This window comes from Megascapheus bottae, chromosome 35, assembly GCF_031878675.1.
Source record: "Megascapheus bottae isolate mThoBot1 chromosome 35, mThoBot2.hap1, whole genome shotgun sequence".
NCBI lineage: Eukaryota > Metazoa > Chordata > Mammalia > Rodentia > Geomyidae > Megascapheus > Megascapheus bottae.
The window spans coordinates 1,462,930-1,605,837 of NC_143543.1; the positions used below are offsets into that span (position 1 = coordinate 1,462,930).

At 45.2% G+C, this 142,908-nt stretch overlaps 7 protein-coding genes across 14 annotated transcripts in view; 4 read left to right on the top strand and 3 right to left on the bottom strand.

Moving 5' to 3' along the window:
- The first annotated feature begins 10,227 nt into the window (after positions 1-10,227).
- Positions 10,228-41,389, top strand: LOC150042477 (solute carrier organic anion transporter family member 1B3-like). 6 transcript variants are annotated; one of them, XM_090324536.1, is made up of 16 exons: positions 10,228-10,341; positions 13,073-13,172; positions 16,862-16,998; positions 23,864-24,005; positions 26,140-26,272; positions 27,995-28,116; positions 29,406-29,555; positions 30,105-30,203; positions 31,149-31,379; positions 32,362-32,526; positions 33,917-34,112; positions 34,828-35,017; positions 35,907-36,091; positions 38,220-38,284; positions 39,176-39,293; positions 41,122-41,389. In XM_090324536.1, exons 3-16 carry the CDS (start codon positions 16,921-16,923, stop codon positions 41,315-41,317), a joined length of 2,070 nt encoding a protein of 689 aa, XP_090180662.1. In that variant the 5' UTR covers positions 10,228-10,341; positions 13,073-13,172; positions 16,862-16,920; the 3' UTR covers positions 41,318-41,389. The 6 variants fall into 6 exon arrangements, with proteins under 6 accessions (XP_090180662.1, XP_090180666.1, XP_090180667.1 ...); XM_090324540.1 differs by having other exon boundaries at positions 29,409-29,555; XM_090324541.1 differs by having other exon boundaries at positions 27,995-28,107.
- Positions 41,390-45,364: 3,975 nt separating this feature from the next.
- Positions 45,365-88,743, bottom strand: Slco1a2 (solute carrier organic anion transporter family member 1A2). The gene is made up of 17 exons (XM_090324552.1): positions 88,644-88,743; positions 85,061-85,150; positions 82,891-82,938; positions 65,480-65,601; positions 62,129-62,270; positions 60,923-61,055; positions 57,897-58,021; positions 55,449-55,577; positions 53,564-53,662; positions 52,450-52,668; positions 51,867-52,031; positions 50,083-50,278; positions 48,884-49,049; positions 48,417-48,589; positions 47,795-47,859; positions 46,748-46,865; positions 45,365-45,924 (listed from the first exon to the last, which is right to left on the bottom strand). The coding sequence occupies exons 2-17, from the start codon at positions 85,125-85,127 to the stop codon at positions 45,705-45,707; spliced, it is 2,187 nt and encodes a 728-aa protein (XP_090180678.1). The 5' UTR covers positions 85,128-85,150; positions 88,644-88,743; the 3' UTR covers positions 45,365-45,704.
- Iapp (islet amyloid polypeptide) lies at positions 68,434-76,048 on the top strand. Its single transcript, XM_090324533.1, has 3 exons — positions 68,434-68,546; positions 73,292-73,383; positions 75,612-76,048. Exons 2-3 carry the CDS (start codon positions 73,304-73,306, stop codon positions 75,820-75,822), a joined length of 291 nt encoding a protein of 96 aa, XP_090180659.1. The 5' UTR covers positions 68,434-68,546; positions 73,292-73,303; the 3' UTR covers positions 75,823-76,048.
- Positions 88,744-90,884: 2,141 nt separating the features above from the next.
- On the top strand, positions 90,885-100,239 carry Pyroxd1 (pyridine nucleotide-disulphide oxidoreductase domain 1). Its single transcript, XM_090324517.1, has 12 exons — positions 90,885-91,030; positions 92,723-92,803; positions 93,088-93,207; positions 93,376-93,504; positions 93,785-93,858; positions 94,771-94,931; positions 95,219-95,319; positions 96,479-96,614; positions 96,968-97,080; positions 98,191-98,313; positions 98,752-98,889; positions 99,923-100,239. Exons 1-12 carry the CDS (start codon positions 90,965-90,967, stop codon positions 100,169-100,171), a joined length of 1,491 nt encoding a protein of 496 aa, XP_090180643.1. The 5' UTR covers positions 90,885-90,964; the 3' UTR covers positions 100,172-100,239.
- Positions 100,240-100,364: 125 nt separating this feature from the next.
- On the bottom strand, positions 100,365-109,481 carry Recql (RecQ like helicase). The gene is made up of 14 exons (XM_090324518.1): positions 109,439-109,481; positions 108,821-109,018; positions 108,163-108,342; positions 107,749-107,855; positions 106,480-106,678; positions 106,101-106,267; positions 105,653-105,734; positions 104,957-105,105; positions 104,764-104,881; positions 104,329-104,467; positions 103,909-104,000; positions 102,954-103,173; positions 101,602-101,731; positions 100,365-101,303 (listed from the first exon to the last, which is right to left on the bottom strand). The coding sequence occupies exons 1-14, from the start codon at positions 109,452-109,454 to the stop codon at positions 101,163-101,165; spliced, it is 1,938 nt and encodes a 645-aa protein (XP_090180644.1). The 5' UTR covers positions 109,455-109,481; the 3' UTR covers positions 100,365-101,162.
- A 3,654-nt stretch (positions 109,482-113,135) lies between these two features.
- Positions 113,136-122,665, top strand: Golt1b (golgi transport 1B). 2 transcript variants are annotated; one of them, XM_090324427.1, is made up of 6 exons: positions 113,136-113,279; positions 115,856-115,947; positions 117,560-117,738; positions 119,776-119,857; positions 122,069-122,101; positions 122,518-122,665. In XM_090324427.1, exons 1-5 carry the CDS (start codon positions 113,255-113,257, stop codon positions 122,075-122,077), a joined length of 387 nt encoding a protein of 128 aa, XP_090180553.1. In that variant the 5' UTR covers positions 113,136-113,254; the 3' UTR covers positions 122,078-122,101; positions 122,518-122,665. The 2 variants fall into 2 exon arrangements, with proteins under 2 accessions (XP_090180553.1, XP_090180552.1); XM_090324426.1 differs by lacking the exon at positions 122,069-122,101.
- A 10,281-nt stretch (positions 122,666-132,946) lies between these two features.
- Gys2 (glycogen synthase 2) overlaps positions 132,947-142,908 on the bottom strand; it is a 15,138-nt gene continuing 5,176 nt past the window's right edge. For both annotated transcript variants that reach the window (XM_090324428.1, XM_090324429.1), the window contains exons 5-16: positions 142,414-142,558; positions 141,806-141,923; positions 141,043-141,163; positions 140,616-140,722; positions 139,865-139,924; positions 139,057-139,135; positions 138,195-138,308; positions 136,317-136,443; positions 135,464-135,559; positions 134,428-134,591; positions 133,616-133,696; positions 132,947-133,222 (exon numbers count right to left, since the gene is read on the bottom strand). In XM_090324428.1, coding sequence (XP_090180554.1) covers positions 133,001-133,222; positions 133,616-133,696; positions 134,428-134,591; positions 135,464-135,559; positions 136,317-136,443; positions 138,195-138,308; positions 139,057-139,135; positions 139,865-139,924; positions 140,616-140,722; positions 141,043-141,163; positions 141,806-141,923; positions 142,414-142,558 — 1,434 coding nt within the window. In that variant the 3' untranslated portion in view covers positions 132,947-133,000. The remainder of the gene's footprint in view (positions 133,223-133,615; positions 133,697-134,427; positions 134,592-135,463; positions 135,560-136,316; positions 136,444-138,194; positions 138,309-139,056; positions 139,136-139,864; positions 139,925-140,615; positions 140,723-141,042; positions 141,164-141,805; positions 141,924-142,413; positions 142,559-142,908) is intronic.

Genomic DNA, 142,908 nt, shown 5'->3' on the forward strand with positions numbered 1-142,908 from the left:
ATATAGATGATGGTGTGTGTATAATGTATATAGATAATGGTGTGTGTATAATATATATAGATGATGGTGTGTGTATAATATATATAGATGATGGTGTGTGTATAATATATATAGATGATGGTGTGTGTATAATATATATAGATGATGGTGTGTGTGTATAGTGTATATAGATGATGGTGTGTGTATAATGTATATAGATAATGGTGTGTGTATAATATATATACATGATGGTGTGTGTGTATAATATATGTAGATGATGGTGTGTGCATAATATATATAGATAATGGTGTGTGTACTATATATATATTATATATATATTCCTTGTGTATAATATATATAGATAATGGTGTGTGTGTATAATATATATAGATAATGGTGTGTGTGTATAATATATATAGATCATGGTGTGTGTATAATATATATAGATAATGGTGTGTGTACAATATATATATTATATATATTCCTTGTGTATAATATATATATTATATATATTCTTTGTGTATAATATATATATATTATATATACATTCCTTGTGTATAATATGTATATTATATATATTCTTTGTGTATAATATATATAGTATATATATTCCTTGTGTATAATATATATATTATATATTCCTTGTTTATAATATATATTATATATATTCTTTGTGTATAATATATATATTATATATATTCCTTGTGTATAATATATATATTATATGTATGTTCTTTGTGTATAATATATATATTATATGTATATCCTTTGTGTATAATATTTATATATTATATATATTCCTTGTGTATAATATATATAGATAATGGTGTGTGTACTATATATATATTATATATATATTCCTTGTGTATAATATATATAGATAATGGTGTGTGTACTATATATATATTATATATATATTCCTTGTGTATAGTATATATATTACATATATATTCCTTGTGTATAATAGATATTATATATAGATATTCCTTGTGTATGATATATATTCCTGTGTATAATAGATATATTATATATATATTCCTTGTGTATAACATATATATATTATATATATATTCCTTGTGTATAATATATATAGATAATGGTGTGTGTACTATATATATATATATTATATATATTCCTTGTGTATAGTATATATATTACATATATATTCCTTGTGTATAATAGATATTATATATAGATATTCCTTGTGTATGATATATATTCCTTGTGTATAGTAGATATATTATATATATATTCCTTGTGTATAACATATATATATTATATATATATTCCTTGTGTATAAGATATATTATATATATATTCCTTGTGTATAATATATATATTATATATATATTCCTTGTGTATAATATATATTATATATATATTCCTTGTGTTTAATATATATATATACATTATATATATTCCTTGTGTATAGTATATATTTTATGTATATATATTCCTTGTGTATAATATATATATTATATATATATTCCTTCTGTATAATATATATATATTATATATATTCCTTGTGTATAATATATATTATATTATATATATTCCTTGTGTATAATATATATGATACATATATTCCTTGTTTATAATATATATATTATATATATTCCTTTTGTATAATATATATTTTATGTATATATATTCCTTGTGTGTAATATATATATTATATATATATTCCTTGTGTATAATATATATATTACATATATTCCTTGTGTATAATATATATTATATTATATATATTCCTTGTGTATAATATATATATTACATATATTCCTTGTGTATAATATATATTATATATATATTCCTTGTGTATAATATATATATTATATATATTCCTTGTGTATAATGTATATTATATATATATTCCTTGTGTATAATATATATTATATATATATTCCTTGTGTATAATATATATTATATATATATATTCCTTGTGTATAATATATATATTATATATATTCCTTGTGTATAATATATATTATATATATATTCCTTGTGTATAATATATATATATGATATATATTCCTTGTGTATAATATATATATTATATATATATTCCTTGTGTATAATATATATTATATATATATTCCTTATGTATAATATATATTATATATATATTCCTTGTGTATAATACATATATTATATATATTCCTTGTGTATAATATATATTATATATATTCCTTGTGTATAATATATATATTATATATATTCCTTGTGTATAATATATATTATATATATATTCCTTGTGTATAATATATATTATATATATATTCTTTGTGTATAATATATATTATATATATATTCCTTGTGTATAATATATATTATATATATATTCCTTGTGTATAATATATATTATATATATATATTTCTTGTGTATAATATATATTATATATATATTTCTTGTGTATAATATACATATTATATATATATTCCTTGTGTATAATATATATTATATATATATTCCTTGTGTATAATATATATTATATATATATTCCTTGTGTATAATATATATTATATATATATATTTCTTGTGTATAATATGTATATTATATATATATTCCTTGTGTATAATATATATTATATATATATTCCTTGTGTATAATATGTATTATATATATATTCCTTGTGTATAATATATATTATATATATATTCCTTGTGTATAATATATATTATATATATATTCCTTGTGTATAATATATATTATATATATATATTTCTTGTGTATAATATATATATTATATATATATTCCTTGTGTATAATATATATTATATATATATTCCTTGTGTATAATATATGTTATATATATATTCCTTGTGTATAATATATATTATATATATATTCCTTGTGTATAACATACATATTATATATATTCCTTGTGTATAATATATATTATATATATAGTCCTTGTGTATAATATATATTATATATATATACTCCTTGTGTATAATATATATTATATATATATATTCCTTGTGTATAATATATATTATATATATATATTCCTTGTGTATAATATATATTATATATATATTCCTTGTGTATAATATATATTATATATATATATTCCTTGTGTATAGTATATATTATAGATATATATTCCTTGTGTATAATATATATTATAGATATATATTTCTTGTGTATAATATATATATTATATATATATTTCTTGTGTATAATATATACATTATATATATATTCCTTGTGTATAATATATTATATATATATATTCCTTGTGTATAATATATATTATATATATATATTCCTTGTGTATAATATATATTATATATATATTCCTTGTGTATAATATATATTATATATATATATTCCTTGTGTATAATATATATTATATATATATATTCCTTGTGTATAATATATATTATATATATATATTCCTTGTGTATAATATATATTATATATATATATTCCTTGTGTATAATATATACATTATATATATATTCCTTGTGTATAATATATTATATATATATATTCCTTGTGTATAATATATATTATATATATATTCCTTGTGTATAATATATACATTATATATATATTCCTTGTGTATAATATATTATATATATATATTCCTTGTGTATAATATATATTATATATATATATTCCTTGTGTATAATATATATTATATATATATATTCCTTGTGTATAATATATATTATATATATATATTCCTTGTGTATAATATATATAATATATATTCCTTGTGTATAATATATATTATACATATATATTTCTTGTGTATAACATATATATTATATATATATTCCTTGTGTATAATATAGATTATATATATATATTCCTTGTGTATAACATATATATTATATATATAGTCCTTGTGTATAACATATATATATATATATATATGTTCCTCCTGGCCTGGAGGGGAAGCAGCTCAGGGACGGCGCGCAGGTTCGCAGTTCAAGACCCGGGAATGAACAAAACCAAACCAAACAATCAAGACATGACTCGGGGATTCGAGCGGGACTGGAAGAGCCTCTTGAGGAAAGTCGGAGACACCAGTGGAGGCAGCCATGGCCGTCATCTGTGGGGGGCGGGACCCAGCCTCACTGGGGCCCGTGCTGATTGGCCGAGGGCCTGCGCCTGCATCGCCAGAGCTGTTTTCATTGGCTGAGCGGGAGCCGGGGCATGATGGGAAGTGGAGACCCTTGAGCGAGAACCTGGGGCATGTTGGGAAAAAGAGAGACTAGAGTGGGAGCCCGGGGCATGATGGGAAGGTAAAACACAAGCAGGAGTCCAGGGAATTATGGGAAGAAGAGAACCTTGAGCATGAGCGCGGGGCATGATGGGAAGAGTCACTAGAGCGGGAGCCTGGGGCATGATGGGAAGGAGAGACTCTAGCGTGAGAGCTCGGGGCATGATGGGAAGGCGGGACCCCGGGGCATGACGGGAAGGCGGGAGCCCGGGGCATGACGGGAAGAAGACCCCCTGTCAGGCACCGGCCATGACGCCCAGCCCCCGTGGCGCCCTCCCTTCCTCTTGGTGGGGCTGCGGTCATGCAGGGCTGTCCTGGCGGTGCAGGCGGCCAGGCCCGGCTAGGAGGGGGTTAAAGTGCGCAGGGCTGGAGCTCTGGAAGGAGGATTAGTGACTCCACAGGAGGCCAGGCCTGGCCCAGCCCTGCACACCCAGCCTGGGAGGAGGGGAGGAGGGGAGGAGGGAGGAGGAGCAGAGCCCTGGGGACAGGGACGCCTGGCTGGAGCCCTCAGCCTCTGCAGGTTTGCCTGTCCTTTGTCCTGTCTGTGCTTCTGGCGCTCCTGGGCCTTGAACTCAGGGCCTGGTGCTGTCCCTGAGCCTCCTGTTGCTCTATTATTATTATTATTATTATTATTATTATTGCTATTCCTGTGCCTTGAACTCAGGGCCTGGGCGCTGTCCCTGAGCCTCTGGTTGCTTTATTATTATTATTATTATTATTATTATTGCTATTCCTGGGCCTTGAACTCAGGGCCTGGGCTCTGTCCCTGAGCCTCCTGTTGCTCTATTATTATTATTATTATTATTATTATTATTATTATTATTGCTATTCCTGGGCCTTGAACTCAGGGCCTGGGCGCTGTCCCTGAGCCTCTGGTTGCTTTATTATTATTATTATTATTATTATTATTATTATTATTATTACTATTCCTGGGCCTTGAACTCAGAGCCTGAGCTCTGTCCCTGAGCCTCTGGTTGCTTTATTATTATTATTATTATTATTATTATTATTATTATTATTACTATTCCTGGGCCTTGAACTCAGAGCCTGAGCTCTGTCCCTGAGCCTCTGGTTGCTTTATTATTATTATTATTATTATTATTATTATTATTATTGCTATTCCTGGGCCTTGAACTCAGGGCCTGGGCGCTGTCCCTGAGCATCCTGTTGCTCTATTATTATTATTATTATTATTATTATTATTATTGCTATTCCTGTGCCTTGAACTCAGGGCATGGGCGCTGTCCCTGAGCCTCCTGTTGCTCTATTATTATTATTATTATTATTATTGCTATTCCTGTGCCTTGAACTCAGGGCATGGGCGCTGTCCCTGAGCCTCTGGTTGCTTTATTATTATTATTATTATTATTATTATTATTATTATTGCTATTCCTGGGCCTTGAACTCAGGGCCTGGGCTCTGTCCCTGAGCCTCCTGTTGCTCTATTATTATTATTATCATTATTATTATTATTATTATTGCTATTCCTGGGCCTTGAACTCAAGGCCTGGGCGCTGTCCCTGAGCCTCCTGTTGCTCTATTATTATTATTATTATTATTATTATTATTATTATTATTGCTATTCCTGTGCCTTGAACTCAGGGCCTGGGCGCTGTCCCTGAGCCTCTGGTTGCTTTATTATTATTATTATTATTATTATTATTATTATTATTACTATTCCTGAGCCTTGAACTCAGGGCCTGAGCTCTGTCCCTGAGCCTCTGGTTGCTTTATTATTATTATTGCTGTTCCTGGGCCTTGAACTCAAGGCCTGGGCTCTGTCCCTGAGCCTCTGGTTGCTTTATTATTATTATTATTATTATTATTGCTGTTCCTGGGCCTTGAACTCAGGGCCTGGGCTCTGTCCCTGAGCCTCTGGTTGCTCTATTATTATTATTATTATTATTACAATTCCTGGACCTTGAACTCAGGGCCTGGCGCTGTCCCTGAGCCTCTGGTTGCTCTATTATTATTATTATCATTATTATTATTATTATTATTACAATTCCTGGACCTTGAACTCAGGGCCTGGCACTGTCCCTGAGCCTCTGGTTGCTCTATTATTATTATTATCATTATTATTATTGTTATTATTGCTATTCCTGGGCCTTGAACTCAGGGCCTGGACTCTGTCCCTGAGCCTCTGGTTGCTTTATTATTATTATTATTATTATTATTATTATTATTATTACAATTCCTGGGTCTTGAACTCGGGGCCTGGGCGCTGTCCCTGAGCCTCTAGTTGCTTTATTATTATTATTATTATTATTATTATTATTACAATTCCTGGGCCTTGAACTCAAGGCGTGGGCGCTGTCCCTGAGCCTCTGGTTGCTCTATTATTATTATTATTATTATTGCTATTCCTGGGCCTTGAACTCTGGGCCTAGGCGCTGTCCCTGAGCCTCTTGTTGCTTTCTTCTTATTATTAATATTATTATTTATTATTATTACCCCTCCTGGGCCTTGAACTCAGGGCCTGGGCTCTGTCCCTGAGCCTCTTGTTGCTCTATTATTATTATTATTATTATTATTATTATTACTATTCATGGGCCTTGAACTCAGGGCCTGGCGCTGTCCCTGAGCCTCTGGTTGCTCTATTACTATTATTATTATTATTATTATTATTATTGCTATTCCTGTGCCTTGAACTCAGGGCCTGGGCGCTGTCCCTGAGCCTCTGGTTGCTCCATTATTATTATTATTATTACAATTCCTGGACCTTGAACTCAGGGCCTGGCGCTGTCCCTGAGCCTCTGGTTGCTCTATTATTATTATTATTATTATTATTACAATTCCTGGACCTTGAACTCAGGGCCTGGCGCTGTCCCTGAGCCTCTGGTTGCTCTATTATTATTATTATTATTATTATTGCTATTCCTGGGCCTTGAACTCAGGGCCTGGCACTGTCCCTGAGCCTCTGGTTGCTCTATTATTATTATTATCATTATTTTTATTGTTATTATTATTATTATTGCTATTCCTGGGCCTTGAACTCAAGGCCTGGACTCTGTCCCTGAGCCTCTGGTTGCTTTATTATTATTATTATTATTATTATTATTATTATTATTATTATTATAATTCCTGGGTCTTGAACTCGGGGCCTGGGCGCTGTCCCTGAGCCTCTAGTTGCTTTATTATTATTATTATTATTATTACAATTCCTGGGCCTTGAACTCAAGGCCTGGGCGCTGTCCCTGAGCCTCTGGTTGCTCTATTATTATTATTATTATTATTACTATTCCTGGGTCTTGAACTCTGGGCCTAGGCGCTGTCCCTGAGCCTCTTGTTGCTTTTTTCTTATTATTAATATTATTATTTATTATTATTATCCCTCCTGGGCCTTGAACTCAGGGCCTGGGCTCTGTCCCTGAGCCTCTTGTTGCTCTATTATTATTATTATTATTATTATTATTATTATTATTATTCATGGGCCTTGAACTCTGGGCCTAGGCGCTGTCCCTGAGCCTCTTGTTGCTTTCTTCTTATTATTATTATTATTTATTATTATTATTGACCCTCCTGGGCCTTGAACTCAAGGCCTGGGTGCTGTCCCTGAGTCTCTTGTTGTTCTATTATTATTGTTATTGTTATTATTAGTATTATTATTATTTTTTTTGCTATTCCTGGGTCTTGAACTCAGGGCCTGGGCGCTGTCCCTGAGCCTCTTGTTGCTCTATTATTATTATTATTATTATTATTATTATTATTATTATTATTATTATTATTGCTATTCCTGTGCCTTGAAGTCTGGGCCTAGGCGCTGTCCCTGAGCCTCTTGTTGCTTTCTTCTTATTATTAATATTATTATTTATTATTATTACCCCTCCTGGGCCTTGAACTCAGGGCCTGGGCTCTGTCCCTGAGCCTCTTGTTGCTCTATTATTATTATTATTATTGCTATTCTTGGGTCTTGAACTCAGGGCCTGGGCATTGTCCCTGAGCCTCTTGTTGCTCTATTATTATTATTATTATTATTATTATTATTATTATTATTATTATTATTATTGCTATTCCTGGGCCTTGAACTCTGGGCCTAGGCGCTGTCCCTGAGCCTCTTGTTGCTTTCTTCTGCTTCTTCTTCCCCTCCTCCTCCTCCTCCTCCTCCTCCTTCTCCTCCTCCTCCTCCTTCTTCTTCTTCTTCTTCTTCTCCTTTATTATTATTGCCCCTCCTGGGCCTTGAACTCAGGGCCTGGGTGCTGTCCCTGAGTCTCTTGTTGTTCTATTATTATTATTGTTGTTGTTATTAGTATTAGTATTGCTATTCCTGGGCCTTGAACTCAGGGCCTTGGCGCTGTCCCTGAGCCGCTTGTTGCTCTGTTGTTGTTGTTGTTGTTATTATTATTATTATTATTATTGCTATTCCTGGGCCTTGAACTCAGGGCCTTGGCGCTGTCCCTGAGCCGCTTGTTGCTCTGTTGTTGTTGTTGTTATTATTATTATTATTATTATTGCTATTCCTGGGCCTTGAACTCAGGGCTTGGGCGCTGTCCCTGAGCCGCTTGTTGCTCTGTTGTTGTTGTTGTTATTATTATTATTTTTTTTTTTTTTGCTATTCCTGGGCCTTGAACTCAGGGCCTGGGCGCTGTCCCTGAGCCGCTTGTTGCTCTGTTGTTGTTGTTGTTATTATTATTATTATTATTATTATTATTGCTATTCCTGGGTCTTGAACTCAGGGCCTGGGCGCTGTCCCTGAGCCGCTTGTTGCTCTGTTGTTGTTGTTGTTATTATTATTATTATTATTATTATTATTATTGCTATTCCTGGGTCTTGAACTCAGGGCCTGGGCGCTGTCCCTGAGCCGCTTGTTGCTCTGTTGTTGTTGTTGTTGTTGTTGTTATTATTATTATTATTATTATTGCTATTCCTGGGTCTTGAACTCAGGGCCTGGGCGCTGTCCCTGAGCCGCTTGTTGCTCTGTTGTTGTTGTTGTTGTTGTTATTATTATTATTATTATTATTATTGCTATTCCTGGGCCTTGAACTCAGGGCCTGGGCGCTGTTCCTGAGCTTCTTTCCCTCAAGATGGAGCTCTACCACCTTGAGCCACAGCTCCACGTCTGGCTTTTTATTTGTTTCTTCTTTTCCTGGCTGATTAAAGAGTCTCACAGATTGGCCTAGCTGGCTTCAAACCATGATTCCCCCAGATCTCAGACCGATTAAAAATTGCCTAGCAGTATGTCAAAATTCCCATAGAGAAGCAGAGGGATTTATTTGTCTTCTTGAGCAATGGAAAGCATTTATTCTCTGATCTCAGTTCCACTGACTTCTCCTCTAGAACTGGAACTGCTTCAAAATAAAAAATGGTGGCTCACGTCTGTCATCCCAGCTACTCAGGAGGCTGAGATCGGAGGATCGTGGTTCAAAACCACCCTAGGCAGGAAAGTCCATGAGCCTCTTCTCTATCATTAATCACCAAAAAGCCAGAAGTGGAGCTTTTAAGCAAAAAAGCTAAAGGACAGGCCCTGAGTTCAAGCCCTAATATTGGCATAACCCACCCCCCAAAATAACAAACACCATGAATAGTAATAATAATAATAATAATAGTCTACTAGGCATGTTTTTCTACCCATTTAATATAGAATACACTTTCTTGACATTAATACACAAATGTAAACTGAATGAAATTAGGTATTCAAGATAGAAGATAAATCTTACCTTAAATACTGACCTCAGTCTTCAGATGTGGCTATTTGTGCACACACACACACACACACACACATACACACACATATGCTTAAGAGTTCATTGGGTTTATTCTCTTGGCAAATAGCAGGCAAGTGGGTTTGTCAGTTTTACAGACTTCAAAGATCATGACCATATTTCATCAGAGCAGATCTTAATAGATGGGCAGATTTCACAAGTCTATCGATCTGTGGCTGTTAGCATAAGATCGATCGAGAAAGGCCAGCCCCTCCCGTGAGCACATCCCACCTTCCACCCCTCCCACCCCAAGAACCCCACTTCCTTAGAGAGGCGGGATAAAAGAGTGAAGGACATTCTCCCTGGCCTCAAAAAGCATGCTGGAATGCAGACACTCACCTCTGGCAGAAATCAAAAAAAGTTTCTCTCCACTCATTTATGTGGTTGTCTTCAGTCTTTGAAAGTATTTATCCAGCACAAACTGGTATGTATGCCTTGATCTCGATGGATGTTTGATGATCAGAGCCCAAGCAAGAGAACAAACAAACTCTCTGCACTGCATGACAAAATGTGTTCTGTACAGTTGTGATGAGGTGCCCCAAAACTTATTAGACTATTGTATTATTGTAACATGTTATTACAATAGTGATCATAGAATATGCACTATTAATATAATATATGCAAGATTACAGTACATAAAATAATATAATTATGCTGATGTATAATAGTATAATGTAATGTTATATAATATATGTTAACATATATTATATATATGTTATATATATATATATATATATATATATATATAACACACTTCCCTCCCTGGGCTGGCTTTGAACCGTGATCCTCAGATATCACCCTTCTGAGTAGCCATCAGCACCCAGGTTGTTGTTTTTTTTTTAATTTAAATTTATTTATTTTAAATCATAACTCTCTTCTTCCAAAGTTTCCATGGTGTTGATTTGGATCGTTATTTTTATTTAAAAAGAAAAGACCCTGAAGGAGACTTAGGTTTAGGAGAAAAGGTGGAGGGCCAAATTTCTTGGCCTTTGATCGACTTTTGATTTGCTTGAAATTGCCTGCTTTTTCTTTTCCTCTATCCTATCCAGCCTCCTCTTAAGATTCCTTAAGAACTAGTAAGGGCTGGGAAGATGGCTTAGTGGTAGAGTGTTTGCCTAGCACGCATGAAGCCCTGGGTTCGATTCCAGGGTACCACATTCACAGAAAAAGCCAGAAGTGGTGCTGTGGCTCAAGTGGTAGAGCTCTTTCCTTGAGAAAGCCCAAGGACAGGGCCCTGAGTTCAAGCCCCAGGACTGGCAAAAAGAAATTAAACATGTGAGACTGGTCACAAAGAATAATTTACACACACACACACACACACACACACACACACACAGATACAGGACAAGGGTCTATATTTTATTTGCATTCATATACTTTCCAAATAGAAGCCCCATGCAGGCAGTGATCTGAGTTATTGAATAAATTAATTCTACTTTATCCCTTATTCCTTTATTTCCTCCTGTAATAGAAAGATAATGTGGTTCAAGATCCACCCTTCTCTACCACCAGTTTTATTTACATTTGATTGGAACAATATACCCATTCTTGCCTCTGGTTTGATGTAAAGAATCTCTACTACATTCAAGGTTGGGTTTAAGTTGTCTTAATGTAACTGGGTCTTCGTGTCACTTGTGGGTACTGGGCTAGCACTCTACCACTTGAGCCACAGCTCTACTTCTGGCATTTTTCTGCATAGTTTATTGGAGAGAGTCTCACAGATTTTCCTGCCCAAGCTGGCTTCGAACTGTGTCCCTTGTCTGGGATTACAGATGTGAGTACCAGAGCCCAGCTTACTCCTTATCCTTCTCACAGCAGAATTCTAACCATGAACTAAACCAGGTGGGGGTATGTTAAATAGTATATCTTTTTCATGTAAACATAACCTGTAGACACAGGGTTTTTTTTTTTTTTTTTTGCAATTTTCCTTGAATTATTTTCTATTTAGGAGACTTTTAAATACCTTGGGTGATATAGTTGACTTCTATTTGCAAGGGAAATGAAAAGCTAAAGGCTGCTTCAACCAATTCAGTTGAAATAAAACCAATTCGGTTGAATTCAGTTGACTTATTCGTAGAAATAAAGGTAATTATTTTCACACGACACACAACGTTGGGTCACATTCTGAGAAATTGTTCATATCATCTTGGAAGATAAATCTTGGTAGAATTGCTAGACAGGTTTGCTCTATTTAACTAGGACAACGACCTGTAAAGATAGTTAATCATCATTAGAGTGATAGAAAATGGGGGGAAAAAACCCAACTATTTAAAGAGGGACTTTGTTTAACAAACAAATGGGGATCTTATTGCAGTGGCAGCAGGATTCCAAGTCCAGGTAAGAGCTTTAAAATTGTCTGATTTTCTACACTTTTCTGTGTAAGGTATTTCAAAGAAATTGCAAAGGAAATGAGGGTGGGTCAGGATACATGGAACAAATTTTATGCTTCCAGCTTCCAGCTTCTGTAGCCTTTATTAACTGTTAAGAAAACATCAGCTTGAGAGGTAGCTCAGGGGCAAAGTACTTGCCCAGCAAGTATAGTAGGGTTCGATTTTCAGTACAAAAAAAAATAAAAATAGAAAGACAATTCGTGGGGGGAAGAAAAACTCATCGAACTATAAGTTAAGGATAGAATTTTAAACTCTGTTCCTGTTACTGTTTAGACAAGTGAGAGTTCACAAGTCAGGAAGAATGAATCTTTCCTTTCCCTTCCGGCTGTGTCCAGTGAAATTATTGTTGAGTAACAATGTTTCTTTGATTTTTTTTAAAAAAATTATCTACACTGGACAATGAAGGATGGAGAGAGTTCATAGGCACATCTGAGAAGAAATAAAATGTATCTGAGTTACTTAAATAAAATGGATCTGTATTATCTGGCTCAGAGTGAGGGAAATAAACATACAAAAGATTTCTTTTTCTACATCCTTTCCTTGCCAATGAAACAAGAAAATACTGCTCAGTTTCCTCAGCATAAGCTCAGGGCTCTGTGATGAATTTTCTTTCTCCACTTCAGGGGGGAAACATGATCATTTTTTAAAAATCAGGCGGCTAAGATAACTGTGATACTTTTGGTATTGTCTAAGTGAGATATGAGCCAAAGGAGACTTAAGAAATCAGAATTGTTTTTTTTCTTTTCTTCTCCTCATTTCTAAAAGTTGCATGCTTATGCCAAGTCATCTGCCTGATACTGCTTTCCTGGGACCCATGAAATAACAAAGAAAAAGAAAACAACTTGGCAGAGGTAAACTGAGGCTGGTAAGACTCTACTTCCACACCCCACCCTATCCCACCCCAAGCCCCCTGGAGTAATTGGCTGCCATTTTGAGGGAAGAATAGCTAGTCTGTATCCAAATCCCTTAGATTCTTCTGCAGTCTCCCAAATAGCCACATCTTTCCAAGCCACAAAGAATACATTCAGAGGGAGATAAATGTACATCTCCAAATCGTGCTTTTAAAACGACAGTGTATGCCATCAGAAAGAATGGCCTCACCCCATTGGTAAGGAAATGGAAAGACTTGGAAAAAATGCTATTACATGAAGTAAGCCAGACCCAAAGAAACATAGGTTTCATGGTTTCCCTCATTGGTAAAAATTAGTATGCATCTAGGATTCTCCTAGCAGAGGATTCCAAGAGCTCAAAAGCTATGTGCATATGGCCATAGGGGATGAGACCAAGCGAAATGAACTCCAGGATATGGAAACAAGAGCTTTATCTTTGTGATTGTGGTTCTTAATGTACTATGTGCACTTATTTCTTTTCTCCTTTTTCTCCCTTATGGTTTCTCTCACATTGTTAAGGTATCTGACTTTGTTACCAGGTGTATTGTATATCATGTGTTTATTTGAAATAGCAAAGGGAAGGGGAAAAGTAAGCCGATTAGGAGGGTGTGGGAGGAGGGAAAGTGCAAGAAAAAACATGAGAAGGGGTATCAGTGTTCAAGAAGTAATGTACCCAGTACCTGACAAGTATAACTACAACCCCTCTCTCTATATTACCCCAACAATAAAATACAATCAAAGAATAAAAATTTAAAAAGACAGCACAGGGGCCAGGAGTTTGGCCTAGTGGTAGAGTGCTTGCCTAGCATGTACGAAGCCCTGGGTTTGATTCCTCAGTACCACATATACAGAAAAAAATGAGAAATGGTGTGTGGCTCAAGTGGTAGAGCAGTAGCCTTGAGATAGCTTCAGGACAGTGCCCAGGCTCTGAGTTTAAGCCCAGGATTGGTCAAAAACACAAAAAGAAAAGACAGCAGAGACGTTTTGGCTTGTGAATCAACCGATCCTGATAAACCTGGCTGTGTGGTTAGTGAGATGTTGTAATTTGTACTTTGTTGTCAGGAGTTGCAATTTAACACTTTATGGGAACTGAGGAGAGAGGTGGGGGGGGTTGGGGAGGAGAGGGAATGTTCCCATCTTTCCTGCGCATGCGCGCATGTGTGTGTGTGTGTGTGTGTGTGTGTGTGTGTGTGTGTGTGTGTGGAATATTTTCTCCCAGGGTTTAGAAGAACTATGTCTCTTCGTCATCTCCACAAAAGGAGGGGAAACGTGGAGAAAATGCAGACATGGTTAGATGGAACTCCTGCCATGGAAGATGGAACCATGACAGGAGGAGGTGACTGCCAGCTGTGCAGGGGGGTGTAGTTTGAGACAACACACCAAGAGTGGAGACTAGGACCTTACAGCTTTCATTGCGGGGAATGAAGAAGCTCACCTGGGAAGTGTGCATTTTGCACTGTGTGGAAGGAGTGGTCTTTGAAACAGGAATAAATAAATCCACTGAAATCTGAACCAGGCCTGGATTTGTGGGGACCATTTCCTTCCAGCCTTCAAGAAATATTTGCTTGATCAAACAAGGAAAGAACATGTTTGAGGTCGGGGGCAGGGGGGGAAGGAATCCCCAGCTGGCAAATCACTCCGACTCATCTATAAAGATGAAGAGCTAAAATGTGGCTACCCAATTCTTCCACCTTGGCCAATGAAATAGAAAGAGACACCCATGGAACTACGTCATGGAATGTGCCGAGGGCTGGTTGACAATCTAGGATAAATCCAACTTCATTCTTCCAAAACAATTCATTTACTCCACCCACGAGCTCCGCTTTCATCAATACTTTACAAATGAAATCCAGACCTGGTAGGGTACATGGAGTCCATGTTAGATGTCCCTTTTTAAGGAGTGTGTGTGTGTGTGTGTGTGTGTGTGTGTGTGTGTGTGCCAGCTCTAAGGCTTGAATTCAGGTACTAGGCAGTTTCCCTGAGCTTTTTTTTTTTGGCTAAAGTCTTGCCTGTTTTGCCACTTAGAGCCACAGCTCTACTTCTAGATTTTTCGGTGATTAATTGGAGATAGGTGTCTCAGGGCGTTTTCTGCTAGGCTACCTTTGAACTGCTCTCCTCAGACCTCAGCCTTCTGAGTAGCTAACGTAAGGTGTATTGATGCCATATACACACCCATGTTTAGACACACTTGAGGATACAGCCTCTGAGGTTGTCATCTAGGCATTATTCACTAACCAAGGTGAATAAAAATAATTAGAGATGTAGAAAATTAATATGATTTGTCATCTCTAGGGCCAGTCAAAAGCACTTGTGGAACAATGAAGAGATAATGTATAAAGTTGATTTCATAGATTCTCTTATTGGAAATTTCCTCCTCACTAAGAGTTCTTTCTAAGCCCCAACTCCGGAAGTGTAGCGGTGCCAGATCTCTGGCATGCTTGTTACAGTCACACAAAATAGGGGGAAAGGTCACATGCCACGCGACCATGGCTGAGATTTCACAAGATCTGGCTCTCTAATCAATCACCTTCAGAGCACAGACCTTACCTGGATGTTCTACTTTGGGTATCTTTATTGAGTTGATTGATTTCTGCATGTCTGCATTTATTTCATCAGTTTTTTTAATTTTTCTTTTGCCAGGCCTGAGGTTTGAACTGGACATTGTCCCTAAGCGTTTTTTTTTTTTCCTATCACTTGAGCTACAGCATGACTTCTGGCTTTTTCTGTGTATGTTGTGTGGGGGGTGGGAATCGAACCCAGGGCTTCATGCATACCAGGCAAGCACTCTACCACTAGGCCACCTTCTCAGCCAATATGTCAGCATGATTTTGGGCGCTTCATGTTGCTGAGTTAAAGGCCAGGTGCTGTCCACTCCTCTAATGCATATGTGTTGAATAACTTTTTCTTAATCTTCAATAATTGCTGAGTCCAGGAAATGTGACAATATACTGGGCCCAATGTCTTTTGATAGAAATGTGCCTATGAGAAGTTGATGGACCGATTCAGCACTGAAAATATGGTGTCCATATAGCCAGAAACTTCTATCCGTTTATTTGCCCTAGAAACTGTGTTCCAGCCTTTGCTAATTTGGTGTTTCCAGTATTTTCACAGAATATAACAACCACACACTGCAGCCATAAATAATACACATAACATAAACCTTCCATGAATACGGTAGGATGTGATCATTTTTTCCAACTTACTACAACTATCTTCCATACATGAGAAAGGCATATGCTGGCACTTTGTAAAATTATCAAAAAAAAAAACCAAATTAAACACACACATACATTTTGTAATCTAGGTCTATAGGGAACATAAATTCTTAATGTCTATAATTTATGTATATTTTGTTCTTATGATTTGAAGGATGACTCTGTTAATGTTATGGACTTAGTTCAAGTTTCCATAAATGTTGTCTCTTAGCTCACTTGTAACCTCTCCAAGGTTTGCTAGAACCCAGTAGAATTTTTTTTTTCTATTTTGTTTTGTGTTTGTATTTTTGTTCACCATCTACCTCCCCTTGTGTTTGGAACATAATAAGCTGTGAAGAAAATGTACTGATAGACCAATGGGTCAGTTGATTTCGACCTATGGTTTATCTTATTTCTGCACTGTATAGTGTTCAAATGTAATGAATTATACTTTGTTTTCTCCTGGATAGGTGCTTATTGCAAACCACGTATTTGGAAGCAACTGAACTCATAACACCAGTTTTCAACTATGGATCATAATCAGAATAAAACAGCAGAGACAAAGTCTCCAGGGAAAAGAAAAGACAGATGCTTTGATCAATTCAAGGTAAGATGAATATTATTTTTCAAATAAGTAAAGAGGGGATCTTTATTTATAAAACAAAACCAATTAAAGCTGGATGCTGGTGGCTTCCATCTGTTATCCCAGCTATTCAGGAGGCTGAGATCTGAGGATCCCAGGTTCAAAGCCAGCCTGGGCAGGAAAGTCCATGGGATTCTCATCTCCAATGAACCACCAGAAAACCAGAAGTGGAGCTGTGGTTTAAGTGGTAGAGTGCCAGCTAACTAACCTTGAGCACAAAAGCTAAAACCCCAAGGAGAAAAACCAAAAAGAGTAACAAAAAAACCCCCAAAAACCAAAATAACTTGAGCCCCAGACAAAACCTGTAAATGCCATAAAGTCTCGAGGGAATCAAGGAATCTATCACAGCCACCTTTTCACCAATATTTGAATATTTTCACCAATATTTTCTCCATAATTAACTTGGATCCAGCAGAATAAAAACCACAGAGCTTATTTTCCAATGGGACAGAAAACCACCAAAAAGTTCTATAAGCTTTGTTCAGGGACAGGGAGTTTGGCCTAGTGGAAGAGCGCTTGCCAAGCATGCATAAAGCCCTGGGTTCAATTCCTCGATACCACATATACAGAAAAAGCCAGAAGTGGTGCTGTAGCTCAAGTGGTAGAGCCTTGAGAAAGCCTAAGGACAGTGCTCAGGCCCTGAGTTCAAGTCCTAGGACTGGCAAAAAAAAAAAGAAAAGAAAGTTTGTTCAAGGATCAAATAGAAGTGGTATTTGCATTTCAAAATTTCTGATAAAAGCGATTCTGATGAAATATTTGAATAGCATTTTAAAGTATTGGTTAATAAAGTTGGCTGCTTTCTGCTTTGGGGAGATACTGTATGGTGTATCAAGATTTCAGTGGCTCGTACATTTCTTTGAGATGTTTACAGGAAAAGCTAGCGTGAGGGATAAGCAGAGAGCTCTGTGTATAACTGATTACTGCCTGCCTTCTCCAGTAAACAGCAGGAAAACAACACACGCAGCTATCATTTATTTAGCACTTTTCTGGACCAGTACTTTGTTTCTGTTCATGGATTTAATCCCTACCACAATCCCTTGTTTGTCTGTCTGTTTGGTCAATCCTGGGACTTGAACTCAGGGTCTGGGTGCTGTCCCTGAGCTTGCTCACTCAAAGTTGGTGCTCTACCACTTGAACCACAGATCCACTTCTGGTTTTCTGATGGTTTCTTGGAGAGATAAGAGTGTCATAGACTTTCCTATCAAGACTGGGTTTGAACCGCGATCCTCAGATCTCAGCCTCCTGAGTAGCTGGCGTGAGCTCTGAGGCACTTTATCAATAAAAATCCCAGCTTTGTTTTCCTAACTTCCCTTCTCTCGATTTTACCCCCATAGGTTGCATTTAGTCTGTCGTATTGCATAGGTCATAGTTTCAACTTGCTTGATTATGTATGTTCATTTGCTAATATTTTTTCCCTAAATACACATAAGCAAGTATACATATTTATTTAAGGAAATTTATTTAAGGGGATATTTAATTTAAATTTAAATATATGTATAAATAAGTTTAATTAGAATATATCTATCTAAAGGAATAAATACATTTCAGGAATTACATTGATATATATTTATTTATTTAGGAAATTTAAGGAGAAATAAATAGTTAATATGTATTTATTCAAGGAAATGCATATATTTATTGAGTGAAATAAATTTAAATCAAAAGTATTTATTGAAATAATAAACATATTTAACTATATTAGTTTATATTTATTTAAGGAAAAATAAGTTTATGTATGTATTTAAGGGAATAAATTTAATTTGAACATATTTATAAATAGATTTACTTTAAATATATTTACTTACATAAATAATATAATACATGTATTTATATATCAGTTTTTAAAATTTTTGTATTGTCGGGGTAATGTATAGAGGGGTTACAGTGACATTTACCTGATAGTAGGTCCATTACTTCTCACACATTGATATCCCTTCTCATGTTTTTGTCTCTATTTCCCTCCCCCACCCCCAAAATATGAGTTTATTTAAGCAAATAGATAAATTTAAGGAGGTGATTACATTTGTTTATATACAGGTATCTATTTAAGGAAGAATAATACCAAAGGAAAATAAAAGCAAAAGCAAATAATAAAACAAGTGGAAAATTTACTTTATGTAAAATGATATGTACAAAATAGATGCTATATATTATATATGCTATTAATGTATCATATATGGTCTATGTGGAAGATGTACTGATCATACATATTCAATATAGATAGTACAGATTGCCAGTCTATATAGACCATAGTATATATAATATATACAGCATATATAACATAATACCATACGTGTGATATACATCATGTATATTATATATTGTGTATAGTCTACACTGTATAGGTGATGGCATGGTATATATATGAGATGACATATAAATATATATATATGAGATGACATATGATACATAATAAATGACATATATGTATCACATGTATACATGTCACATGTCACATGTATCACCTATGTGTGGTACCTGTTATGTATCATATAACCTTGTATTAGATATTACATATATCATATATATTATTTATGTATAACTATATACGACATAGCATGTCTTACACTTTGCACCCCAGGGGTGTCGGCTGCCCTGGCCCTGTCTCTTCTCTTGGGCTGTTCTCACTGGGCACGAGTTCAGAGCTCACTCTGATATTTCCCATGAGAAGGCCTTGAGGACATGGCACACAGGCCCTCGTGTTGCATCTCAGCCTCAGGCCGGGCTTCTGGCCCTGGGCTTCAGCCCTGAGCCGGTGAAACTCCCCCCTCAGACCCAGAGAGACTGAGTCAAAGGCAAGGCTGCTCTCAGCCTTTGGTGTGGACGTCAGCGGTCAGCCTCTGCCTCTGCCCATCAAACAGTTTCCAGTGGGGAAACCATGGGGGGGGGCTTGTGCCATGACAGCTGCATGGCCACCAAAGGGTGAGCCAGGATGGAGAGCATGCAAGAGAATGGGGGAAAGCGGGGCACATGAGAAAGCACAGACAGGAGGAGCGACACACAGACAACAGGAACAAACAAGCAAACCAACTTTGTCCAGCCACTGTTACTTTAACATGAAAGACTTCACTGCTTTTATATTCCCCTGCCTCCTCCTCCTCCTCCTCCTCCTCCTCTTCCTCCTCCTCCTCCTCCTCCTCCTCTTCCTCCTCCTCCTCCTCCTCTTCCTCCTCCTCCTCCTCCTCCTCTTCCTCCTCCTTCTCCTCCCTCTCCTCCTTCTCCTTTCTCCCTTCTCTCTTCTTCCTTCTTTCTTCTCTCAGCCTCCTGAGTAGCTGGGATGACAGGCGTGAGATCCCAGCACCCATCCTCTAGAATATTATCTTCATGCTTTAGCTCTGGAAATAATGCTTTCCATTGTGCAAATAACCTTCCACCCTACTCTCGTCAGTGCCACTCACTATTACTTCTTTAGGGCAGGGAGCATGGTCTAGTGGTAGAGTGCTTGCCTAGCATGCATGAAGACCCGGGTTCGATTCCTCGGTACCCCATACGTAGAAGAAGCCAGAAGTGGTGCTGTGGCTCAAATGGTAGAGCTCTAGCCTTGAGAAAGCTCAAGGACAGTGCTCAGGCCCTGAGTTCAAGCCCCAGGACTAGCAAAACAAAACAAAAGAACTTGACATTTATTATCTCCAAAAGACTTAGCTCAAATAGTACTACGTCTATTTTTAACAAACCCCTCAGAGCTGCACTAATAAGGAAAATAATGCTTTTGTTTACGTCACATTTTAAACTTACAGCAAATGGAGAATTCGGTCTATAATATTCCATTGTCAGTGGCTCTAACGAGGTGATTCTTTTTGGCCATTTGTTTTCATGTCTTCTTCCTTTTCTGTCTTTTGACCCCTCTGCTTGTCTTTGGCTCTGTAGCTTAGTCAAAAAGCTGCCATATTGTCGTTGCACAATGAATGCCAGTTGTACCAATCAAGAGAGATTCAACTAAGTTCACGGACTTACTCAAAACTGTCCATGTGACATGGAAAAGCCATCTGACTTTGATGTCCAAAACCCTTGTCATAATAAACAAACTTGACCCGGCCCCAGGTTAAACACAGACTTTACCTGAGTCTCCAGGCCAAATCAGTCCCATCTGCCAAAAGTCCTTGCAGACCCATGCCATGACTGAAAATGGGCCACAGCCATTTTGAAATCCCTTCATGAAAAATGTCTCCAGTCTCACTGGAGACTGGTGGTTCCGGCCTGGCCAGGATCCACAAACAAAAAGAAGCCCCCCCCCCCAAACCACCGGTGGAATAGATAATAATCTATGCATCCCTAAAAGGTTTATTTCTCTTTGACATTTGACTAAGGTGTATCAAGGGCAAACCTCTTTATAGTTATCTTAACATTTGAGATTCATTACATTTTTTTTTTGAATGTCCATTTCTTTCCTCGAACTTGAGAAACTTAGGGCTGTTATTGCTTCAGATAAATTCTGGGTCCTGTGCCCCTTCTCCTCTGCACCTCATTTTACCATGGCTCACTCTGGTTCTTCATAGGGGTGTGTGTGTGGGGGTGTGTGTGTGTGTGTGTGTGTGTGTGTGTGTGTGTGTGTGTGTGTGTGTACGCGCGCGCCCCCATCTGTTTTCTATTTTCTCTGCCTCAGAAGCCTGGCTTCACTAGGACCACAGCAAATTGTAGCCCTGTGACGCCCCCTGGTGTTATTCTGTAGTCCTGCAGATTGGTGGCTGGGTATTTTTATCTATGTATTTCTATTTATTTTTAGGTATTTATATGTCTGTTGGTTTGGGGTGCATGGCCTGGGGCCTGAGCGCTGTCCCTGAGCCTTTTAAATAATTTTTTCCATTGTTATTATAAAGGTGATATATGGAGAGGGTGATTGCTTCCTAAGTTAGGTCATCAGTATATTTCTGTTGGGACAGCGTCCCTTCTTCCCTGGCTCTCTCCCTCCCATCCCCACCCACAAGTTCAGGGTCCTGTGATGACCACGGCTGCCCTGTGTGTCCCTGAGCGTTAGAAACCCAATGCTGGCGTTCTACCACTTGAGCCACGGCTCCACTCAGCTTTTTGGGTGGGTGGTTCATTGGAGATAAGAATGTCACACTATCATTTCTTCCCCCTGGGCTGGCTTTGAATCATGATCCTCAGGTCTCAGCCTCCTGAGTAGCTAGGATGACAGGAGGGAGCCACCAGCATTGAGCAAAGCCATATTTCACAGGACAGACAGACAGACAGATAGACAGGAGCAAGCTCACGCTTTTTTTTTTTCCTATTGGAAAAAGGTTACCAAGACATGTGAAAGAGTATCAATGTATGTGAATTAATGCACCTTCTATCTGGCAAATATCATGTAACCCTTTTATTAATTACAATAAATATTTTTTTTAAAAAAAAGGTTCCCTTCCCTGTGTTTGGTATAACCTCTTCCCAAATCCCCAGTGCCAGATCTCAAAATATTGGGGTTCCCACATATAAATTTGGGGGAACACACGAGCCTGAGTCTCGCAGTAGGGTCCGTTTTTCATAACGGAGCAGCTTGAACCTGCTGTCTTCTGTGGGTGCTGGTGAGAAGGAAAAGAATGAAGGTCTCTCAGTTCTGCGGCACCCCAGTTCTGCCCTCTTGGAGGTCTTCCAGATGTGTTCTCCAGCTGTGTGTGGAGGCAGGATTCTTCTGGGGGTGTCTGGCCTGGGTCCTAAGCTTGAAAGGTGATGAATACCCCACTGTGACAGCCGGCTGAGAATATTGTGCAGCGTTTTACAAGTCAGTCAGTGATGCAGAAAAGGATGCATTGGTTCCTCTGTTAGAAAGTAGGGTGCTGGAACATTTGTAAAGAAAGGGAAAGACCTGGAAACAAAAGTGAAGGCAGGCCCAGAGAGACAAAGGAGGCAAATTTCCCCTCCTAAGTGGAAGTAGACTTTAGCTCCTAAACTCCTAAGTCGGTAGGTGGGGTGGGGTGAGAAAGTGTGTGCAGGCGCATTAGGTGAAATACGGTAGGTGCAAGGGGGCCCAGCAAATAGTGCAATTCCTTCAGAAGGCCAAGACAAAGTGCAGCAAAATAAAACAGCAGGAAGCCAGCAGGGGCTGGGGAGGGAGAGGGAAGGAGAGGGGAAGATTGTGGGAAGGGAGGGCGGGGTGGATCAAGAGGAGTGTTCATCAAAGATTTTGTTCAATGGCAGTTCCTTTGGACAACTACTTAAAGAAAGCATAAAATGCCAGAAAGAAAAAGAAAAGAAGAGAAGAGAAAAGAAAATCAGGCTTTACCCAGACAATGATGATACTACCCAAGAGTTAGGAAGGGTCAGTTGTGGTCGAGAAAAATCAATGTAATTATATAGACTATAGAGAAATATATTTTATATATGTATCTATCATACTTATTATATATTGTTTTGTATACTTTATTATTATATTGTATTTACTTCATTATTTGCATTTAACATGTGATTATATTTAGTAGATATTTCATATGCCATGTTATATTTTATTTCATTATTTGCATTTATCATATTTATTACGTATTTCACATGCCATATTATTATGTATTATGTATTTCTCATATTTAGCATACAATTTATATGCTGTTATATATTATATTTTATCATTTATCATATTTGTTATGTGTTATTTGATAAACAACGTTATATTATATTGCTCTACAGTGTGTATATATTTATATTATCTATCTTTGTTACATTTATATTCATATGAATGTCTATATTATATAGACATATTTATATGTCTATCTATATTTATATTATAGTATAGATTCTTACATACTGTTTATTTATAGAAATGTGTGATGTATATGTATTTGTCCTATGTTTACCCATCTCTCTCTTTTCTGGTGCCTCTTCTTGTTCTCCCTCTGAGATCTTCCTGGCGGCCCTGGGCTTCTCTTTTATCTGTAAGACCCTGGGTGGGGTGCTTATGAAGAGCTCGCTCACGCAAATAGAAAAGCGGTTCGAGATCTCCTCTTCTACCTCTGGACTGCTGGATGGAGGATTCGATTTAGGTAATGGCAATTCCTGTTGGAATCACCAGCTGGGAGGGGTGGAAAAGAAAAGCAATCCACGCATGCTCTGTGGCTCAACACCCCCCCCCCAAAAAAAAACTAGGGTCCCTTGTAGCAGGAGGGAGGGATTGGGGGTCAGGATTATGACTTTGGGGTGTCACAAAGAGAGCAAGGGTTTTTGCTGAGTGCTTTGTCACAGCCAACAGCAACAAACAAAGGACAATGACAATAAAATTGTCCAGGCAAACAGTTCCTGGATATTGTGTTGAAAGATTCAGATCTTGGTCCCAAGTTCATTGCCTCCCAATTTTCTGATTTTTTTTTAAAGATTTTTTTTATATCTTCCTTCCTCAGTCAAGATGAAACAATTTGATGAAAAAATATTGAGACTCAAAACAAATTATTTTTTTAAAAAAAGAACAGGAATCTTATGTTTTTGAAGAGCAAAAAAACAACTTTGGAACAAACTGATGTTTTGATTCTTTTTATTTTACTTTATTTTATTCACTCTTTGGAGATTAAGTGACCTTCCTTCCTTCCCTCCCCCCTTCTCCCCTTCCCCCTTCCCTCCTCCCCTCTCTTTCTCCCTCCCTCCTTCTCGCCTTCCTTCCTTCCCTCCCTCCCTTCTTCCCTCCCTCTCTCTCTTTCTTTCTTTCTTCCTTGAAGATACTGATTTGTCATTTCCCTTTAAGCTTTAGGACCTTCTATATTACCGAAGCTTAATGATTAAGGTTAATTAGATCAAGATTAATCAAAATTATTCTTTTTTTATTGTCTAAATGATAGCTCGTTTCCTCTTTGTGCTTTGCTTTTTAAAAATTATTTGGAGAGAAGCCCTAAAATTATGTCTGTCATATTGTCATATAGATTGCAAATATTTCCTACAAGTTTTGCCTTTTTTTTTTTTTTTTTTTTTTTGCTCAAGGCTGGTGCTCTACCACTTGAGCCACAGCTCCACTTCTGGTTTTCTGGTGGCTTAACGAGCATTTTAGGTAGCACTGATTTCTTTGCTTGCCTCTAAACCTCATGACTTCCACTTTTACCTTCAGATTTTTGGAAGTATAGCCTCAAAAAAAATTTTTTTAAGGAAATAATACCCTCAAAAGTAAATTAAATTAAAAGTAAATTTTTTAAAAAGTTACAGTCATGGTGTGGTTATTTGTATCCACAAAACGCGACGTGTGCCTGACTTGAAGGCTGACTCACTCCACCTGGAAATTCTCCCCCTCTCAATTCTTGAAATCATTCATATTCAATATTGAATCAAGCAGTTTTTTCTTCTGGGAAAACTTTCTAAAACTCCTAATCACAGTCTCCCTTTTCTGTGGTAATGATATCTCTGTCTTTTAATTTTTTAAATTACTAGTATGTTTTTAAAGGCAGGTGACATAGCTTCTTCTCTTCTTCCTCTTTCTCTTCCTCTTCCTCCTCCTCCCCTTTCCCCTTTTTCCTCCTCCTCCTTCTCCTCCTCCTCCTCCTTCTTCTCCTTCTCCCTCTCCCTCTCCCTCTCCCTCTCCCTCTCCTTCTTCTTCTTCCTCCTCCTCCTCCTCCTCCTCTTCTTCTTCTTTTTCTTCTTCTTCTTCTTCCTCCTCCTCCCCTTTCCCCCTCCTCCTCCTCCTTCTCCTCCCTCCTCTTCCTCCTCCTCCCCTTCCTCCTCCTCTTTCTGGCTCTAAGTATTATGACCATTATATATGAACCACTGAAAGCATCACAAGGTACATGAATGCATTAATACATACATTTCCCTCCGATCAAGAAGTTTTTTCTCCTTTAATTTTTTGGCCAGGTCAGTTCCATCCAGTCAACTCGGCATTCATCAGGAAAATTCCATTTCCCGAATATTGCCAAGTAGTTCAAAGTGTTTTGTGTGGGCAGCGCCAACTCTAGTTGTGTATGGTTCAAGCCATGGAACCTTCCAAGCATGCGTTGCTTATACATGAGGTTTTCCCCTCTCAATCAAATGACAGAATGTGGAGAAAAATATCGGCTACCCTACTTCCTGCTCACTCCTTTGGTATCTGCCCTGGGGTGGGGGGTCTTTGGTTTGCCACACAATAAGAGGCAGCCAGTATTTCATTGACTCCTCTGCTTATAATTGTGCGCTCTCTCTCTCTCTCGCTCGCTCTCTCTCTAGGAAATTTATTTGTTATTGTCTTTGTAAGTTACTTCGGAGCAAAACTCCACCGACCAAAGCTGATTGGTATTGGCTCCTTAATCATGGGCACTGGAAGTTTAGTAATTGTTCTGCCACATTTCCTCATGGGCCGGTAAGTTGTTCGGGAATGATTTCTTGGCACGTGAATCACAGACCTGAATTTATCTGTTCATTCAAGTTTTATCTTTCTGTGTTACCAGTCCTGATTCTTGACTTCAGGGCCCGAGTGGCCCTGTCGTTAACCCTTTTTCGACACCACACTGGTGCTCTACCACGTGAGCCACAACTCCACTGCTGGTTTGCTGGTGGTTCACTGGAGAGATAAGTGTCACACGCACTTTCCTGCCCAGGCTGGCTTTGAACTGTGATTTTTCTCAGATCTCAGCTTCCTGAGTAGCTGGGATGACAGCCCTGAGACACCCGAGTCTGGCTTCTCTCTTGATTTATTCCCATCCTTTGTATCTATCCCTTCCTTTTGCTGTTCACAAGGAAATGACTAGAGCCTAAGCTGCATCGTTAGCCTCTGAAACTCCCCCATTCTGAGTGATTGGAGACGCTGAGTGCTTTAAATCACAATCACCTATAAGCCATGGCCTCTAATATTCAAAATGGACATTCACCAAGGTCAGCCATCGGTGACTCTCGCCTGTCAACCCAGCTACTCAGGAAGCTGAGATCTGAGGATCATGGTTCAAAGCCAGCCTGGGCAGGAAAGTCCATGAGACTCTGATCTCCAATGAACCACCAAAAACCCAACGTGGAGGTGTGGTTGTAGGGGTAGAATGCCAGCTTAGGCAGGCCCTGGGTTCAACCCCAGTAAGGCCCAAAGAATCACAGATTATGTCTGATTTTTTTTTGAAGTTTCATTTTCTTAAAGCAAGGATCATCACACGCCACTTAGAACTTTAGACTCGATTGGTATTTTATAGGATCCTCATTTGGGTGCATCCTGTTTGGTTATGATGGCATGTTCAAGTGGATTAGAACTTGTTGAAGTTTGAGCCGGAAGGCAGCAAGGCTGTCTTGAGGTTTCATAGCAGCGTTTGCAAAGACATGGAAAGACCTGGGGGGGAGGCGGGGGGGAGCAGGGGGGAAGAAAAAGTCATGTTAAAAAAGTCAGGCCAAGGATGCCCACATGGACCTTAGAATTAATGTTGACATATCTCAATATACAGTCTGGGGTTGGTATCCAAACGTACATTGTGTGTTTATTAACCGCAATGTGGAGAACTCAAGCCACATAACACCTCATTAGGGCTAACTCAACAGTCAACAAAATAAATACCAGGGAAAATCGTACTTGAAAGGAAGGGGTGGGGCCAGGGGAGGGGCGTGGTCAAGGGGCGGGGCACTGAGTAGAGAGTGGCCAATGAGAGTGGGAGCGGTCACAGGGAGGGGTGGGGCCACGGGAGGGGCGGGGCCAGTGGGAGAGGGGTGTGTAGAATCAAGAATCCAGTGCCCATGCTACATAATGAAGAAGAGGGAGGGGAGAGATGTTGGAAAGGGGAATATGCATATGCATCCATGTGCTGCTTGACCGAATGGCATCTCCTTTGGATAACTACTTAAAGATAACCATAATTTATTTTTTAAAAACTAGATAACAGGTTTTGCAGAACCATGTCTTTCTTCACTGATATCCTCTCCAAAAAAGAAACAAATAAACAAACTACAGGCCAGCAAGGGGACACAGTGGGGGTGGTGGGCCCTCAGGGAAAGAGTGGGGGGGGCTATTTGGGAGGACAGGGCTGGGGGAAGGAGGGGGTGCTGTGTTCCTGGGGGAAACACAAATCCCAGACAAGCAACCCTTTTGGTCTAATCATGGCTCTTGCAGGTACAGGTACTCGACTGAGATCTCCAGCAACCCTCTGAAAAGCATCATCCCAACCTGCTCGGTCAACCAGACCCTGCCACTGTCCGAGGCCTCACCTGAAATCCTGGGGAAGGGTAAGGAGGGTGAGTGACAGCACCCCATCTTCCATAACTTCCAAATGGGGTCACACCTCTGTGGACTGATGGTGAAATAGACATATATAATAGATACACACACACACACACACACACACACACACACACACACACACCAGCTGGCAGATAGGAAAATGAATTTTAGAAAAACAGCCAAGCACTGCTGGCTCCCGCCTGTCGTCCCAGCTACTCAGGAGGCTGAGATCTGAGGATCTCGGTTCAAAGCCAGCCTGGACAGGAAAATTCAAGAGACTTGTCATCCCCACTAGACTCAGAAAACTGCTGGAAGTGGAGGTGTGGCCACCAGCCTTGAGCCTGGAGTTAAAAGTCCCAGGACCGGGGCACACAAACACAAAAGGCTGATTAAATTCACTATAAAATTGTTATTCCACAGCACCTTACCCTGTTGTTAAAACCTAGCCCAAAGACTCCACAGAGACCAACAGATGGGATCATTATGCAGTGGTCACAGTTAAAGCAGATTCAAATATGAACTGGGCGTGTGAGTCCACAACTCCTCGAATAAGATATTCTCCATGTGTTTCTGAATACCCCAAAAGTGGCAGACACACTTAAGACGTTAGAAATTACTGTCTCCGTATGGCGGAATTTCAAATGCTGTGGCTAGCTTTATGTCGAGTGTGTGTGTGTGTGTGTGTGTACGCTTATTGTTACCATTAAAGTGTTGTACAGAGGAGTGACTGTTTCATATGTCGAATAATGAATTCCTTCATTTTTGTTTCCTTCTTTCTCTTTCCTTCCCTCCCTCCTTCCCTCCTTCCTTCCCTTTCCTTCTTTCCTGTTTTTTCTTTCCTTCCTTCCTCTTTCTTTTCCTTCTTTCTCTCTTTCCTTCCTTCTTTTTCTTCTTCTTTATTTTGTTCTGTCCTTTCCCTCCTTCCTTCCTTCTTTCCTTCATTCTTTCTTTCTTCCCTTTTTTGTTTCTCTCCTGCCTTCCTTTTTCCTTTTCCTCTTTCTTTCCTTCCTTCTTTCTTTCCTTCTCTCTCGTTCTTTCTTGCCTTCCTTTTTCTTTTCTTCCTTCTTTCTTCTCTCTCTTTTCTTCTTCCTTTCTGTCCTTCTTTCTTTAGATTGTTCTTTTTTCTTCCCTCCCTCTCTGTCTCTCTCCCTTCTTTCTTTGTTTTCAGACAGTGATCCCTTTCTCCTTGGACGTGCTCTCTGTGTTTTCCTCTGGTTGCCAGCTTTGTTGGAAGAGGACTCCTTGTCACATAAGAACAAGCCCGGGATTGCCGCTGTTGTTTAAAATGAAGCTCTTTTCTTAGCAGGCTGTGACAAAGGGTCTGAAGGTTATTACTGGCTCTATGTACTTCTGGGAAACATGCTGCGAGGAGTGGGGGAGACTCCCATCATGCCTCTGGGAATATCTTACATGGATGACTTTTCTAAAGGAGGCAATTCTTCTGTTTACTTAGGTAAAGCACAGAGAACATGACCTTGAACCATTCCTTTCTTGGGGGGGGGTGGTATCTAGCCCTGAAATAATTGCACTACCAAATTAACTCTTTTACCCAGGAGAAGTTATTTAGAGAAAGGCACTGGATGCTTTTTACTATATATATATATTAGAGAACCCAGGCATAACATTGCACTTTCCACCTGGAATACTGGCGATTTGAGAAGGAGAGATTTGGGTAGTCTGGCATCTGCCCGTAGTCCTGGCTACATGGGGGGAACCATATTGATTGTGTTTCAAGCTGGCTGCAGGCAAGACCAACCAGATCTGAGGATCACAGTTCAAAGCCAGCCTGGGAAGGAAAATCCATGAGACTCTGATCTCCAATGAATCACCAGAAAACCAGACGTGGAGCTGTGGCTCAGGTGGTAGAGCGCCAGCCTGGAGGGAAAGAAGCTCAGGGACAGCGCCCAGGCCCTGAGTTCAGATCTCAGAACCACAGAGCCAGGCTAGCAGCTCCCTCTGTCTGCTTGCTAACTCTGACCACCTGGTGTGATCACGCCCTCAGGTTGCTTGCAAGCCATCGCAATGATAGGTCCAATCCTGGGGTTCATTATGTCGTCTGTGTTTTCCCGATTGTATGTGGATATCGGCTTCGTGGACCTGAGTAAGTACAAACCAGACAAGGAAACTTCTGGAAGGGAAAGGTGGAAGTGGTACTGTAGGTCAGGTGGGATAAGTGGCCTGAGGCCCTGAGCTCAAGCCCCAGGAAAGGTACCAAATCAGTAAGAAAGAAAAGAGAGCCCCCACCCACACCCTCCCCCCCCTGCAAATAATTGATCTTAAGATGGATGAACTATAGAGTTCACTATATAGCCAGTGGGGAGAAACAGTCATTATCAGTATTGTTCCCCAGTGCATCAATATCGATCCCAAATGCACCTTTGGCAATATTGTATTCATGATCAATAATATCCCCAAAGGTAGCATTTTCCATACTGTTCCCAAACTTACCATTATCAGTGTAATTGTTCCCAAACTTGTCCTAATCAATATTGTTAGCATTGTCCGTAATTGTGTCCAAATGTCGCATTGTCAATATGGACAATGATCCATATCCTGGACAATCCGTATCCATATTGATCCCAGATGTATCATGATCCGTCTTGTGATCATTATCACTCTTGTGACCTTAGCAATAGTGTCCCCAAACTTAGCATGACCAATCCTGTCCCCACACGTAGCATTATCCATGTGGATAAGGAGCATTATCCATAATCAATAAACCATCGTTATCGATATTGGTTGCAAACGTGCCGGGCATTGTTCCCAGACGCAGCCCTCGTCAATACGGTCACCACGAGACATCCTTAGCAAGGTCACCCCCGGACTCGGCCTCCCCGAGACCGTGTGATCGATGCTGACATTGATTACCACTGTTATCACCATCATCACCCTCACCCACACTTTGTCACCTTGCCGGATGCTGTTCCCCTGCTTACGGTCACCCACTATTCTTAGAGTGGTCAGTCCTGTCCCCCAACGGCTAATGATCATTGCCAATATCACAAGCAATCGTGATCAATACCGTTCCCCCCTCCCCTTCCCGCAGAGACCGTCCGCATCAACCCCAAGGACGCGCGCTGGGTGGGGGCCTGGTGGCTGGGCTTCCTGGTGTCAGCCCTCCTGTCCTTCCTCTCGGCCATCCCCTTCTTCTTCCTGCCCAAGAACCCCAACGACCCGCAGGCCTCGGAGAAGGACTCCGGCTCGGTGCGCAAGGAGGAGGCCGGGCTGCAAGCACACCTCACCGACCAGGAACAGCACGCGCCCTCCCCGCTGAGTGGTGAGGACCTCGGTGGAGGGGGCAGCCAAGGGTGGACAGCCACACGTGGTCAGCCAGGAGTAGGCAGCTAGGAGTGGACAGCCACATGTGGTCAGCTAGGAGTGGACAGCCAGGGTGGAGGCCACACGTGGTCAGCCAGGAGTGGGCAGCTAGGAGTGGATGGCCACACGTGGTCAGCTAGGAGTGGACGGCCAGGGTGGACGGCCACACGTGGTCAGCCAGGAGTGGACAGCCACACGTGGTCAGCTAGGAGTGGACGGCCAGGGTGGACGGCCACGCGTGGTCAGCCAGGAGTGGACAGCCACACGTGGTCAGCTAGGAGTGGGCAGCCAGGGTGGATGGCCACACGTGGTCAGCCAGGAGTGGACAGCCACACGTGGACAGTCAGGAGTGGACAGCCATACGTGGTCAGTCAGGAGTGGACAGCTAGAAGTGCACAGCCATGGTGAATGGCCACACGTGGTCATCCAGGAGTGGTCATCCAGGAGTGGACAGCCAGGGTGGGTGGCCACACGTGGTCAGCCAGGAGTTGACAGCCACACATGGTCAGTTAGTAGTGGACAGCAAGGGTGGGTGGCCACACGTGGTCAGCCAGGAGTGGACAGCCACATGTGGACAGCCAAGAGTGGACAATCACACGTGGTCATCCAGGAGTGGACAGCCACACATGGTCATCCAGGAGTGGACAGCCAGGGTGAATGGGCACATGTGGTCAGCCAGGAGTGGACAGCCAAAAGTGGACAGCCACACATGGTCATCCAGGAGTGGACAGCCAGGAGTGGACAGCCACAGTGAATGGCCACACATGGTCATCCAGGAGTGGACAGCCACAGTGAATGGCCACACGTGGTCATCCAGGAGTGGACAGCCAGGAGTAGACAGCCACATGTGGTCAGCCAGGAGTGGACAGCCAGGGTGGACGGCCACACGTGGTCAGCCAGGGGTGATCTCCCTCGTGACCTCGTGCTTCTATCATTTGTAGGCTTCTTAACATCCATGAAGAGCATTCTCTCCAACAAGCTGTACGTTCTGTATCTGATCATGTCACTGCTACATCTGAGCACCTTCATTGGCTCTTTCTCCTACGTCTTCAAGTACATCGAGCAGCAGTACGGCCAGCCGTCCTCGCACACCAACTTCTTGTTGGGTGAGATCTGCCCCCACTCCCTTTGCCAGATCGCTTCTGTCCCACCCAGTGGGGATGGCATGAGGCCGTGACTTTTACATTTCCGGGGGAAAATGCCTGCACATTCTGCCTCCAGCCTCTTGAAATGGTGCTCATGTGGGTATAGAGAGGATTTGGCCTTAGCCTTTCCTTCGGCATTTAGCCCACACCCCACCTCTGAGCCTAGAGATATGTGGAGGTAAATCTCCCCCTAACAGATTCTCGTTCCAATATGCATGGATGGTGCTATCACAGCTCCAAATTATAATATAAACCAGGCGACGGTGGCTCCCGCCTGCCACCCCAGCTACTCAGGAGACTGAGATCTGAGGATCATAGTTCAAAGCCAGCCTAGCAGGAAAGTCTGTGCGACTCTGATCTTCCGTGAGCTGCTTAGAAAAAAAAAAAAAAGCCAGAAAGCCAGGAGTGGCTTGAATTGATAGAGTACTAGCATTCAGCAAAAAAGCTCTGGGACAGCGCCCAGGCTCTGAGTTCAAGCCCCACCACGGATCAAAAATAAAATTAAACACCTACAACATTGAGATTTCCCAAAGAGAGAAATGAGCCAGGTGACACTGGCTGCTCACACTTGTCATCCTAGCTACTCAGGAGGCTGAGATCTGAGGATTGGGTTTCAAAGCCAGGACTACCCTTGAGCAAAAAAATGCCAAGAGACCCAGGCATTGAGTTCAAGCCCCAGGACCAACACAAAAGAGAGAGAGAGAGACACACACACACACACACAGAGAAATGAGAATCGGTGCACAGACCCCATAAAGTATTCCTAACTCGCCACCAATACCATTATTTTAGACAATATTTTTGCTATAGTATGAATTCTAGAATGCCATTGCCCTGCTTTGATTCACAAGAGAACGTTCTTTCACTCCAGGAATTGATTTTGAAACACGGCACACATTTTGGAGAACCGGAAGTCATTTCTTCACTTTTTTTCTTTATTTAGGTCAGTTGTGGGTCTTGAACTCAGAGCCCAGGCACTGTCCCTGAGCTTCTTTGGCTCAAAGCTGCTGCTTTACCACTTGAGCCACAGCGCCATTTCTGGTGCTGTTATTGTTTTACACCAGAAAGAAACAAAACACATAGCCCACCTAGCAGAAAAGATCCAGGGAGAGCCAACTCTATCTGTCATCATTTTCATATTAAAACAAATCAACCCCTTTCTATCTTGCACACACACACACACACACACACACACACACACACACCAAATAAAGGGCATACCAATTCCCTCAGGCCATTTTGATCTGCCACCCTTATTGAAGAAGTGACCAGAAATGACCAGATGAATTGGGTTGACCCCTACTGTGTTTCCTCTATAAAATGATCACTCTTGTCTGTTTTGATTTTCCAGGGGTTATTACTCTCCCCGCGGTGGCTTCTGGCATGCTCTTAGGAGGATATCTCATTAAAAAATTCAAACTGACCGTGGTCGGGATTGGCAAGATGTCATTTTGCTTTTGTCTGATGGCCGTCTTACTTCACGTGACTAACTACATGCTCATCTGCGAGCGCAGACAGGTTGCAGGCCTCACGGTGGCCTATGATGGGTTCGTATCCAGTCTTATATCTATGTCATGGTGGGTAAATGCAGAACAAATAAGCTGAGATTTACATAAACGGTTAAATGTCTCAGCCCGGGACCCGTGGCTCACGCCTGTCATCTCAGCTACTCGGAAGGCTGAGATCTGAGGATCGTGGGTTCAAAGCCAACCCAGGGCAGGAAAGTCTGGGAGACTCTGATCTCCAATAAAAACAATCAAAAAAAATTTCAGAACTGGTGCTTTGGCTCAAGTGGTAGAGCACCCGCCTGGAGTGAAATCAGCGCCCAGGCCCTGATTTTCAGTTCAAATCCCAGGACTGGCACAAAATACGAAAACAGTATGCAACTGCTCCTGCAGCAGAGGCTGAGCCTGTGGGGAAAATGCGCAGGGCAGCCAAGAAACCTGGACAAGGGAGCTGGGTTTCCTTGCTGCTCTTTCCTCCCCTCCCCTCCCGTTCCTCATCCTTCCTTCCTCTCCCTCTCTCTCTTCCTGCCCTCCCCTGCAATCTCTCCTCCTCTCCTCCAGTCTCTTCTCTCCTCTCACCCCTTCTCTTCTCTTCTCCAATCTCTTCTCTTCTCTTCTCTCCTCCCCTCCCTCTCTGTTTCTTTTCCTTCCCATCTCCTCCCCCTCCCCTTCTCTCTCTTCTCTTCCTCCTCCTCTACCCCCTCCTCTCTCTTCCTCCTCACTCTCCGCCCGCCATATGTCTGTCTTGTCTTTCCAGAAGCAGTCTACCGGTCCAGTCTCCCATGAATGCTCCACTGAAGAACATGCCACTTCTCCAGTGCAATGCGGACTGTGGCTGTGAGGAGAGCCACTGGGAGCCAGTGTGTGGGGCCAATGGCCTCATGTACTTTTCTCCTTGCCTGGCAGGATGCTCAGCGCCAGATGAGTTTGGCACCAGGAACCATACTGTGAGTATCAGAGCTTGCGTTCTCTCCCCTCTTGAACCTCCACAACAAGCTGGATTTCCCAGTTCCTCGTCTACCCCTTCTCCAACTCAGCCCTCCAATAAAAGCCATGTGAGGAAAGGAAACTGAGCAACTGTTATCCCAGCTCCTCAGGAGGCTGAGATCAGAGGACCGCGGTTCAAAGCCAGCCCGGGCAGGAAAGTCCATGAGACTCTGATCTCCAATGAACCGCCAGAAAACCAGACGTGGAGCTGTGGTTCAAGTGGTAGAGCGCCAGTCTTGAGGGAAAGAAGCTCAGGGACAGCATCCAGGCCCTAAGTTCAAGACCCAGGACTGACACGAAAAAGAGAAGGAAGAGGAGGAGAAGGTGGAATAGTTGAATTAGAGAAAGTAAAAGTGGGTAGAAGAGAAATATACTATTTTTTTGCCAGTCCTGGGGCTTGAGCTCAGGGCCTAGCACTGTCCTTGGGTTTTCTCAAGGCTAGAGCTCTACCACTTGAGCCACAGCACCACTTCTGGCTTTTTCTAGGTATGAGGTACCGAGGATTTGAACCGGATCTTTATGCATGCTAGGCCAGCACTCTACCACTTAGGCCAAACTCCTGGCCCAAGTAATTATACTTTTAAGAGTTGTTTTTCTCAAGACTGGCGCTCTACCACTTGAGCCACCGCACCACTTCTGGTTTTCTGGTGATTCGTTGTAGATAAGAGTCTCACAGACTTCTGACTTCCGTGCCAGGCTGGCTTTGAACCGTGATCTTCCAATCTCAGCCTCCTCCAGTAGCTGGGATGACAGGTGTGAGCCCCTGGCACCCAACGACACTTATTTTCAAGTATCACGAAATGTATGTACTTTGGTATTCTGGTAATCGTCCCTGAAACTGTTCTGCAGGTGTTTTATAACTGTAGCTGTGTCCAAGCCTCTGGTTTTCAAAAAGGAAATTACTCAGCCTATTTGGGTGAATGCCCCAGAAGTGATGACTGCAAAAAGAAATTTAACATTTACATGGGCATGCAAGTCATATACTCTTTTATAACCGCCCTGGGAGGTCCTGCCTTTGTCTTGCTGCTTGTGAGGTATGACGATTTCCAAGTCAAGCATGTGCATGCACAGTCGTCTATAAATATCTTTAATGGTTCTCTGTGGACCCCAAGTTCTCACCTGTTTAACTACTAGAATGATACATCCGCTCGGGTCATTAGCATAATTAATCATGGTTTTGCTTTTGATTCTTTCCATTGTGAAATCTAAATTCCTTCCCTCCTTCCTCCCTTCCTTCCCTCCCTCCTTCCCTTCTCTCCCTCCCTCCTTCCTTCCTTCCTTCCTTCCTTCCTTCCTTCCTTCCTTCCTTCCTTCCTTCCTTCCTTCCTTCCTGGGTGCTGTCCCTGAGCTTCCTTTTTGCTTAAGGCTGATGCTCTACCATTTAAGTCACAACTCCATTTCTGGCCATTAGTGGTGTCTCACAGACTTTAGTGCCTAGGCTGGCTTTGAACCTCAGTCCTCAGATCCCAGCCTCCTGAGTAGCGAGGATACAGGCGTGAGCCACGGGCGCCCAGACTTTCTTTCTTGCCATGACATTTTTTTTCGGGGGGGGGGGCATTACTAAGACTTAAACTCAGGTCTAGAGTGCTTGACTTTAGTTTGCTTGGTCAAGGTTGGCCCAATATCAATTGAACTACAAGCCATTCTGAACATTTTGGGGGGGTGGTTAATTAGAGATAAGAGTCTCATGGGCTTTTCTGCATAGACTGGCATCATACTTTTGATCTTGGGATCTCAGGATCTGAGTAGCTGAGATTACAAGCATGAGCCATTGGTTCCTAGCTTTTGTCATGACTCTTAAGACCCAAGTTAACGGGCAATTTCCTGGATGATAAAAATGCCTCACTATATTCCTAAATGAAATTTCTATGTTGAGTTGTTCTGTACCCTGACCAGCAGGAGACATCACTTATTGATTTCATGGAGAGAAAACATTTGGATGCCCCAGATATAAATTTATGAATTTCAGTCCATAATAACATCTCAAAGCTTTTAATACACACACAAAATGGATTTTGACCTAGTTTTCCATAATACTCTTCCAGACAGAAGAGAAACATATGAAGAGAATTTATTCCTTAGGCAGACATTTAGACAAGACACTTAGTTGAAGAATATTCCATGATCAACAAAGGAGTTAAGATATCCTAGACATGCACCTTATATTACAATAATAGAGACTGACATAGGAACAATAAACGTAAAGCCAGATGCCAGTGACTCACACCTGTCACCTCAGCTCCTCGGGAGGCTGAGATCTGAGGACCACAGTTCGAAGCCAGCCCAGGCAGGGAAGTCCAGGAGACTCTGATCTCCAATGAACCACGAGAAAACCAGACGTGGAGCTGTGGTTCAAGGGGTGGAGCGCCAGCCTGGAGGGAAAGAAGCTCAGGGACAGCGCCCAGGCCCTGAGTTCAAGACCCACACAACTGATCAAAAACAAAGGGTCCAGATTCAAATTCCCCCCCCACGCATATATATATATATATATTTATTTATAGAGTAGATAAATAGACTCTATAAGTCTCATGAGGCTAATATCTCCTGTACAATCTGACATTGGGGAAAGGAATTTTGGAATCCACAAGTTAATGACTGTGTTGACAACTAAGCCACTGCAGAGATCTCAGATTTCAATAAGAGTGATTTTTTTTTAAATTTCTATACCTGCATTCAATTAGCACAGGAATGGGTGCTGCGAAAGAAAATGGTTGACCTGCAAGACTGAGTGGATTTCTAATTGAGGAAAGCGATTCATCTCTCCATCTGCAAGGGCACTTCTAAATACACATGCAAGACGCTGAACTAACGAGCTTTAAAAAAAATGTCTTCTTGGTTGTATTATATAACACGGGAAATCTCATATCTTGTTAAAAGAGACATCAAGTCCTTATAGACATGAACCAAGTTACAATCATAAAATCTCACAGATAGCGCATATAAACGTGTTAAAACACGACGCCAAATAAGGGATCAATTATTATTACTTGGTTGTTGATCTTTAAAATAAAAAAAAACCCTAAAACATAGCTATATAACTCAAGCGATTTACTGAAGGGTTTTCACTCGTTCACCAGGAAGAAGTGAACGTATCAATGTTTTATGATCCAACTCAAAAGTTCTAAAGATATGTAATGTTTCTTTGCCTGTCTCTTATTTCAGACTTGTTGAGCCTGAACTCAAATCACTGGCGATGGGTTTCCATTCACTGATTATAAGGACAGCAGGTATGAAAAAGTATATTCCATTCTGCATATAAATATTCATAACCAGGCTCCAAAACTAAATCTCATTAACTTTCCAATGATAAGCAATTTAATTTAAGAAACGTATACATAAGAATCACGTCTACCTTGTGGTAAGTGAAAATTGTAAGAGTTAGAGAAAAAGACTAAAGGGAATTTGATTGCTAATTCTAGGTAAAGCCAAGGTAAAGATCAAAGGAGCAGGATATTTATATTACATAGTACAACCCAAAGATGAGAAATTCTCAGATATTTTCGTTTCCTTTTCATTCATTTTATTATTGTTAAGTAATTGTACAAAGGGGTATTAATTGAAAAAGTCAGTTTATGAATATAATGCAACTTGATCAATGCCATCTTTTCCATTGTTCACCTCATCTCTCCCAGAGATTTTCTCCTTTACTTAGAAATATGACTAGCAGACAGAGACAGTGGTAAACTCCTGCTTTTATAGAGAATACCTAAAACAGGGAGTTCTGGGAATCTGGTCAAAATACAATTGTTCTAAAGTGGGTGCTGGTGGCTCACGCCTGTTATCCCAGCTACTCAGGAAGCCGAGGTCTGAGGATGGTGGTTCAAATCCAGCCTGGGCAGGAAAGTCCAGGAGACTCTGATTTCCCATGAATCACCAGAAAACTAGAAGTGGAGCTGTGGTTCAAGTGGTAGAGCACCAGCCTTGAATGAAAGATCAAGGACTGGGCTCAGGCCCTGAGTTCAAGCTCTAGGACTGGAAATTTTTTAAATATATCATAACCTAATTAAGACTTTCTCTTGTCTAGAGGATTCTAGATTGAGGCCATCCACAGGCAGAAAGTTATATATATTCCAAATTGGAAGCCCTACCTAGTTCCTGACGGGCTTCTTGTGTTTCAGGAGGAATTCTGGCCCCCATCTATTTTGGAACCCTGATTGACAGGACCTGTGTGAAATGGTCCATCACTCCATGTGGAAAGAAAGGAGCGTGCAGAATGTATAATTCCACATTATTTGGGTAAGTTGTCATCCACATTTTCCATTATTGGATTTCCACGCCCCCCTCAGTTTTAAAGCTATTGTCTTCCATGCAATAAGACATCAAAAATGATGTCCCTAATTAAGGAACGTGTCCTTTTCTGCCTGGGAATTCATTTGCAACTATCTTGAAAATAATTTATTAAGCCAAGCACTGGTGGCTCACACCTGTCACCACAGCTCCTCAGGAGACTGAGATCTGAAGATCGAGGTTCAAAGCCAGCCCGGGCAGGAAAGTCCAGGAGACTCTGATCTCCAGTGAATCACCAGAAAACCAGACGTGGAGCTGTGATTCACATGGTAGAGTGCCAGCCTTGAGGGAAGGAAACTCAGAGACAGCTCCCAGGCCCTGAGTTCAAATCCCACAACTGACAAAACAGCATCCATGTACATATACATATACAACTGGTATTTATATATAAATAAACAAAATATACATTTATTTAAGTAGATATAGATATAGATATTACTGGTATTTTGATTTGGGATTGCCTAAAATCTATAGATCAATTGGGGATGAAATCGTAGTCACATTGAATCTTTTTTTTTTTTGCCAGTCCTGGGCTTGAGCTCAGGGCCTGAGCACTGTCCTTGGACTTTCTCAAGGCTAGAGCTCTACCACTTGAGCCTCAGCACCACTTCCAACTTTTTTCTATGTATGTGGTACCGAGGAATCGAACGCGGGTCTTCATGCATGCTAGGCAAGCACTTTAACCACTAGGCCAAACTCCTGGCCCCTCACATTGAATCTTGCTGTTTATGAATATGTAATACTCCCTGTTTAGGTGTGTATTGCTTTCCTCAACATGTGATTGTTTTCCTCTCTCACCTTGTGTGTAATTTATTAGATTCAGAGTAAGTACGGATTTTGTGGAGCTTCTAATATAAATAGTACTATTTTTAAATTACAAATTCCATGAATTCGTATAGGAATTCATTACAAATTCCATGAATTCGTATAGGAAAACTCTTGATTTTTTATGTATTAACAGCACATTGCAATCTTGCTATCCTTCATTGTTGCTAGAAGCATTTGTTCTTTGAGACTTACATCATAATGGTTGTGTTATCTGCAAGCAAAGACATGTTTCTGCTTCTTTCTCAAAGTATGGATGATGTATATATATATATATATATATGTAGTTTTTAAATTTTTTTGTTGGTCATGGGACTTAAACTTGAGGTCTGGGCGCTGTCCCTGAGCTTCTTTCCCTCCAGGCTGGTGCTCTACCCCTTGAACCACAGCTCCACGTCTGGTTTTCTGGTGGTTCACTGGAGATCAGAGTCTCCTGGACTTTCCTGCCCAGGCTGGCTTTGAACCTGGGATCCTCAGATCTCAGCCTCCCGAGTAGCTGAGATAACAAGTGTGAGCCACACTTGTTTCTTTCTTTTTCTTGTTAATACAAACTTATGGAAGTTGGCTATTGCTTCCTGAGTATCTTTCAAGGAATTGACTAAATTTCATCCAGGTTATTAATTTTGTGATTATGAACATGGAATAATGTTGTTCATGCAATTCCTTTATTATCTTTATTATTTCCCCTCTTGCTTAAGGGGAAAAGGATATTCTAAAGGGCATAGAAGAGAGTATTTTTCTGCTTTCATAAGGAAAGTTCAAGTCATTTTCCATGTCCTTTTGTATTAAAAACCCCCAAAGGATGCTCACATGAAGATTTCATTATGTTATAGCCATTTCAATGTTTTTTTCCTTTTCCTTCAAGGTCTACACACTAAAGAGAAATGTTGGAAGTCATTCCACTCCATTTAAATAATATTCTGTGCTCTTTCTCCTTTTCCTGTTTCTCTAGAATTAGCTTCTTGGGCATACAGTCTGGCTTGAAAAGCCTAGCCATTATTTTCTATGTTGCATTAATTTGGGCCATGAAGAAAAAATATGAAGGAAAAGCTACCAAGGAAATGGGAAATGGAGAAAAGGCACCAGAAGAAGCAACTGTAGAGTCCGTGAACAATAATGGACATTTAGTCAGTGAAACGCACATTTAAGAGAGGAAGAAGATACAGTTATTGGCATGTGTTTCAAAATCATAACAATAATAAAAGAACAAAGGAAGCCCACTGTAGTGTTAGAGAAAACCTATTAATTCCTTCACTGAGAATGCACACTCACTCTGGATAGGATGGGGAAATTTGATAAGGCCCAATTTATCCAAAGATAAATTGGATCCAAACATGTGGAAGTCTTCATTGGTAAGGTATAGAAAGTAAGACAAAATAATAATAATAATAATAATAATAACAGTAATAATAGAGTATTGGGAACAACAATAACAGAGTACTGGGAATAATAATAATAATAATAATAATAATAATAATAATAATAATAGAGTATCCAAAGTGAAATAGCAAATAGTAATAAAGTACTGGTGGCTCATGCCTGTAATCCTAGCTACTCAGGAGGCTGAGATCTGAGGATCAAGGTACAAAGCCAGCTGAGCCACTAAACACCAAGAGACTCTTATCTCCAATTAATCGACTAGGAAATGGGAAGTGGGCCTGTGGTTCTAGGGGTAGGGCGGGGTAGCCTTGAGCTGAAGAGCTCAGAGACAACACCCGGTCCCAGAGTTCAAACCCCATGACCCACAAAAAGAAACCCTAATAAGAATATAGACTACTGAGAGTGAAATCAAAATAATAGTAATAATATAGAGTATTGAAAGTAAAAGAGAAAATAATAATATTTGCTCCAACCATTATAACTCAATAAGCTGTCCAGAACAATGGGTAGGAAAGAAGAAGAAGAAGGAGGAGGAGGAGGAGGAGGAGGAGGAGAAGGAGAAGAAGAAGAGGAGGAGGAGAGGAGGAAGAAGAGGAGGAGGAGGTGGTGGTGGAGGAAGAGGAGGAGGAAGAAGAAGAAGAAAGAAAAGAAAACAGTTGGGATGGTGTCTCCATAGCCTGCATCTCACTGGACGTAATTGTGACGTGCACATCACATAACCTCGTCCATTTCAGGGCTGAAAATAAGTTTGGCCACGTCTCCCCCCAGCAACCCATCTGATCCCGAAGAATGAGAGAGATTAAACACGAGAGATTAATATTTGGAGAGCAGTCACGGTCAGAAAGCAACAACAATAAAACTACACTAGCACGCCATGTGAGTTTCTTCTATGGCACCTTCAGAAAGGGATGACGAATGACTAACTGAGGATTCTCAACAAGTCAACTGGGCCTTCAGTTTGCTGCTTAATCCTCCATATATATATATATATATATATATATATATATATATATATATATGGTGTCAATTTCTTATGGGTTTGGGTGTTTAACTAATAAAAAAAGAAAAAAGAGTCAAGCACCAATGACTCACGCCTGTCACCCCAGTTTCTCAGGAGGCCGAGTCTTGAGGATCATGGTTCAAAGCCAGCCCAGGCAGAAAAATCTTTGAAACTCTCATCTCCACTGAACTACCAAAAGGTCAGAAGTGGTGCTGTGGCTCAAGTGGTAGAGTGCCAGCCTTGAGAAAGTCCACAGGCAGTGCTCAGGCGCTGAGTTCAAGAGCCAGGACTGGCTAAATAAATAAACTCATAGCACCTGATAATCTGTAGTATAATAAATGCTGTAATAGCAGGGAAAGGTTTGCTTTCCTTGAGAAGGAGCCGGAGGCTGTCTGTTTCCTTTCGGTGATTTTACCAGAATAAAATGACACAGAATGAAAGGGGAAAGTGAGGTGCCTTCTTCCCTCCCTCTCCTCCTGAAAAAAACTCCATCCGAAGCAGGCAAGCCAGTCACCAAAATGTAGGATGCCCGCATGGTTCATTAACCTGAGCCATCCCTGAGCTCTTTCACTCCAGGCGGGCGCTCTACCCCTTGAACCACGGCTCCACATCTGGTTTTCTGGTGGTTCACTGGAGATCAGAGTCTCCTGGACTTTCCTGCCCAGGCTGGCTTTGAACCTGTGATCCTCAGATCTCAGCCTCCTGAGGAGCTGGGATGACAGGTGGGAGCCACCAGTAATTAGTACCAACCATTTTTTAATAAGCACATTTTTAACTGGTCCAAGAATCAACACAGGAAAGCAGCCAACCAGCATGGGAAAAGTTCACACAGACAGAAATGGTTTAAAATTGTCCATGTGCCTGTTTGCTTTGAAATGATTTGACTAATAAAGAGTGTACATAGTGTAAACTGTCTACAAAAATGTTCCTGAGCTGGGCACCAGTGTGGTGTGTGTGTGTGTGTGTGTGTGTGTGTGTGTGTGTGTGTGTGTGTGTGACATTCATGTACACAACTCCTGGTGTGATTCTCTCAATATTCGTGTTGGGGCACAGATTTCTTTGTGATGCTTACTTTATTCATGCTGGGTTTTTGATATGCATTGGAATTTTTCGGTCAGAATCCACACATATTTCTTGCACGCGCTCTCTGCCATGACTGGCCATGGTTTTAGACAACGCAGAGAAGGGGCCATCTCTTCCCAGCTGGTGAGAGTCAGAGCGGGGCTGGCTCTGAAGTTTATCACAGGGTCAGTTTATCCTGTGGTCAGATTTCTCTAGACGTTTTCCTAGAGTTTTCCCCCGTATAGATTCCATTCTTCTCTCGGCCCTCTTATCTGGGACATTCTTCCGTCTGCTCTGTAATTGTATCACTTATTTCTTTTTTTCTCCTCCTATTTTTCATGGTGTGGCCCTGGGGTTCGAACCCTGGCCCTGGAGCTTTCACGATTGGCGTGATACCACTGAGCTATTTCTCCAGCTCTCTGGGATCAGGCCTCTCTCTCCCTTCCCTTCCACCCTTCCCACTCAATCTCCTCAGCCCTGCAGCCTTCCCTAGACACTGGAATTACAGACCAGTCCACTCCACCTTTTCTTCTGTTGAGATGGAGCCGCCCCCCCCTCCTTCCTCTCCTCTCTTCCTCCCCCTCTTCCTCCTCCTCCCAGGACTGACATTTTTTTAAAAAAGACTCATGACCTGTTTTATGTAACTGTCACCAATCTACACATCACCTTTACAATGAAAATTAAGAATAAAAAAAATAATAGTACTCGCTGAGTCTGTTTCTCACTTTCATAGCAGTAATTATTCTTAAAAAAAAAAAAGGGTGGGGGGTGTGGGAGGGGGAGGGAAATGGGGACCAAGACATGTGAAAGGGTATCAATGTATGTGAATTCATGCACCTTCTATCTGGCAAATATCATGTAACCCTTTTACTAATTACAATAAAAAATAAAAAAATAAAAAAAAGTTTCATTCTCCTGGATCATGTAGGGAAAGTTTCCATCCATGCTCCGACTTAGAACCTAAGAACTAATATGAGTATCGAATATCTGGATGTGGCCAGTGTATGAATATTCATGTACCATATATGAATATTCATGTAGCTGCTGTTTGAATATTCATGTGTTAGGCTCTCCTAGTCTTTAAACAGGATCTTTCAACAATACCTAACATGACAAATGGCTGCATTTTTTTGAAGGGTGGGGAAGAGTTGGTTGGGGATCTTGAACTCTGGGCCTGGACGCTGTCCCTGAGCTTCTTTCCCTCCAGGCTAGCGCTCTACCACTTGAACCACAGCTCCAATTCGGGTTTTCTGGTGGTTCCTTGGAGATCAGAGTCTCCTGGACTTTCCTGGCCCTGGCTGGCTTTGAACCTGTGATCCTCAGATCTCATCCTCCTGAGGAGCTGGAGTGACAGGTGGGAGCCACAGAATCCAATTATGACAACTAGTTCTTTAAAGACTGTCGCACTTTGTCCTTTTCTTCTTGAGTCGGATGTTGGTTTTCTGGAGAGCATTCACTCACCGGATCAGAATTGTCCGCTCCGTGAGAACAATCTTTTGCCATGTGATTTTTCCCAACCCGATTCCCCTTTTCAGTAGACTGCACACAACGAGCAAACACAAAAGTAATCATGGAATTGAAAATAAAATGGGGCTTGTTGATGAGTAATCGATTCTAAAAGAGTCCGATCTGGACTGATAATAAGAATTTTTTTTTAATTCTTAAATAGAGTAAGAAGTGATAAATGGAGAGAATATTTTTGTATTAGATATGCAGCATGAAAATTCGGGTTCGGTATCAAATCAGAGATGCCTTGGGATGAAATAGATTCTTTATTCACATTTAAAACACAGCTGGATCTCCAATTCTGTTCAAGGTTTGCCATAACCCTTCCTCTCCCAAGGGCAGCTTGGCTGGTTGCTCTACCACTTAAACCATGCCTCTAGCCCAACTTTTTGCTCACCACCTTGGACTGGGAGACGAAGAGAACTTTTCTGCTTGGCTGCTCTGATTCCCAAGCTTCTTGGGTAGCTAAGGTGACAGATGTGAGCGACCTGCACATTCCGATGCATTAAACGTGGCCTCAGAGATGATTAGCATTCTAATAACAATGTGTTGGTTTTCTAGCCCTGGGTAGGCTGAGGAAGCAGGCATTATAATTTCGTTTTCAGGTCTTCCTCGTTCACAACCTTCGCATTTTGGTGCGAGTCTTTGTCTTCGTTTTTCTTCACGGCCATCTTCAAGTCTGCCAGCTCAGTGATGGGGAAATGGCTTTCCCCGGGGAGCTGGCGGTGCCTCAAAAGAATTAAGATCACAAAGGCAGGCAAGAAACTGGTTCCTCTAATGGCAGAAGGCAGCCCAAGGTAAATATGCCTAGTGTAAGATAAAGACATAAAATGTACTCTATGTCTAGAGAGACACACACACATGGCAGCAGGTTAGATTTTAGACAGGGGATGGGCTGGGCACAAGTGACTCTTCTGTCTCTGGTGACATTTCTTCCAGCAAAGGCAAAAAGCAGCTCAGCATTTTCTAGAGCCATTGTCAAGTCTTGTCCAGGCCTTCTTTATTTCTTTCTTTTATCCTATAGGTCCTGAGGTTTGAACTCTATCCCTGAACTTTTGTGGTGCTCTACCACTTGAACCACAGCGCCGCTTCTGGCTTTTTGGTGGTTTGTTGGCGTCACCATGCTTTTTCTGACGACGGGGGTTGGATTCCAAAACTGATCCTCAGTTCTCAGCCTCCTCACTTAGCTGGCGTGAGCCCATCTCTAATTAGTTACCCTCCCTCTTCCTTCCTGAGAACCATGAGGGAAACCGCACGGCTCTTGCACTGTGCCTTTAAAATGCCGTACCAGCCACAGAAAACGGGTCCTGAGATTCCTAGTTCTTGTGACTTTTAACTACCATGGCTGGCAGTGTGGTGGAAAAATTGCTCGGTGCAGCCAGGCACTGGTAGATCCCGCCTGTCATCCAGGAGGCTGAGATCTGAGGATCACAGGTTCAAAGCCAGCCTGGGCAGGAAAGTCCAGGAGCCTCTGATTTCCAATGAACCACCAGAAAACCAAAATTGGAGCTGTGGTTCACATGGTAGAGCACTAGCCTTGAGTGAAAGAAGCTCAGGGACAGCGCCCAGGCCCTGAGTTCAAATCCCACCACTGACAAAAAAAAAAACAACAACGAAAGGTTATCTTTACCTGAAGTTGTTTGAATCGTATATTCTGCATGCCCCTGGCTTCCCACACTTCATGGTTGCCCAGTGTAAACAGGTGGAGTCCACTAAAGCTCCAAAATATATAGGCGCTGGAATGCCCGCTGCAATTAAGGAAGAAGAAAGAAACTTGACGGATGCATGGAAGCTAGAGTTAGCTTACAAACATGTGAGTAAACACGTGGGGATGGACCAAATGAAGAAGAGGGAGGGCAGGGGTGGGGTGGGGTGGGTGAGAATGTGGAGGGGGGGCTGGATCAAGACCCACTGTATTCATCAACTGCTTTCGGTGGCAGCTTCTTGGTACAACTACTTAAAGATAATACAAAGAAAACAGAGACGAGGGAGGTAAGAATTTTTTTTTAAATGTTACTCTACTTGGAAATACTTCCCTCTCTGCTACACTGAAAAACAAATACAGACTAGCACATTAGAAATCGGATGCTGTCCGTTTCTTTTTTCTAGAAATGGGGAAGTTACGACCAAGTTTCTGGATGACAATGGGAAAACACGACAATGTGAAAAAGGATGGAAGGAAATTAATGGGGGGGGGAAATAAAACAAAAACATCAAATGAACAATGGTGAAATGAATATTTCCTGAAATATCTGACATCCATTATGTGTGCGTTTATTTATTTACTTAGTGCTCATTCTGGGTCTTCAACTGTCCCCTGAACAAGGGCACACAAGGCCACAATTCCATTTCCAGTGTTTTGATTACTTGGTGATAAAGAGTCTTGTTTTCCTGCCCAGGCTGGCTTTGAACCACGATCCTCAGATCTCAGCCTCCTGAGTCGCTGTGATTCTAAGCCTGAGTCACCAGTGCCTTGCTTTACTTTTCTTATTTTAACAAAGCATCTCCGCTTCATTTTGCTTTCAAGCCATCTTGTAGGTGACAAGGCAAATTAAACAGAGACAGAGGCTGTCCGAGGGAGGGGAAAACTCCAGCCCGTTATACCGACAGAATCATTATTTCATTTACGAAGTAATGTAAAAGTGGTGTGATGGGATTGGGGGGGGGATATTCATACCAAATACTCTTGTGCAAAACGTGTGCAATCCCACACCAAGAGATTTCTCCTCCGACTTGATACACCTAAAAATAACACACCAACCAAAAGACACACATACGTAAAACGATACACAAATACAATGAAGATCTTAGCGCCATCCATGCCAGTTATGACTTCTTACTGCACCAGCGACAAACGAGGAATATTAGCAAATATTCTTGGCTGGTATTTGGGGGGTCTTGAACTCAGGGCCTGGGCGCTGTCCCTGAGCTTCTTTCACTCCAGGCTGGCGCTCTACCACTTGAGCCACAGCTCCACGTCTGGTTAGTTCTGATGGTTCATTGTGCCTGGGCTGGCTCAAGGACAGTGCCAAGGCCCTGAGTTCAAGCCCCAGGACTGTATAGATATATATATATATATATCTATATAGAGAGATATATAAAATTTAGATTCTACAAAATGAAGAGGAGAAGGGGTGGGGAGGGGAGGGGCAGGGGAGAATGTGGAAAGGGGAGAATGTGGATCAAGACCCACTGCATCCATCAACTGCTTTGTTCAATGGCAGCTCCTCTGGGCAACTACTTAAAGGTAATAATAATCATAATGATCAATAGATAGATAAATAGATATTTTTAATTACCTGAGTAATACCATGTACCCGGGTATGGCTGCTAGAGAGTAAATGAAGCTGCTCACTGTGGAAAGGGCTAGAAAGTACTGGAGCATTCTGGAACATTCTGGGCCCTTGTCACACAGCCCGAGCATGGCAGACGCATTCCCCGAGGGCCCGATGCAGCTGCAGTTGTGGAAAACCTGTCCGGAAGGTAAGATGGGGGAGAAACACTCAACTCAAAACTCCAGTCTTCTCTGCCTGGCCCGTGAGACCAAGATGGGGAAACCGGGAGGGGGGGGTCAGAGGTGACATATCTAAAGTTCCAACAAAAGTAGTAATAGTAATCAATAATAACAATAATAATAATAATGAGGCTATTGGATCCCTTTAGCCATCCCTTTCTCATGGTTTTTCAGGGACAGTGCCCAGGCCCTGAGTTCAAGTCCCAGGACTGGCAAATTAAACAAATCTCCAAGGCCATCAGGACTTTTTACCATGTGGACGCCAGTCCCGATGGAAGTCTGGCAGCCGGCTACACAGGCTGACATGTACGACAAACCGTTGTCACCGCACACTGGGTCCCAGATTTTTGTTGGACAATGACAGTTTGTGTTGCACTCTGCCAGGACTTCATTTCCCGAGTGTAAACCTTGTGGAATTCTGGAACGAATCAACACAACGCCGTGTAAAACACTGGCCTCACACCTATTGTGGAAACACATGTGTTCTCTTTTCCCTTCCTTCCTTCCACTTTCTCTCTCTTCCTTCCTTCATTCCTTTTCTTTTTCTCCCTCTCTCTCTCTTTTTTCTTTCTTTTTTCTCTTCCGCCCTTCCTCCCTCCCTCCCTCCTTCCCCCCCCCTCTCTCTCTCTCTCTCTTTCTTCCCCCCTCCCTTCCTTCCTTTCTTCCTTTCTTTCTTTGTGCTAGTCCAGAGCATGAACTCAGGGCCTGGGCGCTGTCCCTAAACTCCTTTTACTCCATGCTGGTGCTCTACCACTTGAACCACAGCTCCACGTCTGGTTTTCTGGTGGTTCACCGGAGGTCAGAGTCTCCTGGCCTTTCCTGCCCGGGCTGGCTTTGAACCTAGGATCCTCAGATCTCAGCCTCCTGAGGAGCTGGGAGGACAGACGTGTCCCAGCGGCCTGGCGTCATCAACCGTCAGTTTTACTTATTCATGGGGGTAGTAGAGTGTATGGACAGCATCTACGAATGCTAGTTTTCCTTTGGGTTCTATCACAACGATAAATATGATAACACACACTCGTCCACTCATTCCCGTGTGATACGTTCACCACTTCTTTAAGACTAGCAGATGATTGGCAGGTGAAAGAAAGCTGAAAGCCAATCACAGCTCCTGGCCTCAGCTCGAGAAACTCCCCCAGGAGGCAGCTGTTGATAACGTGTTACACACGCCTTCCAAATCAACACACCACCAGGCCCTGGGAGCTCCCGCCTGTCCTCCCAGCTCCTCAAGAGGCTGAGATCTGAGGACCACAGGTTCAAAGCCAGCCTGGGCAGGAAAGTCCAGGAGACTCTGATCTCCAGTGAACCAGCAGAAAACCAGACATGGAGCTGTGGTTCAAGGGGTAGAGCGCCAGCCTGGAGTGGAAGAAGTTCAGGGACAGCGCCCGGGCCCTGAGTTCAAGACCCAGGACTGGCACAAAAATAAAAACAAACACATGAGATTTACCTACCCTTCGTAAGAGGTGGTTATGCCAGCCACCGGAGAGTTGTCACAAGTCATCAGGAAAGAGAAAAAGTAGAGCAGATACTCAAGGACAGATAACCAGCAGCCGATGTGAGCCGCTTGCTTGACAGTAATCTTGAATTTCTTCATGATTAAGCCACCCACAATATAGCCAATGCATATGGGAGGCAAATTATAAATACCTACAAATACAAGGAAGCCATTACTGACTCGGACACAGCAAGGGCACTCGTCATCAACTTGTCTTTTGTAAGACGTTAATTCAGTCTAATTTGGTCTAACCCTAATGAGGGTTTGTTTTTTAATGCTCACTGCGTGACACCCAATAAACAAGGAAATTAGAAATGCCCCACCATAATCAAGTCCTTCCAAAAAGACATCTTGAAAGGGTTTATCCTCGTTATGTATTGGACTGTGATAAAACAGAATTTTCTTGTAGGCAGAGGTCACAACCAATCTCCCATCTCTTATTAGATAAAAAGAGCAAATCAAAGTGACCCTAAGTTATTAGTTTATTACTCTGTATTGTGGGGAATGAGATTGTAGAGTATACCCAGTATATGCTATATACATAGTACATAGTATGTATTGTGTGTGTATATATACACAGCATATAATATACACAGCATAGACTACATAATGTAATTGATGTACAGCATATATAGATAACATGGTATACACAGTATATACTATATGTAGTATATAGTATATATTGTATATGTAGTAGAGTACATGCTATGTAATATATATTTGCATAATATATAGTATAAATACCATATAGCATATGCTACATATTATATATACTATATGATAGTATATATGTAGTACAATATAATAATATAATTATATAGTTATAGAATTATTATAATATAATTATTCTATATGTTCAATATTATATAATATATGCAATATTTAGTCTATTATATATTATATTACTATATATGCTATGTACACAATATATTGTACATATGCTATCTAGTTTATATATAGTTAAAATACTGTATATAGTGTCTATCTGCCTTTGGGCCGGGAGTTTGGCCTAGTGGTTAAAGTGCTTGCCTAGCATGCACAAAGACCCGGGTTTGATTCCTCGGTACCACATACATAGAAAAAAGCCGGAAGTGGTGCTGAGGCTCAAGTGGTAGAGCTCCAGCCTTGAGAAAGTCCAAGGACAGTGCTCAGGCCCTGAGCTCAAGCCCAGGACTGGCAAAAAAAAGTATCTATCTGCCTATAATATGTAAAAATGTATAATTATATAATTTCTGTTCTGTGTGCCTAAAATAGAGAATATATATCTAAAGAGAATGCAGAAAGCATATATAGAAGTTACATAGTATAGAAAATATATCTGCATACATAGAATTCTCATGCTGGGAGTGTGGCCTGGTGGTAGAGTGCTTGCCTAGCATCCTTGAAAATGTGGGTTCAATTCCTCAGCCACACACACAGAAAAAGCCAGAAGTGGTGCAGTGGCTCAAGTGGTAGAGCACTAGCCTTGAGCAAAAAAAGCTCAGGGACAGGGCCCAGGCCCTGAGTTCAAGCCCCACAACCAACCAAAAGGACCAAAGGAAAAGAAAGGATATTTCTAGTCATTTCCTTTTCATACACACTTTTTTGATTTTTCTGGAGAATGGAAGGAGGGCGTTTAGACCCAGAATATTCTAAGATATTCTGAAAGACGTCTGGGGTGAATGTATATACTGTTGGCCGTTTGGGGGGGGGGGGGGACTTGTGGATTGTAGGGAAAATGAGAGTGAGAAAAGAGCCTACCAATGAGAAAGATGGCGTCCGAAGTGGACTTTCCGTATTGTTGTTCCAGGTATTTGGGCATGAAGGAAAACATATTGACGAAGGCATTGAACTGTAACACGCTAATGAGGGTGAACAGCATGTAGATGGGATTGCAGGACAGGCTCTTCATGAATGGCAAGAAATCTGAAACGAAGGAAATTGGAAGCCACGAGAGAAAAGCAATCAGGTCCCCCTGCCATCCCAGCTACTCAGGAGGCTAAAATAGGAGGATCGCAGTTCCTAAGCCAGCCCAGGATGGGAAAGTCTATGAGACTCTTATTTCCAAGGAAACACAGAAAAACCTGAAAGTGGAGCTGTGGCTCAAGTGGTAGCGCACCAGGCTTGTTTGAAAGACCCTCAGGGACAGCACCCAGGCCCTGAGTTCCAGGTCCAGGACCAGCAAATAAATAAATTAATAATAATAAGGCAGTTTTGTAAAAAACATGTTTTAGAAGATGTGGGACAAACTCACGTTCATTATTGAGGATCATAACTGATGTAACCATACATAAAGGCAATGGAGGCTAAAATAAAATAGCATATTTCGAGGTAGCGTGCTTACCTTTGGTGATTCCACGTCGGTCTTCCGCCACGGCTTCCCTCTGCTTCTCTTTGTCATGTCGCATGGCGTCGCCATTCTCCTCCGTGCCTTCCTTCTGGAGTGTTTTGGGCAGGAAGAAGAAGGGAATGGCCGTGAGAATGTTGATTGCTGCACAGATCAGAAAGCCAAACCACCAGGCGCCAACCCAGCGAGAATCTGTAGGAGTTATGGTGAGGGCCTCTGCAAAGAAATACACACACGCTTACCAAAAAAATGTACCTGACATGGATCGATGGCGCTCAAGTTCAAAATCAGACAGGAATAAAAACAATTCTTGCGCTCAGTAGATTGCCTACTGGATTCGAACCGGATCCTGCATCTTTCCAAAAGTTAGAATCAAGAATTCTGAAAAATTTTCCCACCATCAATAAATAGTTGAGGGAAGAGAGACACTTAAGTTTTAGGAGTAGTCCGAGATGTATACACATCGCAGAATGTCACACGTCACCTAATCAAGGGATCTCATCTTTAGGATTTGAGATATTAATTAAAGCTTAACTGGAATTGGAAGGGGATATGTGGTTCAAGCGGTAGCGTGCCAGCTGGCCTTGATTGAAAGAGCCAAGCAAAAGCATAAGGCCCTGAGTTCAAGCCCCAGTACTTGAACAAAAGAAAACAACAACAAAAAAAGAAAACAAAACAAAAGAGCAATGGATTTTGAGTCCAAAGATAATAATATTTTTGTTTTGCTTTGTTATTATTGTTCTTTGTCAGTCCTGGGGTTTGAACTCAGGGCCTGGGTGCTGTCCCTGAGCTTCTTTCACTCAAGGCTGGCGCTCTACCACTTGAGCCACAGCACCACTTCCAGTTTTCTGGTGGTTCAATGGAGATCAGTCTCATGGATTTTCCTGCCCGGGCTGGCTTTGAACCTTGATCCTCAGATCTCAGCCTACTCAACAGCTGGAATGACAGGCAGGAACCAAGGTTCCTGGCAAAAGATAACATTTTATCTTATCCAGCTGTTCCCTAGTTTGGTTTCTTCATCTGTGAAATGGACACCATCTAGAAGGCAGATGGCTCAGCATAACCCACCCGAGATTCCATCCACACTCCAGGCCTCGGGTAAGGTAATTACCTGTGTTGACAGACCCGGTGTCCACATAAATGTTTGCGCAGAAAGAGGCCAGCAGAAGCCCAATTAAAGGGCCGATTATGGCTCCCGTCTCGATGAAGCCTACCACAAAACAAAGACAGAAAATTACATATGTACTCAAAGGGGTGAGTCCACAGAAAGGCTTCACCAGTCAACTATTATTATATCAGTTCAGGGTGTGTGTGTGTGTGTGTGTGTGTGTGTGTGTGTGTGTGTGTACTGAGGCCAGAACTCAGGGCCTCACATTCACACTTAGCTTTTTTTTTTGCTCAAGGCAGGTGCTCTACCACTTGAGCCACAGCTCTACTTCAGGGTTTTTCTGTTGGTTCATTGGACATAAGAGTCTCTTGGGTTTGTCTGCCCAAGATGGCTTTGAACTACGATTCTCAGATCTCGGCCTCCGGAGTAGATCAGATCATTTTCAATAAATCTACTCCAGTCCTTGAACTTGCAGCTACTTAAGAAAACAACAAAAGGTAAGAAGAGAACGGAAAGGTGAAATAGATCTCTGAAGAGTTACATCTACCTTGATGCCATTCTTTTCTTCCTACTGTATATGCTGTACCTAATCACTAGAATATTCCCTAGCGTTCTATCCTAGAGGCTCTCAAGGTTAGGTGGCTAGACAGACAGATGACAGATTGATGTCAGATATGATTTATGATAGATGATGAGTGATTGATAGATGATAGATAAGTAAACAGATGACAGATAACAGACAGAAGACTGGTATAAACATTGATGACAGATGATAGATAGATGACAGATCAATAGTTGATAGGTATAAAATGGGTACATGATAGGTAGATTGATGACAGATGATTGGGCATAATAGATAACTGATGATAGATGGATGATACACAATGGATTAATCTATAGATACATATAGATTGGTTATAGACAAATGATGAATGAGAAAAGAGGATTGATGATATACTAATGATAGATGATAAGAGACAGACAGATACATATGTGATAGAGACAGTAGGTGGGTGGATGGATAGAGGGATGGATAGAGGGATAGATAGATATAGATAGATAGATAGATAGATAGATAGATAGATAGATAGATAGATGATGGACAGGTGATGGATAGATGGATGGACAGATGGACAGATGGATAGATGGGTGGGTGGATGGGTGGATGGATGGATGGGTAAGTGGGTGGGTGGATGGGTGGATGGATGGGTGGATGGGTGGATGGATGGATGGATGGATGGGTGGGTGGATGAGTGGGTGGATGGATGGATGGGCGGGTGGGCGGGTGGATGATAGGTAGGTAGGTGGGTGGACGATGAGTAGGTGGGTGAGTGGGTGGATGGGTGGGTGGATGAGTGGATGGACGGATGGATGGATGGACGGGTGGGTGGACGGGTGGACGGGTGGATGGACGGGTGGGTGGACGGTGGATAACAGCCTCTCATGGGAACGTCCTCTGAACGAGCACTTGTCAAAGATGGAGCCTTGGCGTTCGAGTTCTTCCCCCTTCTCCGGACCCGAGTCCACCCCGCGGCTTCCGGCAGCCTGGAGCGGACGCCTGGGCCCAGGGTAGGCCGGGGCTCCTCACCGGAAGGCCATCTTCTCCATATCCCGGAAGTGCCCCCCCGGCTTCCGACTTCCGGCAGCCTGGAGCGGATGCCTGGGCCCAGGGGAGGCCTGGGCGTCTCACCGGGAGGCCATCTTCTCTGCGTCCCGGAAATCCCGCCCCGTCCCCGGAAGTCCCGCCCCGTCCCCGGAAGTCCCGCTCCCGGCAGCCCGCTGGCCCCCCCCCGGGGCCCCGGAAGTTCCGCCCTGTCCCCGGAAGTCCTGCCCCCGTCACCGGAAGCGCCCCCCGGGCCGCGGCAGCGCCCGGCCGCCGCACGCTCACCGATGTAGAGCGGCGAGTTGTCGGGCCTGGCGTGGTCCTCCACGTAGGAGAGGCCCAGCGGCATGACCGGCGTCTCCCCCATGCCGCGCACGATGTTCCCGGCCAGCACGCACACCCACAGCACCGAGCCCGCGCCGCCGCCGTCGCCGCTGCCACCACCGCCCAGGCCGCCGGGGCCCGGGCCGCACCCTGCGCGGGGAGACGGACGGGGAGGAGAGGAGGAGAGGAGAGAGACGGGGTGAGGACGGGGGCCACGACCCGGCCCTGCACCCCACACACGACAGCGCACACCACGGACCTGCGCACCAGCGCACACGCACACACACGGGAACACGACACACACACGTGTACACGCCACACACGTGAACACGCCACACACACTACACACGTACACACGCACACACACGCGAACACGCCACACACACGTGCACACATGCACACACACGCGAACACGCCACACACACGTACACACACGTGTACACGCCACACACGTGAACACGCCACGCACACGTACACACATGTACATGCTACACATACGCGCACACACGTGAACACGCCACACATGTACACACATGTACACGCACACACGTGCACACGCCACACACGTACACACACGTACACGCTACACACGCACACACACGTGTACACGTCACACACGCACACACGTGTACACACCCCTCACACGTACACGTACACACCACACCCACATGTACACACCGCACATGTATGTACCACACACATACATACCACACATACACACATATACATACCACACATATGCGCACATATACATACACCTACACACATATACACACCACACATATACATACCACACACATGCACACATATACATAACACACATATACATACCACACACACGCACACATATACATGCCACACGTGCACACATATACATACCACACATATACATACCACACATGCACACATATACATACCACACACATGCACACATATACATGCCACACACATGCACATATATACATGCCACACCTACACACATATGCATGCCATGCGTATACACACATATACATGCCACGTGTATACACACATACATGCCACACATACACATATACACATGCCACACACATGCACACATATACGTACACACATATACATACCATACACATATACACATATACCTGCCACACATGCACACATATACATACCACACATATACATACCAGACATGCACACATATACATACCACACATTCAAAATGAATGTGCACATACCGCACACATACCAAATGCATGTGTTCATATGCACATACCACACACACCACATACACTATACACACCACATACATAACACATATCACACACACCGCATACACTACACACACATACACACATACCAGACACACCACGCATAGACTACAACTACCACATACACCACACATAAGCTACACACACTGCACACACATACACACCCCACACATACGCTACACACACATGCATTACACAACACACATATGTGCACAAACCACACATACATGCCACACATGCACATACCACATGCATACCCCACACACATACACACACCACACACCTTCACACCACACAACATACACACCACACACACAGCTCTCGGTGTACATAATACAAGGCTGCACCCACGTAACACGAGTTTGACTGAAATCTGACTACTCTGCACATGATTATTTCATAGAAATGAAGAGTACTTAACTGCGAATGTGAGTCATATATTTTACAGGTAGGTAAGTAATATAATTTATAGACTATACAGTATAGAGTGTACATCTGATGTATGTATAAATATGTAGATAAACTAGATACATATAAAGTATATGTAAATATATGTGTATACACAAAGTATGCAGATAGATTTATGAAGTATGTAGATAGATGGATATAGTGTGTGTGTGTGTGTGTGTGTGTGTGTATAAAATAGGAGCTGTGATAGGGTTTGATTCCTCAGTACCACAGACATAGAAAAATCCAGAAGTGGAGCCGTGACTCAAGTGGTAGAGCTCTAGCCTTGAGAAAACCCAAGGACAGTGCTCAGGCCCTGAGGTCAAGACAAAGGAGTGGGGAAAAGTGACCACTGGAGAATTACGGCCACGGGAAGACATGTTAGCAGGAAAGGTTTAAGCCCATGATTAGGCCTGTTTGTGATACAAATGGGGGAAAATGCTCCTTATTGTGTGTGCGTGGTCACCAGTGCTCACCTTCACTGACTCAGGTTTTAATTTGCTGTTCTAAGAACTAGATAGGGAAATCTTAGCAGACACCCCGAAATGTAAGAATAGTCACGTTCTGTTTCATTAGATGGCTCCTGTTTTTCCCTCTGAAGGCCTGGAAGGCAGGGGGCGGGGGCAGGGGGAATGATATTTCTTTATGCGTGCACTTTACTAAACCTAGTATCTCATTAAAGCCCTAGAGCAGACGCGCAGGGAACAGAGAGGGAGAGGATGGAAGGGACAACCTGATGGGTCATGCGTGGGTTGCAGCGTCTGGCTTCCATTTTCTGTACACAGGAAACTGTTGGAGGAGAAGTTGGTGGAGGTGGACACGGTGGATTCGTACTCGTATCTGGAGGGACACAGAGGTGGAGGGCTGTTTATCTGGGAGGGTCACAGAGTCATTCTGCAAACCCTCCACTCATGCTTTTCTTAAGGCACAGCATTGAAACCCTGCAAGCATGTCTGTCCCCGGCGGACCTCCCAGGAGGCTGAGATCCAAGGACAGAGGTTCAAAGCCAGCCCCAGAATAGACAGATGGGAGAGACTCCAATTTCAGATTCACCAGCAAAAACAAAGCCAGTGTAAAGATGTGGCTCAAGTGGTAAGCAAGATAGACTCAAGGGAAAGAGTTGAGTAAAAGCCCAAGACCCTGAGTTCAAGTCCCACTAAGGAAACATTAACACAATATATACATCTTTTATGTGTGTATTTTATGTGCATATATATGTTTTGTAAATATATGTGTTGCTATGTTTTTAATATATAATCAATATATAATAGAAATTATACATAGCAATATATAATATATTGAATATAGTATGTAACATAAATATGTGTGTAAATATATGTATATAAATATATACTGACGTGTGGCTATAGATATATCTGTATATATATTTATATACATTTATATACATGGCTATATATAAAGTACATATCTATACTTACATGTTTGTACAGCATTTTGTATATTTATACATGGTTATATATTTATACATGCTTATGTATAAATATATGTATACATATATGTGAATATACATGTATAAATTTATACATGCTTATGCATAAATATATACTTAAGACATGAATATCTACATATTTGTGCATGCCATATATTTATACATATATGTACATGTGTGTGTATGCATACACCCATATGTATATATGTGTTTATGCATATTTATATAAGATATAGTTTCACATATACAGGTATATAAATATACGTTATATAGTTCACATGAGTTACTGTAGCAGAATATATTTAATAGACATAACTGTAGCTGTTCCTGTAATTAACTTGAACCACTGTAATATGTACTTCATATATTTAATACTGTATCTGTCAGTCTAATCACCACGCATTGAGGTCAACAAAAGCTCATGGTTCTTATTTGAGCCACATTGAGCAGTGCCTCTTCTTTTCAATTATCCACCCACACAGAAGAGCATTTCCTAGAAATGCTGAGCGTGGGGCACGAAAACCTAAGAAAAGTATGAGAGTCAAGAAAGAATCATCAAGAAGATAAAAGCCTGGGCGAGGAAGAAAACCGAACAATCCCACCAAACGGCTCTGTGCGCTTTGACCCTGTGCAAGCTACGTCCATGTTTCTGGGAATGCAAACAGTCAGTCCGCCATCTGTTCACCAACTCCCACGGAAGGGAAAAAATAAATGAACTGGATGTGATCAAGGGTCCAGGACAGACTCAGCCACCAGCCGGCAGAATGGACACACATTTTGCTTCTGACATTCCTAGAACAAGAGGGCTAACGCGCTAAATCAACCTCACTTACCTACACAAAGACAAAAGGAACATTTAAAGGCCTCAGTCTCAGAAATCATGAACCCTAACAATAGCTGAGTATTAATTGATATTGTCTTGAAAAAGAATAGGAAGGCCAGGAGTTTGGTAGAGTGCTTGCCTAGCATGCACAAAGACCCAGGTTCGATTCCTACGTACCACATACATAGAAAAAAGCCGCAAGTGGTGCTGAGGCTCAAGTGGTAGAGCTCTAGCCTTGAGAAAGTCCAAGGACAGTGTTCAGACCCTGAGCTCAAGCCCAGGACTGGCAAAAAAAAAATAGGAAATATCAGTCAAAACTCCTTCTGGACTAGAAACTTCCAAGCCCCCCCAACACACACCCAGAAAGATCAAACTAGCCCGTGTTCATTTAACTCAGCCACTCAAGACACCAAGAAACAAAATGGCAGGAAATGAATTAGAAAGGAAAGGATGAATGTCTACACAGACAGAGAGATGGGTAGGCCAGCACCCACGGCCCAGGCCTGTCACCCCAGCTCCTCAGGAGGCTGAGATCTGAGGACCAGGGTTCAAAGCCAGCACAGGCAGGAAAGTCTCTTGGACTCTGATTTCCAATGAACCACCAGAAAACCAGACATGGAACTGTGGTTCAAATGGTAGAGCGCCAGCCTTGAGGGAAAGAAGCTCAGGGACAGCACCCAGGCCCTGAGTTCCAGACCCACAACTGCAAAACTAAAAATGAAAATTTAACTCTTTGTGTTTGTAAGAGATGACCACTTGGGCAGAGCATCGCAGTTGACCCTGGCAGTTGAACACGTGACCAGACTCCAGAGTCTAGAAACCCTTTTGTGACCAGTCAAACTCTCCATCAAGCCTGGAGGAGAAATAAGAATGGCTCCAGATCTTTAAAAGTTGTTAAGTTTTTATACATCTCTTCCAGACTTTCTAAGAACATTTGGTGGGACTCGAACTTGGGGCATCTGTATGTGTGTGGGGGGGAATCTCACATGCCCACTTGGCTTTTTTCACTTGAGACTGGTGCTCTACTACTTGAGCCACGTCTCCACTCCAGCTTTTGGCTGACTCATTGGAGATAAGAGCCTGGTGGCCTTTTCTCCCCACGGTGTGTGTGGTAGGGGGTGGAGGTGGAGCTGGCTTCAAACCAAATTGTTTTTTTTTTTCCTCTAGAGAAAGACATGAGAGGTCAGAGGTAAGCAGAAGCTAGGAGTGATGGATTGCATGGACTGCAGATGAGAGTGAAGGAATGCAGATGAGAGTGGTGGAAGGCAGGCCAAAGCAATGGAATACAGAGCCTCCTGCCCCCAGGCTCATAATGAGGGAAAGTTTCAAGGCCGTGACCCCTAAACAGGCCTCCTCCGTCCCCCCCCCCCCCCCGTGAGAATTCTCTGTTTTCCTCACTCAACCCACAGGAGCCACGCTCAGGGGGAAGGTAAACGGGAAATGCCCTCGCCCGGCCAGGCCCACTCACCGGTCCAGGAGAAAGTGAGGTAGAGACATGAGGAGGCACCCGAGGCCCATGGCCACGCAGCCCACGCCGATGATGACAGGTCTGTGCAGCTTCGTCCCGAAGTAACTCACGCAGATGATGAGCAGGAGATTTCCTGCAGGGAAGCAAAGGTGAGCTGCACGACCCGAGGTTACTTCAGTAACCACCAGTCACAATCGTGTGCGTGTGTGTGTACCCTGGGGCTTGAACTCAGGGGGCCCTCAAACTCTTCTTCCCACCAATCAAGGCGGGTGCTCCACCACTTGAGCCACAGCTCCACGTCCAGCTTTTGTCTACGAATGTGATACTGAGGAATCGAACCCAGGTCTTCGTGCATGCTAGGCCAGCACTCTACCACTAGGCCACACTCCCAGCCCGGCTCACTAATGCTCTTGAGTGTGTGTTGGCTTGTGAAGCGGTTGCTTGGGAGATTTGGTGCAGCTGTTTCACGCCTAAAAGAAGGAAAAGAATAAGAGGGGCCAGGGCTCCGTTTTCCTCCTGGGAAATGCTAAGGGTGGGTGATTATCTCACTGTGAGAAAAGAGGCAGGGAAGGGAGATTGATCTGCAGGTAATCTCTGACACCTCCGCCCCCAGCCCGGAACAACACGAAAAGCAAAAGTTGGCTCAACAAAAGCCAGTCGCTCTATTATATTCAATTATATTCTGAGGGTTTTGTCCCCCAAACCTGATGTATGGAATTGAAACCCCATTGTACAACTACTTAATGATAATAAAGTAAATTTAAAAATGACCCCCGAACCTCCCCAAAAGTTGGTTTAAATAAATGTACGTTTTCCTTTTCCAGCTCACTGTTTCAAAGGACATTTACAGCCATATGCCAGTGGCTCGCGCCTGTCGTCCTCCCCCTCAGGAGGCTGAGAGCTGAGGACCACAGTTCAAAGCCAGCCAGGGCAGGCAAGGCCATGAGACAACAACAACAAAAGCCGGGAATGGTGGGGTGGTTCAAATGGTAGAATGCTGATCTTCAGTGGAAAAAGAAAACAAAAACTAATGAAATGGGACCCAGGTTGTGAGTTCAAATCCTCGGACCGGCACCAAAAACAAACCCACAAAAACAACATAGAACTCAGTGAGACTCGATGACTTCAGACCGACGGGAGTAAAACCAGAGCAGCTCCATAGATAGAGCGGAATGTAAAGAAGGCATAGGGGGATGAATTCATTACCGATCTCAAAGCTTCCGTTAATGAACCCCACCAGAGACGTTGGGATGTTGAACTGTCGCTCTATTTGTGTGAGCATTGAATTCATGTAAGAGCCAGACAGGGTTTTGGATATGTATGCCGACGTCAGCGCCAGCAGAAACATCTGCAAAGAAAGAACACGGCTGAAAAGAAAGAGAAACGCAACTGGCGTTCACTTGCATCCATTTCCCTTTATAAAAGATGGAAATGTCGTCCCAGCTAAGGTTAACCCCTCAAATTACAAGACACTAAAATGGGGGTCTGTTCTCGTCCGCTCTCCTGTATTTGGTTTGTTTTGTTTTCTGGAAACTCAAAGGCAGCGTGATGCACAACTGGGCTTGTGTTTCCCAAGCAGACGTCTCCTCATTCCGTGAGACACAGAGCTTGAATACACAGAGACACAGTCTTGGCTTCTCAATTTGGCCTCTGCCAGGACAGGGCAATGCCAAGGTCAAGCCAAGGTCATATTGGTCATCCTCTCTTTAAACAACAAAATCTTTACCTGCTGGGTGCCAGTGGCTCACACCTGTTATGTCAGCTACTCAGCAGGCTGAGCTCTGAGGATCTCAGGTGGTAGAGCGGCAGCCTCGAGTGAAAGAAGCTCAGGGACAGCACGCAGGCCCCGAGTTCAAAACCCAGGTCCAGCGCACACACACACAAAAACGTGTGACACAAAATACTGACATATTTTCAATATATAATGTATAATATAACATAATGTAATATATAATACATGATATAACATACAATATTACATTATCACATATTATGGATATGTGGAATGTATTATATGATAATATATCAGTATTCATATATTGTCATAGTATTCTATAATATAAAATAGTACTATACAATAATACGTTATTAGCATATACTGTTCTTACATAATATATATTAATGTGTGCAATATATATGTTAGATAATACATAATATATGTACATTACATATACACTATGTTACAACAAATAATATACTTTATATAATACACTATATTTTAATATAGTATAATAGATAACAGATATTAATATACCTGCATACAATATATTCTAGATACATCATAATACAATATATGCAATATATTGCAATAATATGCAATAGCGTGTATAATAATATGTATGGTATGTAATATGATGTGTATTATGATATATAATGTTACATATATATTGCATATAATATTATATACAGGGCTGGGAGTTGGGCCTAGTGGTAGAGTGCTTGCCTAGCATGCATGAAGACCCAGGTTCAATTCCTCGGTACCACATACATAGAAAAAGCCAGAAGTGGAGCTGTGGTTCAAGTGGTAGAGCTCTAGCCTTGAGAAAGCCCAAGGACAGTGCTCAGGCCCTGAGTTCAAGACCCAGGACTGGAAACAAACTATATATACATATATATTATATGCATTACATTAAATATTCTACAATAACATGTATAAATTGTGTATAATGTCTATAATCTTGTACTATAGAACATTTATAACCTATTGCCTACAATACAATGCGTCTATATCCTCTGCACAATCATATGCATCGTATATCTGCTGTGTATTGTACAAGATGGAGGGTTCTGTATAGACATAGACTGGACATAAGTCTGTCATATGTTAGGAATGCTGTCCTGTTTAAACTCGCTTCCCCTTGTCTTCCCTGCTCTGGAGGAGATGTGGGCAGCGGCGTGGACTCTGTCCTCAGATGCGGGCCTCTGCTGGCCTGGGAAGCAGGCTCTCTCGTGGCTGCGCGGTCAGCACAGGAGACCCCGCTGTGGCAGTGGCTTTTCCTGTGCCTGGGGGAATTTTCCTCCCCTGGGGCCTGCAACCGTGGCTCTTTTAACTGACCACCTGGAACCAAGAAATCCATTTGGCCCGAGGTGTGCGAGGTCATTTCTTCAGCTCTGGGTTGACGCCCATCGCAGGACGTTCAAAGCCTCTGATCCGAAGCGTCGTGCACACACCGCCGCCAGGGTGGTGACTGAGGGGAAGCTCGGGATTATTCCTAGCAAGATTATAAATACTCTCCTGAGTGGAACAGGGCTCCGCCCCCCGAGTTTCCTCCCCTAGCCCCCCACCGCCTGCTTTAGAATGGCACTCTACCACCTGAGCCACATCTCCATTTTTGGCTTTTGATGGGGCTATGGTTCATTAAAGGTAAGACTCTCATAAACTTTGCTGCCCAGGCTCGCTTCAAATCACAATCCTCACATCTCAGCTTCCTGAGTGGATGAATTCATTGTCCTGAGCCACCATGGCTGGGCAAAAATACTTTTTTTTTTGCCAGTTCTGGGACTTGAACTCAGGGCCTGAACACTGTCCTTGGATTTTTCTCAAGACCAGAACTCTACCACTTGAGCCACAGCACCACTTCCAGCCTTTTCTGTGTATGTGGTGCCGAGGACTCGAACCCAGGGCTTCATGCATGCTAGGCAAGCACTCTTCCACTAGGCCACACTCCCAGCCTGGAAATGCCTAGGCTGGGAATATTATATGTGTGCAAAGGGAAAGACAGCTGGTGATGGAGACGACACAGGTGAAGTGTCCGTATCTGAGGACTTGGTTTGGCCAGCTCCCTGCAGAGTCACATTGAAAAGACTGTCACATTTTGTGAAGACAGCATGCCACTGAAGCTGTGAGAGAATCTGCACTGAAACAGGTCAAGTCACCAACCCCGCTCACAAAGCGGCCATTTTCTTGGAGAGAACAGTTGGTAGGTTGCCAAAAGCTGAAGAAAATGTTTTGGCTCACTGGATCCTCAAGAAGCCACCAGAGTCCACTGGCCCACACTCAGTTTCTGTGTTGATGAAGGAAGGGCTTTCTAGGAACTAGAGACCACACACACACACACCCACACACACAGACACACACACACCTCCATGTGCAATACCCTACCTAGAAGTACAGGCGCTGTCATACATCTCTTCCCAACATGAACATACCGAAACCTTCCTCTTTACAGTTTTGGGGTGTGTGTGTGTGTGTGTGTGTGTGTGTGGTTTGGGTTTCTGTGTTTTTGTTGGTCACAGGGGCTTGGGCTCAGGGCCTTGGCACTGTCTGTGAGCTCTTTTGCTCGAGGCTAGCACTCTTGGATGGACGAACAGACAGACAGATGGGCAGATAATAGATCATCAGATTGAGAGATGATACTTAGATACAGAGACCGACACACAGATCTAGATAAATGATAGACAGACAGACAAACAGATAGATAGACAAACAGGTAGATGGGTAGAGGGAGGAATGGATGGATGGACAGATGGATGAGTGGGTGGATAGATAGATAGATAGATAGATAGATAGATAGATAGATAGATAGATAGAAAGAAAGACAGATAGAAACACCATACCTTCAGCTTGGAAAGACATCTCATTCTCGGGGCGTCCTTTCTCTTGTCTGCTTCTCCCATGTTGCTCCTCTGATTATTCCCACACACTGGCGCCGTAAATTCCACTATGTGTGAGTCATAACCTTTTGAGAAAACAGACATCAATGAGGTGACTGACAACACCGACCGCCGCCATTCCTCCGCCAGAAATCCTGAATCTGAACAGTGTTATTGGAATGTACTTATAAAGTTTTGTGGGTTTGGGGGGTTTAGTTTTGTCAGTCCTGGGCCTAGAACTCAGGGCCTGGGTGCTGTCCCTGAGCTTCTTTCACTCCAGGCTGGCGCTCTACCACTTGAACCACAACTGCACTTCTGGTTTTCTGGTGGTTCATTGGAGATCAGAGTCTCACAACTTTCCTGCCTGGCCTGGCTTTGAACTGTGATCCTCGGATCTCAGCCCCCTGAGTAGCTTGGATGACAGAATATTATTAGAATATAATAATAAAGAATAATATTCTTTAATGGCATTCTCATAATAGTGTGCTGTAAACCAACAGGTAGGTGATTAAAAGAATGCTGGGGTGGTTTTTTGTTGTGTTTTTTTCAGTTGTGTAGCCAAAACAAACAGAAGCACTCCCTTTGGACTTACACAAAAATTGCTGATTTTAAAAGACGGGGATGGGGGGAACCCACAGAGATTTAAGTCTCTATTTTTTTTTCTCAACCATCTCCTCAGCAACTCTATAAAAGCTGTTGGGCCACCTTTTCTCATCAAATCTGTTGCATTCCAAGACGGGGGACCTCAAAACAAAGAACTTCCCAGAGGTGGAATTTTCAGCTTGGAAATTAGCCAAAGTCAGAAACAATAAATAATCCTATGATCTGGGAAGGAGTCCCACATTCCAAATGAACAGACGTGACGTTGAGAAGCCCGACACAAACAGAGATCTATGTGTGCAAAGAACACGATACATGAATAATAATGCATACAGAGATACAGATTTAAAAATACATATATATATGATGTGTTTTTCTCTGTAGAAATCTTAGAGAGGCACACGTTTTTTATATGCAATACAGATGACTTAAAAATCCCTTGGATGGTACCAACCTCTTGTCAGAGATTTTATTTTGTTCCTTAAAAGTGCACTATTTGTACCAAAACCAAAAGTGTATTTCAATGACATTTATTCTAGTAATTTTTATTTTGGCTTTCGTGCCAAAGTTCTTTTCACTTTTGTTGTTATTATTTATTTGCGCTGCCCTGGCACTTAACCTCTGGGTCTGAGCACTGCCCCGGAGCTGTTTTGGCTGAAGCCTCATGTTCTACCATTTTAGCCACAGCTCCACTGCCAGCTTTTTTTGGTAACTTACTAGGAGAAGAGTCTCATAAACTTTCCTGCCTCGGCTGGCTTTGAACCGAGATCCTCAGATCTCAGCCTCCTGAGTCACTGGAAAAACCGGCGTGAGCCTATTACTTTTGTGTTTGGTGTTTTTTTTTTTTTTATGGTGGCTAAAATCACAACCCTTTAGGTGCGTGTGTTTCATATTGTAGGCAAAGAAATCTGAAATGAACCCCTGGGAAATCAGCTGGGGAAAGTACTTCCTCTTGATTATGCTTTGAAGGAACCTTCTAGAACTGGTCTCATTATAATACCTCAAGGTTGTACTGTACTGAGAAATGTTTCATGAATGATAGTATTGAGGATATATATATATATATGTATATATATTTATAGCTAAGGATCAAACGTGAGGAGGGGAGGAGAAGGGAGGAGAGAGGAGGGGAAGGGAGAGGGAGGGAGGAAGACAAATTAAGGCCAGGAAAAACTGAAGACTCATAACCCCCCCCCCACAGACACACACACACACACACACACACACACACACACACACACACCTTCCAGCCTACCCTCTTTCCAGACACTGTCTTTAACAAGGGAACAAACATCTTGGATTCTCAGTACTCAAAACCACCAAGCTGGCACAGCCCCACAGGAGACACGTGCAAGGCCCAGGGCCAGCCAGGGAACAGCTCCTCTTTTGTGAGTCCAGCCTCGGTCTCAGGGTGATCTCTGTCCCCAAAATACACACTGTCCTCGCGTCCCCTTCCCTCCCCACTGCCAACGAAAACACAAGGCGAGGCTTGATAAAGAAGATTCTGCGACTAAACCCTCCTCCATGCAAACAGAGGCTTATGTAATGGGTCCCTGGGTCCCTGTGATTTTTTTTTCCCCCTTAGGCCAAGATGGGTGAGTTTTCTCTTAGCTGCTTTTGGTGTGTTTTAGGGGTGGTGGGAACAAAAAAGGGGGAAAAATAGCAGAAAAACCTATGTCAGGACATAAATTGGTAGTGTGGGGTAACACAATTAAAGGCACAGCCCACTTCTGGCTATAAGGTGGGGGGGGGGAATAGTTATTTGTAGATAAGAGTGTCACAGACTTTCCTGCCTGAGCTGGCCGTGAACCACGATCCTCCTATTCCAGCCTCGTGAGTAGCTGGGATGATGCCGGAGCTGCCAGCATCCGGTCCCTGTCTAGATTTTAAAATATCTTTGGTTTACCAAATTCCTTCATAGCAAGAGAATACAATTTAAAAAAAGACAGAATGAATATGCAGTCTTAGTTCCACTCTATAGTGGCATAGTTTGTGGTTATTAGAAATGCCCTGGGGAGGGGGAGATTGAACCAGAAGCCTGCGTTTAATTTCCCCTCCCATCCAGCGCTATTGCAACAATAATGAAATAAAAAGGCTTGACCTTAGCTTGTCAAAGCTAATAGTACATACATGAAGAAGGTAAAGGAGATGATTGTCAGAAGGAGGAGCTTGTCCCTGGAGGGGAAAATGAGTCACACCAGCCAAGATCTCATGAAAGCCACACAGTCCCACGAATCTTTAATAACCAGCTGAATGGGGAGACAGAGGGCGGGGTGCGGGCGGGGGCAGAGTCCAGCTGAAGCCATCTCGACCAATGGCCACAAGGAAGACAACTTGCCAAGGGGAGGTGAAGGCACAGTCGGCGGTGGCTTTTGTTGTGTTTCGTATCGTCCCCTTCTATTGGTTGACATCTATCAATCACAGCTCAAAGGTATTTTTTTTTAGGGGGGTGAGGACCAGGGAGAGAGTGGGGGGATATAACTTTTAACTACAAGCCAGAACAAGACACAGAAATAGAGAAGAAACCTGAATTCTGTCTGTGGGGCTGGGAGCGTGGCCTAGTGGTAGAGTGCTCGCCTAGCATACACGAAGACCCGGGTTCGATTCCTCAGTACCACATACATAGAACAAAAGCCAGAAGTGGTACTGAGGCTCAAGGGGTAGAGCTCTAGCCTTGAGAAAGTCCAAGGACAGTGCTCAGGCCTGAGCTCAAGCCCAAGGGCCATGCAATTACTCAGTGAATGTGTTCATTACAAGATATACTCTTGGGCCAACATGCAGACAAGAGATCAGTTTACCCTCTCCAGGTCCTGACGTGGACATTCAATCCAGCATTCTCGGGCCAGTTAGAGCAAGAATCTTGTTAAGCCAGTTTCGATAGAGGATTTCTTTACACCCGATCCCTGCTGGACTCAACATTGGGCCAAATTTCCCCCCCTCCTCCCCTTCTTCCTCCTCCCTCCTACCAGGCACTGTGGATTCTATCAATTACAGAGCTCTGGGGCCAGGAAAGGGTTACAGAGTTTAGAAGACAGAAATGGATTCAATGAAAGGCAATCCATCTCGGCAAGACAGAGGTAGAGCTGTTTAAACGTTAGAATCAATGAATTAAAAAAGCTTGAGACCTTGATGACAGGAATCTTTACCCTCTTCGTAACCTCTACTTCCCCTTTTAGACTCGCTAAAACCCCTCGTTTGCTGAGCCTCCAAACTGGGTCTTTGCTGGCTTTTTCTGTGTTAATTTTTTTTTTGGCCAGTCCTGGGTGTTGAACTCAGGGCCTGAACACTGTCCTTGGACTTTCTTAAGGCTGGCGCTCTACCCCTTGAACCACAGCTCCACGTCTGGTTTTCTGGTGGTTCACTGGAGATCAGAGTCTCCTGGACTTTCCTGCCCAGGCTGGCTTTGAACCTGTGACCCTCAGATCTCAGTCTCCTGAGTCGCTCGCATGACAGGCCTGAACCAGCAGCCCCCAGCTCTTAATGTATTTTTTCCTGTGCATTCATAAATACGAGGCTGAGAGTAAATGAGTTCAAGACGCAGGACTGACAGTAAATGAAACAAAATCAACATAAATGCAATGACAGCCCCCCTGGCTGACTGCTTCTGTGTAAACGAATCGGGAATGGAAATGTCTATTCCCATCTCTGCCCGGGGATGGGTAAATAAAATAATGACCCCTGTGTTGCAGCAGACACCGGTTGAAGCTCTGGATAAATAGTGGGTGGTGTGGCATTTTCTAGTTCCTCCTCTAATGGCTCCATGGTCAGCTGGGCCGTGTGGGGCTCATTAGGTAATGCTGAATGGTCACCTGAGGCCCTGGATGGGTCGGGGATGGAACGCTCTGGTGAAGCGTGTGGGTCACCCGTGTTAAATGACAACTCCAGCTGGTGGAGGACAGACGTTGTCCTTGATTTCTGCTGGGGAGACTCTGTTCGTTTTCAGTCTGGGTTCTTTGTTCCCTGGGTCATTGTATAGGCCTTCCTGGTTTCAAAAAGCCAGAAGGAAGGGAGGAAGGAGGGAAAGGAGGAAAAAGAATCTCATGAAGAAAATTAAAGCGAAATGAGCCTTCCACATTCAGAAATATCTGCAAAGGAGGCTCCGCTAAGTCTACCTTCAACTCCAATGAAAACTCAAACATCATAAATATATAGTGATTTTCTTTCTGTAGTGTTCAAGGCCTGGGTCTTGAACTCAGGGCCTGGGCGCTGTCCCTGAGCTTCTTAAAGAGCTAGCACTCTACCACGTGAGCCACAGCTCCACGTCTGTTTTTGTCTATGTATGTGGTACCGAGGACTCGAACCCGGGTCTTCGTGCATGCTAGGCGGGCACTCTACCACCAGGCCACACTCCCTGCGCAGAACCATATGTTGTTTCATTTCCTTGTTTCCATTCCTGACATATTCAAAGCCCAGGGCAGAAAACTCGGTGAGATTCTTACCTCCCGTGAACTATCATGACAAACTTGGAAAATGAGCCTGGCATCCCAGCTGCTCAGGAGGCTGAGATCTGAGGACCAAGGTTCAAAACCAGCCCGGGCAAGAAAGTCCATAAAACCCTTTATCTGTAGCAAACCACCATAAAGCTGCAAGTGGAGCTGTGGCTCAAGTGGTAGAGCACCAGTCTGGAGAGGAAAAGGCCCAGCGCCCAGACCCTGAGTTGAAGTAAGTTCCAGGATAACGCAAACCCCACCACAACAAAAATGGTCCAAGGAAATGTTTTAAGACGACAGACCTAGGTGTCGTATTGATTTTGAGCAAGGCTTCCAGCGTGTTCAGATTGGGGTAGCTGGGCCATTACATTCTTGGGCTAATTCTTCAGTGAGGTTCTAAAATGGTGCTACGTGATAATGCAGAAACGAAGCAGTAAGGGGCATGAGATAGTTCAAGGAAGCTTCAAAAAGAAAAATATGGAGGGGGAAAAAATGCTTTGGGGCTGAGAAACCAAGGGAAAGGAGCAAGGAAGAGAACTTCAAAAGGAAATAGGGAAAAGAAAAAGGAAAGGGAAAAAAAAAAAGCCCACCCCAAAGTACATCCATGAGACATAAACAGAATACTCTCCATGCAAGAACTCCGGAAAAGTTAAAAATATGACTATCAAAGTGACTGTGTTGATTGCCAATTGCCAAGGAATCCAAACAACTTGAAAAGACAGAAAAAAAACCATTCTGTGTGTATGGGGGGGACAGGAATAGATAAATAATAAATAAATAGAACACAAAGAACTAAACACCCCAGAATAGACAGACGAGAACAGTTCTTTCCTTCAATCCTCTGAACACCCTGTGTAAACTCCAGCGCAAACAGGCAGGGAAACTGGCTAGTTCTATTTTCAGTGCCGAAAGACCATCTGGTTTTTGTGAACTGGGAAGCACGTACCCATTTTATGTTAAAAAACAAAAATTACTGGGGGTGGAGTTGTGGGAAAGAGAAGCCAGTGGCTCTCACCTGTCACCCCAGCTACTCAAGAACTGAAATAGGAGGATCGTGGTTCAAAGCCAGCCTGGGTAGGAAAGTCCATGAGACTCTGATCTCCAATGAATCGGCAAAAATCCTGGTGCCGTGGTTCAAGCGGTGGAACACCAGCCCTGAGTGCAAAAGCTCAGAGACAGCACCCAGGCTGGCCTTAACATGAGATCCTCTGATCTCAGCCTCCTGAGTCATTGGCATAAAAGGACACAGCACTTGGTTTTATGCTTTCCATCTCTCCTCTTTCTTATGCAGCAAATACATTTTCCCTTCAATTTCGACGTCCGAGGGACTAAGCTAATGGATTTTACTGCTTCTCTCCCATTTCCTCCTGGTTTTTCCCCTTTGTGTCCACTTACAATTATTGTCAGGCGTCATCCATTGCAACTTTCCCATTTCTTTTATTATTATTATTATTAAATCGAGTGCTTATGATTGCATTTCGTTTTCAAAGGCTCGCATTGGGGGTTTTGCAAAGAGAGACGGTTCTCTGTGCAGTCACACAATGCCAAGCAAGCAGCGGTAATGGTTCTGTTCATATTTACCCAGGGCGGCCCCATCTGTCCACTCTTTCCATGGACAGAGGCCGGAATGGATGACAGCAGCTTTGTGGCCTCACGTCAGCTCTGAGCCAGGTGGGACAGGATATAAAAGCCCCACAGAGAGCAGAGGGGCACCACCCCAGCTCCCGCAAGCTGGCCTTTTCTTCTTTATTCTGCTTTGATTTTGCTCTCAGAGGCATATATATATATATATATTTTTTTTTGCCCCCGATTTGGCTGAAACATTAACAGGTAAAGAATTCTCCATTACAGGGAAAAGATTATTTAGGAAGAGAAAAATGGACTTGTGCTTAAATATGTGGCTTGTTTCAAAGTAAGGGATAAAATATGTTATGTTCTATAGTATATGTCATATGCAATTATATATTGTAGCATGTATTATATATTGCATCTTCTTTAGTGGGGGGGAAAACCGTCTTTGATATATGGCTTATTTCAAAGAAGGAGATCTTACATGTAAAATATAGTCTACAATATGCATGTGACTTGCATGTACAATATATGTTACATACGATAACATATGTGATACAGTGTGCATGATACGCATCTTACATGGGATATGTTATAAACACATAGAATGCATATAATATTGTGTGCATTTATATAGTAAATATTATCTACATGGTGCATGTTATAAACACATTGTATAATGCATGTAAATATTCTATACATTGTATGTAGCGTATATTATATACAAAATGTATGTTGTAGACATTACAATGTCTATGTTGTTATATAGTATATGCATTATGAATATGTGCATTACACACAGCGTATAATGAGAATATATAACACATGCACACAAATGGGTGTGATATATGTGTAAACACATATGAACATGCATGGTGTGTGTATGTAATATAGGTGATATCTGGATACATACGCAGAAACATGCCTGGTATAATGCATGATACGTGTATAAGTGTATAATACCTACGTATTACTTTTCTTATCCTCAAGCCCTTGAAGAAAGAGGGGATTTCACCGAAACACATTCCTTTGCAGGCACAATGCATCTTGAATGGTATCCACCCTTCCGTGTTTCTCCCCCCTCTCCATGTTCACTTCAGCTCTAAGTGGAAATTGCATCCACCGCGGATAAAACCACCTTGATTTCAGGGCCTGATTTTTTTTTTTCCCCAAGCAGATTTGACGAGCAATGGCTCCCCTAAAATTGTGGGCTATCCTTCTCGTGTTCTCTGTTACATGCAACCATCTGAGCGCCACGCCTGAGGAAAGGTAAGGGAACATTAGAAATTTCTCTCTCTCTTTTTTTTTCCCTCCTGTTGGCCCTGGGTCTTGAACTCAGGGCCTGGGTGCTGTCCCTGAGCTTCTTTCACTCCAGGCTGGCGCTCTACTACTTGAACCACACGTCTGGTTTTCTGGTGGTTCACTGGGGATCAGAGTCTCCTGGATTTTCCTGCCCGGGCTGGCTTTGAACCTGCGATCCTCAGATCTCAGCCTCCTGAGGGGCTGGGGTAACAGGCGAGAGGCCAGCAGTACCTGGTTTCCTGGCTTTCCTTCCCTCTTTCTTTCTCTCTCCATACCTTCCTTGTAAAACGTTTGGCCTTTAGAATTCAACAGTGCTAAATAACAAAGCACCAGACCCTGTGCATTTCCAGGCCAGGCCTGCTTGAATTCTTTGAAATCACACGGGCTCTCACTGCCGGAAGACCTAATTCCCTCTTCTTCCAAAGCTCTGAACCATCCACAGCTCCCCGTTTCTCACGCATTGCCAATCCATAGAAATAGAAGTGGTATTACGATTCAGGAGACGTTGAGTTTTAAGGAGAATTAATGAAGGGAAGGGATGATATTATCCGAAAAAGAAAAAGAGAAGAGAAGTGTTCTCATTCTTGACTTAGGTAAGGGCTATCCCTCTGCATATCACCTTTAGAAGAACAATGAAATTAAATTTTGGAAAGGACAAGCCAGCACCCGTGGCTCCCGCCCCTCACCCCAGCTCCTCAGGAGGCTGAGATCTGAGGATCACAGGTTCAAAGCCAGCCTGGGCAGGAAAGTCCAGGAGACTCTGATCTCCAGTGAACCACCAGAAAACCAGACGTGGAGCTGTGGTTCAAGGGGTAGAGCGCCAGCCTGGAGGGAAAGAAGCTCAGGGACAGCGCCCAGGCCCTAAGTTCAAACCTCAGGACACACACATGCACACACACACACACACGCACACACACACACACACACGCGCGCGCGCGCACACATGCTATCACTACGTGTAATAGATAGCAGGAATCAAGACAAGATTTTCTTTGTCATTTCAAAGCTTTAAAAAACAAAACTACAAAATGTTCTTCCCCGGAACAGGCTGTAATTTTCCATTGTCTGTTTCTTTTCATAGATAAAAATAGCATGAATTTTCTCATCAGCAGAACAATTAAAGAACGGCAGGGAAATGAACTGGGTTATCCTGTGTGTCAATACCTGGATAATTAAACAATGATAGAGATTTGCGAAGCTCCTCTGTCTAATGTGTCTCTGTGGGTTTGAGCTTCTTACGGCTGTGACTGTCACTCTGAGACTGAATCATTTGGATCATTATCTATTACCCAATTATTTTTATATTAGGTTCGTGATCTCTTACCTTGAATAATGACAAGATACGCCATGAGGCTTTCTTCCAAGCAAAATTGCTTTTAGAATAGAACAGTGTTTCCTGAAATCAGCATGATTGGTCTTATTTTTTAAAATTTCATATTTATTTATTTTTTTCATTTTTTTTTTTTGCCAATCTTGGGTCTTGAACTCAGGGCCTGAGCACTGTCCTTGGACTTTCTCAAGGCTAGAGCTCGACCACTTGAGCCACAGCACCACTTCTGGCTTTTTCTGTGTATGTGGTACCAAGGAATCAAACCCAGGGCTTCGTGTCTGCTAAGCAAGCACTCTATCCTTAGGTCACACTCTTGATCTATTTTTCATTTTAAGAGGAGTTTCAAGGTAGAATATGCAACAGATTAGGAAACCACAGACAGCATGGAAGATGTGACAAATTTCCCAACCCCTTCTAACTACGAACTCCCTCTGTGTGTCTGGAGTTTGGCCTAGTGGTAAAGTGCTGGCCTAGCATGCATGAAGACCTGGGTTCGATTCCTCAGTACCACATACCTAGAAAAAGCCAGAAGTGGTGCTGAGGCTCAAGTGGTAGAGCTCTAGCCTTGAGAAAGTCCAAGGACAGTGCTCAGGCCCTGAGTTCAAACCCCAGGACTGGCAAAAAATAAATAAGTAAAGATGATGCAGCTTATATATGTATGTATATCTGTATACTTGTGCACGTGTGTCTTTCTACCTGGCTGCATGCATACATGAATAAACACACGCACGCGTGCACGGCGTCATGTGTTTCTCGGTGTGACATGCAGCACGCCTGCGCTCTGTTGCAAATCTGGACTCTCTGGTTGTGATCTGGATGTGTTGGCAACCCTGGCTCTCAGCTTCTCCCCTCTTCCTCCATGCAGGGGACCCAGCCCACGCGTGGACACACAGGTGGACAAGAGAGCTTGCAACACGGCCACCTGCACCACTCACCGCCTGGCCAGCTTCCTGGTCCGTTCCAGCCACAGCCTGGGGGCTGTGCCACCTCCCACCAACGTGGGCGCCAACACCTATGGCAAGAGGAGCTGGCCCGGGGCCTGGGCCCAGGGACCACTGGACCATCTGCCCCTGTAGCAAGTCCTGCGTTCGAATCCACCCCCCTCCCCTGGGGTGGTTCACAGGAAGGGAAGTCCTGGAGACTCTTATCTCCAAAGTACTACTAAAACAAAACAACAAGCCAGTAGTAGAGTTGTGGTTCAAGTGGTAGAGCGCCAGCCTTGAGCAAAAGAAGCTTGGGGACAGCGTCCAGGCCTTGAGTTCAAAACCCAGGCAGGATTGACCAAAAGAAATATATATATATATATATTTCAAATATTTAATTCTTTAATTCTGCCCCCAGTGACCTGATTTCCATGGATTAAAATATGCCCTGTGGATTCTGTCATTACATGGCCATTTCTGTGTGTGTGTGTGTGTGTGTGTGTGTGTGTGTGTGTGTGTGTGTGTGCCCTGGGCTGTATACTGAAATAAACAGAGGAGAGTATAAAGTTCTGTTTGGATGCTCAGCTGAGCTGGTCTTATGTCCACGATTTCCAACCAAAATAAAGTGCAATCCAGTGAACGATCTCTCAAACTTCATTCAAATGTGCCGTCACCACCTGCACAAAGCGTGTCCCAGGTCACATCTCCCCCACGACAGAAACGAGACGTGTGCCGGGAGAAGTATTCGTTAGTGTGTAGATTAAATGAGATGTTACCCATTGTATGAGGTGATTAGTTGGGTAAGTCTATACATAAGCTTTGGAAGCATTATATACACTCCCCCCACACACACTTAGCCATATGTTTTATTTCCACTCCACCAGGTAGCTTTCATGGGAACAAACATTTTTGTTCATTTACTTATGGTTCTTGAGGTTGTTTTGTTCAATCCTGGGTCTTGAGCTCAGGGCCTGAGCACTGTCCTTGGACTTTCTCAAGGTTAGAGCTCTACCACTTGAGCCACAGCACCACTTCTGGCTTTTTCTATATATGTGATACCGAGGAATCGAACCCAGGGCTTCCTGCATGCTAGACAAACACTCTACCACTAGGCCAAACTCTCAGCCCTGATACAGTTTTCAATATATATTTTCTACAAATATATCTTATATATATTGTATTTTTGGCATACTTTTCTATGATTTTTTCCCATTATATATAACATATATAGGCTATATATGTGTATTCTCTATATCTTTTCTAGGATATATAGATAGAATGCATGCATCATATTTATATATATATATATATATATGACACACAGAGCCCATCTATCATGAAAAAGCACATTTTGCTTGTGAGTAGAATTACCTTGTGAGACCCTACTTCCTTTAGGAACCACTAGTATAATAGAGTCATTGACCATATGTGTGTGTGTGTGTGTGTGTGTGTGTGTGTGTGTGTGTGTGTGTGTGTTGACTGCACAAGAAACAGGTTCTAGAAAAATCCACCCACTTCCCCAGTGGGAATAATCCTTTTGTTCTCTAAGACAAAAGGTTCTGATCGGGTAAAGAAATGAAGTCTAAATCCATCGCGGGAAAAGGGCAGACAATAGAGCAACTATATCCGAGGATCGGAGGCGTGGCGCCATGGGTAGAGACCAGACCAGGAGCAGAAGCATCAGGTACTGAATTCAAGTCCCAGCCTCAGATCAGAGAGGGAGAGACAGACAGACAGACAGACAGACAGACAGACAGACAGACAGACATAGAGACAGAGAGACAGAGAGGGAATATCCAGCAGAATTGTCCTGTATGGAGATAAAAAGGGTAGGGGAAAATTCTAAAATTCAAAAAAAAAAAAGATTTCAAGCAGCTACAAAAGGTACCACGTAGACAAGAAACAATCCACAAATCCATAAAGCTTTTCCGGCATCGACGTCTTGCATGGATAGTTCTCAAGCTAAAGGAATAGCCAATCTCTTATTTAAAAAGAAAAGCATACGGACTTAGATTTAAAAAGCAAAGGTGAAGAAGATGACATGGCCACGCAGACAGAGGAGTCTTTCCCCGTCTTTCCCCGTCTTTCCCCGATCTTACAGAGAATATGACCGCTGACATGTGGATATGTGAATGATATTTGCTGAGAAATGAAGTTAAGTCAGGCCTGGAGAGACGAAAATCATATGTTTTGCTCTCATATGTGCAAGTGAGATCTAAATCATAACTCTATGGGGCTGGGAGTGTGGCCTAGTGGTCGAGTGCTTGCCTCGCATGCATGAAGACCTGGGTTTGATTCCTCGGTACCACATACATAGAAAAAAGCCAGAAGTGGTGCTGAGGCTCAAGTGGTAGAGCTCTAGCCTTGAGAAAGTCCAAGGACAGTGCTCAGGCCCTGAGTTCAGTCCCCGGGACTGGCAAAAGAAAAAAGAGAAATATATATAATATAAGCATGTATGAGGTATATATTTATATATATTTATGTATATAGGAATAATAGTGTCTATACACATATATACATCTGTATATATTTCTACATTTACATAGATACACATAATCCATATATATGCATTCATATATATATACACACATACCTATTTACTGAGGTATGGAATGGATGCCTTTGAACAGCTAACTTACAGTCTAACAAAATGCACACCAGAAACCTGGAACTTGTGTCTGGGAGAGAGAGACTAAGAGGATGGTTGGGGAGGAGAACTTGGCCTGTGGTTGCTTCAAATGTTGTTTTGGGCCTCACCACTTTCCACCTGCTCAGAACTCACGGGTCTCTGAAAGGAAGCACCAGCTCCCGTTGGTTGCACAGACGCCTGAGGTCAAGGGCGAGAGGCCTACACACACTGAAAGCTCTGCGTCATGATGGAGGAAAGGAGCACAAGAAAGAGTCTGGGGGGGCCGGTGGCTCCCGCCTGTCACGCCAGCTCCTCAGGAGGCTGAGATCTGAGGATGGAGGTTCAAAGCCAGCCGGGGCAGGAAAGTCCAGGGGACTCCGATCTCCAATGATTTGGCAAAAAAAAAAAGGCCAAATCGGAGAAGTGAGTGGTTCAAGTGGTAGAGAATCAGCTTTGTGCACAAATCAGAAATCCAAGCAAGAACACAAAGCCTTGAGTTCCAACCCCAGAATCGGGATGTGTGTGTGTGTGTGTGTGTGTGTGTGTGTGTGTGTGTGTGTGTGTGTGTGTGTGTGTGTGTATATACATACATAGATAGCCTGAAAGAATTGTATTTTTGCTTTGTTTTCTTTGTGTGCTCATCCTGGGCTTGAACTCACAGTCTGGGCTCTGCCCCTGCTCAAGGCTGGCGCTCTACCACTTGAGCCAAGGCCCCCATTTGCAGTTTTCTGGTGATTCCTTGGAGATAAGAATCTCATGGAATTCCCTGCCTGGGTTGGCTTTGAACCTGAATTGCCCGATCTCAGCCTCCGGAGAAGCTAGAAAGACATTCCTGAGGACTTCCTGCGTCTTCCTGGCCCTAGCAATAGAAACGACTCGCAAGTCCAGTCACCTGGAACAAATGTGATTTATAAGGAGATAATCGGGGAGGGGGGACGGGTGGCGGGGGGGGGGGGGAGAGGCAAACCTTCTCTCTCTGCTGCTTATCCAAATTGTTTTGTGTGGCTAATTCTGAGGCTAAACGAAACCACGCAGGTGCTGAGGCTTTCAAGTGACTCTGTGTGTGTGTGTGTGTGTGTGTGTGTGTGTGTGTGTGTGTGTGTGTGTGTGTGTCCTGGGGCTTGAACTCAGGGCCTGGTCAAAGCTAGGGTGCTCTACCACTGGAGCCACTTCTCACTTTCCATTCCCCCCCCCAAAATAATTTAATTTAATTTAATTTTTGATTATGTGCTACTGAGGAATCGAACCCAGGGCTTCATGTATGCTAGGCAAGCACTCTCCCACCAAGCCACCTTCCTAGCTTTGCATTTAAAAAAAAAAAGAATGCATTTATTTATTTATTTTTGCTCATTTATTGGAGATAAGACTCTCATGAATTTTTCTGGCGTGGCTGGCTTCGAACCACGGTCCTCAGAGGTCAGCCTCCTGAGTAGCTGGGATTACAGGCACCTCCTCAAGCAACTCCTCAGGATCTTATTTCTTTGGGGGGGGTATTTGTTTCAATCCCCCCCCCAAGTTCTAGTCCTGCACGAATGTCTCTAGAACATGACTGCAATTTATTCCGGGGCCCTTTGGCCTCACAGCGGCCAATGCAAAACAAAATTAAACAGAAAAATCTCAGCTATTTCTTTCTTTTCCAACTCCATTCTTCCCCCATGGCTGAACAAAGCCACTCTTATCTTCTCCCCGGCTTTGCCTTTCAGGGCAGGCTTTCTCCACGCAGGAAATTTCCATCCTGGGGTGCCTGGGCGTCAGCCAAGAGGGAGAGGCAACTGCCTTCTGTATGAGTATTTTTGGGGTCCTTTGGGGGGGGAGGCAGAGGAGTTACCAGCCATGCACGATGTGCTTCCTGTGGCATCTTTGGCAATGTCAAGTTCAATACCAACCATTTCAACCACGACCATTAGACATGGCTAATGGCCTTTCACCTGTCGAATTTCTCATTATTGTTTTTTTCCTTTGGAGGCCATTTGTGGAACCTGAACTCAGGGCCAGGGCACTGTCCCTAAGCTCTTTTTCTTTTCCTTTTGCTTTGCTCAAGGTTGGTGCTGTACCACTTGAACCACAGCTTCACTTCTGTTTTTTTTTCCTATGTATGCGGTACTGAGGAATCGAACCCAGGGCTTCATGCATGTTTTATGGTATTTCCATGCCAGACTGCACAGCTCCCCCCTCCTTCCCTGCTGCCCTTCCTCACCCCCCCTTTTCCAGGCAGCCCTGGATGGTTTTTACTGGACTTTCATGCCGGCAATAGCTAGGCAGATGATGATGGTGATGATGATGATGAAATCAACCGAAGATCTGTGGATAATAAAAGATGGATAATAGATGCAGAGATAGATGATCTAGATGATAGATGGATGATATATAATAGAGGACGAACAGATCAGTGAAAACTACAAGCACATATGATAGATAGATAGATAGATAGATAGATAGATAGATAGATAGATAGATAGATAGATAGATGGATGGATGGATGGATGGATGGATGGATGGATAGATAGATAGATAGATAGATACATAGATAGATACATAGATAGATACATAGATGGATGGATGGATAGATAGATAGATAGATAGATAGATAGATAGATGATATATAATAGAAGACGAACAGATCAGTGAAAACTACAAGCACATATGATAGATAGATAGATAGGTAGATAGATAGATAGATAGATAGATAGATAGATAGATAGATAGATAGATAGATAGATAGATAGTGGGGTAGAGGGATGGATGGATGAGTAGATACATAGATAGATAGATAGATAGATAGATAGATAGATAGATAGATAGATAGATAGATAGATATGATAGATATAGGTGGATGGATGGATATAGATGATAGATAGATAGATAGATAACTTTCCACCTTCTCTGTCTTTCTGTATTCCTTTCTTCCTTCTTCTCCTTTCCAGTGCTCCCCCCACCACAGTCCCCATCTTACACACATAACCCACGACCATTTTGTCATCACCATCACCATCACCATCGGGAAAGGTTGATAAATTCTAAAATTACCACTACAAGAGGAAAACAAAATAGAGGTGAACTACATCAAGCAGAACGTTGGGGGGGCGGGGAATGCATCTAGGTGAGAAAAACGATTCTTTTTTCCAGAATGAAAGACACCTATGTGCATGTGATCATATTTTCTGTGCATCCAATCATATAAAATAATATTTATTGAGACAAATTCCAAGAAATGGAAGAGAGGGGAAAAGGTGCTACCTCTCACTGCTTGCTAAGGAAATAACCCAATGCCCTTGTCTTCCCCTATAGTAAAATTATATTGGTAGGTATTAATAAATTACATTAATAAAAACAATATTAGTTGTATAGAAAGTGTATTATTATATGGTTAATTATGTTGATGCATATTGATAAATTATATTCATAGTAGAGAAAGTTATTATGTTAATAGTTGTGTCGGTGGTTATAAGTATTAGTCAATTATATTAATAGATATTAATAAGCTATCTAAATGTATCAATGTAGTTAGTTATATTGTCCTACAGGCAATTGTATTAAAACTTTATCAATACATATTAATAACTTCTATTTGCAACACATGAAGGTTATGTGTTATATTAATAGTTACATTGGTGATTATATTAATGCATTCTATGAATAAACTATTCACAAATGCAGGTTATGAGTTGTACGAATAGTTAATCGGTGATCATACTGATGCATTCTACTCATAAAGATTAGCGAATTATATTAAGAGCGTACAAAGGTGAGTGGTTATCTGAATAATGACATTCATAAATTGTATTCATCAGTATTAGCTTATTTATTGAAATTTAACTGTTCTCCCACAGCCAGGGTGGGGAGGGCGCTCAGAAATGGTTATGGTTGTGGTCTGCCGTCCACAACGCTTTGCTTTTCTCTGCAGAAATCTCTCCTGCACAAACAGGGTTTGTGGTGAGGGAGAGACAGGGGACCAGTCACGCTTGTTTGTTGTTTGTCATTGTGTTGTGGTGCAAGGGTCTCACACATGCGAGACTCACGTCCTGCTAGGCATGCTCAAGAGCAGTGCACCAAACTGGCTTTTTTTCCCTTTAAATGCACATGCATCTGTGGGTGCAGAGGCGTTTTACACGTTGAGGGTGAATGCATCTCTCCCCTCCCTGGGTGGGTGGGTTAGAATACTCTAGAATTTCAGGGATGCGGGGCTTGATTGGGATGTAAAGGTTGACCTGGAATAAAACAGATGCACAAAAGTGGTGGAGCTGGGCCCTTCTAACAAATGACAAAATGCAAAGGAATTACAGCCACGTCTTGTCACTCATCTCTACTCCTTCACACCACAGAAAACGACAAACGCAAAACAGAGACGAGAACTATAAAGGCTATGGCGCCAAAGGGGGGAAAAAAATCTGTCCTACATCAGAGAGAAAGTTCCATGAAAGTGTGGACAAACCCACCAGCAAACACAAGCACTGTCAAATCCATCATTCAGGTGTCCACACACACACACACACACACACACACACACCCCATTTCCCACCCAGGGCAAAATCAATCTGAATTTACAGCCCACCAAGGCCCCAAGTTAAATGAATGACTTTTTTTTTTTTTACCTTTGTCTTCAGCACCATCTCCGGCCCCTCTTGAATCGATTCTGGAAGCTCAAGTGTGAAGAAAAAGAAAAGTTTACGGATGGAGTCTACAGGAGTTCTAGAGTCCTGCAGGTCTTAGGTTTGAAGTGTCTCCTTCTTTCAACAGGCAGGGTTGTAAATGAAAAGGGTCTTTGTGCACTGTCGGCTTTAATCCTTTGCTCAAGGTTTTTTTGGCTCTAAAGATTGCATAAAAGCAGGTTATAATCTTAGAAATAGGTTCCAAGATTAGCTTTAGGCTCCTCCCTTCTGCTTTGTTTTGTTTAAAGACATTAACTCTTCGGTGGCCTTTGTCCCAATTGTAATTTCACATTGCTGACTCTGATATATATATATAATAGATATATGTAATTATTATTATTATTATTATTATCTTTTCCTCTGTGATTAAGAAGGGGCTTTAGCGTCTTTTTCGACATCAAAGCATCATTCTTAGGAAAAAATCAAAACAAAACAACAAAGACATGCAGGCATTGAACAAGAAGAGTTTAGTCTTCAGGGTAGCTAGCTAAGATAAAAGTAACACCCCAATAAGTCACATTAAACATTGAAGTGATAAGGACAGAAAGATTCTTTTTCTGGAACTGAAGACGTGGCTCAGATAATGGAGCACCAGTCAAGGGACTGAAAGCATCAAATACCGATTTCAAGTCCTCTGAAAAAAAATCTATATAATTTTAAATATATGTTATATATTATAGCATGGTATATGTATTTTATTGTATATTCTTATATAGTATATGTACTTTATTATATATATATTTTTTTCCTAGGATAGTGCTGATGTGTGTGAACCAGAAATAGGTTTGAGAAAAGCAAGGCTTGCAGGTGATTCTGTGTGTCCTTTGCGAGCTGGCGAGAGGCTGAATGGAAGGATGTGGCAGCCATGAGAGCATCTCAGCCAGCAGAAATTCAGGATGAGATGAAAATGATACTTATATCGTTAGCCTGTTATCTTCGCGGGAAAATGTGCCCTGAAGACTGGCTACTGGAGTCTTCATTTAGGCTTTTTGTGGTGTTTCTGTGTGGTGGGCAGGGATTTGAACTCAGGGCCTGGGCGCTGTCCCTGAAGTCTTTCACTCCAGGCTGGCGCTTTACCACTTGAGCCAAGAGCTCTACTTGCAGCTGTTTCCCTCCCCCCCTTGCTATTTAATTAGAGATAAGAGTCTCATAGACTTTTCTGCCATGACAGTCATTGAGTTAGGACCCTGGAATCATTTTTTCACAACTTAATATCCGTACTTGCCATAGGGTGTGAAGTCCTTGGAACAGCTGACTTACAGGTTCACAAAATGAATCCAAGAGAAGTAGAAACATCTTTTATTTATTTATTATTTTGGGGGGTAGGGGAGGAAGACAGAAAGGAAGGAGAGAGAAATGGAGAGAGAGAGAGAGGAAGACTGAAGAGCCAATAAACCCGAAATGTTCCATGGGTATGTGTGAAAATGGAACTGGGAAAACTGAGGTGATAGATGAGGACGGAAAGAGAAACATTAGCCAAGATGTGTGGTATTCCTAATTTGCCATGTTGAATTGAAGAAAACAACAACAACAACAATAATAATAATAATAATAATAATAATAATAATAATAGAATGTCCTGTTGTTTTTCTTTCCTTTGTTGGAATTCTTTGAACTTTCTGCCTCTGCTCACCCTCTGTCCCTCCATGTCTGTGTCCACCTCACCGCCCCCCCCCCAAAGTCAGAGAAACCCACACACAAGACACAAAGGAAAGAAAAGAAAAACAACAACCACAAAACCCTCTTTTCTCCTTTGTTGCAGTTTGTATAAACTGTCTCTGGACACCGGGACACGCTTTGGAAAAACCATACTCCAGAAAAAGAATAAATAGAGTCTTAAATCCTATCTTTTATCCATAGAAGACAATGAAAAACAAAACCTCGGTCCAAAAATGACTCCGATACCATCCTGGTTCCTCCATGGTTTATGAACCAATCTGCGAATTTAAAGAAACAACCAACAAACTTCTGGAAGAAGTTATTCAAAGAATAAGCAGGATTCCCCTGTAAAAAGGAGCTAGAAACACAGCCAACCAAGCATGGAAGAACAATAAGTTAAAAAAAAAAAAGCCCTGGGACATTTGAGGAGGTGTTTTTCTAAGATGATATTTACCTGGGGACAAGAAGAAATCAGAGCCCCATGACCTGAAGACAAACTTATACAGAATAAGCTGGTCCATGTACTATGTTGAAAAGGAGAGGCCTGAAGGAAGAGAAACAGAGAAAAAAAATGACTCGGTGAAATATCATTTAAAAGAAAAAAAGAAAAACAACAACAAACCCCCCAGAACATAACCACAAAAACCACCTGACACTTGATGAAGCCAGCCAAGAATAAGGGTGGCTACGGATCTCAGATTTCAACACACACATACCTATCCATGGAAGGAACAGACAGAAGGGGGGGAATAGGACCCACAGAAAGGTATTGTATGGAACTTTCTAGAAATCTCCCTGTTTCCAAACTAACTAAATAAATAAATCCAAATAGTTTTTGGTTTTGTTTGGCTTTGTTTTTCAGTGCTGGTCCTAGGACTTGAACGCAGGGTCTGGGTACTAATTTTTGAGTTTTTGGTTTTTGCTTGTTTTTTTTTTTTAATTTTTTTTGGGGGGCCTTGAGCCACATCTCCACTTGTGGTGCTGTTTTGTTTTTAATGTTGAATTAGAGTTTCATAAGAGTCTCATGGACTTTCCTGCTCTGGCTGTCTGTCTGGCTTCGAACCATGGTCCTCAGATCTCAGCCTCCTGAGTAGCTAGGTTTATAGACGTGAGCCACCAGCCATTGATAAGGAGCATGGAACTTTCCAGAAAGAGATCTACACATATCCGAATGCGTTTGTGAGACACCTCAAGGCTTTTCTTAGGCCAGAGGTTCCATAGTGGAGTTGGGGGAAAATTCTAGAAAGCCTTTCATCTCCTTAAAGGGTTGAACATCCTTACATTTTTTTCCTTTAACCTCCTGAGAAGTTGTTTGGATTTTTTGTTTGTTTGTTTTTTACAGAAAATGATGCTCTCCTGACTTGACACGCATACAGAAATAATTTTTAGTTGCACAACAGAATGTATTTATTTTTGCAGTTGGGGGAAAATATCTTTTAAACCCTGGGCAATTTGGGGATTGAGTTGATTTGTTTCCCACCAGTTCTTTTTGGAAATCAGAAACAAGCGCCTCCTCTTCCAGTAAACATTTACCCACAGCCTTCACAGCCCTGCGTGATGGTGAAAGAAGAGTCTTTTGGAAGCCTCTCTTGCTTCTCGCTGGGTTCCCAGTGCTGGATATGTTCAATGTTTCTTACTAAGAAACATTCACTCCTGCCCACCAGGTTATCATGCTGCACACCCATCTGTGCTCTGCTGGTAATTTTAACAGAGATTCTCTACTCTATTTAAATAAAGTCTCCCAGGGGCAACCATTGCAGGGATGGAGAAGATAAGGACCAGACACTGGATGAATGGCCTAAAAAAAGAACCAATCAATGCATGGAGGGTAAACAAGGGCCAACCATTGGATAAAGGGTGTAAACAAGGGCCAGTCACTGGATGGAGAGAGTAAACAAGGGCCAACCATTGGATGCATGGTGTAAACAAGGACCAATCACTGGATGGAGAGAGTAAACAAGGGCCAACCATTGGATAAATGGTGTAAACAAGGGCCAATCACTGGATGGTAAACCAGGATTGCTCTGTGAGCCCAATCTTATCTGTCACTTGTTTATGTAGTTCAAATGTTCCTGTAACATGGCCTCAATTAACCTTTCATTTTTATTTTATTTATTTTTCGCCCAAGGCTAGCCCTCCACCTCTTGAATCACAGCTCCTCTTCCAGCTTTTTGGTCATTCATTGAAGATAAGAATTTCAGGGACTTTAGTGTACTCTGTTGTCTCTCATCTCTTTTGCTGTCCCTTGGTTATCTCATATGGTTACAGTATTTCACCTTATTCTCTGATATACTGGATATATGTGCATTTGGTTATTTGAAATTGGCTAGGGAAGGGGGGGAAACAAGATGGGGGTGGGGGGTGGGGGAAGGGAAATGGGGACCAAGACATGAGAAAGAGTATCAATGTATGTGAAGTAATGCACCTTCTACTTGATGGAATATAATGTAACCCTTCTATTAATTACAATAAAAAATATATGAAAAAAAGAGTCTCAGGTCCTTTTGTGCCCAGGGTTGGCTTTGAACCTTGATCCTCAGATCTCAGCCCCCCCCACCCCTTACCCCCATCCCCACCCCCGGGGTAGCTGGAATGACAGATGTGAGCCATCAGTGTCTGGTTAATGTTTGTTGTTTTTGTTTGTTTGTCTGTTTGTTTTCAGACCTGGGGCTTGCACCAGGGCCTACACACTGTCCCTGGGCTTTCTCAAGGCTAGTTTTCTACCACCTGAGCCACAGCACCACTTCCAGCTTTTTCTATGTATGTGGTGCTGAGGAATCGAACCCAGGGCTTCATGCATGCTAGGCAAGCACTCCACCACTAAGCCACTCTCCTGGCCTCCCTGGTTAATTCTTTTTTCCATTCATGGCTACTTGCTTAAACAGAATGCTTAGTCGAACCGTCAGAACAGCAACATTCTAGTTTATAAGGCTGAAAGTATTTACTTTATCTCATTTACAAAGAAAGTTTGCTAACCCCTGACATAGAATAATCCTGGAATCAGAAGCAGCGAGTGTGTGATACGGCCAAATTTCCTCCCTGCATATTTTTTCTGTGGCCTGTCGGCTAAGTCTTCTTCGTATTTTAAGTGACTGGGAAAAAATAGGAATAATATTTAATAGCACAAAGAGATTCTATAGATTTCAACGTGTTCTTGCTCTAGGTAGGTATGCGTTTCCATGTTCCCTCAGCCGAGATGGTATCTGAGAAATAGAGGAAGGACAACAAGCTGAGATCCTGTAGGTACCATCAGCGTGGTAACTTACTTCCTGGTTTTTTAAGTGTTGTCTCATCTCTCTGAGACTTTAGTGGTTGAAAAACCAGTGAACCAGAAACACCAGTGAGCAGAAATAATAACAAAAAGTACCTTTGTTCTCTCTAACCAGAAGTTTCAGGGAAAAGGCAGCCTAGCCAGACAAGGAGGTTTTCCATTAATAACCTTTTCAATCTAGCCAAAAATGGGGGATAAAAAAAATAACCGCATCCATGGTCTTACTATTTGCCAACGAGGGGGTGGAAGGATGGATGGAGACTTCCAGAATCAAGACCCTCCAATGTTCAGGAGAAAGCAAGACTTTCATAACTGCCAACCAGTTAGTCACACAGCTGGACACCAATGGTTTATGCTTGTCTGTCATACCAGCTCCTCAAGAAGCTGAGGTCTGAGGATCACAGTTCAAAGCCAGCCTGAGCAGGAAAATCCAGGAGACTCTGCTCTCCAAAGAACCAGATGTGGCACACACACACACACACACACACACACACACACACACACACACACACATACACTCATATGTCCACGTCTATTTAAATATTTCTAATATTCCTTAACTCAAATCTGATTCTCATTAGAGTGAAGATACTTCCAGAAGAAAAATTAAGTCCGGAATAGCCAATAACCTACACCGATTATCTTGGGACCGCCATTGAAAAGTAAAAGGGAAAGAAAAGGAAGAGAGAAAGAGAGGGGTTAGGAGGAGAAAGAGAGAGAAACACACACATGCACACGCACACACGCACACTATGTGCACTCTTACCAGTTCAGTGAAAGACAGTCATCTTTCTGGTTGTTCGAGGCTTTGGGCACCGCATTTCTCCCATCATGCAATGGAAGAAATAATAGTTACAAAACAAATGAGTCTGTGTCATCGTTGGCACCGAAGTCGGAATGGCATGGATTCAATGAAGAAGGAAACACAAAATTTGTTTTGCAAGGAAGGGAACTTGATCTTTCCAAGGTCACTGAGAAAGAAAATAGCTTTCTCTCTGCTCTTTGTCTAGGACAATGCTGTCACGTTTCTTATCTTGGCATCATACTGAAGAGTGTGTGTTTACCACTCTAGAATCAACAGGTACAAGCCGGGAACCCCAGCGGGTCATTCCGTAATCCTAGCCACCCAAGTGGCTAAAATCTGAGCATCGCCATTCAAAGCCAGCCTGGGCAGGAAAGTCCCTGAGACTCTGATCTCCAGTGAACCACCAGAAAACCAGAGTGGAGCTGTGACTCAGCGCGGTAGAGCATCCGCCTTGAGTGAAAGAAGCTCAGGGACAGACACCCAGGCCCTGAATTCAAGGCCCAAGACTGACAAAACAAGCAAAACAAAAAAAAGAATTACCAGGTCTACATTCTTAAATTACACATAATATGTAATACCTAATTATATATGACTACATCTAATGAAATAAACGAAACAAAATATAATTCAATATTTACTTATATTTAAGTGCAATATTAAATTAAATTAAATATATAATTGAATAACTAAAATAACCCTCTTATTATATATAATTATAGTATAAATCATATTATAATAATTTATTATTTACTATATAATATTATATAGTCCTCACAGAGCTTGAGTGTGGCTCAGACGGTAGAGCACTAGAGAATGAACAGAAGTATGGAGTACCACGTTTGCATCCCGGTCTCAAATACAAAAAGAAAAACATTGTACTATGAACCTCTCTGACTCTTCCTTCCACACTCATTAGGAATCTGACCGCTGGCCCCTGGCTCAACCCATTGTCACTTTTCACGTGCCAGCCTCCCCTTTGACTCAGTGTCACGAGGAATCGAACCCGGGTCTATCATGCATGCTAGGCAAGCAGTCTACCACTAGGCTACACTTCCAGCCTAATGTAGCTGCATGGTAAAACAAAGATCAACCTGTCCTGCTTCCCCTCTCCTAAAGCTCCTCCACTGTACTGTACATTTTTCCTGCTTCTTTCTCTTAGACATCAGCGATAGATAATGTAATCCCTCCCTCCCTCCCTCATTACTGGCACTTGAACTCAGGACCTGGTTGCTGTCCCTCTGGTGCTCTACCACTTGAGCCACAGCTCCACTTCTGACTTTTTGATGGTGTACTGGAGATTTAAAAAAAAAAAAAAAAGGCTCACAGCATTTTTCCTTGCCCGGGCTGGCTTTGAACTTTCATCTTCAGGTCTCAGCAGCTAGGATGACAGGTATGAGGCAGCCATGCCCAGGGATTAGAGTTATTTATTTATTTATTTAGAAATAATACACTTTGAGAGTGTGGCCTAGTGGGGGAGTACTTGCCTAGCATGCTCAAAGATTCTCAGGACCACATATATAGAAAAGCTGGAAGTGGTGCTGTGGCTCCAGTGGTAGAGCTCTAGCTTCCAGAAAGGACAGTGCCCAGGCCCTGAGTTTAAGTCCCAGGACTGGCAAAAAGAAGGAGAAGGAGAAGAAGAAGGAGGAGGAGAAGAGGAGGAGGAGGAGGAGGAGGAGGAGGAGGAGGAGGAGGAGGAGGAGGAGGAGAAAGAGAAAGAGAAGAAGGAGGAGGAGGAGGAGGAAAAGAAGAAGAAGAAGGAGAAATAATAATAATAATAATAATACATTTTATTTCCTCTGTCTTCTCTCTTCTGTGTCCACAGTATTAACACTACAGTTGAGAATTTTGCTTTCAGCACTCATGCAGGCTCTTAACCGGACACCTGAATGAGATTCTGGTTATATATATATCATATACATATTATATACATTCTGATTATTATATTCTTTTTTTTATTAAATTTTTTTATTGTAATTAGTAAAAGGGTTACATGATATTTGCCAGATAGAAGGTGCATTAATTCACATACATTGATACCCTTTCACATGTCATATATTCTGACAACCAGCACCAGGCTGGTTGAGAATCCCAGCTATTCAGTAGGCTGAGCTGGGAAAGCGGTCCGCGAATCGACTAAGTGTGACCCCCCCGGGCACCCGTCGCCCGTAGAGGGGAGGCGGGACCGGAAGTGACGTGCCCCCCGGCCGCCAGGAAGAAAGCCAGACACCCGCCGCTTCCGCCCCGCATTCGCTAGAGCCGCCCGGGGGACCTCGGCAGGCAGCATGGAGGCAGCGGGGCGGCTCGTGGTGGTGGGCGGCGGCATCGCGGGCGTCACGTGTGCGGAGCAGGTACGGCGGGCGGGGAGGAGGGCGGCTCCGCGCCGGCCGCCGCCCTCCGGCTCCCCACCGACCCCCGGAACCGCGGAGGTCAGGGCCCGGAAGTCTCCCCGGACCCCGCCCCCCGGGGCACTTCCGGCGCGGGCCACGCCCCCTCCCCGAGGCTCCGCCCTCCTCGGGTCAGGGTGGGCGGCGCGCTGGCTGGCGATGGCTTTCCTGGGCCTGGTGGGTGGGGCCTGGGAGGTTCCATGTCCTAACTTGTGAGGATTGGGAGGAAAATCCAAAGCAGGCTGGGTCCGATAGACAGACAGACACACAGACAGACAGACACACAGACAGACACAGACACACAGACAGACACAGACAGACACACACAGACAGACACACACAGACAGACAGACACACAGACAGACACAGACACACAGACAGACACAGACAGACACAGACAGACAGACACACACAGACAGACACAGACAGACAGCTGGATAGATACCTAGATAGATAGATACCTAAATAGATAGATACCTAGATACCTAGATACATAGATAGATAGATAGATAGATAGATACATACATACATACATACATACATACATAGATAAATACATAGATACATAGATACATACATAGATAGATAGATACCTAGATAGGTAGATAGATAGATAGATAGATAGATAGATAGATAGATAGATAGATAGATAGATATAGATGATGGATACTAGATAATGATGGTTAGATAGATAATAGATCATAGACAGTTAGATAATGGATAGAAGATAATATATGGATAGATAATAGTTGGATAGATAGATGGATAATAGATAATAGATGGTTAGATAGATGATAGATGGTTAGATGATAAATAGATAATAATAGCTAAATAGATGGTAGATAATAGATAAATAGATTTTTTTTTTTTGCCAGTCCTGGGCTTGAGCTCAGGGCCTGAGCACTGTCCTTGGGTTTTCCCAAGGCTAGAACTCTACCACTTGAGCCACAGCACCACTTCTAGCTTTTTTCTATGTATGTGGTACCAAGGAATTGAACCCGGGTCTTCATGCATGCTAGGCAAGCACTCTACCACTAGGCCAAACTCCCAGTCCAGAAAGAGTTTTTTAATATGATTTTTCTTGTCCAGGAGACCTTTGTTAAACGTTTACTAGAAACATACCGTTCATTTTGTCCGTGTAAGAGTTTATACCAGTGGCTCACACCTGCCATCTCACCTCAGGAGGCTGAGGTCTGAGGATCTCGGTTCAAAGCCAGCTCTGGAAAGAAAGTCTGTGAGACGCTCATCTCCAGTGAACCACCAGAAAACTGGAAATGGCGCTGTGGCTCAAGTGGTAGAGCGCCAGCCTTGAGTGAAAGAAGCTCAGGGACAGCGCCCAGGCCCTGAGTTCAAACCCTAGAGCAGGCACACACATGTGGACACACACACAGTTTGGTTGTTCATTTTCCAGCCCTGGGGCTTGGACTCAGAGCCTGAGCACTGCCCTTGGGTTTTCTCAAGGCTACAGTTCTACCACTTGAGCCACAGCACCACTTCGGGCTTTTTCTGGGTATGTGGCACCGAGGAATCGAACCCAGGGCTTCATGCATGCTAGGCAAGCACTCTACCACTAGGCCACACTCCTGCCCCCCCCTTCCCACCCCCCGTCATTCTCACAGCAAATCCTAAGGTTGTCACATCCCCCCCCCTTTTAAGCTGGCTGTTAACTTTCCATCAGAGGAGATTCTTCTCATCACAGCTTCTCCTGTCATTAAAGCAGTGACAAACTTCAAGCAGGTAAGGACCTTTGTGTCACACCATGAGTAATCATTTGCATATGAATGTAATATGCTGCAAGTATCAACGTGCAGAACATTTAGGATAATATATAAATATCGTATATATTAAATATTGCACGCTGTCACACAGCTGCCTCAGGAGCCTTTAGCTCCTTGTGTATTTGCCATCCTTGTGTCGTGCCCAGGAAATGCAAAGCTGATTCTGGTCATAACTGGGGTTTGGGGTTTTTTGTTTTGTTTTTCCATCTCTGTTTTACCACCTCTTCCCATCTTGTCATCCAGGTTTCCAAGATCCTGGAAGAGTTCGACGTGGAAGAACAGCCCAGCGCCGTGTTGGAAAAGCGCTTTCCCAACATCACTATTGTGGAGTCGGCGGTGAGGCAGCTGAAGAGCGAGGAGCGAGTGAGTCATTCATTCATTCATCCATCCATTCATTCATTCCTGTGACCACCATCCTTCCTCTCCAGAGGAGAGACGGTGGCTTGAACCCCATGCTCAGACGGCTGCCAAACCTGTGCATGGGGTCAGAGAAGACGCCACTGAGCAGCTGTGTGTGTCTGTGTGTCCCAGTGTGTCCTCACGGAAGACGGCGGCCGGCACGCGTACAAGAAACTGTGCCTGTGCACGGGGGCCAAGCCGAAGCTGATACGCGCGGGAAGCCCATACGTGCTGGGAATCCGAGACACCGACAGCGCACAGGTGAGGGTACTGCAACCCGTGGACGGGAGGGAATGCAAGGACAGGTGATGCTGCCCAGAAAGGAATGGACTCCTTACCTGGCTCTCGGAACCGACCCTCTGAGCCTCGCCTCCACCACAGAAACACATTCACAATTCAGACCCGGGGACGGGACGGATGCCGTTCTTCTTCCCATTCCACCTCGTGCACTGCCAGAACATGACCACGGGAGCCTCGTGCTCCAAGCACCGGGAGACCACTTCAGACCCTGGGCCACCCCTCTCCCTTCTCTCTGATGTAGGAGTTTCAGAAGCGGCTCACCGACGCCAGGAGAATCGTGGTGGTGGGGAACGGAGGCATTGCACTGGAGCTGGTGTGAGTACACGCTCGCCCGCGTCATCAGACGGTCTCGTGATGAAGACGGCCGTGGGGGGACTCCTGCTTTAGAGGCGGGGGCCGGGTGGGAGGCTGCAGGGGGGGGACCAGGAGGAAGAGGAGGCAGGGCCACAAGCTGCCATCTTGGTTTGCAGTTGGCTCGTGGGCCCAACCAAGAATTCTCTGCTTAGCCAAAGCAGAACCCGCATGCTGGTATGTCAAAACTAAGCCACAGCCTCACGTTCACATTCCTCAAGAGTATGCTTAACTCTAAATTGGAAATATACATATATATATATAATCCAAAATGTTTACTGTATAACACATATTACAATGTAATTCTTATGATATATAATAACATTCTCATCTACGGTACGTATAACAAAATATATAAGTATTTTTGTGAACTATAATATAGTTTGCTTCTATACATTTAGTTATGTAGTTTATGTAGTTATATATAAGTGATTATGTTAACATATATAAATACTATATAATATATAGCATAGATGTAATTGTGCAGTTATATTACCATACATGCTATACAATGCACAGTATTACATGTGATACTACAGACTATACATGCTATACATTGTAGATAGTATTATAGGCTGCATGTAATACTATATACAATTACTATATACAATTGTATATAATTCTTTATACAATGATATGGTGTATATAATTCAGTACCATGGAGGGAAAGAGAAAGAGAGAAGGGGTGGGAGAGGGAAAGGGAGATTGGAGAGAGTTCCAGCTCTTGCTGCAGCTGTCTTTCCTAACTTGCCTTCCCGCTGGCTCCAGGGCAGAGGGGTTGTTGGAAGGAAACTGTGGTTGTTTGAAGATCGGAGATTTCTTTCTCCCTGGACTTCGGGAATGAGTCCCGGGGACTGAACCAGCCGTGCTTTCCAGGTATGAGGTGGAAGGCTGCCAGGTCATTTGGGCGATTAAGGACCAAGCCATTGGCAACACGTTTTTCGACGCTGGGGCAGCAGAGTTCTTGACTTCCAAGCTCAATTCTGGAAAGCCAGAGGCGAAACTTGTGCAGAAACGAACTCGGTACACAACTGAAGGTAAAGGAAAAAAAACCCTGAGAGGGCTGGGAGAATAGTCTAGTGGTAGAGTGCTGGCCTAGCATGTACCAAGACCTGGGTTCGATTCCTCAGTACCACGTACATAGAAGAAGCTGGGAGTGGTGCTATGACTCAGATAGTAGAGCGCTAGCCTTGAGAAAACCCAAAGACAGTGCTCAGGTTCTAAGTTCAAGCCCCAGTCCACACACACACACACACACACACACACACACACACACACACACAGAATAACGAGCAGAATCACTAACTCGAGTTCGTGTCTTCAGGGAAGCCAAAGGAAGCGGGCAGGAAAGCCAGAGCTGATGCAGCGGGCAGCGCCTTAGGACCGGATTGGCACGAAGGCCTGACTCTCAGAGGAACAGGACAGGTGAGTTTTCCTTGGCAGCGCACACATCTAAATCCCGAACCATTTACCAGAGACGCCCCAAGAATGGACGACCGCTGGACGCAGACCCGAGCGTTAGGGTGGCCGTCCCAGCCGTGTCCAAACCTCCCCCCGCTCCCCAGGGCTGTGCCCGCAACACACCCCTCCTTCCCAAAGGCCACTTCCGGTGTGTGCGTCACCTGCTGGAAGCCTTATGACACACAATGTCATGATGACACGCACAGCAAGGCAACAGTGTGTGACATGATCATCGCATTGACGTGTCACATGACATGTAAATGGTGCCACACGCGTGACATTGTGCCAAGCGGTAATTGGACCTGTTGCATCAGGCAGTGAGACAATTAGGACGTGAATGACATGCGTGATATGGCATGTGCAAGGTAATCATGACAGTAAGCACATAACTCATTTGCTTAGATAGTTTAATGTTTTTACATTATTATTTTTTGTCAGTCATGGGGCTTGAACTCTGGGCCTGGGCATTGTCCCTGAGCTCTTTAGCTCGAAGCTAGAGCTCTACCACTTTAAGTAAAATAACAATAATAATAATAAATAATCTATCCTATTTAAGGACTGTAAGAATTAAAATATACTATGTTGCTTTCTTCTGTGGCTTCTTCTTCTTTTGTTTCCTTACTTATTCATTTTTTTTTTTTAAATGCCAGTCCTGGGTCTTGAACTCGGGGCCTGGGCGCTGTCCCTGAGCTCTTTTTCACTCAAAGCTGGAGCTCTACCACTTGAGCCACTTCTGGTTTTCTCAAGGTTCCTTGAAGATGAGACAGTAAAGACACAGAGGTAATTCCACGTGGCGGTACTGCAGGGCAGACTGCCGGCAAGGTCTCCCGTGGGTTTCCCACTGTAACATCTTTGGCGCTTTACCATCAAACCTTAAAGAGACCCGACGGTGTCCCTGCTGCCTGGCTTGTGTGCAAGTGCAAATGACTCAGGATGGTGGGAATTCCTGCCCCTTTCCTCCATTCCCCAGACCTAATGGCCCTATTTGGGGGTCTAGAGCGCCTCCCTTTCATACAGAGCTGCTTTCCCCCTCTTTCCAGGTGCTGTCCCTCGTGCGTGGCGTTGTCCGTGGAAGAACTGTGGTGACCACACGTGTGGTTTCTCGTGTGCTCGTGTCTTGTAGTGTTCCCGGAATGTTCACATCGAGACCACCTGCGAGGTGAAGGAGGTGTATTTGCAGGAGGAATTTCGGGTTCTAGAGAAAGAGCCCTGGGCCTTTCCAAGAGACCGCCACGGACAGTCCACCACGAGGGAGCACGGTGAGCAGAGACAGGACAGACAGAGCACGAGCTGGAGCCAGCCACCATCCCTGCAACCGCAGCCGCTCTCCATCCGGGGAGGCCGGGAGCTGGGGATGCTGGTTCAAAGACAGCCTGGCCAGAAAACCAAAGTGTAGAATCAGAGCTGAGGCTCGGGAAGGTAAAACACCCGCCTCGAGGGGTCAAAGCTCAAGGACCGCGCCCAGGCCCTGAGTTCAAGCCCTAGTACCATTCTTTCAGAGGACTTCTGACCTCACCCCGGCCCTGAGCTCCTCCTGCAGTGTCCACGTAATTCCGTGGCTGTGGGGGCTTTGCTTCGAGAGCTCCGCGTTGATGCTCTTTTCCCTGTGAAGAGTCGTGGCCTGTGTACGTGGAACTGACCAATGGCAAGATCTACGGCTGTGACTTCATCGTCAGCGCCACAGGCGTCCTTCCCAACACAGAGCCCTTCCTTCGGGGAAACCAGGTGAGCTCTGACCCGGCCACCGTGGCCTTGGTGGCCTGGGCAGCCTCGGATCCTCAGACCACCCCAGACCCCACCTCCGGGTCACACGATCGGGGCTAGTCAGTGGCTGAACCCCTCTCGTGAATTCTCCAAATTACAGAAGGCTGGTAGAGGGCTCGCCTAGCATGCACGCAGCCCTGGGTTCGATTCCTCAGTACCACACACACTGAAAAAGCCCCGAGTGACACTGGCTCAAGTGGTAGAGAACCAGCCTTGAGCAAAAGAAGCTTAGGGACAGCACCCAGGCCCTGAGTTCAAGCCCTGGGACTGGCCAAAAAAATCCCAGAAAGTTGTAGAGATGCTTGTGGGTTTTATTTTGTTTTATTCTTCTAGTGCTTAGCTGATAACCGTCACGCGTGTTCTGGCCTGGCGCGGGTGTTGCTCATGTATGTAGCCCCAGCCAGTCAGGAGGCTGAGAGCTGAGATCAAAGCCAGAAGCAGAAGTGTGGCTCAAACGCTAGAGTGCCAGCCTGGAGCACAAAGAAGCTCACACAGCACCCAGGCCCTGAGTTCTAGCCCTGGACCAATCTAAAGGAATGAATGATGTGCCATGTCCTTGTAATTACCATATGGTTATGGTTTCCACGTTTCTGCCTATACTGGACGTTCAACTCGGGACCTCATGCTCTCTTGAGCCACACCTCCAGACTGGCATTGCGCTTGTTATGTTGGAGGTGACTCACAGGCTTTCTCTGCAGCCTGGCTCTGAACTTTGATCATCAGGTCTCAGCCTCCTGAGTAGCTCAGATTTGAGCCCTGAACCATCAGCGCTTGGCTGATAATTACCGAGTATTTTTGATTTTTTTTTTTTCTGTCGGTCATGGGTCTTGAACTCCGGGCCTGGGCACTGTCGCTGAGCTTCTTTAGCTCAAGGCTGGCGCTCTACCACTTGAACCACAGCTCCATTTCCGGCTTTTTGCTGGTTCATGGGAGATCAGAGTCTCACACTTTCCTGCTTTGAACCCTGACCCTCAGCTCCCAGCTTCCTGAGTAGCTAGAATGACAGGCGTGAGCCGTCCGTGCCCGGCTGGCCCGGGAAGCTCAGGAAGAACAGAAAGGGCTTCCTTTTAGTTTGATGTAGGAGAAGATGGAGGCCTGAGAGTGGATGACCACATGCATACATCTCTCCCCGACATCTACGCCGCCGGAGACATCTGCACGGCGTCTTGGCGACCCAGTCCCGTCTGGCAGCAGGTGAGCCCCACGACAGAGCGTCTCCTCATCTCATCCCAGGGGACAGGAGTTACTTCTGTCCCCAAATTTGGCATTGATCGTTTCCTTCAGGATGAGAATGCCCTGGCTGAATTCTTGGCATGAGGTTACGTTTTTCCCCCCCAGTGGTTATTCCCACCGTGGCAGGCACGGGATGCTTTGTTTACGATCTACATCTGACTGCCACTAACCACACGTAATATAAATTAAAACTAAATCTTGCCAGATCGGGCGCTGGTGGCAGGTTCGAGACCAGCCTCTCACCTCCATTGAAAACAAGAAGTGGAGCTGTGGCTCAAGTGGTAGAACGCCAGCCTTGAGCAGAAGCAGCTCAGGGACAGTGCCCAGGCCCTAAGTCCAAGTCCTAGGATTGGCACGCTAATAATAATAATAATTAATAACACTATTGTGTTTCCTCAGATGAGGCTGTGGACCCAGGCGAGACAGATGGGCTGGTACGCGGCCAAGTGCATGGCGGCGGACATTCTGGGAGAGTCTATTGACATGGATTTCAGCTTTGAGCTGTTTGCACACGTAACGAAATTTTTCAACTATAAGGTAATTAACCAGTCAGTTACTGTGTGTCCTTGGCAGTCCCCTGGGACTGATCGCGTTAATTCCCTCACTCCAGCGTCATTTCTCTCCATCGTGTCATGCCACGCAGGAGGCTGAGATCTGAGGATCCCAATTTGACCCCAATCCAGGCAGACAAAGCAGAGACTCGTCTCTTATTTAGCCAGTAAAGAGCTGGAAATGTGGTTCAAGTGATACGGCGCCACCTTTGAGGTTTTGAGAAACCTAAAGGACAGCACCCAGGCCCTGAGTTCAAACTCCAGGACCGTAAACACACACAGAAGGGTTAATGTTCTCATTTCTCGTGAATCAGTTTCTCATACTGAAATTCCTATTTGGAGTTATTACACTGACACTATCTCAAGGGAAAAAAGGTCTCTCTCCAGATTGTTTCCTGGTGATTTTTTTTTTTTTTTTTGCCATTCTCAGAGCTTGAACTCAGGGCCTGAACACTGCCCTTGGGCTTTCTCAAGACCTAGAGTTCTCCCACTTGAGCAATTGAATCTGGGTCTTTGTGCATGCCAAGCACTCTACCACTAGGCCACACTCTCGGCCCCAGGTGTGGCTTTCAGGGAAACCAGGAACCCAAGAAGTAAATGAAGGCTTTGATCCAACTTAATCTTCTTTGCATTACTGCAAGACAGGACTCCCCCCCGCCCCCATGAACTATCTAGGTTCCTTATTAAATCTTGACGCTCAGTCAAGGATATAATTCACATTCTCTTCATGTGTGGGTATGTGAAGTGCTCATTGAGATGTCACATTCTCCCGGTACATGTCACGTTAGAAATAGCCATCGTTAATCTATTAGCAGCTATTATTATGTTAGATATTTACATATTCGTATAACACACATCAATGTGTTATTGTGAGGCAAGTTGGTCCGTAGAACGGATACTCACTCAAGCGCTTTCTTGCCCTTCTCGCCGAGGGGTGCCATGTTGGGTTCTGCTCGCTGGTCCCGTGAGTACACGGCAGTGTCACCCACCACGGCTCTCCTCCTCCTCTCCCCTGCTAGGTTGTCTTGCTGGGGAAATACAACGCGCAAGGCCTGGGCGCAGACCACGAGTTAATGCTGCGGTGCACGCGTGGACTGGAGTACGTGAAGGCCGTCGTGCAGAACGGGCGGATGGTGGGTGCCGTGCTTATTGGGGAAACAGACTTGGAGGAGACGTTTGAAAACTTAATTTTAAACCAAATGGACCTGTCGGCGTACGGAGCAGACCTCCTGGATCCCAGCGTCGACATCGAAGATTATTTTGACTAGCGCGGGAGTGTCTTGAAGAGCCACGGGAAGTCGCCAGCGAGCACGAAAATCCCAGGGCAGGACGGGAACGGTTCTGATTTAATGGCAGCCACAAATGCAGAAGTGAGGATGATGTAGCTGGAAAATATGAATAGAAAGACAACGCCTAAAATCCGTTTAAATCATTTATTGAAGGCTATCTTATTCTAACAACAACTAAATTGACCACTAGGTAGAGAAATCTTTCATCACCCCTTGTTCCTATTGAAAACTCAAAAATCTCACTTCAGAATTCATTCAAGTGCGTTCAGCTTTGCCAAAAGCACTCGGTGCAGATCCACTCTGACCGAAGCAGCAAAACCAAGCTCCCATTTGGAACGCTTGGAGTTGATTTAAATAAAGAGGCTGGAGCACGTTGTTAACGCTGTTTGCACTGACGCCTTGTTTGTCTGTAGTTGAATTATGGCTTCTTTTTTTTAACCATCACTGGTGGTGAGCCTGAGTGTTCTGTCAGAAGATAACTGCTCACTGGTGACACACGCCTGGCATCCAGCCACTGGGAGACTGAGATCCAACAATCCCCATTCGAAACCACACACATGTAATCCTTGAGGCTCTTACCTTTGATCAGCCACCAAAAAGCTAGACCGGTAGGCGTGGCTCACCGGCCACCGGCCACGTGAAAACGTGGACCGAGAATGTGAGGCTCTGGGTTCGAGACCCAGTACCCGCACCCAGAAGAAGAAAGGGGATTACAAGTTGCATCGAATGTAAAAATACAGTAACATACATGGTGACCTAAAGAGCCTTCGAGAGTCCTAGCAAGCCACTCTCTTAATAGTTCACATAGGCAGGATTTATTTTTCCCCTGATCCACTCTGTAAAATTATGTAATTCGTGGAGTCCAGCTTCCCACGGACTGAGTTCTCGAATCTGTAGATAGGTGCAGTTAAGGAAAGCGTGCAAATGGAACACAGGCCAGCAACCATGTCCTGGTCCCCACGAGGGTGCCTCAGGCATCGTTGAGCTTCCTCTTCTTGGCCCCGGAGCTCCGAGGACCAGCCTGCGGACGTGTGCGTGCCACCTCCTGGAACTTGCCTGAAGTGTTCATTTCACCAGCGCCTTCAGACTGGCATGTTTTTGATGACTCCGCCTATAAGAAAATACCAAGACAACATAGTAGCCTCTTAGCTCAGAACAGTGCCCCAGCCCTGAGTTCAAGCCCCACAACCAATAGATGGATGGATAAAAGGGGGGAAGGAGGAAGGGTGGGAGGGAATTCTTCCATTTTAACAGGTAGGCAATGTTGGTGTTCCATGAGGCGACTGGAAATTCTTCATTTCATACTGAGAATCCAGAGAAATAAAATGGCGCGCCCTCTCTCTCTCGGGGCACAGGGATCCAGATGCTGTGGGTACAGGGGTGAGGATGGAATATCTGCTGTCGGTTACCCTGAGGCAGCCGGCCGAGGCCTTCTGTGCCTGCATGGCGATGACATGAGTCTTGCTGCTCAAGAGATTCGCTTTGGGCCCCACTTTCAAATACGAGATGGTGGCGTACGCCGTGAAGCTGTAGTCCTCCCTGCACAGGCAGGAAACAGTCAGACCACCACAGAGTCACTGCAAGCAAACTGCCACAAGCCCTTCCCAGAGGATAATCCACATTCAGGGGCGGCAGGATGCGGGGGACTCCCGCCTGTCACCCCAGCTCCTCAGGAGGCTGAGATCTGAGGATCACGGGTTCAAAGCCAGCCCGGGCAGGAAAGTCCAGGAGACTCTGATCTCCAGTGAACCACCAGAAAACCAGACGTGGAGCTGTGGCTCAAGTGGTGGAGAACCAGCCTTGAGCACAAAAATCAAGCATAGCCCAAAGCCCTTAGTTCAAAACTCAACACCCGCACCAAACACACAAAAATGATACAAATAGTTCTTTCACTACTAGAACTCGAACCCAGGGTCACACGCATGCTAAGCAAGCCTTGAATCGTTTGAGCTACACTTGCAACCCTTTTGACAGTATTATTCTTGGCAGCACTGGGGTTAGAACCATGAATCACGTCACGTCCTTTCCCATTTACTTTTTCGGTTATGCTTTTTTTTTTTTGCTCGGAGCCAGTCTCAATTGATAAAAAAACCTCCTCCTACCTCTGCCTCTAGTGTAGCTGGGATGAAAGCCGAGCCACATCCCTTCCTCTCTTGTTGGTTGAAATCATGTCTCCTAACTCCCCACCCCAGGCTGGCCTCAAATTATGATCCTTCCCATCTCTGCCTCCCCCCAGCTGAGATTCTAGGTAAATGCCACCATGTCCAACTCAAATATAATCTTGGTTTTGTTTTTTGTTTTTTAATTTAAAGCATTTAGAAAAGAAACTAAATTGTAGGAGTCTGTGCTAAGAATATTTCGTGATAGGCTTTCCTATTTTATGCATTGACTTGTTTTGATAGAATCAAACAATGGAAAGTTTTGTACTTTCCTGATGTATGGTGGTTAATTAACGCTTGGGTTTTTCCAATCACTTCCTATCGTATTTAAAAACAGACATAAAAGAACTTGGAGGCCACGTTCTGCTACAATTCATTCTAAAACAGGAAACCCTCATATTTCCATTTTGCCAATACTAGGTTTGAACTCGGGGCCTGGGGGCTGTCCCTGAGCTTCTTTCCCTCCAGGCTGGTGCTCTACCACTTGAGCCACAGCTCCACGTCTGGTTTTCTGGTGAGAAGAGTCTCATGGAGTTTCCCGCCCGGGCTGGCTTTGAACCGGGATCCTCAGATCTCGGCGGACAGGCGTGCCTGGGACTCACCTAAGGTACTGGCAAAGCAGCAGGTGTGCCACGATCCTCTCCATCTCCCCCCGGGAAAGCGCGGGGGCCGTGAGGCCTGGAGCCCTCAGCTTGGCGGGTCCCTTGCCGGCCCAGGAGTCCAGGAGCTTGAGTGGCGTGAGTTTCTCCCCCAGCGCCTCCGCGTGCCGCAGGATCTGGAGCAGCTGTCTGCAGTGCTCCGCCACGTCCTTCTCTTCCAGGGCTGCAGGGACAGGCTGGCTGGGAGCATGCGCGGCTGAAACTGCCTCATCAGCCCGAGGCACCCTAAATGTGTGTGTGCACATGCGCACCAGGACTTGAACTCAAGGCCTCAGGCTCCCTCCCTTGGCTTTGTCACTCAAGGCTGGTGCTCTACCATTTGAGCCACGCCTCCGTTTTCTGCTTGGTTGATGGTTCCTTGGAGATAAGGGTGTCACGGGCTCTTCTTGCCTCGTGGGCTTTGAACCACAAACGTGAGATCGCAGCCTCCTGAGTAGCTGGGATTTTATCATGTAGCAGCTTATGGTATGTATTTTTATGTTTATCTATGTGAACACATGCAGTGTGTGTGGTGATTAAATATAGCCATTTAGTATTGATATTTATGCATATTAGGTAGTATTCCTAATATATTTGAATACTTTTATGTCAATTACTTTTTGGGTCAGTCCTGGGTCTTGAACTGAGGGCCTGGGCGCTATCCCTCAGCTCTTTGGCTCAAGGCTGGACAGCAGTGGAAACGGAGGGGGGGAACATGTCTGTGTGACTTGGTCGTTTCAATTTGTTCAGAAGTCTGCACTGTTTTTGACTGTGGGAAAGGCAAGCAGAGACCGCATGTCTCCCGGGTTTCCGTCCCCACGGGTCTCTTGGGTTCCATCCCCACGTGTGTCCCGCCCGCCAACCCCGCAGTCCAGCTGTGCACATGCGCCCGGGAAAGGGTCCCTGGCAGCACACTTACCGATGTCTTTACAGCAGCTGTCACACATTCTGTTGCACGCATCTGAGTCCCACACCTCATCAAAGTGCTCAGCAATGCACACGCGGCGACACCTGCGGACAAGACGCACAAGTCTGCGTGGAATCATCTGGTCCAGTGTGAAGAAACGTGGCTGGGGCCCCACGCCTGTCGTGTCAGCTCCTCAGGGGGCCGAGATCCCGAGGATCGGGGTTCCAGGCCAGCTGGGGGCAGAAATACCCAGGAGATTCTGAGTCATCTCCACCGAATCACCAAAAAGGCTGGAAGTGGAGCTGTGGCTCAAGGAACTAACAGCCTGGAACAGAAGAAAATTCCCAGAGTGCCAGGTCCTGAGTTCAAATCTCAGTACTGGTACCAAAAAACAGACAGATAAAGCAAATGAAAGGCAGGCGTGTGGCTTACGTGCTTATGTTAAGGCAGTAAGATACCATCTCGTACAGCTTCTGCTGCCCGACGTTCTCCATAACCACCATGGAGCTGATTCGGAATATATCCCCGAAGCCGTAGTACAGGATGCAGTCAGCTCTGCCGTCGTCTCGGCCTGTGGGGCGACAAAGCTGGAAATGGCCTAACTATGTCAGGAAACGGTAACAGGAAAACAGCATCGAGAGGCTGGCTCCCGCCTGTCAGCCCAGCTCCTCAGGAGGCTGAGATCTGAGGATCACAGGTTCAAAGCCAGCCTGGGCAGGAAAGTCCAGGAGACTCTGATCGCCAATGAACCACCGCAAAACCAGACGTGGAGCTGTGGTTCAAGGGGTAGAGCGCCAAGCCTGGAGGGAAAGGAGCTCAGGGACCGCACCCAGGCCCTGAGTTCAAGACCCAGGACTGACAACATACCTGCTCGTCCACTTTCTTGGTAGTAATTCTCCATGGATTTGCTCATCGAGTGATGAATCACAAACCTCACGTCTGCCTTGTCAATTCCCATGCCAAACGCCACGGTGGCCACCACTACCTAAAAAGGACGAGCGTTAGTGGTCATGGAGGTTCTGTGGGAAAGGCGTTTCCACGGCTGGGGAGGGGGGCTTACCTGGAGTTGGCCGGCTGCCCATCTCGTATGGACCTTCGTCTTGTCCTCTGCCTCCATGTTGGCATGGTAGGCGCCTGCGCGAATCCCCAGCTTCTGCAAACTGATGGTGACCTGCTCCGAGTCCTTCTGTGAGAAACAGTACACGATTCCTGCAGGGAGACGGACGGGGATTCTTTCAAGATCCAGATCCAGGATGGGGGGTTGTTTTGTTGAGAATAAGAGTCTCAGCTACCAAAAAAGGCTGAAATCTGAGGATCTTGGTTCAAAGCCAGCCTGGGCAGACAAGTAAATCCAAGAGACTCTTATGGCCAATGAATTCATAAAAAGCTGGATGTAGAAAGCAGCTTACACGGTAGAGTGCCAGCCTGGAGGAAAAGGCTCAGGGTCAGAGCCCAGGCCCCGAGTTCAAATCCCAGGACAGCAAACAAAAATACAGGAGAGGAACGAAGGGGAGAAAAGGAAGAACTGGAAAATAGATAAAGCCAAAGCCATTAGTCAAATCTTGACTCCTGGCTCTGACTTGGACAGGTGCCACCTCTGGTGTGTAAACTGATGAAGTCACATCATTTTTCACCCACCATCAGTTATGACTTTCAGGCATTAAGCCATTCCAGCAGTGTAATGATCAGAGTATTATTCTTTCTGGAAAGTTCTCTCACCCTCCCTAAGGCTGGTTTATTTAGTTAGTTAAGTTACCTGACTGTCCCTTGTATCTGCCATTAATGAGTTTTACGATGTCTTCAATGAACTCCTCTGTGTTTGAGGGTTTCTGACGAACCTATTAAAAAACAAACACAGTCTTAGGGCCTCAGCCAGACAGTGGTACCTCAGGCCCGTTATCCCAGCTCCTCGGGAGGCTGAGATCTTAGGATGACGGTTCAAAGCCAGCCCGGGCAGGAAAGTCCAGGAGACTCTGATCTCCAGTGAACCACCAGAAAACCCGACGTGGAGCTGTGGTTCAAGGGGTAGAGCGCCAGCCTGGAGGGAAAGAAGCTCAGGGACAGCGCCCGGGCCCTGAGTTCAAGACCCAGGACCCATAAGACAAACAAACAAAATATATATATATATATATATATATATATATATACACACACACATATATAATCGTGATGATAAAATACCAAGCCGACCTGATGTCCCTTACCTCATAATAAAGGTTGGGACGATTGAAGGAGGCGGTGAAAGTCAGACAGGTTTGCACACATAGGATCTTCTGGGCGTCCTTCAAGACATGCTGCGTGGCAGTGGCGGTCAGGCCCATCAGAGAGGTGTTGGGAAACTGGCGCTTCAAGATCCCCAGGGCCTTGTAATCTGAAACAGGCCAACAATGCGGGGGTGGGAGGGGAGGGTTCCCCATGGATTCAGGGCCACCTGGTGCTCTACCACTTGAGCCACGCCTCCCGTCAGGCATTTTGCCGGTTCGTTGGGACATGGGAAGTCTCCTAAGTTTCCCCCCCTAGGCTGGCTTCCACCACGACCCTCCCCAGTACCCATGAGCCTCAGTGGCACCTCGCCGGACGCACCGGGTCTGAAGTCGTGCCCCCACTGGCTGCAGCAGTGGACCTCGTCCACGGCGACCCGCGTGAATCTCTTGGCCTCGTAGGCCTTCTCCAGTCTCGACATGAACATCTTGCTCTTGGCGATTTTCTCCGGCGTCACGTAAATCAGCTTCAGCTTGGAGCTGGGGTTCACCATCTCGGCGTGAACCCACTTGACGTGCTCCTGAAGACGCCGGTGGACCATGGGGAACGGGGAGGAAAAAATGAGGCTGGGATGGGGGTGTGGCTTATAGTAGAGTGCTTGCTTAGCACGCTGGGAAGCCCTGGGTTCGACTCCTCAGTATGACATACACAGAAAAGAAGCCAGAGGTGGCGCGGTGGCTCAAGTGGTAAAACACTAGACTTGAGTGACAAAGCTGAAAGACAAGACCTAGGCCCTGAGTTCAAGCCCTAGTACTGGAATAGAGGAGAGGGGAGGGGGGCTGATACATCCATAAGCCCTTTGAACTGTTTTGTGGTTTTGGGGGGGTACTAGTCCTGAGTCTTGAACCTCAGGACTCGAATGCTGTCCCTGAGCTTCTTTCCCTCCAGGCTGGCACTCTACCCCTTGAACCACAGCTCCACGTCTGGTTTGCTCATGGTTCACTGGAGATCAGAGTCTCCTGGACTTTCCTGCCCAGGCTGGCTTTGAACTTTGATCCTCAGATCTCGGTCTCCTGAGGGCACCTGGGATGACGGGAGGGGAGCCACCAGCGTTTGGCTTCTTCGATGTCATCCTCTGCCTTGTGGGAGAAACCTGACCAGTTCTCGGCATCTAGACTTTCCTGCTCTCGGGGCTGGGAGTTGCTGAACTCGTTCCCCGACCTGAATGGCGTCCAACCCTCTCTCCTGTAAACCATGAACCTGCTGTGGGAAAAATCCCGACGCCTCTGTCTTCCCGGAGAGTTCAAGTTCAGAACCCTGACGAGCTCTGGGTCCAACCTGCCGGCTTTCCACTGAGTCTACCGAGTCAGCAATCACGACCACCGACTTTAGAAGAAGCATGGCTCAAGTGGTAGAGTGCCAGCCTTGAGGGAAAACACCCAGGGACAGTAGATCTTGAGTTCAAGCCCCTCCTGGCACCAACAGAGAAAAACCCCACCGTAGAACCCAAGAAGCCATTCTTAGCTCATGAGACAGACTGTAAGATACAGATAAAACAGGTGAGAATTTTAACTGCGACACCACTGCACTTGTGTCTCCTACTTCGGTGATGAGCTTAAACGAAGACAAGAATAATCCACAGACAAGTACCTTGGAACTAGAAGCATTTAACATGGTGGCTGATATCCCCAGTTGTTTTAGAACCATTAACTGGTCCTCCATCAGAGAGATCAATGGGCAAATCACCAGGGTAAAACCTAAAAGGAAATCAAAATGGAACTTTAAGCCAGGGGCCAGTGGCTCTGGCCTGTTATCCTAGCTATCCAGGAGGCTGAGATCTGTGGATCATGGTTCAAAGCCAGCCTGAGCAGGAAAGTACAGGAGACTTGTATCTCCCACGAACCAGCAGAAAGCCAGAAGTGGTGCTGTGGTTCAAGTGGTAGAGTGCCAGCCTTGAGAACAAAAGCTCAGGGCGAGCACTTAGGCTCTGAGTTCAAGTTCCAGCACGGGTACAATGTATATTTATAATTAGAGAAATCATTGAATGGAAGATTGTGTACATACCCTCTGAACATACTGCAGGTAACTGGTAACATAAACTCTTTCCTCCTCCGGTTGGCATAAGAAGAAATATTTCCTTGCCAGCCATCGTGACGTTAATGGTTTCAAGCTGAAGGGGTCGGAATTTCTGCAGTTTAAAGACGTTTTTCAGAACATCTTTAACTTTACCCGACCAAGGAAAATCTAGAAGGTGAAAAATCAGAAAGATGAGGAAGACAATCGAGGATCAACTGATCTTCCAATAGATCGCAGTTCAAAGCCAGCCCTGGCAGGAAAACCCATGAGACTGTGATCTCCAAGGAACCCCAGAAAATTGGAGGTGGAGCTGTGGCTCAAGTGGTAGAGTGCCAGCCTTGAACTGAAGAGCTCACGGACCCTGAATTTAAACTCCATGACTAAGCAAACAAAACCAAACAGCCAAGCACCAATGGCTCGTGCCTATAATCCTAACTACCCAGGAGGCTGAGATCTGAGGATCACGGTTCAAACCCAGCCTGGGCAGGAAAGTCCAGGAGACTCTGATCCCCAATTAACTACTCAGAAAAAAGCCAAAAATGGGGCTGCGGCTGAAGAAATAAGAGGGCTAATCTAGAGCGCAAAGAGGCTCAGGGACAGCACCCAGGCCTTGAGTGAAAGCCCCAGGAAAGAAAATGAGACCAACCTTCTTTATTCCAAACAGCAGGGGAAGATTCGCATTCACTGCTTGGTCCAGCATTGGAATCCTGGAGACACTGATTTATTTTCTTGGTCAGGACGGATTTTTTCTGAAGGAGTTCCTGCTGCCTCTCTGTCAGCTCTTGGATTTGAAACTCGATCGCATGTAGCTCATTGGTTACAGAGTCCAGTTCCTCGGTCAGAGCTGTGGGGAAAGGAGAGGAAGTGACTATAGCTTTACATGATGGTAAAAACATCAGGTATAAAAACGTGTGTGTGTGTGCGCACGTGCGTGCACAAATCCTGGGGTTTGAACTCAGGACCTAGACACTATCCCTGGATTTGTGTACAAAACCTGGAGCTTGACTACTTGACCCACAGCTCCACTTCTGGTTTCTTGGGAGTTCATTGGTGGTAGGTCTCACAGGCTTTTTGTGCCCAGGCTGGCTTTGAACTGAGATCGTCAGCCCCCAGCCTCCTGAGTAGCTAGGATGATAGGCGTGAGCCTACCTTAGACTCAGAATTTTTAACCCAAACTTCTTTTTATTGTTGGTTTTTTTTTTAAATCAAATCATAGGATTTGAAATAGAACAGAACAAATTACAGAGGAATTACATGCACTTACCTGAAAGGGATGCCATGCTAAAATGGAATAGGAGATCAAATGTGTTCCTAAGAGATGGAAGGAAAAAAAAAATCATGATAATTAAAAGCAAAACAAAACCAGAAACAGTATACTAGTCCAGTTAGGAATGGAGCTGGATTTTGGAAAAAAGTGTGTAAAGTCACATAAACACATTAAGCGTAATAATGCTTAGGATAATTCAGCTACAAAGAAAGGAAAGAGCAAATATTAACAATTCCACTAGAATATTGTGCGACCCCAGCAAAAGTACACAGTCTGTTTTGCCAGCCATTTTCCTTATCTAAAAACCGGGAACCAGGGACCAGGAGTTAGGCCTAGTGGTAGAGTTGCTTGCCTAGCATGCAGGAAGTCCTGGGTTCGATTCCTCAGTACCACATACACAGAAAAAGCCAGAAGTGGTGCTGTGGCTCAAGTGGTAGAGCTCTAGCCTTGAAAAAGCTCAAGGACAGCGCTCAGGCCCTGAGCTCAAACCCCAGGACTGGCAAAAAAAACCCACAAAAATCGGGATATCACCTAGCTTATGAATCCCCAAGTGGGATAAATGCACTAGTGTAAGTTATAAGTGAGAGACAGGAACTAAGTAAGACATTTCACCAGTTATCAAGCACTAGTTTTTAAGAGTGGTTTGTTTGTTTCGTTTGGGGGCTTGGTGTGTGTGTGTGGGGGGGGGTGTTTGTGTGTACTGGGGCTTGAACTCAAGGGCCTGAGCTCTTCTCACTTGGCTGTTTATTCAAGGTTAGCTCTTGACCACTTGACCCCGAGCCTCCCTCCTGGCCTTCGGGGTGGTTGATTGGAGACAACAGGCTTTCTCCATGGAGGATGCCTGGGGGAGCTCTGAGGCTGGTAGACAGCTGTGCTGTCAGAAGTCTTAAAGCAGCAAAACAAGGGAAAAACAAAATCAAGAGTGACAGCAGTCGTGGGGTGACTGTGGGTGGGGGGGGCAAGGAGAAGATGCTGAGAATAAGAACCAGTGCACGAGGCCCTGACACCGGCCTTGTGAATATGCACCGGACCCCTAAACCCCCACTTAGACCCCAGATTCAGTCACCAGGGCACTGGACCCCTGAACCCTCACTCAGACCCTGGACTCAGTCACCAGGGCAACGAACCCATGAACCCCGACTTAGACCCCAGATTCAGTCACCAGGGCACCAAACCCCTGAACCCCCACTTAGACCCCTGATTCAGTCACTAGGGCACCGGACCCCTGAACCCCCACTCAGACCCCTGATTCAGTTACCAGGGCACCAAACCCCTGAACCCCCACTCAGACCCCGGATTCAGTCACCAGGGCACCAAACCCTTGAACCCCCACTCAGACCCCGAATTCAGTCACCAGGGCACCGGACCCCTGAACCCCCACTTAGACCCCGGATTCAGTCACCAGGGCACTAAACCCCTGAACCCCCACTCAGACCCCGGATTCAGTCACCAGGGCACCGGACCCCTGAACCCCCACTCAGACCCCGGATTCAGTCACCAGGGCACCGGACCCCTGAACCCCCACTCAGACACCGGATTCCGTCACCAGGGCACCAAACCCCTGAACCCCCACTCAGACCCCAGATTCAGTCACCAGGGCACTAAACCCCTGAACCCCCACTCAGACCCCGGAGTCAGTCACCAGGGCACCGGACCCCTGAACCCCCACTCGGACCCCGGATTCAGTCACCAGACCCCTGAACCCCCACTCAGACCCCGGAGTCAGTCACCAGGGCACCAGACCCCTGAACCCCCACTCAGACCCCGGATTCAGTCACCAGGGCACCGGACCCCTGAACCCCCACTCAGACCCCGGATTCCGTCACCAGGGCACCGGACCCCTGAACCCCCACTCAGACCCCGGATTCAGTCACCAGGGCACCAGACCCCTGAACCCCCACTCAGACCCCGGATTCAGTCACCAGGGCACCAAACCCCTGAACCCCCACTCAGACCCCGGATTCAGTCACCAGGGCACCGGACTCCTGAACCCCCACTCAGACCCAGATTCAGTCACCAGGGCACTAAACCCCTGAACCCCCACTCAGACCCCGGATTCAGTCACCAGGGCACCGGACCCCTGAACCCCCACTCGGACCCCGGATTCAGTCACCAGGGCACCGGACCCCTGAACCCCCACTCAGACCCCAGATTCAGTCACCAGGGCACTAAACCCCTGAACCCCCACTCAGACCCCGGATTCAGTCACCAGGGCACCAAACCCCTGAACCCCCACTCAGACCCCGGATTCAGTCATCAGGGCACCAAACCCCTAAACCCCCACTCAGACCCCGGATTCAGTCATCAGGGCATCAAACCCCTGAACCCCCACTCAGACCCCGGATTCAGTCATCAGGGCACCAAACCCCTGAACCCCCACTCAGACCCCGGATTCAGTCACCAGGGCACCGGACCCCTGAACCCCCACTCAGACCCCGGATTCAGTCACCAGGGCACCGGACCCCTGAACCCCCACCCGGACCCCGGATTCAGTCACCAGGGCACCAAACCCCTGAACCCCCATTCGGACCCCGGATTCAGTCACCAGGGCACCAAACCCCTGAACCCCCACTCGGACCCCGGATTCAGTCATCAGGGCACCAAACCCCTGAACCCCCACTCAGACCCCGGATTCAGTCATCAGGGCACCGGACCCCTGAACCCCCACTCAGACCCCGGACTCAGTCACCAGGGCACCGGACCCCTGAACCCCCACTCAGACCCCGGACTCAGTCACCAGGGCACCAAACCCCTGAACCCCACTCAGACCCCGGATTCAGTCATCAGGGCACCAAACCCCTGAACCCCCACTCAGACCCCGGATTCAGTCACCAGGGCACCAAACCCCTGAACCCCCACTTAGACCCCGGATTCAGTCACCAGGGCACCGGACCCCTGAACCCCCACTCAGACCCCGGATTCAGTCATCAGGGCACCAAAGCCCTGAACCCCCACCCGGACCCCGGATTCAGTCATCAGGGCACCAAACCCCTGAACCCCCACTCAGACCCCGGATTCAGTCACCAGGGCACCGGACTCCTGAACCCCCACTCAGACCCCGGATTCAGTCACCAGGGCACCAAACCCCTGAACCCCCACTCAGACCCCGGATTCAGTCACCAGGGCACCGGACCCCTGAACCCCCACTCAGACCCCGGATTCAGTCACCAGGGCACCAAACCCCTGAACCCCCACTTAGACCCCGGATTCAGTCACCAGGGCACCGGACCCCTGAACCCCCACTCAGACCCCGGATTCAGTCATCAGGGCACCAAACCCCTGAACCCCCACTTGGACCCCGGATTCAGTCACCAGGGCACCGGACCCCTGAACCCCCACTCAGACCCCGGATTCAGTCACCAGGGCACCGGACCCCTGAACCCCCACTTGGACCCCGGATTCAGTCACCAGGGCACCGGACCCCTGAACCCCCACTCGGACCCCGGCCCGACCTCGGCGTCCCGAACCCCGTCGCGCCCGCCGCCTCCACCAATCTTCCCGCCACCAGGCCCGGCGCCGCGGCACTTCCGGGCCTGCCGGCTGGACCAATCAGAAGCCAGCACCTTCCGGAGGGGCGTGGCCGGCGGGCGCGAGCGCGAACACGGCGGCCGCTGATTGGCGGGGCGCGGCCGCGCGCGCAGCCAATGGGGCGGCGGCTTGTAGGCGGGGTGCGGCCGGCTGCGTGTTTCCGGAAGACGTGGCGGCCGGCCGGCTCTCGGCGGGGTGCAGCGCGGCGTCCTCCGCTCCCCGGTGCGCCCCGCGCCGCCTCGCCCTCGCTCTCGGGGTGTCCCCGCCGTCCTCCCCGCCGCGATCATGATCTCCCTGACGGACACGCAGAGTAAGCGTCCGCCCCCCTCCGCCCCACTCCGGGATGGGGGGGGGGCGCCAGGCCCGAGGGCCGCGCTCCGGGGCGGGGGTTCCGCACCCCCTCGACCCCGGGGTGGGGTGGGGTCCCCTCCCCGCGGAGGGACGGGAGCTGGGGGGAGGGCGCCGCGCTGGGGTGCTGGGAGGGGGGGCGGGGAACCGGGGTGGGGAGGGGTGGGGGGGTCCCCGGGGTCCGCTGCTCCGCCCCCTGCTCCGCCCCTCCGGACACCCCGAGAACCCGCCCTGGATCCCCCCCCCCCCCCCCCCCCCCCCCGCCTCCACCCGAGCCTGGAGGTTTAGAGAAGTCCCCGGCCGGGAGCTGGGGTGTTTGTTTGTTTATTTGTTTGTTTGTTTATTATTTTGGGGGGGGCTCCCCGGTGCTGAAATAACGTGAATTAAATCCTCCTGCAACCCCAGGGCGGCTGGGTCGTGGGACCTTCTCAGCCTATCCCTCCTCTCCCTCCACACACACACACACCACGCCCACAACCTCTTCCCCAATTTTGGGGGTGATGTGTTTGCTGTTTGTTTGTCTCATTTGCTTTCCAGGGGGCCTGATTTCTTCTTCTTTTTAATCTGCTCAAGTTTTCAACAGGACTGAACCAAGTTGAGGAAATAATAGTAATAATAATAATAATAAAAGGGAGCAGGGATAGCAGGGTGTGTGTGTGTGTGTTTTAATGACAAGGGCCAGGTGGATGTGTATTGATGGCCTCCTTGCCAGATCCTGCGGAATTACCCACGAGGGAGGGCAGATGGCCCAGGGCTGTCCAGCCGAAGCACAGGTGTCCCTCCTTGTCATGCAGCTGACATGTCTCCAGCCACTGTATGGACTCACTTCCCTCCCTACCATCCCATGTAGCTAGCTAGCTAGCTGGCTGTCTCTCCATCTTTCTTCTTGTCTACCCATCTTCTCTTTCCTTTCTTTTCCACTCCCATCCTTCTCTCCTTCCTTCCTTCCTTCCCCTGCTGTCTGGGCCTGGGTGTTGTCCCTGAGGTCCTGAGGCCACAGCCACACTGATTAATTGGACATATTTAGTTCCCCAGGCTGGCTTTGAACTTCAGTCCTCAGATCTCAGCCTCCTGAGTAGTTAGAATTACAGGCATGAGCCGCCTCACCCGGTCTCTCAGAGAGTCTCAGTTCCACAGATGCATCTTGATCCGTGTTACCCCCATCTCTTCTGTAAGAAGTGAGTGCAGGGGACTGTGAGTATGGCATACGTGAAGCCCTGGGTTCGATTCCTTGGTGCCACATACCCAGAAAAAGCCAGGGATGGTGCTGTGGCTCAGGTGGTAGAGCGGTAGCCTTGAGTAAAACTCAAGAGACAGTGCCCAGGACCTGAGTTCAAGCCCCAGGGACTGTCCAAAAAAAAGTGAGTTTTGTGCTTGGTGGTCTCTCTATCCAGGATTCTCTGTACCTTTTTCATTTTTTTTCTTTTTTTTTTTTCCCGTTGGGCATGGGATTTGAACTCAGGGCCTGCTCACTGTCCCTGAACCTCTTTGTGCTCAAGGCTAGTGTTCTACTACTTGAGCCACCAGATCACTTCTGGCTTTTGAGTGGTTCATGAGAGGTCAGAGTCTTATGGGGACTTTTCTGCCCAGGCTAGCTTTGAACCTCTCTTCTCTGCTTTCAGCCTCCTGAGTAGCTAGGATTACAGGCATTTAACATTTCTTGTGTTTTTATACAAGATGATCTTAATGATTGAATTCTTTTCTTTTGTGTGTGAGTGTGTGTGTGAGTGTGAGAGTGAGAGAGAGAGTTCTGAGGCTTGAACTCCAGGTCCCATGTGCTGTTCCTGAGTTCTTTCCATTCAAGGCTGGTGCTCTACCGCTTGAACCACAGCTCCACTTTGGCTTTTTGATCTTAATTTGAGATAAAAACCTCACAGGCTTTCCTGCCTGAGCTGATGTCAAACCACGGTCCTCAGAGCTCAGCTTCCTGAGTAGCTAGGATGTGACAGGCGTGCAGGGCATTTCCATCCTTCCAGAATCCAAGAAATGTACTGAGCCAAGCACAGTGCCTCACACCTGTAATCCCATCCCAGATCTGAGGATTGTGATTCAAAGCCAGCAGCTCAAGAGGTAGAGCCCTCAGCCTTGAGCAGAAAAGCTCAGGGATAGCTCCCAGGCCCCTGAGTTCTAGCCCCAGCAAGGGAACAAAAGAGAGACACTTTGATTCCTGCGGTCAACATCCCTCTCACTTGCCCAAAGATTTGGAGCAAAACGATGGATGGAACTGAGAAATTATAACTATGATGATTTGCAAGAGGGCGTGGCCGGGCCCCACTCAGGGTCAGAATGGTATGTAAAGGAATTCTGTAATAGCGTCTTTGAACCTCGGTCCTCAGCTCTCAGCCTCCTGAGTAGGCGGGATGACGTGTGAGCCGTCCGTGCCTGGCTGTCATAGAACTTAGTGTCTTAGTGAAGTTCACCTACCGCTTGTGAAATCTGTCTCTCAGGGTCTGCCAGGATAAACTTTTCAGAGCTTGCAGGGATGCACCCAGAGCTTGCCTTTTCTCTCTTCCCTAACCACCTAACTTGATATTGCAGAAATTGGAATGGGCCTCACAGGGTTTGGAGTTTTCTTCCTGTTCTTCGGAATGATTCTCTTCTTTGACAAAGCCCTGCTGGCCATAGGAAATGTGAGTCTCTCCCTATATTTACTTGACCTCGATTTATAAGAAAGTTTGGGGGTTGGGGGAAAGGGGTATTCATTTGGTTTTTATGCATGGGGCTTGAAGTTGGGTCTTGGGCACAATCCCTAAGCTTTTCCACACAAGGCTGGTACTTTGCCACTTGAGCCACAACTCCACTTTGGGCTTTTTTTTGTGTGTGTGTGTGTGTGTGGTTTATTGAAGATAACAGTCTCAGGGCATTTCCTGGCCAGGCCGGCTTCAAACCCTCATCCTCAGATCTCAGCCTCCTGAGTAGCTAGGAATGATAGACGTGAACCCAGGGTACCAGGCTTATAAGGTTAAGGTTTCATCTTAGATTTTTTTTCTACTGTCCAATTCGGGAGAAATGATTCACTATGACTCATGTGTAATTACTTTTGACATCGTCTTTCTCTGCCAGGAGCCACACCTGTCAGCTAGCAGCTTAGATAGAAGATAAACACCTAAGCGTTCTAGTTCCTTAAGTATGTCAAGTATTTGGCAGACTCTAAGTCGGACTTCTAATAAATGACCTGATAGTGCTGTGACTTGCTAAGATTTAAAATGCCTTCACTGTAAACCTCTGAGATGTCCAATGAGATTGAGTTGAATAATGGGGGCATGTGTACGCATGTGCGCGCGTGCGCACATGCGTATGTGTGTGCGTATGCGCGTGCGCGCACGGACATCAGTGCTGGTGTGTTGACTCACTCACTCTTGCTTGGCTTCTTCACAAACTTCTCTGCCCAGGCTGGTTTTCAACCAGGGATTCTGAGATCCCAGCCTCCTGAGTAGCTAGAATTACAGGCGTAGGCCTGACAGAGACACAGATATTTCAGTCAGTCACCAAGTCTTGTGCACAGACAGGAAGACATGTAGAGTGGACGGACCTTTTGAAATCGGTGGCCGTATTGTTATTTCTGCAGCCACCAGGCTTAAGGGATTCATGAAACGTTCGCATTCTTCCTGGCCTTGCGTTCTTCTTCCCCCTATCCTCTTAGCTGGACCGGCTCCTGTCTGTCCACAGTCACTCCATGGCCCACGACAACTAGATGGGAACTGGCCAGGCATCTGCAGCTCAGGCCAGACAGCAAGGCCTGGAAACTCGTAGCTCCAATTAAACACTAAAGAGCCAGAAGTGGAGTTGTGGCTCAAGTGGTACAGTGCCACCCTTGAGCAAAAAGGCCAAGTGAGAGTGTATGAGACCCTAAGCGCAAGCCTCAATACTGGCACAAAAATGGATGGATGGGTGGATAGATGGAAAAGTGGGTGGATAGATGGATAGGTGGGTGGATGGGTAGATGAGTGAATGGGTGGGTGGGTGGGTGGATAGATGGATAGGTAGGTGGATGGGTAGATGACTGGATGGATGGATGCATGGATGGATGGATGGATGGATGGATGGATGGATGGATGGATAAATAAATAAATAGATGGGTAGATAGATGAATAGGTGGGTGGATGGGTAGATGAGTGGATGGATGGATGGAAGGAAGGATGGAAAGGATTCCCTCATTTTAATCAAGTTTGGCTTTGACCTTTCATATTTCTGTGGTATGTTTAGACTACTCGTTCCTGTGTTGTTTTCTCTCTTTCCTAGGTCTTATTTGTGGCTGGCTTGGCTTTTGTCATTGGTTTAGAAAGAACATTCAGATTCTTCTTCCAGAAACATAAAATGAAAGCTACAGGGTTTTTCCTGGGCGGCGTGTTTGTAGTTCTTGTCGGCTGGCCTTTGATAGGCATGATCTTCGAAATCTATGGATTTTTTCTTTTATTCAGGTGAGGCAGTGATTTTCTAGAAGCACATGTTTATGTCTGTGTTTGTAAGATGATCGTGTATTCCAGTGGATTCTTGTTTGGGTTGAATCTTTTTTATTTTTTAATTTTTTTTCTTGTTATTGTAAAGGTGATTACAGAGGGCTTAGCATTTCCTAAGCCAGCTAATGAGTCCATTTCTTTTGGGGCAGTGTTACTCCCCTCTTTTCTCTCTTCCTTCTTTTATTATAATTGGAGATCAGTCAGTCAACTATAAGTGTTTAGGGACTATAAATATAAATATATATAAATATAAGATTCATGCCCCTTCCTTGTAATTTTAGTTCGATAAAGTCCATTTTGTTGGCATTTTTAATGCATTGATTTTTGGTAATTTTTAATAACTAGAGATTGATAGATACTAATAACTAGAGATAGATTGATAAATACATACATAATAGAATAGGTAGATAGATAAATAGATTAGATGGTAGGGTAAGCAGATAATTAGATAGATGAATATGACAGATTATAGATTAAGAGATTCAACTGAGAAAGGTAGATTTTGGTATATATATATATATATATATATGCATCTGACACTTTATAATCACAGTCTCTTGGTCATAATTTCACTAGTGCATACACATACACAGGAAAGTCTGCACTGAATATACTACTAAATTTTGTGAAGTTAATACTTTGAAAACACTAGTTAGCAAGGAAATAGCATGGATTCTTGGAAGTATACTTATTCTTCAAAACTTACTGAAAAAGCATATATTATTTCCCTTCTATCCATAGACTGTATTTCTCCCAAAGGACATGAGGAAAATTAAATGCTAAATCTCAGATTTCAAACCAGACTGCAGTGGCTCAAGCCTGTAGTCCCAGCTACTCAGGAGACTGAGATCTGAGGTTCAAGATTTAAAACCAGCCTGGAAAGACCCTGAGACTCTTTTCACCAGTTAGTCACCAAAAAGTCACAAGCAGACCTATGTAGCTCAAGAGGTAGAGTGCCAGCCTTAAAACAAACAAACAAACAAAATCCTTTTGAATTTAGTACTGTTAGAAAATTGTAAGACAGCTGTTTCATTTGTTGTTGTTGTTGTTATCTCCAGTCCTGGGCTTGAACTCAGGGCCTGAGCACTGTCCTTGGGTTTTCCCAAGGCTAGAGCTCTACCACTTAAGCCACAGCACCATTTCTGGCTTTTTCTATGTATATGTGGTACCGAAGAATCGAACCTGGGTCTTTGTGCATGCTAGGCAAGCACTCTACCACTAGGCCAAACTCCCGGCCTGTTTCTTTTTTTTTTTTTTATGTTGCCTTCTTTATTTGACTTTATTTTGATCCATTTATTTTGACTTTCCATAGATTCATATTCCAAAATTGAAGCATTCAAATATTTTCGCTCTATATCTAATTTTAAGACTCAGAAAAAGTTCATTTCCTTTGCATTGGGTTTGTGTTTATTATTTATTTTTGAAACTCAAGATACTCACTACAAGTACTGGGGCTTGAACTCGGGGGGCTTGTACGTTGTCACTGAGCTTTTGTGCTCAAGACCAGTGCTCTACCACTTGAGCCACAGCACCACTTCAACTTTGTGGTGGTTCATTGTAGATAAGAACTCCAAGGACTTTTCTGCCCAAGCCGGCTCTGAGCCATAATCCTCAGATTTCAGCCTTCTGAGTAGCTGAGATTGTAGGCATGAGCCAGTGGCATTCAGTGGATTTTTTTTCTTTTAATTTGGTTTGAAATCTTGCTGACAAAAAGATCTGAGTGAAGAAAAAAAAAAAAACAAAACAACTTTCCTTTCTTGCCTGACATCTGAGGATCAAGGTTCAAAGCCAGCCCGGGCAGGAAAGTCCATGGGATCTTTATCTCCAGTAAACCACCAGAAAACCAGACGTGGAGCTGTGGCTCAAGTGGTAGAGCACCAGCCTTGAGTTGGAGAGCTCAGGGACAGTATCCGGGCTCAGAATTCAAGCTCCACGACCGACCCCCCCCCCAAAAAAAAATATTAGAAATAACCTTCATTTTCCTTTCTCATCTTCCAGGGGCTTTTTTCCAGTGGTGATTGGCTTTATTAGAAGAGTACCAGTTCTTGGATCTCTTTTAAATCTGCCTGGAATTAGATCAGTAAGTAATCGTGTATTTAGCAGTCGATTTTAAACCACTCAAAAAGGAAGACATGGTAATACGTGTTGATTGGAGTTGTCAATTGATGGACTATTACTATTACTCTGATATCAGAATTGCTGCCAATATCATAAAGTAATGACTTCTAGGCTTAGCAACTCTGAAATTATGCTTTATTGTATCCCTTTTTGCTATTCTTGTCTATTTTTTGTTAATATTGTCTCCGCTCACCAGCGATAGCTACCTCTCACATTGAGGGTCTAAAATAGTTCAGTTAGTTTTTACGGAGACTCTATGATCAGTCTTTATATAGACTCTAATATCAGAGGCTGTAATATTCAAAATAAAAGGCACCTGACATCCAAGCTACTCAGAAGGCTGAGATCAAGGTTCAAAGCCAGCCAGGGCAGGAAAGTCTTGTGAGACTCTTTATCTCCAATGAACCACCAAAAAAAAAAAAGAAAAAAGAAAGGATCGGAAGTGGAGCTGTGGCTCAAATAGTAGAGCGCCAGCCTTGAGTGAAAGAGCTCGGACAGCACCCAGGCCCTGAGTTCAAGACTCAGGACCAACACACACACACACACACAAAATATTGTTGCTAAATTGAATAAGGAAATTTCATCTCTCGATTTCTAACACCAAGTGACCAAGTTAGGGGGGAGAAAAAAAGGAGTGAATGCTGTATGTAAATTCTGCCAGGATCTGGGTAGTGGGACATCTAGCAGGCTGCAAACCATCGTCGTGGCTATAGGCCAGCTCTTCCTCAGAACTGCCAGGGTGTAGAATCCTCACTGGGTCCATTTTCGAGATCCAGGTTGGTTCTAAACAACTTCAGTGGATGGATTTTCAAGAATCCTGCTTGGAGCCTGAGGATCTGTGAGTGTTTCTACATAGCTGTGCCTCGGTGTTGATGAATTCTCAAAGAGCTAGAGCCTAAACGTGCTAACCGCCACTGGAGGCCTAAATCCCCATCTGTCTGTGGATGTGGAGTGAGGCCCTGCACCAAAACAGCCTGCATATTTGCTGCTTCTTTTCCCCTGAAATTTGCCTTCATTTCCCAGTGGACGTGTGAGCAGCTTCCGTAGCATCTCCGACTGTGTCAGTCCCTGATAGAGCCAGGCATGGTGGTTCCTGCCTGTAACCCAGGGAGGGTTTCAGGAGCTTCCAGGGACTGGGAAATCAGGGTGTGGTGGCATGGAACCGTTAGCCTAGCTACCACAGGAAGTGTAAATAGGAAGAACACATTCGAGTGCAGCGTGGCCTAGTGGTAGAGTGCTTGCCTAGCATGTACGAAGCCCCAGGTTCAATTCCTCAGTACCACATACATAGAAAAAGCCAGAAGCGGTGCTGTGGATCAAGTGTTTCTCAAGCCCTGAGAAAGCCCAAGGACAGTGCTCAGGCCCTGAGATCAAGCCCCAGGACTGGCAAAAAAAAAAGAGAGAGAGAAAGAGAAAAAACCAGCGAATCAGGCTTGCCTAACCTGTAGACATCATCATAGAAGAATCATGCTTAAATACAATAGCGTCCTCATAGTATTGCTTCATTTAATCAATGCCTGAGAATGCAAAAAGGAAAGAAAGAAAGAACCTCAGGGCTATTGCCAGTGGCTCACGCCTATAATCCCAGCTACTCAGGAAGCTGAGATCTGAGGATCCCAGTTCAAAGCCAGCACGGGCAGGAAAATCCACAGTGAACCACCAGAAAACTAGTAGTGGTACTGTGGCTCAAAGTGGTAGAGCACTGGCCTTGAGCAGAAACATTCAGGGACAACGCTGAGACCCTGAGTTCAAGCCCACGACCAACACAAAAAAAAAAAAAAAAAGAGAAGAAAAGAATCAGGGGTAGCACCCAGGCCCTGAGATGGGTACAAATCAAAAAAATACGAAAACCATGGTTTTTGTAACCTACTGTGTTCACTATCTCTACTCATCTAGTTTACGACACTCAGAATGCTAAGAGAAACCAAATTTCTCTTTATTTGGGGGTGGGGAGGGACAGAATGACTAACAAAAGTCAATCCCCATTGATCAGAGTGTGTATGAAAGTATAGATTTAGTGTAGCATAAATGTATGTTTGCAACATGTAAATGTATTTTAATGCCATGTCATTTTAGTCTGCAGTCCCAAATATACATTCAAAACTTATCTCTGTTAGTCATTAGCTGCTGTTTACTGTTGAACTTTAATGGAGTGAAATCTGTTTGTTCAAAGACAGCATAGGCCAAGAAGACACCACACTACATGGTCAGTTGAAAATCTTATTGGGTTCATTCATGCATGAGTGGCTGACATTTCAGTATATATATGGTTTTGTTTTTTTTAATTTATTTTTTTTAAGCTACCTATGTGGACTTCATTTTTAGTCAATGTCGATTTTATTCATGGCATTGCTTTTTTTTTTTTTTTTTTTTTTGGTCATGTTGCACTCTTAAATTCATCCGTATACCGTGTCATGCAAACACCTTTTTAGAACCAAAACATGTCTTTATAGACCTATCTATTGGGAAATGGCGGTAAGTAGTGCCTAACTTAACCGTTGTTGTCAGTCATCTAAACTTGTCCACAAACCTTCTTGTAAGAGCTGGATTTTTCTTAAAGCAGCATTTGTATGGCGTGCTGATTTCTGTGGGCTGTGTGTAACTCTGCTTTTCTTCTTGCAGTTTGTCGATAAAATGGGAGAAAGCAACAATATGGTGTAACCCAAGAAGAAGACTCCTTTAAAATATTGTGTTATTTATAAAACAACAAGAAAAAATGCGGAAAAACAAACAACAACAAAAACACACACAAACAGAAGTCCTTTGAGGAATATCCAGCACAAAATTGATTACAGGAAATAGCTGGTCATGTGCTTTCTGGAAGTTTCGAAACTACCAAGTACCAAGGAGCAGGTGTGTGAGAACCAATCAAGTGATCTTACGAACTTAAGCTGGGGGGTGGGGGAGAGGAAATGAAGTCTGATACGACTTTTCTAGAGCCTTCCATGCGCTTTGAAACACAACCACCCTTCAAAAACTATGGCACCTGTTACATTTGATTTTCTTTTATATTATTGTTTTTTATGGTTTTTTTTTTAAGATTCATGAGCACCATAGGAAGATGTTTTTCTTTTCCTTTTTTTTTTTTTCCAATGTCGAATATGATGACAAAAAAAAAAAAAAAACTGTACACTAAGACTCTTTAACTGTGGATGGCGTTGGGTGACGTCATTTTCAAGGAAAACCCGGCTTTTGCTATTGAAATCCCTTCTTTTCTTTATAAACCAGGTTAAAAGAATAAACTTGTGGTTCTGAATCTTCATGTTCTCAAGCCAGCAAAAAAAAAAAAAAAAATCCAAGTTTCGTTGGAACACGTCGAGGTCATTGTTTAGTAGGGGTTTTTTGTTGTTGTTTCTAAATTAGTGCTAACCCATCTTTTTTTTTTTTTTTTTTTTGTCACTAACATAATTCTGGGGTTGAGTATGACGAGGTTCTTGTCTCATCCATCCCCGGTAAGCCAAAAAGCATTGTAGAACATTCTACAGTCTGTTACGTCCTTGTTTCGTTCAATTATTTCTTAGTTGAGATACTAAAGAAGGCTGAAAGCAAAATGTCACTTGCAAATGATGGCCTTTATTTTTTTGTCTTTTGCTTCCAAAACTTGGCCGTGGTCTGGCGCCCTTGGTTGCCTAAATGAAAATAACGACTTTCCAGTTAATGCGGATGGTGAGACTGGTCACATGTTCTAGAGAAGCTCTGTCCGCTTAGTCTTAAGTTTCCTCTACCATTCAGCTCACTCCACACCCCGAAAATAGCCTGAATTTCCATGCTAGAATTAAAGTGGCTGTCGCTTCTTAAAAACAGGAGACTGAAAGAAAGAAAGAACACATTGTGTTGCGGTTCGTGTTTCTCTTCCCTCGTTAATGGACAGTAATACGCAGTGGTTTCCTTAGTTTTGACAGTGGTAGATTGAGGACTTTCTTTTCAGCTTTCACATTTGGACTTAATCACTTTACCACTAACAGTTGCACTGTTTATTTTATTTAACACTCGTGAAGACGGGGGAAAACCAGAAACCCCAGTTTGAAGGACATGGTATTTATCTGCAGACAGGTCTACCTAGTTTCCAGCACCTTGGCAGTGTATAGTGCGTTGTAAAGGTTCCGTGTCTTACGGATTTTCCAGTGTGGCTGGTACTTGAATTTGATTTTCTGATGGAATCGGTGAGGAAAAAAAAAATGGAATAAATGGAGACTCCTACCTCAATAGTTCCTGGAATAATGAGAGACATAGACGGTGCCTGATGTTGTTCTTCTCAAGGGAATTCTGTTCACTTTGAGAGTGTCCAATCAATCGACTTTGAGAACTGTCAGCTCACGAGGCTCAGACAGGCTTGGCCATATTTCCAGAACACCAATCTGACAGTGAAGGGGGGCTCTGCTGTACGAGCCTGACTTCAGAAAACCATGGTTGGATTTTAAAGGATCTGATCCTTTCTAATCCTTATTACCACCCACAAAGGGCAAGCGGGTGGTGACTTCCACATGAGTTGGGCCACGCGTGTGGGTTTTTTTGTTGTTGTTGCGAGACCAGGACTCGAACTCAGTACCTGACGTTTTGCTCACTGGCTGGCGCTCCACTAACTGAGCCATGCCCTCTCCTCCCCCCTCTCCCCACTCCCATGTGTGTTTTTCTTAAGTCAGAATCTTGGCGAGACTCCTTTGTGACAAAAGAAAAAAACAACAACCCATTCCCCAATTCCCAGTCAGATTTTCTCTTCCCAAATCCACCCTTAGTGTTGGTGACACAAATTTACTTTGATTTTTTTTCTACCAAGATAGAAGAAAAGGTCAAATACTACTTTAGCCTTAAGGGTTTCTGTCATTGTTCAAGGGTATTTTTCTGTAACAGAAACAGACTGGGAATGGGTGTTGGGGGGTTTTTTTTGGGGGGGGGGTTGTTTTGGTTTTTTGCCCTTATCAATTGTTATTCCTGAAATACTGCTGCTTTACAAAGTCTCACAGTCAGAGGATAAATATTAACAATTGAATATTGTAAATACATTTGTCTTACCTCTCAATAAAAGGGTACTTTTCTATGAATCATTAGTCAAGCGTATCTTTGTTGTAGCATTTTAAACATGGAGCACTGCAGATTTTCCTAGTCATTATTTTTGTTTTAAAAATTAGCCTATATGATCCTGGGTTCGATTCCTCGGTGCCATATATACAGAAAAAGCCAGAAGTGGCACCATGGCTCAAGTGGCAGAGTGCTAGCCTTGAGCCAAAGAAGCTCAGGTTTAGTGCCCAGGGCCTGACTTCAAGCCCCAGAACCAGCACACAAAGAAGGAAGCCACATGTACAGTTTTCTTGTCTATCAGATGATTCTGCCGCCTTTCATTTCCTACACTACTTTGAACCCAAGGCCTTAGTCAGTCTGCGCATTCTAACCCCTGAATCTTCCTTGGCCTGTTGTACCTGTATTTTGGTTTTGTAATGGCATTGCAGTGTCTTGACCCTTAAGACGGCCTCCACCTGGATTACAGGCGTATGCCACCACACTCAACGCATCCCCAGAGAATGCAGTCATCTACACAAAAAGGTTTCTGAATTTAAAACTGCGCATGTGCGTGCGTGTGTGTGTGTGTGTGTGTGTGTGTGTGTGTGTGTGTGTGTGTGTGTGTGTGTGAGACTGTGAGTGTGAGGTGGTCCTGGAGCTTGGACTCAAGGCCTGGGCATTATCCCTGAGCCTCTACTCAAGGCTCACTCACTCCATCTACAGCCCTGCATTTAGTTTTTTCTGTGATTCATTGGAGATAGGAGTCTTTTATAGACTTTCCTGTCCAGGCTGGCTTTGAACCGCGCTTCTTAGATCTCAGCCTCTAAGGTTACTTTTTCTAGTCCATTCTGTTATTTAAAAAAAAAAAAAAAGATGGTCTGGGAATGTGGTTTAGTGGTAGAGTACTTACCTAGTGTGCATAAAACCCTGAGTTCTATTCCCCTGTATCACAGAAACAGACAAGGCTGGAAGTGGAGCTGTGGTTCAAGTGGTAGAGCGCTAGCCTGGAGCAAAAGAAGCTTAAGAATAGCACCCAGGCCCTGAGTTCAAACCCCATAATCAACAACAAAAATATATATATTTTTTGTCATTTGTAGAGCTTGAACTACAAAAATACATATTTTTAATTTATTCAATATATTTGGGAGCCAATGGCCTCTGGAACGAGAGCAATCATTTTAGAACAAACGTCTGGAGTGTTATTTTTGGCCAGAGGACAATACGGATGGTTTGTACGTGAGGGGAAGAATGGAAGAGTTGACATAAAACATCTACTTGTGAATTCACCAGCAAGACAGTAATAGAGCTCATTAGTTTTGCTCGGTGGCTGGACGCATAAACCATGTCATATGGCTGATTCATTTTCCTGTGCCTCTCCCGAAAATCAATACGACTTTTTGGTATAAGAAAGAGAGGAGATGAATGCATTTAAATGACCTAGACTTGAGTTCCACGTATTACTGCACTCTAAGCCTAAGTCCAGTGTCTTGTATATTTTTTAGTTTTTTCATATTGGTCCTGGGGCTTAAACTCGGGGCCTGAGCCATATTGCTCTTTTGTTTTGGGTTTGGGTTTTTTGTTTTGTTTTCAGATGGTTGCTACAGTTCTTTGAACTTCAATTCCTAAACTGATTATTTATAGAATTACTTTCCTTTTATCCAGTTCCCTTGTGAACCTAATTATGCTTCTGTTTTCTCTTTCTCCTATTAAGACAGTGTGGAAATATTGCAGTATTAGAACTACGTCTTTGTTGCTTGACGCTTTGAATAGCAATCATTCTTGAATTCCTGCCAATGACGTTGTGTGTGTGTGTGTGTGTGTGTACTGGAGCTTGAACTCAGAGCCTGCGTCCTCACTTGGCCAGCTCTCTACCACTTGAACGACACGTCCACTTCTGGCTTTCTTGGTGGGTGGTTCATTGGAGATGAGGTTTATAGACTTTCCTATCTGGCCTGGTTTTAACTCACAATTCTCTGGATCTCAGCCACTTGAGTAGCAAGCATGAGTCTCCACTCCTGGCTTTGTAAATTACTTTCTGTATTGGATTTCCATTTATTAGCCACCTCCCAACTTCCCTATTGTGCCTCATAGTAAACCTTCGAAAACCAACATTCGAATCTCTAGCTCTTTAAACATGTTCTTTTTAGCCATTCTCCAAGCCACATGTCATCTAAGAGAGATCCTTGATTTTATCTTTTCACATACAAATATGGCCCATTCACCTACAAGTACTGGTAACCTATGTTTATCTTAGCTATTCAAGAGGCTGAGATCTGAAGATCACAGGTTCAAAGCCAGCCTGGGCAGGAAAGTCCAGGAGACTCTGATCTCCAGTGAACCACCAGAAAACCAGACGTGGAGCTGTGGCCCAAGTGGTAGAGCACTCTCGTTTATTTATTTATTTATTTTGGTCAGTCATGGGGCTTGAACTCTGGGCCTGGACATTGTCCCTGAGCTCTTCAGCTCAAGGCTACCACCGCACCCCTGGAGCCACAGCCCCATTCCCATTTTCTGGAGGTTCATTGTAGATAAGAGTCTCATGGACTTTAGTGCCCAGGCTGGCTTTGAACTGGGATCCTCATATCTCCACCTCCTGAGTAGCTAGGATTTCAGGTGTGAGCCACCGTACCTGGCCCTAGAGAACACTAGTCTTGAGTGAGAATCTTACGTTAACATTGATAGAATTAAAATCAAATGACACAGTAATATAAAACACGAAATCAGATGCAAGATGTCAAATATCCGAGGTCATTCTAGGCTTGGAATTGTCATAATTACCAGGAACTTTATAACATACGCAGGTTTTCAATACAGTAGTAACTAAAACAAGTGTGATTGTGGTGGTTTTTTTGTTTTCTTTTCTCTTTTTTTTTAACCTGCTTTTCAGCTTCAAAGGCCTTATCTTTAATACACGGCTGGGTCCCTTCAACAATAACAACAAAGATTATCCAGTGTGGAGGAAACATTCAATAAATACATGTTAAATAAGCAAATAGGTGTGTGTGAAATCAGAGTGATCGCTCACAAATTCCCTAACCTTTTCAGTTCTCCCTTGGTGATTCATCTCCGACCATCCACAAGGGCTAATTATTCCTGTACTTTTGCCTGTCTTGGACTATTGATCGATTTCCTTTAATACATGATGGTGGTGGAATGCTCTTGACAGGAAGTGGGAAAGGCCAGGAGTCTCTGCTGTTTGGTATTCACTCATCAATCAAGCCTTAGCTTCCTGACCACTGGGTGTGTGTATGGGGGCCGGGGGGGGAGGGGTGCGTGTGAAGGAGTCATCAGAGCCTGTCAATCAGGAAGATTGACAGGTCATCCCTGCCAGACGCTGACCTCTGAGGACAGAGAAGACCCGCCCCCCTGACAGAGCCTTCATAAGCCTCAAGTTCACCAGCCTAGACCACCCACAAAGAAAAGGATTCTGAAAAGGAGGAAGAAATGAAGGTAAGCCAACATTTTATTCCTCTAGCTGGGTCCTACAGCGCTCTACAACTTTGAATGTTTGTTGTAATGAATATTTTAAAGGCCCAAGGACCTTTGCATACTTTTTTTTCTCTTTGATGGATAGAAAAATATATTAAACAGCGGGTTCATTGGCTATAAAGGTAAAATAAATACATTCTGTAGATTGGGAGAATAAACCTCCAAATTCGGAGAATTGCAACTACCCAGGCAGAAGAGAGAGGTGGCTGTCACTACCCCGGGGCTTAGAGAAGGGAGGAAACAGCTTTAGCCACAGACAGGGCTATGAACGACTGACTGACTGACGTGCCTGCGGGGTTCTTTTGCCCAGGGACCCAGGAATCTGACAGCAGCTATGCTAGCTCTTCTCCTGGCCACCTGTGCCCTGGCAGATGCCCGCAGGGCTCAGAAGGTACCTTGATGTCCCCGAACACTTCAAACCCATCCCAGCTGCACGCTGTACGGCCAGCGTCTGTCTGCAGCCTCTTCATCCAACATCTGCATCGTCTTCATCCAACATCTGTCTGCAGTGTCTTCATCCAGCATCTGTTGGCAGCGTCTTCATTACCCCACCTCTGTCTCCCTCCTCTCCCTTTTCTCCTGATAAAGAACAGGGCTGAGATGTTGCATTAACTTTTTTTCGCTTCCCCCCCCCCCGGGGGTTAATAGAGACTCCTGGAGCGGAGGAACTGGACGCCTCAAGCCATGCTCTACCTGAAGGGAGCCCGTAAGTGCTGTCTGCTGCTTTCTAGAACAGTCACATGAGTTACACACACACACACACACACACACACACACACACATCCAGGTCCCAGGATGGGTGAATCCATGAGCAGAGGTGAGGAGGATACAGCAATAAATACCCGGGTTTGGGTTTGTTTGGGTTTTTTTGAAGGATGGAGGCCATTCTGGTTTCAGTAAAGGCTGGAGGGGGCAGAGGAGGGAGGGCGAGGAGGAGGGGAGGACGCCCTGACAGTTACAGACGGGCCATTCTGGCTCATTCTAGGGCTGCCCCGAGGAAGAGCAAGCTAGCTGTGGAACTTGACCTTAGCCTTGGTCCGAGCCAAGGACTTTGCACCTGGCCCCTAGGTGGGTCCTAGGACCCTTTGCAGCCCTGTGTGACCTTGACTGTGACCTTAACCTTTGCACCTTCCCCTAGGTAGGTGCTAGGGCCCTTTGCAGCCCTGTGTGACCTTGACCTTTGCACCTGGCCTCCTAGGTAGGTGCTAGGACCCTTTGCAGCCCTGTATGACCTTGACTGCGACCTTGACCTTTGCATCCGCCCCCTAGGCAGGTGCTACGGCCCTTTGCAGCCCTATATGACCTTGACTGTGACCTTGACCTTTGCACCTGGCCTCCTAGGTGGATGCTAGGGCCCTTGGCAGCCCTGTGTGACCTTGACCTTTGCACCTGCTCCCGGGTGGGTGCTAGGACCCTTTCAGCTCCGGGTGGCCTTGACCTTGACCTTGACTGGGGCAGGCAGTGTTGCCTGGCGTCTCACCAGGCCGGTGGCACTGAGCCTGTGTCTCCCCTGGCAGAGGGACGTCGCTTCATCTCGGACCACAGCCAGAGGAAGGGGGTCTCAGAACAGCCGCCTCCAGGTGAGGGTCCCAGATTGGCACCCCGAAACTCCCCGGACCCAGCGGGGTCTGCAGACCGGGCACCAGAGCTACGCCTGGGCAGTCACTGCGGGGTCTGCGGCCCACTCCATGACACGAAGGGCTAGGCCCGGTGTGCTTGAATGCTTCCAGCTTGCAGGGCTGGGGGGGGTGTGTGTCTGTGTCTGTGTCTGTGTTCCTGGCAGTCCTGGGTCTTGAACTCAGGGCCTGGGCGCTGTCCCTGAGCTTCTTTCCCTCCAGGCTGGCGCTTTACCCCTTGAACCACAGCTCCACGTCTGGTTTTTCTGGTGGTTCACTGGAGATCAGAGTCCCCTGGACTTTCCTGCCCGGGCTGGATTTGAACCTCCATCCTCGGATCTCAGCGTCCTGAGGAGCTGGGGTGACTCCCTGCTGTAGAATAGGATTTGTTTACATGCACATTTCAATGCACACAGACTCTGTGTCCCTTTTGATTTCTGCAGAAAGACGAAGCTCAGATCCTCGGCTGCTGCTTCCAGAGGCCACAGCCCTGCTCCTGGCTTTGTTGAAGAAGCTGCAAGAAGCCACAGGTTTGGGGGTGGAGGGTACCTCATTCCTCAACAACAGAGAACTGAGTTTACTGCGGGGGGGGGGGGTACTGAATTCAGCCTCTCTTTCCCCAAGCTGACTGCCATACTTATTCGAGTGAGTTCTCAAGAGAAAACCTAGCCAAATACTGGTGGCTCCCGCCTGCCACCTCAGCTACTCAGGAGGCGTAGTTCGAAGCCAGCCGGGGCAGGAAAGTCCAGGAGACTCTGATCTCCAATGAACCACCAGAAAATTCAAAGTGGAGCTGTGGCTCAAGTGGTAGAGCGTTCGGCTTGAATAAAAGAGCTCAGGGACAGCGCCCAGGCTCAGGAGTTCAAGTCCTAGGACTGACCAAAAACCGATGAATAAAGCACTAAAACGAATGTCATTTTCTTTTCTTTTAGATGGGAAAGGAAACGTTAAGCAAAGGAGCTTTCTGGAAGACGGTCTGTTAATCTGGTGATTGTGCTTCATCGTGGTTCTCTTCCCGTTGAACACGGAAGCCACGGCGTCATTCCCTAGGCAAGTTTCATTCCATTCGTCATCGCAGTGCACCACGAGTTGTTTTTTTTCCTCACAGAGACAAAAGAAAATGTAGAAGTCTTACTCGCAACTTGGCGTTCTGGTATTGTTTGTATCACTCGAGGGTGGCTGGGCCGTGGTGACTCCCGCCCTGTCATCCCAGCTACGCAGGAGGCTGAGGTTTGAGGATCGCGATTCAAGGCCAGCCCAGGCAGGAAAGCCCATGCGACTCTCCTCTTCAATTTGTCACCAAAAAAAAAAACCCCCCAAAAACCCAAAACTGGACACAGAAGTGTGATTCGAGCTGTAGAGCGCCAACCTTGAGCAAAACAAGCCAAGTGACTGAGTGAAGCCCTGAGTTCAAGTCTCAGGGCAGATACAAATAAGACTAATAAATCATATGCTAATAAATAAATAGATCAATAAACTTCCTGACTGTCTCGGGTGTTTTAGAGCATCTCTAAGAAGGGGGAAAAGCTCTTGGATGACAGCTGTTCTATGAGTGTGGGGAATGGGGGGGGTGGGGGGGTCGTCCTCCCTTGCTCCCCATTTTTCATCCTCATGGGCGGGAGGGGACACGGTGGCATGGAGAAGAGAGCATGGCTCTCTCGTCCCTCCAGGGCAGGTGAGCCATCAAAACACACACTAGTGGGAATCCATCCAGGAAAAGTCTCCTCCCTCCACCCTCCCACTGAGGCTGGAGGACCTAGAAGGAATTCCTGGGGTCACAGCAGGGGCTCCCCACATTACTCAGAGGGTCTTGTCCAGCTTCAATTAGAACCTTGGGGCTCAAAGTTGCAGGGCAGCCAAGCACTGCACTGGTGATTCACATCTATAATCCCAGCTCCTCAGGAGGCTGCGATCTGAGGATCACAGGTTCAAAGCCAACCTGGGCAGGAAAGTCCATGAGACTCTGATCTCCAGTAAACCACCAGAAAACCAGACGTGGAGCTGTGGCTCAAGTGGTAGAGCGCCAGTCTGAAAAGAACTCAGGGACAACACCCAGGGATTTGTGCATGCTAGGCGAGCCCTCTACCACTAGGCCATGCTCTCAGCCCTTCTTGAGCTTTTCTTGCTCAAGGCTGGTGCTCTACCACTTGAACCAGAGCTCTATTTTCAGATTTCTGTTGTGGTTCATTGGAGATGAGATTGCCCAGACTTGTCTGCCCAGGCTGATATCAAACTAAAATCCTCAGATCTCAGCCTCTGAGTAACAGAGTACAGCTGTGAGCCACTGGGGCCTGGTGGTAGAGAGCTCGCCTAGCATGCACGAAGACCCAGGTTCAATTCCTCAGTACCACATATATAGAAAAAGCTGGAAGTGGTGCTGAGGCTCAAGTGGTAGAGCTCTAGCCTTGAGAAAGTCCAAGGACAGGGCTCAGGCCCTGAGTTCAAGACCCAGGATTGAAAAAACAACGACCACCTCCAGTCTTGCTCACTGTCTCTCTTCCTCATTCCAAAATGCACTGGGCAAACAAGAACTAGAGATAAACTGCATTTTATATTAAATCACAAAACGGCCTTTCACTTAATGTCTTCCTTTTTATCGTTAAGACAGTGAATACATTCCAATGCAATAGTTACAAGAAGAAAAAGGAACTGTATGTCATTTCCTTCCTTTTATTTATATATTTATTCTTGGTGACAGTCCTGGGCCTTGAACTCAGGGCCTGGGTGCTGTCTCTTGAGCTTCTTTCCCTCCAGGCTGGCGCTCTACCCCTTGAACCACAGCTCCACGTCTGGTTTTCTGGTGGTTCACTGGAGATCAGAGTCTCCTGGACTTTGCTGCCCAGGCTGGCTTTGAACCTCCATCCTCGGGTCTCAGCCTCATGAGTAGCTGGGGTGACAGGTGTGAGCCGTTGCTGGCCAAATTATTATTTTGTCTTTCTTTTTTAAAAAAAAAAAAATGCCTCTTAGTGTGCTCAATTAGCTCTGTTGGGCCGGGGCAGAATTCAATTCTTATATTCACCATGGAGCTTTTTCTTCCCTTGAGAAATGTTGTCCACTGAGAATGGTGACTTAATATTGGCCCGGTCCCTCTCTGCTTCCTCTTCCTCGTCGTATCGCCCATCTTCATTTTCATCTTCCGCCTCGCTGCTGACAGGACTGGAGGCCTGAGACACTGAAGGAGATGGCGGTACAGAGGAAGGCCTGGGGAATTTAAATCCGTCTGTCTGTCCAAGACAAAAACAACAGGCCATATGAACAAAGACATGATTTGCAGTGCTTAAAAAAAAAAAACAGTGCACGTGCACATTTGATTTTAGAAGATTAGGAGGAGGAGGAGGAGGAGGAGGAGGAGGAGGAGGAGGAGGAGGAGGAGGAGGAGGAGGAGGAGGAGAAAGCTGCAGCTAAGAGGAAAGGAGCTGGGTGTCATCCGAGCTACTCAGGAAGCTGACATCTGAGGAGCACAGCTGAAGGCTTCTGGCTTTCTCTATAGTTGCTGCTTCAAAAATGTATAATGGCTTGCACACTCTGCAAGCTCCAGATTAGAAGGAGTTCTTGGAAAATGCCGCAAATAAGAAAGGTCACTTTGCAAAGACACGAAGAATGCATTAGACAATTACCAATGGTGGAGAAACGGGTTCTATATGAAAGTGTTCAGGAAATGCCCGGCTTAACGCCAGGTGCCTGGCGTGCTGGTAATACTGTTGAGAGAAAAGAAACCTACTGGTTAAAAACGTATCCCCATAGTTCCACAGCCAGCTTCCTTCTTTCCCTACGTGAGGCCTTATTCTCCTGGGTCTGAAAAAGAGATATCTGTTTTATTGGTTGGTCCTGGGTCTTGAACTCAGGGCCTGGACGCTGTCCCTGAGATCTTTTGCTCAAGGCTGGTGCTCTACCACTTGAGCCACCGCTCCACTGCTGGTTTTCTGGTGGTGATCAGAGTCTCTGGACTTTCCTTCCCAGGCTGGCTTTGAACTACGATCCTCAGATTTCAGCCTCCGGAGAAGCTGAGAGGCGTGAGACATCAATGTCTACCATCATTTAAAAAACAACTATTCCGAACGGACGCATGCACACAAAGCTCAGTGGAATCTATGCAACAGTTCAGGCTAAAACAAGCAAAGGTTTTACTCAGGCACCCATGGTCTGTCATCCCAGCTACTCAGGAGGCTAAGATCTGAGGATCATGGCTCAAACCCAGCCCAGCTAGGAAAGTCCATGAGACTCGCATCTCCAATAAAACACCAAAAAGCCGGAAGTGGAGCTGTGGTTCAAGTGGTGGAGCGCCAGCCTTGAGGCAAAGAGTTCAAGCCCCAGGAAAGAACGGACAGGATTCAAAAAGCGCCAGTGAGATTTTTGAATGTGGTGGATTGAAAGGGACAGAAGCCACACGTGAAGGGCGCAGGGGGATTTCTGTTCCAGGATGGCTCACTCTGCCTAAATATCTCCAGTCTAGCAGATCCGAGAGCCTTTCTGTCCGATTCCTCTGTATGATCCTCTGCCTTCGGGACTGTTTGCAAAATCCATACAGGAACTGCGTGAGTTGGTTGCATGATTCATCTGGAGACCGGAAGCGCCTGTCCACGATATAAATACCTGGAGAGCACAAGGAAAATTAAGTCAGGGGCTGGGAGTGTGGCCTAGTGGTACAGTGCTTGCCTAGCATACACAAAGACCCAGGTTCGATGCCTCAGTACCACATACATGGAAAAAAGCCAGAAGTGGTGCTGAGGCTCCAGTGATAGAGCTCTAGCCTTGAGAAAGCCCAAGGACAGTGCTCAGGCCCTGAGCTCAAGACCCAAGACTAACAAAAAATATATAAAATTGAGAGAGACAGACAGACAGAGAATTGCTGAACCCTGCAGAGGACTCTCCACTAATCAGACTCTCCCCATAGGCCCTGAGTACCTTTTTTTCTTCAGCATCTTAGATGTCTTGCCTTTGGCTGAAAAACCACAGCTGGGGCCTGAGGAAGGGAAGCCCATCTCTGAAGACCCTAACCTCTGGCCGGGTATATGCAAAGAGCCCGCAGCCTTCTGACACAAGATCATGATATGCAAATTCTCCTGAGGTGTCCAGTAATGGGTGTGCACGCTATTTGCATGTGTGCAGGTCCTGGGGTCTTGAACTCAAGGCCTGGGTGCTATCCCTGAGCTCTTCAGCTCAAGGCTGTCACTCTACCACTTGAACCACAGCTCCACGTCTGGTTTTCTGGTGGTTCACTGGAGATCAGAGTCTCGTGGACTTTCGTGCCCAGGCTGGCTTTGAACCTGTGAGCCTCAGATCTCAGCCTCCTAAGGAGCTGGGATGGCAGGCGGGAGCCATTGCAGCCCGCCTGAATCCACTTCTAATTGGCTAAGCAGTACAAGTCTGAGCTGAGCTCTCAGGACAGGCGCTGTGAAGATGCTTCAGTGTGGGTAGAGGCCCGGAGTCCCCCCAAAACTTGGGCACACAGTAACAGTTCTCACCGTAGGCCGCAGGATCTGCCACGTGCTCCTGCATAAAACAGCCGAAGCCGGAAAGATTGGTGGTCACGCTAGGAATTCCCATTACCGTGCACTCCGCTGCCAGGAAACAGACAGAGGCTCCGTGTCAGGGCCCAACCTGCCCCCATGCACCCCCAAACTCCCAGACACAGCCCCACACTCCCCCCAGGTGTATCAGCTAAACGCTGGCGCTCTACCACTTGAACCACAGCTCCATGTCTGGTTTTCTGGTGGTTCACTGGACATCTGAGTCTCCTGGACTTTCCTGCCCGGGTTGGCTTTGAACCTGTGATCCTCAGATCTCAGCCTCCTGAGATCTGGTGCCTGGTTATTATCTTAATTTTCATACAGAGGTTCAGAAGTTCATGTCTGTAATTCCAGCTACTCAGGAGGCTAAGACTGGGAAAACTCGTGGTTCAAGGCCAACCTAGAGAATAAAGAACGATTGAGAGACCTCCCTCCTCCACCTCAACGAGTGCAAAGCTGTCAGCCTCGCTACAGGAGAAATGGAAACAGGAGGTTCACAGTCCAGACGAGAGTGAGAAATAACGGCTAAAGGAGGCATGGCTCAAGTGCAAGGTCCTGAGAAGGAAAGAAAATGGAGAGGGGGGAGAGGAAGAGAGGGAGGGAGAGAAGGAAAGAGGAAGGGAGAGAGGGAGGAAGGGAGAGAGGAAGGAGAAAGGGAAGAAAGAATGAGGAAAGGAAGGAGGGAGGAAAGGAGGGAGGGACGGAGAAAGACAAACTAAGAAATGGAAACCATAATAGACATTCCCTGTGTGACATGCTATTCCCACACCTGAGAGAACGACAGGTTCCACGCGGAGGCGGCACGTACCTGGAGTGTACCCCCACGGTTCGTAGTACGAGGGGAATACCCCGAGATGACAGCCTCGAACGAACTGCTCATAGTCCAGAGGCAGCAAGGGGCTGGTGGAAGACAGGAACTCGGGGTGCAAGACCACCTGCAGGGAAAACCCAGTGAGGAAAAGGGGGGCCTGGAGGGAGGGACAGCACCCCAGGATTTGCTGGCTGAGCTCACCCAGCAGTGTGGGGTGATCGCACGAGCAGGGAAGGGGGGCTCAGAAGGAGCAAGCCACCCCCCACCCCACCCCTGCCCTCCACTCTGTACGGGCAAGAGGCTGAGATCGGAGCGTCCTGGTTCAAAGCCAACCCTGGCAGACAACTCTCCAACAGTCTAGCATACAAAGCGGGCACTGCAGCCGTGGCTCACGTGGTCCAGGGCCGAACAAGCCACACAGAATGTTCACGACCCGTGCTGCACACTAACGCGGACACAGGTAGGTAAGTAGGTAGAAAGATGGACGAACGGACAGACAGGCAAACAGGCAGGCAGGAAGGTAACGTAGGTTTATGTTAGGCGTTGTGTGGTTTAGATGATACACCAGTGATGACAGACAGAAGAGACAACTAGAAAAGGTAGATATAAAAATAAATATGTAGGTGAGTAGAATAGGTAGATTATTAGAGATTAGATAAATATAATAGGGAGCCAAATAATGATAGATGGATGAATGGATGCATAGATATGATAGATAGATGATACGGATTGATGGATGGGTGAGTGGATGGATGGATGGATGGATGCATGAATGGATGCATGGATGGATGGATGGATGGATGGATGCATGAATGGATGCATGGATGGATGGATGGATAAATGGATGCATTGATGGATGTGTGGATGGATAGGTGGATGGATGGATGGATGGATGGATGGATAAATGGATGAGTGGATGGATAGACAGATGGATAAATGGATGCATGGATGGATGTATGGATGGATGGGTGGGTGGATGGATGGGTGGATGGATGGTCAGATAGATAAGTGGATGCATGGATGGGTGGGTGGGTGGGTGGGTGGATGGATGGATGGATGGATGCGTGGATGGATGGGTGGATAGGTAGATGGATAGATGGATGGGTGGATGGGTGGGTGGATGGATGGGTGGGTGGATGGATGGGTGGGTGGGTGGATGGATGGGTGGATGGGTGGGTGGATGGATGGATGGGTGGATGCATGGATGGATGGATGGATGGATGGGTGGGTGGGTGGATGGGTGGATGGATGGATGGATGGATGGGTGGGTGGATGGATGGATGGGTGGATGGATGGATGGGTGGATGCATGGATGGATGGATGGATGGGTGGATGGATGGATGGGTGGATGTATGGATGGGTGGATGGATGGGTGGATGGATGGATGGGTGGGTGGGTGGGTGGGTGGATGGATGGATGGGTGGATGCATGGATGGATGGATGGATGGGTGGATGGATGGATGGATGGGTGGATGGATGGGTGGGTGGGTGGGTGGGTGGATGGGTGGATGGATGGGTGGATGGGTGGGTGGGTGGGTGGATGGATGGATGGGTAGGTGGATGGATGGATGGGTAGGTGGATGGGTGGATGGATGGATGGATGGGTGGATGGGTGGATAGACAGACATATGATAGATGAGATTTCTAAGGCAGAGCCAGGATTTCCCGAGTGGTTTCACACTAATCGATTCTTCTTGTGCTTCCCCATTTCTTGGGGTATTTCCGTTTCCGTCTTCACCACTAACACGGGCGCCGACGTGCACGCGGTTTCCATGTGTGCGCGTGCGTACACGAGGCACTGCGCGGTGGACACTGTGCGCATGCGCACGGGCATGGTGGGTACAGTGCGCATGCGCGCGAGGGCAGCTCCCTCACCTTCACGCGGTCGGTGCGGTGGTTGAAGAGGCCGATCCTGCGGATGGTGCTGAGGATGGGGTCGGTGGAGTCCTCCATCATGTTGTGCGTGGTCACGGGGGGCAGAGACTGCCGCTGCGGAGGACCGGGGGCCGTCGACCTCAGCTCCGCGCCTCCCCACGCGGGCCGCGCGGTCCGGGCCGCGCCAGCGCCGCTAAGGAGCACGCATGCGCACGGAGAGGCCGACGGGATGGGTAGCGCATGCGCAGAGGCCGGTGTGGTTGGATCGCACATGCGCAGAGCCCAGTACGGGGGAGGGGGGATTTGGGCGTGCGCGCATGCGCACGGAGGAGGCTGCACTCTGAGGATCAGGGTTCGAAGCCAGCCCGGGTGGGAAAGTCTAGGCGACTCAGCCCCCGTTACACAGCAGAAAGCCAGACGCGGAGCTGGGTGGCTCAGTGGCCGAGTGAAGACCAGGAGGCTCTGGGCTCAGGTCCCAGCACCAGCATAACAAGAATTATTATTATTATTATTATTATTGATGATGATGATGATGCCAGGAGCGTGGCCTCGTGGTACCGTGCTGGCCTAGCATGCACAGAGCCCTGGGTTCGATTCCTCGGTACCACGTACATGGAAAAAGCCCTAAGTGGTGCTGTGGCTCGAGTGGTAGAGCGCCAGGCTTGAGAAAACCCAAGGACAGTTGGCCCAGGCCCTGAGTTCAGGTCTGGCCAAATAAATAAATAAACAAACGAACCAACAGAGCAATAAAAAGAAGAGAAGTGTTGTCCACGTTAGCCGGGGCCCAGAGCAGAGGCCGACGGCATGCCAGCAGGCAGGGGCCGAGGCTCTGGCCCGGGGAGGCTTTTTCCCTTGTTTTTACCTGCGTTGAGAAGATGGCCCTTTTCATGATGGTCACGTCGTCTCGATCCAGAATCGTGTTCATGTCAGGAATTTCCCCTCTGCCGAGGAGTACGGAGAGAAATGAGCGAGCAAGCAACCTAAAGTGGCCGGTACTAGGGAAATATGTCCCGGGGGCCGGACGTGTGTTCTGGCTTCCACTTCTTCCAAGCAAACTGTGTGATTGTTTCAAATAATCATAATGCCGGGGAGGGAGGGGCGCCCCCCGTCCTCCCAGCTCCTCAGGAGGCTGAGATCTGAGGATCTGAGTTCAATGCCAGCCCGGGCAGCCAAGTTCATGAGACTCTGATCTCCAGCGAATCACACAGAAAGCCAAAAATGTGGGGCTGTGGCTCAAGTGGTAGGGTGCCAGCCTTGAGCAAAAGGGAACCCAGGGACGGTGCCAGGGCCTGAGTTCAAACCCCAGGACCAGCCCAAAATAATATTAGAAGAACAGGAGGAGGAGGAGGAGCAGGAGGAGGAGCAGGAGGAGGAGGAGATTTTAAGTAATGCATTCTTATTTAAAGTGTTGCACTAAAGACGTGACTGCGACTTGAACCCTCGAGGGACCTCGTGTGAGAGAAACCCACGTGTCACACACACTGTGGCTCCATGTGCACTCTGACTCAGACATGTCTCAGCTGCCTGTGTCACCCTTCTGCCCCGAGCTCCCCAGGCCTTTGGACCCACCACGAGGGCACACCTACATGGCCCCGTCCGCTGACCGTGGTGACACCAAGGTGGAAGGCAAGACAGTCGCGAAGGAAACACGCCAAGCCTCGAACTCCTACCTCAACAACGCCTCGTACAGCTTCTTCCCGAACTTCTCCTTCAGGGCGTGGGCCGTGTCCCTGTGGGAAGCCAAAAGAAAACTAATCGCCATTCCAGACCTGGGTTTGCTGGCCTCCTGCCATTGTCCCGTCCACGCAGGAGGCAGCGTGGAGGTCTGAGGAGAGACGTGGCAAAAGCGTGAGACACTCTCTGCAGGACAGAGCAGAGGGCCACAGGACCAGGAGGCACCCACTTGGCGAGGCTCAAGCGGTCTGTCGGTTGGGTCTTGCAAAATGCAAGGTCGTGAGTTCGATTCCCAGTGCTTCCCCAGGTGAAAAATTAAAAAGAAAAAGGTGGCTCACACCTGTCATCCTGGCTCCTGGGGAGGCTGAGATCTGAGGAGCCAGGTTCAAAGCCAGCCAGGGGAAGAAAAGCGAGCAAGGCTCCCGTGAATCACCAAAAAGCCAGAAGTGGAGCTGGTGGTTCAAGTGGTAGAGCGCCAGCCTTGAGAGAAAAGAAGCTCAGGGACAGTGCTCAGGCCCTGACTTCAAAAAATGCAAACCCCAAAACAAAACACAAAAAGTCATGGAGAGAGATCTCAGATCTCGCACACTTCCAAACAAACAGCGTGGCGTTGAGAACTCTGCTGAGCCGGGCATGTGCCAAGGCCCTGGGGTCAACTCCAGCCCTGCAAGGCGGAAACCAGTCAACCAGAAAAAAAATGCCCTTTGCATTTTTTGCCGCAGAATATTCCAGACCCAGTGAAATTACCATAACTGCTTCCGCACGGCTTGTCCTTTCAATGTTTCCACGTTGAAATTATTCGTCTTGGCTGGCATGATAAAAAACACCACCACCGTCACAGTGCTTTTGTGCAACTGAGGAGAGACCAAAAAAACACAACAGGGGGAAAGGTTAAAGCATGTGTCATAATAATAATTATAATATATATATATATATATATATTCTCCATCATGAGGCTTGGACTCGGCCTGGGCGCTGTCCCTGAGCTTCTTTCCCTGCAGGCTGGCGCTCTACCCCTTGAACCACAGCTCCACGTCTGGTTTTCTGGTGGTTCACTGGAGATCAGAGTCTCCTGGACTTTCCTGCCCGGGCTGGCTTTGAACCCGTGATCCTCAGATCTCAGCCTCCTGAGGAGCTGGGATGATTGTGCCCGGCTGGTACGAGTTTTTCTTACCTTGAGAAGAAAGTTTAGCCTGGATAAGGATTCTAGCAAGATGTCGGCTCCTTTGTTGGAGAATTCGTATCTCCCTGCTATGAAGAGGAACAGAGTCTTCTCCAGATCGAAGTCGAGGTGACTGAAACAACAATGACACCAAACAACCACGCAGAAAGTCTTTGTGCGTTTTGGGAGATGGGCTGGGAAAGAGAAGCATTTTGCATCACGCCCTGTTTCTTTCCTGTTTTAAAGATCTGGGGTGGGGGGGTGGCTATCACATGATAATTTTTGTTTTCTGCTTTGTGCATTGGTCCAGGGATTTGAACTCTGGACCTGGGCGCTGTCCCTGAGCTGTTTTACTCAAGGCTGGCGCTCTACTACTTGAGCCACAGCACCACTTCTAGTTTTCCAGTGGTTTGTTGGAGATCAGAGTCTCATGGACTTTCCTGCCCAGGCTGGCTTTGAACCTCAGTCCTCAGATCTCAGCCTTCTGAGTAGCTGGGACGACAGGCGGGGGGCCCTGGGCCTCTGGCTATAAATTTTCTTTTTTATTTTATTTTATTGCTAGTCCTGGGTCTTGAACTCAAGGCCTGCGCACTGTCCCTGGGCTTTCTCAAGGCTAGAGCTCTACTACTTGAGCCTCAGCACCACCTCTGGCTTTTTCCATGTATGTGGTAGTGAGGAATCGAACCCGGGTCTTCGGGCATGCTAGGCAAGCACTCTACCACTGGGCCACACTCCCGGCCCTAAACTTTGTTTTGAATAAAGAAGAACTCCATACCCATAAAAATGGCCTCGGACAAAATCCTGGATCCTGGCCTTGTACGTGGTGTGGAGATTCTGAAACTCGTGCATGGCGGAAAACCTCTTCACGCTCAAGCCATTGGGTGTGACCACATCTGCCGAGAGCAAGACAACAACAACAAGAACATTCTCCTGTGTGTGTGTGTGTGTGTGTGTGTGTGTGTGTGTGTGTGTGTGTGTGTGCGCGCGCGCGCCCATGCGTTGTCCCACTGCAGGAAGAACAGGTGTTTATAGACGTTAAATCTGTAAAGTCAGATGCAAGGCTTCTAGTCGGTCCTCTGTGGGATTTTAGTCATAAACCTTCCTCCAGCAGCCTGGGCGGGGGGGGAATACAAAATTAGGAAATGGACACCAGCGTCTCCCGCCTGTCGTCCCAGCCCCTCAGGAGGCTGAGATCTGAGGATCACAGGTTCAAAGCCAGCCCGGGCAGGAAAGTCCAGGAGACTCTGATCTCCAGTGAACCACCAGAAAACCAGACATGGAGCTGTGGCTCAAGGGGTAGAGCGCCAGCCTGGAGGGAAAGAAGCTCAGGGACAGCGCCCAGGCCCTGAGTTCAAGGCCAAAATGAATTTCAAAATGAATTACCGGGCTTTCTCTTCAGGATGTGCTCCGCCTCCGTGGCTGTGATCTCCGACACGGTGGTGAACACGTGGGCACAGTGCACTGAGGCTCGCTCTATGCAGTACCGGTGGTAAATCTGCCTCTCCCCCGCCTCCTTGTCAATGTCAAACTGTGGAAACACACACACACATACAGATACATGAGGTACGTGAGGGAGGGAGGGAGGGAGGGAGGGAGGGGAGGATGGAAGGAGGGAGGGAAGGAGGGAGGGAATGGAGGGAAGGAGGGAGGGATGGATGGATGGATGGAGGAATGGATGGATAGATGGAGGGATGGATGGATGGAGGGATGGATGGATGGATGGATGGAGGGAGGGAAGGATGGAGGGATGGATGGATGGATGGAGGGATGGAGTGATGGATGGATGGATGGATGGAGGGAGGGAAGGATGCAGGGATGGATGGAGGGAGGGATGGAGGGAGGGAAGGATGGAGGGATGGATGGAGGGATGGATGGAGG

Bases quoted from the DNA above. Each gene is read 5' to 3' on its own strand.
- Iapp (XM_090324533.1), top strand. From the start codon at position 73,304: ATGGCTCCCCTAAAATTGTGGGCTATCCTTCTCGTGTTCTCTGTTACA. The intron at 73,384-75,611 runs GTAAGGGAACAT...TCCTCCATGCAG, and splicing joins AGCGCCACGCCTGAGGAAAG to GGGACCCAGCCCACGCGTGG.
- Pyroxd1 (XM_090324517.1), top strand. From the start codon at position 90,965: ATGGAGGCAGCGGGGCGGCTCGTGGTGGTGGGCGGCGGCATCGCGGGC. The intron at 94,932-95,218 runs GTAAAGGAAAAA...TCGTGTCTTCAG, and splicing joins AACTCGGTACACAACTGAAG to GGAAGCCAAAGGAAGCGGGC. The intron at 96,615-96,967 runs GTGAGCAGAGAC...TTCCCTGTGAAG, and splicing joins GTCCACCACGAGGGAGCACG to AGTCGTGGCCTGTGTACGTG.
- LOC150042477 (XM_090324536.1), top strand. From the start codon at position 16,921: ATGGATCATAATCAGAATAAAACAGCAGAGACAAAGTCTCCAGGGAAA. The intron at 32,527-33,916 runs GTGAGATCTGCC...TTGATTTTCCAG, and splicing joins GCACACCAACTTCTTGTTGG to GGGTTATTACTCTCCCCGCG. The intron at 38,285-39,175 runs GTATGAAAAAGT...CTTGTGTTTCAG, and splicing joins ACTGATTATAAGGACAGCAG to GAGGAATTCTGGCCCCCATC.
- Recql (XM_090324518.1), bottom strand. The intron at 105,735-106,100 runs GTAAGGGACATC...GTTTTTTAATAG, and splicing joins GTCCCAACCTTTATTATGAG to GTTCGTCAGAAACCCTCAAA. The intron at 101,732-102,953 runs GTGAGTCCCAGG...CTGCCTGTGCAG, and splicing joins CTGCTTTGCCAGTACCTTAG to GGAGGACTACAGCTTCACGG.
- Slco1a2 (XM_090324552.1), bottom strand. From the start codon at position 85,127: ATGGACCAGCTTATTCTGTATAAGTTTGTCTTCAGGTCATGGGGCTCT. The intron at 55,578-57,896 runs TCCCTCTCTGTT...GCGGCGGCGCGG, and splicing joins AGGTTGTCCCTTCCATCCTC to GCTCGGTGCTGTGGGTGTGC. The intron at 53,663-55,448 runs GTGAGCGTGCGG...GTTTTGTGGTAG, and splicing joins CAACTCGCCGCTCTACATCG to GCTTCATCGAGACGGGAGCC.
- Golt1b (XM_090324426.1), top strand. From the start codon at position 113,255: ATGATCTCCCTGACGGACACGCAGA. The intron at 115,948-117,559 runs GTGAGTCTCTCC...TCTCTTTCCTAG, and splicing joins CCCTGCTGGCCATAGGAAAT to GTCTTATTTGTGGCTGGCTT. The intron at 117,739-119,775 runs GTGAGGCAGTGA...CTCATCTTCCAG, and splicing joins GGATTTTTTCTTTTATTCAG to GGGCTTTTTTCCAGTGGTGA.